Genomic DNA, 144,179 nt, shown 5'->3' on the forward strand with positions numbered 1-144,179 from the left:
AAGCTTACGCATCTACATTTAGCTATGATGAACGGAGCGTAGAAAGCTTCAATGAGGAAGCGGAATCGGTAATGAACTAAGTAAAATCAGAGTACACTGAAATAATGGGTGACTTAAATGCGAAGTTAGGTAAGAAGCAGGCCAGAGACCAGGCGGATAGGCGCCTATGGTATAGGCTCTAGGAATAGCAGGTGGTAGTTAGTAGAGTTCGCAGAGAGAAATAGTTTACTGATCATGAATACCTTCTTCCGCAAGCGAGAAAACAGGAAATGGACATGGAAAAGTCCCAATGGTGAGACTAAAAAAATTGGCAGAGGCTCAGCTTGGTTAAGCCCAGAAATTGCGAAAGCAAATTCATCAGTTTCTCCAGTCTGCAGTCGTTTCCTAGCTTGAGCGAATCGTTGCACGTCTCTGTTGCTCGCTGTCGTTTCCTCCGTTCGTTACGACGAGCTGCCTTAGCGCTAGGCGGCATCGTCGCGAAGCAGATGTTAAGCCGCCTGTGGTTGGCACCGCCACTGCTCGCTGACAGCGCGAGTTGGGCCCTCAGCTCTTCGGCGTGACGTCACAACACCTGTTGCGCTCCTAGCGGAGAGCGCGGGAGTTAGGCGCCGGTGGTGGCCACCGCCGCTTCTTTCGACGGCGCGAGATGGTCGCTCAGCTCTTCGGCGTTTCGTCACGCATGACGTCACACAGGGTTCAGCTAAAGGTCAATAGTGGTCACCGCCGCGGCACGGCAAAGGCGTGAAAGTGCAAGTAGTATTGCTTTCGCAATAAAATGAAATACATGGTCTGTTTTGAAAGTAGTAGGACTCATTTTTTTAAACAAAATTTATTCAAGAGAATAGTACAAACGATTACAATTTTTCAAGGTAGCACCCTTCCGCACCTACTCACTGCTGCTAATGAGTTTTACAATTTTCGTACGCCTCCAGGAACGCCTGGACCGGAATGCTGTTTAGCTCCCTCGTCACGGCCTGTTGAACCACCTCTACCGATCCGTGATGTTTCCCCTCGAGCGTCGATTTTATTCTCGGGAATAGAAAAAAGTCTGGCAGGGCCAAGTCGAGGCTGTAGGGGGGCTGAGACAGCGTTGCCGCCTTGTGCGGGACAAAAAATCGGGGTCCTCATTCAGATGACGAAGAAGATCCTACCGGTTGGCCTTTTCCTGCTCTGACAACACTCCCGGCACCAACTTCGCGCACGCTTTCCTCATGGGTAAGTTTTCTGTCACGATCCCAAAAATTTGGATTTGAGGAATGCTCAAGTCATCAGCAATCATTCTGATAGATCACTGTTAAGTAAATGTTTCCCTCGCTACACATTTTCGTTGGTCTTGCTGGTCGAAGGGCGTCTGAAGCGGTCGTCTTCCTCCACTCTTTCCTTATCTTCTTGGAAAAGCTTGTGCCTATCAAAAACACCTGATCTACCCATGGAAGCGTCACCGTAGGCCTCCTTAATCATGTTGTGAGTCTCTTTGCCCGTTTTACCAAGATTTACTCAAAATTTGATCGCGTATCGCTGATGCAGTAAACGCTCGACGATTCTGCGTGACGAGACGTTTCGACAGGGGTTCACAGTATAAGCGACCTCCTCTTTTTAACGGCCGAGAGCCGACTGCCGATTTTCCACAGCATTCCCAATATCTCCCTTCAACGATCCTGCACGTGCAGACCACCTCTCGTCCGCCCGTTCGCCCAGGAAAAAAACCAGTCCTACTACTTTCAGAACAGACCATGTAGACTTCATACTGTGCGCTCACAGTGACATCGTGCAGGATGTAGAGGTGATCGGTGAGGGGCGTTTAACGACCTTAGGATCGTAAAGTCTCGAATTAGCTGACACCTGAGAAGGGAACAGCAGAATTCAGTAAAACGGAAGTCCATTAACGGGTTAGTGGTTAGAGGAAAAGTAGAGGAATTCAGGATACTGTTGCAGAACAACTGTAGACAATGACCTTAATGTTCAAGCTGTGAACGGTAATCTCACGGCTATCTTTGCGGAATGCGCAGTACAAGTAGGCGGTAGGTTAGTTCGACGGGATACCGGCAAGCTATCTCTGGAGACGACATAACTGATTAGAAAACTACAAAGCATGAAGGCGTCTAACATTACAGACTGAACAGAACTGACAGAGCTATGAAAGCCAATCAATAAGCGCAATGTCCCCGACATAAGGAAGTTTAATATGGACAAAATCGAGCATGCTCTAAAGAACGGAGGTAGCCTAAAAGCGGTGAAGAGGAAACTAGGCATAGGCAACACCCACACGTATTCGTTAAGAGACAAAGAAAGCAATGTTATTAGCAATATGAATAAGGTAAATAAAGCAGCAGCTGAATTCTACACAAAATCTACAGCAGCCAAGTAAATCACTACGTTAATGAAAGAGGCAGTAGCGCACAGCACTGGGCAATCTCGCTAGTAACGGAAGAGGAAGTAATGAAAACTTTAGGAGCAATGAAAACGGGGAACGCAGCTGGTGAAATTCAGGTAACCGTGGATCTGTTGAAGGACGCAGGGGAGAATGTTATAGAAAAACTAGCCACCCTGTATACGTAAACTAGCCAGCCTGTGTACCCGAAACATGGAAGAACGCTCATTATCATCAGCCAGACTACGCCCACTGCAGGGCCTCTCCCATGTCTCTCCAATTAACCCTGCCCTTCGCCAGTTGCGGCCACCGCATTCCTGCAAGTTCCCTATTCTCATCCGCCCACCTAACCTTTTGCCGTCCCCTGCTACGCTTGCCTTACCTTGGAATCCACTCCGTTACCCTTAAGGATCAGCGTTATTTTTGACTTCGCATTACATGCCCTGCCCAAGCTCATTTCTTACTTTTTAACAGCCCTTTAAAGTTTTTGAACGAAACGACCATTCATGCAAAATTCAAGAGCACCGTGACAGGACCAACTTGCTTGCATTTGTTTTTTTTTTGTTAAATCTGTTCGAGTATGAAACCAGCTTTCAGATAAGCAAGTATGCGCTGCAAATGAAGATCAGTACTGTCTTTCAATCTCCATTCTTTTGGTCAGTGCCTTTCACTTTCGTCATACAGATGAAGATGAATTTTGGCCAACTTGTAACTCACCTGCTATAACGCCTTCGGACAATGCAGGGTAATTATTCAATGAAAAAAACTAAATCACGCGACAATGGCAAGCGCTAGCGAGTGCAGTGCGTGTAGGTAATGGAGCTGGAAACTGTAGACGAACCACCTGTTCATCTTCATTTTGGCAACTTGCAAGTGACCATTTGGTTTAATGATTATTTAACACGATATTTATGCTGACTGTATCAAAAACTCATACCTCAGGTAATGCCCCTACGGGGGACATTTAAGGTAATAAACTGACCTGGCCTGACCTGACCTGACCTGAACAACACTGATCGCCAATAAGGGGGACGCAGCATGAGTTCAGTATATCATCTTTACGACCGTCATGTCATACGCATGAGAAAACTGCCTTTACTTACTGGTGTGATGAACCGAGTTCTTAACATGGTCCTTGGTCCACACTGGGTATGAGGCAATGGAAGCATGGACTCAAACGGACAGATTCTAGGCTTCTTTTCGTTGAAATGCAAAATGTAATGTGAAATTATCGATGTGAAAATGCGATGTAAATGAGGCGTCCCATGCCACTCTCGTTTTATACACGTGGATGGCGACATCGGCAAATGCTGCTTTGATACCTGCCCGTTTCAAAATCATACAATGATGATTGAAGTGAAGCATTGTCTTGCATTATTATTATTATTATTATTATTACCATTATTATTATTATTATTATTATTATTATTATTATCATCATCATTCTTCTTATTATTATTACTACTACAGCAGTGCCACTTTCAAGAGGACTGCCTCAAAATCTATATATACAGGACTTCGAAACAGCCAGAGATATGTTACCTTTATGCCCTTCCACTTCGATTCCGATACAACATGCCACAACATGACACATACTACGAAAATAGGCGAATGCGCGCAATTTCACTTTAAATAGTAACACCCTTTTTTTACTGCCTGTATGCTGAGCAGTAAGAATATCTGCGCGATAAGTACAAACTGTATGTGCCAACTGGAAGTCCAAATTTCCCGCCATGGGGCTTGGTAAAGTGGTGTTTATTTTGCACGGCAGATGGCAGCATCGGCTGCGTGCGAGCTCTTTCGTGGCGCTGCGATCGCTTTGACGGGCGCGCCATGAATCGGCGCCGGCGCTGAGGCGTACGACGCGCGGCGTGTGCGTGTGGCTCGTCATGCTGAACACGGTCGGCCAGGGTTGCAGCGGCACGGCCGGGGGCTGTCTCGGCCAGGACATCAGCTGCCCCCTGGTCAAGCTCGAGTTCCTCTCCGAGGAAGCCATCTACCGAGGTGAGCGGAGGGGTCCGCGCCGCTGCGTCGCCGAGCGCGCCGACCCACTCGAGCGGTCGCCCCGAGATCTCTCTTCCGCGCGGTTTTGTCTCTCACCTGAGGCGACTGTCGTGCGGTGGCGCACGTGGCTGGTGTTATGGAGCAGCTGGGCTGTAGATGTCCAGCGCCGGTGAATGCCCTGTTCGCCGCGATATCGTTTCAGTCACTGCGGGCGCTGCCGGAGTGCACATACGCGGCGTAGACACTATCTTTTTGATTGGAGCGTGCTTGGCGCAAAAATCTTCCTGGCTATTTCCATTTAATTTCCCAACTCGGGCACATCCTGTTTTCACCTTATTCGCCTCTGGAGTCGTCAACAATGCGCGGTAAACGGTCGTGCGCCGCCTCTCCCATCTAAACATCCGGCGATACATATTTTGTCCCCCTTAAGTTCGAATGAAATTGTACTGCATAGAAGTTTGTGCGGTACAAACAATTGAGAAAGTGGTTCCAGAGTCAGTCTGATGAGGGCATCAGCGCTTGCGAACAAATGTAGAGGCGGAAAAGAGGAAAAACGGAAGCAGCAGCACACAGGGGCGAAAAAATTGGCACATATTATTTAGTCTAATGTAGAGAAACAGAAAACCTGTCAGAATGTAGACATTGTGGAAAGGAAGGGGTAAATTAGCACATATATTCGTAAACAGGTGTAGCTAGCTAGATTGTTTAATGTAATTGGCAAGGGTATTATGCAGTGATGTAGCGCAAAACCTAATAACACATCTGTCATAATGAGGCTTCCGATTTTGTAATAAATACTTCGGGAAAGATGCGAGCGACTGTATTCCAAATGAAAAATGTGGGAAGTAAAATGGAACACCCTAGTGTGAAATTTCGAATGGGCAGCATTTTGTATCTTCAGGGTGAAGACGATGTGTTCGATATAAAAAGGCTAAAAGTGACCATTTCTGAAGGCTTATTTTTGAGTATGCTGCAGGCTTTATAGTGCATTGTTTATTACATATGTTGGGATGCAGTATGCGATATCATGCTGCTATTCTTCTAAATAGCCTTGCGCTCATCGATACCTTCCCGGAAAAATTGTCATTACGAGCGCTACATGCACATTTCCTTGCAGCCAACATCACATGATTCTCTTGTATGATTGCGTTTTGTGTTTTTCTTGGTGCCTTTTATTTTTTATTGGTGCTTTTTTGCTGTAAAATGTCTTAATTTTCTGCTACCACTAAAGGTAACGTCTTTTCCAGAATTTAAAAAATTGAAAATTATTGAACTGAACCTGTTTTTAATCAGAGTGTGTTTGAAATTTTTATGTTTAAAACCTGATGTGTTCTAGAATGTGTGTTTCGAATGTATTTAAAACTGCATGTGCTTTCATTTGGAGTGATTTTGTTCTGTAGGGTGCAAAAAAAAAAAAAATTTTAGGTCTGAGAGGAAGTGTGAAATTTAATTCTGTATGTGCACGAGCAATACTGCCGAACTGTACATAGAGGGGGCCGGGCTTTGTCAAGCCGCAGTCATGCGGCTTTTACCCGTCACCCCCTTTTCTCCTTGAGAGAGAAATAAAGACGATTTGATTTGATTTGATTTGATATGACTTGAAGTGAAGGCTTGTGAGAGCGAAGTTGGTGTAATTGGAAGTAAGATCTGACGTTGATTAATATTTAATTCTGTATGCTGCATTTTCGTCAGAGAAGAAACGTGCTCCCGAAATTCTAGGCGTCATCAAGTATTTCACCGACAGGTGGTTTTATGGCACATGAGGTCACACTATGTTTAAGCAAAACAGCGGTTGAATAGTATTTATATTCTGAGATGTAAATAAAACAAAGCCTAATATCATGTTCTTATCAGTGCCGCTTGGAGATTATGGATGCATCATAGTTCCTGGTATAAATGTTTAAATATAGGCGTTTATCTGAGAACGGGCTGTGGCATCATGAGCATGTAAGATGTTGAGACCTCTAAAAAGTGTAAAAGTGTTGAGAGCTCTAGTGAGGTCATTTACATACGCGATAAAGAGTGATGTGTTGTGCCCTTAACAACATCGGCCGCCACGGTGGCTCAGTGGTTATGGTGCTCGGCTACTGACCCGAAAGACGCGGGGTCGATCCCGGCCGCGGCGGTTGAATTTCTTTGGAGGAGAAATTCTAGAGGCCCGTGTACTGTGCGATGTCAGTGCACGAACCCCAGGTGGTCGAAAATTCCGGAGCCCTCCACTACGGCGTCTCTCATAGCCTGAGTCGCTTTGGGATGTTAAACCCTAGAAACCAGCCAACCCTTAACAACATCAGTTTTTGTCGCCTTGGGTATCGAAACAACCAAACATGTGCTACTTGCACTTTATTTAATTATTAGTGACTATAGTCGGAATTTAGCTTAAGTGTCCTGTGAAGCTCCACCCACATTCAGGGCCATCGCACAGGATGCCTCCATGACAAAAACTGTTAACTTTCACAAGCTAATAACAAGAAAAAGTGTAAGGCTTAGAATTTTGATGTCTCCGGCTTGTTTAAAGCAGTCAAACATTAAAAAGCTGATTTCGTTTACTGTTTACTGTTGTGATTGGTAAGCGGAGTAATACAGGACGCCGCTGACCATGGCATGCTTTTAACAGCTGCTGTTTCTTTGTGTTCTGTAATCTAAGATAGTACAGGCCCTGTCTCACCAGGAGCTTGTAACTTATCGAAAATTATCTTGTGCTTTTGTCTCATGAGAACCTTTGGAGAAGTCGATGAATACTGCGCCACAAATGCTCATTTGTCGATGGCAGATGTGAATTGGTAAGTGAACCATATTAGAGCTAACTGCGCTGAAAAATCAGCTCGAAACACGCACTAATTGGGCGACAAATTGTTGAATATGTGAAGATAACTTGTTAGCCGTAATGCGAATGCATTTTTCGACTCTCTTACTAAAAAGCGACAAGAGTGCGATGGGGCGAAAATTAGACGTTTAATTCTTGCCGCTATCCTTGTAAACTGCAACAGTTTAGCTTTCTTTATAGTGTACACGAACATGCCAGTTCTGAAGATCACGTTACCTGCATATGTAAAAGACGTCAGAGATTGAGCACACAGCTTAATATGAGAACGGTGAGACTTGTGGATTTCCGAACCTGAGTTTTTGAGCCTAACTTCAACGGTGAACTCTTCATTAAGTGGGAAAGAGTGCAGAAAAAGAGGTTGCGAGATAAACTACCGTGTTCTTGCTCACACGATGACATGGCTTATGTGTGGTCAGTGATCGACTCGATAAGTACGTTACAAATGCTGGACTGATTGCAATAGGTGTCATTGTCGAAATGGATCAGTCTGAGCATTAGCAGAATTGAAAAATTAGTTCATAATTTCCCAGTGCTTTTTATTGTTACCAACGCAAGGAGTCGCGCTTGCATAGCAATTATACGTTTAGAGACATGCTGCTATTTCCAGCTGCACTTTCTCCGGTGTAGACGCCGCCAGAGTCTGATGCAATGCACTATGTACGAATCACAGCTCAGAAATATCTATTTATTTATTTATTAACCAGGTCCGCCAGTCTCCTTAAGCCAGAGTGGGTTTTACATAATAGCACAATTAAGAGAGAACAGTTCGTCTCGGATCAGTCGGTATCCAGAAATTTATTCGTACCAAGGTTTCGCATAAATTACAGCATGCAGGTGATTCATTCAGTCTCCACAAACGCTAAATAAATTACTGCTCACTTCATAAGATTTGCATGGCATCATCGTCATCATCAGCCTGACTACGCCCACTGCAGGGCAAAGGCATCTCCCATGTCTCTCCAATTAACCCTGCCCTTTGCCAGTTGCGGCCACCGTATCCCCGCAAACTTCTCAATCTCATCCGCCCACCTAACTTTCTTCCGCCCCCTGCTAGACTTGCCTTCTCTTGTAATCCACTTAAGGACCACCGGTTACCTTTACATGCCCTACCCAAGCCCATTTCTTCCTCTTTATTTCGATTAGGATGTCATTAACCCGCGTTTGTTCTCTCACCCACTCCGCCCTCTTCCGATCTCTTAACGTGCACCTATAATTTTTTTTTCCATAGCTCGCTGCGTTGTCCAGAACTTAAGCTGAACCCTCTTTGTTAGCCTCCACGTTTCCGCCCCGTAGGTACCACAAAGAAGACAGTTGTTCAGTATGATCGCTGCATGCAGCAGCGTTTGATGTTTCAGAGTACATCCTTTATCAAACCACATGACAAGTTTTATTTTATTTGTCTTTTAATGCGAAAGCATTTCTAGGCTATGTCGGCGGGGTCGTGTCACCAAGACGTGTCCGCAGCAGTTGTGGCGTTCTCAGAGGAGGTGGTGGTGGTGAAGAGCATTTATTTAGTAATTTACAGAGAGGTGCTCGGGGAGAGGCCCCTAATGGGTCTCACCCCTTACAATACTAGGCGGAGTCCCTCATTCCGGGATCCCGTTGGTCGAGACCGCTACACAAGTCCGCCGAACCAGGGCCTGTTGGGCCGATAGTTCCTGGCAGCTGAGCAGGGCCGCCTCCCAGTCCTCTCGGGTAGGGGAATTAAGGGGTGATTGGGGGGAGAGAAGGATTTTTTCTGCATGCCCAAACCATGTGGAAAGTGTCGGCCACCTCCCCACCGAATGAGCAGCGGCCGTCAAAAGAAGGATTAAAGTGCTTGAGAACCGCCGGGCACAGCAGGGTGTTTGTAAAGAGCCTGAGGAGAATTCGTTCGCCAGCTTTACCCAGTCCATTCATAGGAACTGGGTATCGCCGGTGTTCGGCACCATAGTGCTCAGTAATTTCTTTAAAAGAAAGGAGAGGGCTGTGATCTGGGTTAAGCTCCTCCCAAGGGACGCCTGGTGCCCGGTGAGTGAGTGCGCGGGCTGCCTCATGGGCGGCTTCGTTACCTGGCATGCCTTGGTGGCCGGGGACCCATATGATTGAGCGATGAGTTGGATCGCCGTCGCGAGTACTGCGGTGTAAAATTTGTTGAGCGAGTGGAGTGATCCAACCGAACTCAAAGTTACGACAGGCTCCGCGAGAGTCTGTGAGGATGAATTTAGAGTCGGGATGGGAGGCTGCAAGGGCGATCGCCACCTCCTCCGCATGCGTTGAGTTGGGCGCTCTGAACGAGAGGCCGTCCACCTGTTTTCCCTCGTGTATGACTGCAGCCGTGTACCATTCCCCCCTGGAGCGGTAGGGGCCTGCAATGTCGACGTAGAAGACGTGTTTTTTTGAGCCATAGTGGCGGTGCAGGGCATTCGCCCGCGCCTGGCGCCGGCCATTAGGTCCTTCTTGTTCATCTTAGTCGGAAGGGGTCGAACGTAGAGGGCGCTTCTCCACAGTTCTGGCACTCGAACCCGTTCCATGGTATGGTGATCATGTCTGATCATGTTTGAACTTCTTACAGAAGTTTCGCAATACGAGAAGACGACAGATGAGCTTAAGTGCTTACAATGTGCTTTGCTTAAGTACAAAAGAAAATTTGGCGACTTACCTAGAAAGTCAGAATCAGAAGGGAAGAAAGACAACATGCATGAACAAGTGAGTATAAATGAAAAATAAGTTGTTTCAATTCAATTTATTTTCCATCACGGTACAAATAATGGCGGGAGCCCGGAGTGAAAGCTGCCGTACGAGGCCACGTGCCTCTACTTTGGCAGGAGGGTCTGGCATGCCCGTATAAAATTGGTCTATAGAAAGTCCGTAGACTTGTTATTGACTCTATTGACTTCCTATGTGATATTGCTTTTTGTCTATTCATAGTCTATAGGCTGTCTATAGACAAAGTCTACTAAAAGTGTATGGCCATAAACCTATAGATTGTCTATAGACGGTCTATGGCATTTGTATTGCCTATGGACTGTTCTCAAGGATTTGCCTATAGACAGTCTATAGACTTTATAGACAGAACTCTATAGACGCTCTATAGACTGTCTAAAACTTTTTTTGTTAGGGTGTGGACACAAAGGCCGAGTACACCACATGTGCATTTGGACACAAGTAAAAATACAGAGATTAAGGCTCTTTTCAGTTTACAGTAATCGGCACATCAACGAGGTCACAGTGCAAACAAGGGAGGAAAAGCTCACAATGAGGGCGAGAAAAAAGTATATAGGCTTAAGAAGTCCCAAAATAAGTGGTTTAGAATAAATGCAAAGTGGACTCGAACAGGTTACAGCGTGCTGCAATTTGCAGAGCAATATTGTTTTGTGCGAAGTTATTAAGAAAACAGGGTAGTTTATTTTGTAACGCTTGACGACCATACACTGTTGTGTAATTTTTGACGTTCCACCGTTCATTATTTCTTGTATTGTATATTGAATCTCGTTTTTTTCAGCCCAGCTAATTTTGAAAGAAAAGATATATTGTTTGAGACCTCGTTTCTTATATTAATGAGCCGGTTCTGCAGCTTGATTCGGCCCACTCGAGGTCGGTAAAAGAAAATTACTGGCAGTCTTTGCAAGGACTCACACAATCTTGTGCACATTAGGTGGAATGTAGTGTTCCAGCCTAAACAGATTTGTTAAAGCTGGCCATACACTCTTAGGCTTCGGTTGTGCAGTCATTGCTGAAGGCAACGATGGCGCGGTACCCAGGGAAAAAAATAAAATGTGGCGTGTCTACCCTGCATGCATCGAATTGCGCACAGCCGATAAATGAGAATTGGCAAAAAGAGTAGAAATTGTTTTCAGCACTCCAGAACGTTTTTCTCTCCTTTAGAGACATATCAAGCACGACAGGAAATCGGTATTGCATCATGCGGCGCCAGCACCGTTTCTTTCGTTCCACTGATTCAGTAGTTTGCTCCATTGCTCTGTTATTGAGAAAAAACGTACATTCGTAGACAAGCCATTTTCTATGTAAGACATGATGTTGGGCTAGTCGGTTCATGGTTAGAGCGAAACAAAACTGCGCGAAGACGACGGGACAAAAGAAAGGCACGAATACACACACACAAAGCTCAGACTTCCAACTGACTTTATTTTGTAAAAGCAGGGTGCTTATAAAGGCAATCACAGCAAACTAGGAGACAAGCAGAAGCAACGTGCGAACGGAAATGACAGAGTCAACAAGACCACGTGTGAATTACGACGCATGAAAAGTTCGTATGTGTCCATCTAAGAAATTGATTTCCTGACATTTTCCATTTTCTATATGAAAGGTTGAAAGAGCGCAACTACGCTGTAAATGTCCAGCGTTCCCGCAGTCTTGGCATTCATTGCCGCGATCTTTGGGTTCCGGAATCATATCAGAAGGTGCACAAATGTCAACCTCAGAAGAATGTTGTACCAGGCACTTGGGGAATAGCAGTTGCGGTATGAAATTCCGTTATATGGCTTTTGCTCATAAACACCGAAGAAGAAAACTGACAGCGTAATTTATAAGTGTGTCCAAAAAGCAGCGTACGCAAAATGCTGGTATATTCATGGAGGAAAGGAGAAAAAGGCATTTAAAGCAGCAAACCTCTTACCATCTTGAAACTTGGAAAAAACCACCCAGGCGCAAATAATTTCACAATTTCATTATTTGCGCCTGGGTGGTTTTGTTCCAAGTTTCAAGATGCAGAACCAACTAGCCCGTCAACATGCCTTACTAAACCTCTTACCAATTGAAGAACTTCGTGACTACATACTATATATTCTGCTACTATAATTTTAGGCGTAGTACTTTAATGCTTTTGTAGTCATGAAACTCCGGTCAAAGTTAGCGACAGTGCGTCCTTAGTGGCGCAGCTGTTGGAGAGGGGGCACAATCGGTCACGCTGAGACCCTTTCGCAGCCGCTGTTTTCCAGCCAACAGGCTCAGTTCCTCTTGGAACTTTTATGCGAAGCATACTAGCCGCACAACCGAGCTCTTCCTTGCTGCGCCGCGCGCGGCCGCGTAGCTACCACTTGACCTACATCGGCGCACCACGTGATATGACGTCACAACAGCTGTGAAAGCTGGGGCTCAACTCGTGCGCTCGCTTGCGGACGCGCAGCCTCCGCCGGCGGTATGCTTCGCATCCTAGGCTTAACCATAAGCTAAGCCAGGCCATTTTTTACTTTCCGGGTATAGCTTAGCATGGGCGCTACTTTGATGTTTATCACCCGAAAGCTGCAACATCGAAACACTGAAAACCCTGTGTGATCGACGGCGGCCGCCTGTAAACCTTGCCTGTTTTCTGACAAACAACGCTCGTTGCTCTTTCATAAAACAGCGGTTTTCGTGTATGGGTCCAGCCCGCGCGTTAATTTTCACCTCAACGTGCCTGCAATGTCTTTTTTAAAGATCCAGCGTAGCGGTCAGTAACGTACGAGGGGGTACCCAAAAGAAACCGGACTAAATTTTTTGGTCGGCAAAGCTTCTGTGGTACCGCTTTTTGCCACTAGGAGCACATAGAACGAACATTCCAGAGTCAGTAAGCCGAGTGCCGTCGTTGAAGGAGGTCAGACTAGTTTAAGCAGAGTTTTAGAGTGACGACTGTTTTGTGTGAATGTCGTTTTTGCAATGGCTGGTTTTCGTGAACAGCGTACGCCGGTGAAATTCTGATTTTTGCTCGGAAAAAGTTGAATGGAAACTCTTGAAATATTAAGAAAGACGTACAAGGACGATGCTATGGGGACAACTCAAGTGTTCCTGAATCAAAGCAACAATCATTCCAATGGAAAACTTCAAATTCACCTCGCCTCAAGAAAGCTCGTCAGGTGAAACCAAACCTCAAAACAATGCTGATTTGTTTTTTCGACGTGAGAGGAGTCGCCCATTGAGAATTTGTTCCGCAGGGTCAGACAGTTAGCCAGGCTTTCTACTTGGATGTTTTGAAAAGATTGGGCAACAGTGTGCGGTGGAAGCGGCCAGATTTGTGGCGGTCGGGTGACTGGTTTTTCCATCATGGCAATGCCCCTGCTCACACAGCCCTGTCTCTACGACAACTTTGGACCAAAAATGGCATGACCCCTATTCCTCAACCCTCATACTCTCCCGACCTTGCCCCGTGCTACTTTCTTTGTTTCCTAGAATGAAAAAATAGGTGAATGGAAAGCGTTTCGCTGATGCTGCTGAGGTGAAGCAAAAAACGACGGAGACACTGTCAAGCATCACAAAAGATGAATTTAAACAATGTTTTGAGAAATGGAATGAAGGATTCGACAAGCGTATCATTGCAAGTGGGGAATACTTTGAAGGAGATTGAAGGTCTGTGCTTAAAATGTGAACAAATAAGTTCAAGCAAAAATAAGTCCGGTTTCTTTTGGGTACCCCCTCGTATCTGTATGTGTCTGGCTTGCGCCTGCGTCGGCCATGTACTTGCTTTGGTCAACGTGCATAAGACTATATACATATCCTTACGGCTGCCGCTTACCTTGCGACACATACTGGAACCTCACTGACGCTGAAAACAAGAGGTTTTGGCAGCATTTTAAGAACCGGAGTGCGTGCTACAGAAGTGATCACATGACGAATGCACCGGCAGTTTGATGGTCCTATCTCAAATGTTCTTTTTTTTTAAAGCAAACGGCTGAAGACTTTTGCTATATAAAGCATTCACTTTTCACTTTGTCATGCTGTGACGGCGAAGACGCTGGCAGGTGCGAGGAAATTTTGAAGTTTTTAGTTCAGCGAACATGTGCTGGCAATGCGCTACCAAATTAGAGACAAGCTATGAGCGACCGCGCAATAAACAGAAAGTGAGCAATGGTAAGCCATAAGCACATTGAAGAGTATAGCTGTCTAAAATGCAACATCGCCACAGACTCTTGTTCAGGTACCTGGTAGGCCTTCAAATATCCGTTGGACGGCGCCGGGGCTGCGTTTCAGCTTCTCTCCTTGCATTGACACTGCTTCTTCTGTGATCACAAATTGGCCAGGCCTAATTAAATCCGTGGGGCCAATGATTCTCGCAGACACGGACATGCTTGGAGTCTAAGCTAAATCCTCCACTTTCGTGTCGGGGTACCGCCCGCTTCCATATTTCACGCTGCTCGGCGTCGCTGGGCAGACAGGATAGCGAGGCCTATTCGTGCGCACCTCTGAGGTCGGACTGCAGAAGAGCCGAAAACTGAGCGAGTTGGTGCATGTTGAATAAGTAAGAAACAGCGCAGCGACGACGTACCAGACAATATCTCGGTTTCCCCCATAAGAAGTTCAAGAGTGCAAACTGCTGGGCTAGTTGGTTCATATTCCATAGAAAGGGAACCAGCGAAAACAGACGCAAGACAAGAACAAAGAAGGCACACACCACAACGCTGGACTTACAACTGATTGATTGCGATGATGAATTGCTCATTTTAAGAGAATTTCCTGCCTGCGCACACACCCTACAGACAATACACTTCGCGCACCACATGGTGACATGGCTGCTATAAAGATAAAAACTTGCACTCCTTTTCGGTGATAATCACAGACGGCTCACTGACGCATTTCTGCTTATTCTTTCTGACCATGAATGCTTCCAAAAGCTCACGCTCACGTTTAGATTTCCCCCGTCCGATAATGCTGGCAGTGTGAAAACTAGGAGAACATTTGCAGTCCTTGACATGCACGGCTAGATTGCTGCGCAAAGTTGTGCGATGTTGCCTCAGGCGCTCATTCAAGCATGCTCCGGTTTGGCCTATGTAGATTTTCCCGCATGACAATGGGATTGAATACACCACGCCCACTGCGCATGTGGTGAACATAGTCTGGTGTTTCGTCTTGCAAACACCAGTTCTGCGCAGGTCTGCAGAGGTTTGGGCGCACAAACCGGACAGTTTGCAAGGAACAGAAAATGCCATAGTGACACCAAACTTCTGAGCCACTTTTTTCAGACCATGTGAAGTCTTGTGGAAGTAAAGCATGACTTCACACTTTCTTTTTTGCACTTCTACTGGCCTGGCAGCCTTTGAAGATAACTTCAGTTTTTTCCTCAAGGATTCCCTCATAAGAAATGTGCGCGCTCCTCTTTTGTATGAGACAAAAGTTGTTTGTAGGCATAAGGATAAATTAACAAGGGAACTGTGTCAGGCATATCACATCCACGGGAATGGTGACACGTGTGTAAGCACTGCCTCGGTGCTTCTCCATGACTGTGAGATTAAGTATCTTGATTCCTGTGATTAGAAGTGTTTGCGGAGTAGCATGTGTCCTGGTTGTTTTTTTGGAGGGTATTAATACATGCGTTTTTTCCAATAAACCTCAGTTGTTAGCGCTTGTCCTTCTTCTTTCTTCTGTCTTGTCCGTCGCCGCTGCGCTGTTTTTTACTTATTCTGAAGTCGGAAAGGCAGCCTGTCACGCAGAAAGCATTCGGCATCGCAGGTTTGAGCGACGCCTGCACTGTACTTGTTTGCGAACGAAGGCGAAATCAGTCGATAAAATAGCGGCTGCCACTCCGCCGGTGTCCCACTCTGTCTCGCGGCCGTACAGACGCTCGCGTCGTTGCACTCCTATAGCGCCGCCTCATCGAAAACGGGGTCAGCATATCAAGCTGTCCCATAACGTGACGGAAAAGTTTCATGGCCATAGAAGCATTGAAAACAACTATGCTTTAGGTCAGAGAAGCATTACAGGAAGTCTGCTTTGAAGAAGATGGAACGGTTGAGTGTCCCCAGAGTAGACACAAATTATGGAGAAAGTGCAGACCTTACAGTGTCCTTACTTTGTTCAACAAATTATCAGATAGCAATGTAACCTTGTTCAATAAAAAACGTGAAACGAATGCTAAAGTGTGTGCGCTTCGAAAATCTACGAACCTTTACACACGCTGTGATGATACGCTGCATATGGTGTTACACCGATTTACAAAATAGATTTACTTTATTTCCTTCGTGGAATTCCTGCTGTTTGCAGGCTGTTAATTGAAATGTCGAATAATTGCGGTGGAACGTATGAAAAAATAACACACGAACAATTTCGCGCACGAGTCCATGTGTCCCCTTTCTTTTTAGTGTCCTTGTTTTTGCGCATGTGATGTCCCGTTTCTTGTTAGTGTCCTTGTTGCGCCGCCGTTCATTTCATCATGCACCAACTCGCCACTCAAGCCATTCTTCTGAAGTTCCAACTGACATTTATTCGAAGCGAATATGATTTATATACGGAATTGGGGAAAGCGGCACAAATGAGAAAAGGGCTATAGTTGTTGCAATACCTCGTTAAAAATCGCGACTCCGTTTTTGTCAGGAATACCGAAGGCGCGTTACCACAGCACTCATGCAGCCTGCACAATCCCCCGCACTGTCGGGTCAGTGTGCCCCCTGACCATGGAGCAGTTGGCTAGATTGGGTGCGCGCTGCTTTTCGATGTCGGAATCTCGATGTCCTTCTTAGCATTCACCACGACGCAGCGCCGGAATTCCTGTGCCTGTGTTGTAAGTTCTGCATTCGTGTTACTTCGGACGTTTATTGGAGCCTTTCCCGTCTGACCGATGCAAAACTTGTCGAAGGAAAGGCGAATTCACTATACGATGCCCTGTACATGCTCATCGAATGGCTTCCAATGCGGCGTTTCATCGCCTACGCTCTTCGTCCCTTCTGTTGACCCGCGCACACAGCCTGCGTTGGTTGGTAAACGTTTATTAAAACAGTCAAGGGGCCGAAGGCCCAGATCTAGGGGTCGGCCAAGACTCCTTGGAATCTGGCAGCCTCCAGAGCGAGACCGATGAACGCTCGTTGGTCGTCCAGGGTAGAGCTGCGTAGACGAGCCTCCCAGGTATGTTGTGTGGGTGTTGGCATGTGTCGTCGTGGACAAGTCCAGACCGTATGAAGGAGGTCTGCTGGGATATTGCAGTATTTACACATCGGCATATACCGTTGAGGAAATATATTATGCAATCTTTTGGGATTGGGGAAAGTGTCCGTCTGGAGTTGGCGCCATATGACGGCCTCTGTCTCTGTAAGTTCTTGGTGCGGACCTGAATAGAGTTGGCGAGAAAGACGATAGTGCTGGAGCAGGTCGCGTGAAGTGATTATGGTGTCCTTCCTGACCAAGGCGGGCATGTTGGGGAGGCGGGATGATAAGCTGCTCGGAAAGTGAGCCCTCGAGCTAGCTCTTGTGCTCCCTCATTACCCTTCAGACCCATGTGGGCTGGAGCCCATATCAGGAGGGTCAGGTGTTTAAGAGGATTTGATAAGAGTACGCGAAACACTTCGACTGAGATACGGCCATGAGTAAAATTAAGAATGCCGCGCTGTGAGTCACTTATGACTACCTTAGCTTTAGAAGTGGACAGCGCGAGAGCAGTAGCTACTTCCTCCGCTGTAGTGATATGTGAAGTGCGTACGGAGCAGGAGGCATGAAAAATCATGTTCTCATCTGTGGCAACCGCTGTTGCAGCAGTCCCAGTAGGATTGTCTGCCGCGTCTGTGTAAAGCACGTCAAGTCGGCCAGCATATCGCTGCTGGAGTGACGCGGCCCGAGCTTCTCTGCGATCTTGATGATGAGTTGGATGCATGTTGCGGGGGAGAGGGAGAGTCTTGATGTTGGCCCTGATGGCAGGTGGGAGATTGACCACCGAGGATGGCGGACGGAAGGGAGCGATGCGAAGTCGTTCGAGGATAGAGCGGCCTACGGAAGTTAGGGAGAGGCTCGTCAACCGTGTTGAAGACGCCAAGGACGAGGAGCTCGTCGTTGGGAGTAGAGAGAGGAAGACCAAGGGCTGTTTTGACGCCGCTGCGAATAAGGCAATCCAGACGGTGCTTCTCCGTGAGCGTGAGACGCAAATACGGAGCAGTGTAAGCAATACGACACAGCCTGCGTAGCTTCGTAGGGCCCCGAGAGCACGAAGCTCATGTCGCAACGGCGACCTGTCTTCCTGAGTCGGTGTGACACCTTCTGTGTGCAGGAAATGACTGTTCTCTTCCCAGGTTCTTGTTCTTCATCTCTGTTCTTGCCACTTGTTTCTCCTTCTTAAAAAGAAAAAGGCGTTCAACAGCAGACCTCTGCGGCTCGGGTTCTCCGAATGTCATACATACAGTGTAAGTATGGGCCTCAGAGCTGCAGGCAGTCGGCGCATTCCAAGTTGACAGAGACAGCGATTGCCAGCCTGCGATTGCTTGAGGAATTCAATCCACAAATAATGCACCCATTCCGTGGAAGAAAGGTTGGACGATCAGGTGGATCGACTTCACCCACAGTTGGCTGGCCATCGAGCATTGTTTGTAACTCATCCGTTGTAGCCTCCTGCTGCGGGGCGATGCAGGTAACCAGTAAATTAAAAATTCAGGGGGCACTTTGGCTCTCTAAAGTTCTGCAAGGCGAAAGCGTTTCCTGGCGCACTGTTTCTTTTTATTTTTCATATTTTATTTCTTCATTTTATTCATTATATAGAACGCGATGGCATTCTATGGACTCCCTGGCAGCGTTGCAAGACGCTGTCGCGTTTCACTCTTAGAGGCGAAGCCTAACATCTTAACAACGCTTCAGTGACACAAGCAGCAACACCGCGCTTAAGGCTTTCGTCTCACCGCACTTTAGGTCAACAAAGCGCCCCCCTGAATTTTTTGGGCTAGCACTTGAAATAGTGAAGTAATCGCCGATTAAAATCCGGACGCCCTTCGAGCTTCTCCGCAGCGCACAACGCCAAGTGGAGGGGAGGGGGGCATGAGGGCGTCATCGAAGGTATCCTACGCACATTTCCTACGCACAAACGCCTGCTTTGAAGGAAAAAAACCAACGCCACCGAAGGCGAACCCTGCCGAGAGTTGTTTGGCAGCCTCTAACGAGTCAGGGCAGGGTGTGGTTGACGACAGCGGTAATTTGAAAACATACCTTCCATGACGTCATGCTGAGTTTCCCCGCACTCCTCCGGTGTATTGAGGAGAAGCGCCAAATTCAATTGTCGATTACGTCACTGTTTTGAATGCTAGTGGAAAAACACTTGGCATGCTTTACCTACAGCCTATATAGATTTGAAGCCTTGAATATTGCGAAATTCTCAAAAAAGTGCTGCAGTTGCCCTTTAAAGGCTTTCGCCTTAATAATAGCTGAAGAAAGAAAGGAAATGCCATTCAGCGAGAGTAGCGCAATGTGCCTCCGTGAAGCTATAATAGGAATGACTGCGTAGGAGCGTTGGGGAGAGGGTGCACCGTGCCGTGCTGAAAGGAGGGAAGCAGCAAGACTCGTAGCAGCCGACAAGAGGAGGAGGGCTTTCGCGCAGACGCCGAGGGGCAAAGGTTTAGGAATGTGTCAGACGCTTACTCCTTCACACACAACCGATTCGGCGGTTTAGATGAAAAAAAAAAACTATTCCGTTAACATTTCTCTGCCTTTGGGCGGATTAAAAACGAGCACCGCCATATCAGAATGCACGTCACGTTGGCTCAGTGTATTACTGAGTACTAGTAGCAGTAGCGGCTTATTTAAAAAGAATAATAAAAGGACGGAAAAGATATCTGCTCGCCCCGGCATCTGCCATCGCTACGGGAAGCACCTGAGCTCAGGTAGCGGGAATAAAGAGGTAGCAGGCAGACTGCAGAAATGAGATAAAGAGGTGAGGGGACAGGCAGAAAAGATAGGAGGGAGAATTACTTTTGTATTTTGTAAATAGCGCACAAAGCTCTCCCCTTTCCTTTCTTGCTATCCCTCCCCTCTATACTTCTCCTATCCTCTCCCTTTCCCTTTCACCTCCGCCGGCTGCAGCTAGGGTGCTTAAGATATTAGATAGCAATTGCCGCGGCCGGCAACATTTTTTCCGTTATCTTTTATTATTATTATTATTATTATTATTATTATTATTATTATTATTATTAAATAAACCACTACCACCACCAGAGGTACAAAAATTACTATTAACTTTAGCAGCTAAAGTGGTGAAAGGCGAAAGCCTGAGCTGCATTCTGTTCGCGATTGTTCACTGCACATTTTGTTGGTGCATTAATTAACTGCCAACTAATGACGCTTAAGCTTCGCCTTTAGGAGTGGAACGCGACAGCGTGTTGTAGCGCTGCCACGGAATCCAAGGAACGCCACCTACCGTTCGGCGCGATCCGTTTCCCTTGAATGCAACGCTTTTTGAGGAAAGGAAATGGGGCTCTAATTCTCTGTCATCTCGGTGGACACCTGAGCCGCACCGTACAGGAAGGGAGGAAGTGTGAGTGAAAGAAGAAAGAAGGGCTGTAATGAAGAAAATGAAAATTGTATTTGAGGAAAGGAAATTGCGCAGTAACTCTCACATATTTTGCTGGACACCCTTCAAAATTCGCGCGCGGTGGCGTCACGACAATTTGGACCAATCTGAAACGCGGACAAATACGCCTTGCTCGTTGGTAAATTTGTTTTTAAGGAAAGGAAATGTATCTGTCTCTCATATCACGGTGGACACCTAAACCGCGCCGGAAGGGAAGGGAGGAGGATGGCAGTGAGCGAAGACACCGTATTCACTAGACGCGCCTTCGTTCATTCCAAACCATCGAGCTGGCATGGCGGAGTGGATAGCATGCTCGTCTCCGAAGACCGGGGTTCGATTCCCGAGCTCGACCAATTTCCTACTCGGTTTTATTAAGCATGAAATGCTTTTAGCCCCCGTTGTCGGCAGTGTGGTGACGTCACGCCGAGACCGAGAGCCATCATCCGGGCACTGAAATCCACTCATCCGGGCACTGAAATCCAGTCATCCGGGCACTGAAATCCAGTCATCCGGGCACTGAAATGCAGTCATCCGGGTACTGAAATCCAGTCATCCGGGTACTGAAATCCAGTCATCCGGGCACTGAATTCCAGTCATCCGGGCACTGAATTCCAGTCATCCGGGCTCTGAAACGAGAACATCCGGGCACCGTACGAGACTTAACGAGATTTAACGACTCTCTCTAAGCCCTCCTACGCGACCGGCATGCAAGCGCCGGTTGGTCTCCAAACGAGACAAAAAATAACTGCTGCCAGTGCCTTCTCAATGTTTATCAAGATATCAGTGGAGCTGTGCGTTTGATAATGCACGGACTTATAATTTCCGATTTCTAATAACGCATGCAAAAAGCACATAAATGCCACGATACACTTCGTTGCCATACGTGATCTCTTAGGGGCTTCGCGCATCGAAGCAAAGCCGCGCAGGCGCACAGGGGCCCGGGGGAGAAGCGCTGCGTTCAAAGGGCAAGGCATCGCGCCGAACGGGTGGTGGCGTTCCTCCCTTCCATTACGGTGCGGTTCGGGTTTCCACCGAGATGGCAGAGAATTACTGCGCCATTTCCTTTCCTCAAAAAACCTTGCGTTCAAATGGCAAGGCATCGCGCTGAACGGGTGGTGGCGTTCCTCCCTTCCTGTACGGTGCGGTTCGGGTGTCCACCGAGATGACATTACGCCCATAAACATTTCATGCTTACTCTACTCTCGGTTACGGGAGAGGCAGAGATTTTTTTTATTAAGCATGAAATGCTTTTAGCTCCCGTTGTCGGCAGTGTGGTGACGTCACGCCGAGACCGAGAGCCATCATCCGGGCACCGAAATCCACTCATCCGGGCACTGAATTCCACTCATCCGGGCACTGAATTCCAGTCATCCGGGCTCTGAAACGAGAACAACCGGGCACCGTACGAGACAACGAGATTTAACGACACTCTCTAAGCCCTCCTACGCGACCGGCATGCAAGCGCCGGTCGGTCTCCAAACGAGACAAAAAATAACTGCTGCCAGTGCCTTCTCAATGTTTGTCAAGATATCAGTGGAGCTGTGGGTTTGATAATGCACGGAATTATAATTTCCGATTTCTAATAACGCATGCAAAAAGCACATAAATGCCACGTTACACTTCGTTGTCATACGTGATCCGGGGGAGAAGCGCTGCGTTGAAAGGGCAAGGCATCGCGCCGAACGGGTGGTGGCGTTCCTCCCTTCCTTTACGGTGCGGTTCGGGTGTCCACCGAGATGGCAGAGAATTACTGCGCCATTTCCTTTCCTCAAAAAACCTTGCGTTCAAATGGCAAGGCATCGCGCTGAACGGGTGGTGGCGTTCCTCCCTTCCTGTACGGTGCGGTTCGGGTGTCCACCGAGATGACATTAGGCCCGTAAACATTTCATGCTTACTCTACTCTCGTTTACGGGAGAGGCAGAGATTTTTTTATATGGCCTGACTAGAAAAGTTAATTAGGCTAATTGGATAATTAAATAAGTACTTTCTTCTTCTTCTACTGTTTGCGCAAGTTTTTACCTTTGGATAATTAAGCAACTAACTAAGCTCAGTCCCACTTAGAGCATCACTGTATGGTCCCTTGAATTGGTTGCGTGGTTACTAGCCAAAGTACAATTGGCCCCGTTTGAAATTGGCGCACTGTGACGTCACGACCGTTTCGACCAATTGAAAAGCGTGACATTTCTGTCGACAACTGCTGCTTACAACGATGAGGCATTAAAGGCTTTCGCCGTAATATGCAAGAATCTATTTACGCCATCACATTGTACAGGTCGGGCGCGTGTGACGCCCATAGTCTCGATAGTGAGGCGGAGCACTCGGGTTCGAACCTGACCGCGGCGGCCGCGTTTCATGGAGGCGAAACGCAAGAGGCGCCCGTGTGCTGTGGGATGTCAATGCACGTTAAACGTCCCCAGGAGGTCGGAATTATTCCGGAGACCTCCACTACGGCACCTCTTTCTTCCCTTTTCCTTTCACTCTCTCCTTTTTCTTTAAATTGTCCATGGAGCGTTGGCTTCAGTTATGCGTGACGGGTTCGCTATCGGCCCGTTTCTGCAGGTCCAAGAAAAAAAGTCAAGGAAAGAGAAGAGCGCTTCCGTCGGAGTGGTATTGGAGAAAAAGAAACAGTGCAGAAAACGAGACGAAGAAACGCATCTCGGCGCTGAGTGTGTCGCTCCATTTCGTAGTCCTATTTTGCGCGCTGTTTTTTCTTTCTTTTTCTTCAATGTAGATCCGTACCGACCAGCCTAGCTCACCATTCTTCTGCAGTACATGCCTTCGGAGCGGGTGCGAATGCCTCTCGGCTGAGCGCGACGGCGGGAATACGAGCAAGGTGTAACTCAGACTCCTCCGCGTCATTGGCAATAAACGTTTCCGCCACCACCACCTCCGCGCACCGGCTTCGCGCCGTCTGCAGTGGAGAGGGGAGCCCCGCTGCTATATTTTGGGACACCGCCTCTCCTCCTCCTCTGCGCACTGGCTCGCGTCAAGACGGCTTCTTCGCACGCCTGGCCCTTCCATGCTCGCGCACCCTTCTCTCTCAAGCATCCTTGCTGGGTGGGGAGGGGGGCACAGGCAATGCTCGGCGCGGCGTCGCTGTGGCCGCAGCGTGGTTTACGCCACACAGTTTATCCGCCCGGGCGGATAGTGGCGCTGCAGTCGTGGATCTGCAAGCACAGGAAAGCCCATCTCGCAGTTTGGCTTGGCTAGTCGAAGAAAGTCATCCAATAATAAGGGAGTAATTGCTCACTGACATCCACCCGAGCGCAGCCATACAGCTTTCTCGGAAACTTCGCTGTTAAAGAAAAATTCGTCCTGGTCCGGGGTTCTATCCCAGGACCGCAGCTTCGCCGGACCAGTGGATCTACCAACTGAGCTAACCGGGACGGCAAGCTTATGGTAGGGCGAGAGCGAATTGATTAATAACTCGAAGTGGGAACAGCGTTGGCCAAATGTTTAGGGGAATCCCCCAAGGTGGAGTAGATTTGTAATAAGGAAGTAATTACTCACTGACATGAATAAACCCTTCCCCCTTGGGGGATTCCCCTAAATATTTGACCAACACAGTTCCCACTTCGAGTTATTGATCAATTCGCTCTCACCCAACCATAAGATTGCCGTCCCGGTAAGTTCAACTGGTAGAGCGACTGCTCCGGTGAAGCGCTGGTTCCGGGATCGAACCCCGGACCAGGACGAATTTTTCTTTAAGTGCGAAGTTTCTGAGAAAGCTGTACAGCTTTCTTTTGTAGCCGTATGGCTGCGATCGAGTGGATGTCAATGAGTAAATTACTCCCGTATCACAAATCTGCTCCACCTTGGGGGTTTGCCCTAAAACATTTGACCAAAGCCATCCAACATTTCACGAGCGTAGAAGAGTGCCTTGAGTGGTGATTCTGCCGAAACACATATCCATATCCAAAATTCTTGGGTGCCTGTGCGAAGATAACCGTTTCAATAATGCCCTGATCAACCTCTTCGCTCATGGCGCTTGAATACAGTCAATAGTAATAATAAGTTTTTATCTGTCCATCATGCACATGCGGGCCTGCCGAAACCACAGGTGGGATTCAAGATGAGTGCCCGGTAGCGGAGGCAACTATTCAAGCGTAACTCATTCGACGTATACAATCGTACATGAAGGACACATACTTCATGACGGGATAATCAGCCCCGTGCCATTACATTCCCGCCTCTGTGGCTTAACGTGGGAGGTTTATAACGCCTTCCATATAAATTGCGTTTGGGGTGACATGTACAGTGAGTCCCATCATTCCTGCAGGACAACAACTTCGGTCTTTAGAAATCACTCTTTTCGGTTCGTCACCTATCCATACCAGGTGTTCATTTACCTACTTCATCCTGGAAACCCAATTCTTTTCACAGATGTGTGGGTTTGGAGCTTGGCTCTAGTCGCTTATCTCAGCACATTGCACGTGACGTCTAACAGTCCGTGGAGCAACAGTAAAAAAATCAGGGGGCACTTTGGCTCTCTAAAGTGCTGCGAGGCGAAAGCCTTTCCTGACGCACTGTGTGGCATTGACTGCGAGGCTGTTTGTGCTGTACTAGTGCTTTATTTGACTACACAGTTTGACTACACGTTACAACTACACACTTTGACTGCCGACTTTGACTGCTTCTTTAGCACGTCTCTCTCTCTGCTTCGACTAGTTCGGTTGTATCCGTGGCTTTGATCGCACTAATGAGGTGTGTGATGTGGCCACCCACGGACGCCTTACGCCCCCTGTCGGAGCGGACAACTATTTTTTATTAGTTGTCTGCTCCAAAAGGGGGCGTCAGGCAACCGTGGGTGACCTCATTACTTCGAATCCGTGCCCTCTGACGTCATAACCATTTCGACCAACCGAAAAGCGTGACTCCTATGCTGACAACCTTCTGTCCAGAACGATGAGGCATTAAAGGCTTCCGCCTTAAAACCTCATAACTGGGCGAAATCTTCGGAAATGTCGATAACAGACAGTCGAATTTTTCTAGGCTCGCGCGAACAATGTGTTTCTCGGCAACTTAGTTGGTTCTTCTGGCGTATCCTCTGAGAAGATCGAAAACGAAAACTCCTCTGACTATATCTTCTCGAATGAAAACGTCCGAAGTCGTGGACTGCGCTACTCTTAAATTTAATGAAAGCTCATGGTGTTTCATCTCAGAACTGTGGATAATTGCCATTCGAGTAGTCTTGACGATACTATATACACTTCACACTACGCCCAGTGCTTGTAAAAACATGGAGTTCTACACGTAACCGTAAACGCAGAATATATCGCCCGAAAATCACAGCAAGTTAATACAGTAGTAGTTTAGTACAGAAGTAAAATGAGCGCAACGGGAAGCACCTATGAAGGCACAAACATAAAGGAGGAGTTGAAGGCAAACATTTATGCCTTGAAGAAGTCCTGGCCCAAGAAAGGGCGTTATTGCATTATAATATATTCAGAAACAGCAAACAGGTCTTTTATATCCGTGATATTTGGAGTTTCTACGAAAAAAAATATATATATATATATCGCAGCAAGACTTTAGTTTGAGCTAGCTGGTGAATGGACATCGTAAAAGGAATACGATGGCGCAGCAAAAAGAATACCAGAACACACAAAAGACAGGACATGGGCCACTTGTCCTGTCTTTTGTTTGTTTTGGTGCTCGTTTTCTTGCGCCATTGTATTTCTTTTAAAAAATATCTTTTTGTTCAGTATTGTAATTCGCATTTTGTCCAACTATATATATAGTCCAACAAATATAAAGACACTGTTGGTTTTAGTCCTAAGCATTTGAGAACCTATTTCGTGCAAATATAATCTATCCATACTTGCGTTCTTACTTTAAGTATTGTACTCGCATTTAGAAACTTTCTGCCTTGTTGAGCTTTTTCCATTGATTTTATTATTGATCAACATTGTTTTGTTTTGTTTTCATATCGTGCTACATTCTATAACACTTTTGGATGTCATGTTAACGAACTTCTGGAGTTTGCTGTTTGCTCCTGCTATGTTGTGTACTGGTTTCCTGGGCCTTTGTCAAGCTGTTTGTGCAGCTTTTATGCCAGGCGACCATCCACTTCTTGGAAAATAAATTTGATTTGATACACGGAAATGGCCGTCATTTTTTGTTTGTGTCGCCACCATCGAAATGCGGTCGGGATAACGCCGCCCAGAGCCGTCGGAGAAATCTCGCGCGGTGTCGAGAGGAGCATCGCTGCCTTTCGATTCGCGCTTTTTTCCCGCTGCCGTGGGAAGGACGCCGCTCCCATGTCTACTGCACTCGCTCCCACACAAGGGCGCGCCACTGGTAACGCGTTTTTCTTTCCCTTCGGAGGCACAAATGGTGGCACTGCTGCAATCGTGGAGCCGATTCGGGGGAGAAGGGAAAGCGGAGAGGCCTTGACCTTTACTCCCGCTTCTCCTCTGCCGCTGTGGGCGCGGGCCGCGACCTTTCCAGAAAAGGGGGAAGAAACGGAGAACGGGGGAAGGCCAAACGTAGCTGCAGGGCTCTGGGGCGGACTCACCGAAGGGCGCCATGGCTGCTGAGCTGCTGGTCTTACCCTAAGGATGTTGTTGTTGTCCAATTCAATTTCAATTCAATTTTATTTCTTTCCATGGAAAGGGGAGCTGAGGCAAAAGGCTGACTTGCCTGACGAAGGCCTCAGCACCCATACACGGTTGGCGATGCAGTGGAAAAAAAGTTAAACATTTGAAAAAATCTTACTTGTAATACAAATAGGAAAAAAAGAGGACACATATGCAGGTTGTAACACAATAATGCTGAAAAAAAAACAATTTGCAACACACACTTTTCTACTTACAGTTCAAAGAGCAGGCAACACAACCAAGATTTACTGATCAGAATACATAATCATCAAACAAAGTAGCATGATTCACAGAATACACTCAGTAGCTGTTTGGAAATCTTGAGTGAAGTACTATCAAAAAACTTGTCTCAAAAAACGATGGCACATACCCACGGGGGGGGGGGGGGGGGGTTGGCCAGGGTTTGGTGCAGATCCAAACAGGAAAAACGTCATCCAGTTTTACCGCAAGCGGCTCTTAAATATAAATATTGGAATATGTAAAAAAAATCCCGAATTTTGAGAGATCTTGATGAAATCGGAATGAAAATCGAGGAAACAAAGCGGTGTGGGTTCAATAAGTGAATTTTAAAGCAATGATCAGAAATAAAATAATTTTGAGTGAAAAATAAAGCCATCGAGAAGTTAACACGAAAATCTCCCGGTTTCGCTAATATGATTGTGGAGAAGCTGACACACCGTCTGAAGGGCATGGCCCTTTGACCCTTACAAAAAAAGTTTTAGACAGTCTCTAGACTTCTCTCTATAAAGTCTACAGACTGTCTATAGACAAATCCTAGAGAACAGTCTATAGGCAATACAAATGCCATAGACACTCTATAGATATTCTATAGATTTATGGCCATACACTTTTAGTAGACTTTTGCCTGTAGACAATCTATAGACTATGAATAGACAAAAAGCGATATCTGTAAGAAGTCAGTAGAGTCAATAAGAAGTCTATAGACTGTCTACAGACCATTTTTATAAGGGAGGAGAGGAGGACGGGAAGAGTAAACAGCAGCGCCCTAATTGAGCGAGAGGTTTTGCAAAAACTGAATTCTCTGCCGTGCAAACCACCGGCAGTAGAGGATGAAGTGACCTATCGTTTCAACGTCCCCGCATGACGCACATAGATTGGAGAACGTGAACCCAGAACGGCACAAATATAAGTTAAGGCGAGGAATCCGGCAGCGCAATAGCGTCATGGGAACTTCACATTGCCTTGATGCGCAAGAACGCTTGTTCCATGGGGATTTTAGATGTTCGAAATCCGCTGTACCAAAAGGATGGGCTTATGGTTTAGGTGACGTTCATAACGGGTCGTGGACAGCAGGGTGAGGTTCGGAACCACATGGGCAACAGGCCCATTGATGGCTGATTTCGCTAAGAAATCCAGATCCTTAAAGAGGCACTGATCGTCCTTTTCTTCTTCTAAGTAAAAATTTATTATATGGGTCTTTTTGTCTGTGCTTGTCCCGCAGTGGAAACCGCATGTATTGGCGAGATAATTGAATTCAAAATATTTTCGCCGTCCCTTGGGTCAAGCTGCTTGCATAAAGACTGAAAAGGACGCAGTAATTACTGTTTTCAAGCTAATGGCGGTACAGCCTAGTCTCGAGGATTGGCCGTATACTGTGAACCATTTCATGCTTACGTCTAGTCTCGACCATGAGATGGAGAGTGCATATTTACGAGAAACTGAGAGCAGGGCTAGTGGGTTTGCGGTAGTTAGGGACGGAACTGGTGCAGAATAAAGCAGAAGCAACGACGTCAAAATCTGTTTAAGCTCGAACATGCGCGTAAGCCTTAGCAGTTGAAGAGGGGGGGGTCTAGTTGGTGCTTCATCCTGATCAAATCGCGCTAAAAGGCACACAAAGACGACAACACAGACGGACGAAGCGCGTGCTTTTAACTAGTTTACCTCACAAAACGTGTCGCTTTTATACAGAATAATATTATATTGGCCAGATTATAGACAGGAAGCTGAACGCAGCTTTTCATATGCAAATTGGGTATCTCGTCCTTAGATCGTTTATGTCATCCCCCTCTGTATAAAAGTGACACGTTTTGTGAAGTAAACTAGTTGAAAGTACGCGCTTCGTCTGCCTGTGTTGTCGTCTTTCTGTACCTTTTAGCGCGATTTGATCGGTGCGTAACCCTTGCAGGAACAAGTGTGGCCACGTTTGCAAGAACAGCGCAGAGCGGGAACGTATGCGAAGGGAGTCGGTTTCGCGATTTATCGTCGTTCTTGTCTTTGCTCTCCCCCCTCCCCCGACGTGGTCGGTGCAAGTTTTCAACGCAGTACAAAGAGGGAAAGAATGTCGCTCAGCGCAAGTGTAAACTTAGAACTGTTCATTACTCGTCGATGACACATATTTATACATTTCGGGCACCACGAGCTATGCCATGCGTGCTCGCGAGCACTTTCACCTTGTGGTGGTGTCCGCCGTTCTGTCGCCTTTTGTTCTCTATCCCGTTTCAGGATTGATCAGCCAACTGCTGTATGAAAAATAAATGAAATGCTTGCTTTTTTATATCATTCCTTAGCCTGTGTTTACTCATGTGTTCAATTTTTTTTTTACTTCTTACATATCGTATAACCTTTTCGGCGCCACATACCTGCGGTACATTCTTATTCCTTTTTACTGTTATTTTTTTTTCCCTGCAGTCTTCGTTGCTACAGATCTTGAGTTTGCTCCCCCCATATGTAATGCCGTCGGTCCTGTAAGGAAAAAATAAAAAATAAATGAATTACTGAGACAATTGTCGTATCCTCTTGAGGCGGGGTCATACCAAATTTGTCCACTATATTGGAGAACGGAACTGCCTGTGCGGATGCCATGGCAGGAGCTTTAAACAGCTATTTCTCAGCTACCGTTAGAGCCTGTGATGCCGTCTAGTGAGTGTAATGTTCAAAGTCGTGTAGTTTCCCTGCTGTTAAGCTCTGAAAAAGTGGGGAGCCAGCGCGAACGCCTTTTGCGGTGGTCGGTTAAAAAGAGTAAATGGATTCATGAGTGTTTCAACGGGCTTCTTAGAGCAAAATTTTGGTATGGGCCATAAGGAGAGCAATATACAGCGCAAAAAACAGGGACAGCAGAGGAGACACAAACAGAACTGGCGCATATACTTTTCTTAGAGCACTTCTTGGGACTCGCATAGGCACAACAGATGTCAGGAGCCAAGAGGGGGCTCTAATTTTTTCCTGTGGTTCAGAATATTTCACGGTTTTCTCCACATTGGCTGTTTCTCGGCCGAAAATTCAAAACGCAGTAAACGATATTTCAAGCATCTTTTTGACCACGATTTTATTTCTTGGGCATCCGCAAAAAAAAAAAAATCGACGGCACCATTTGCGCAGCCTGTTCTCCCCTGCCCACTTCCCGCGGCGTGTAAAGGCAACACCCTAAAGGGCGTCAAACGGAGGGAGAGGGAAACGGGGCTCGGCGGGATCGCCGCGAGAAGGGCGGCCGGCGTGGCGAACCCGTGACCTTTGAGCGCTCAGCGCGCTTGAAAGGGCCGCTCCTTTTCGCAACACGTCGAGGCAGCTGCAAGGCGCACGGGTCCACATTGTTCGTCTTCGCAAACGCGCACATTTAAGGGAAACGGACGAGCGATTGAGAGCAGCTGTTTTGATCATGCTTTGGAAGAAGCGCGAGCAGCGTGCGTCGCGATGGAAGCGCCAAGCAACGGAGTCGCCACCAACTGGGCCAGCTGTCCGTCCTGTTGTTGCATCCCTTATGAAAATGGTCTATAGACAGTCTATAGATTTCTTATTGACCCCAATGACTTCCTATAGATATTGCTTTTTGTCTTTTCTAAGTCTATTGACAAAAGTCTACTAAAAGTGTATGCCCATAAATCTATAGATCGTCTATAGACTGTCTATGGCATTTGTATTGCCTGTAGACTGTTGTCTAGGATTTGTCTGTAGACAGTCCATAGACTTAATAGACAGAAGTCTATAGACACTCTATAGACTGTGTAAAACTTTTTTTGTAAGGTATCGTCGCGAAAAGTGAGTTGCTAAAGGAACGTCGGATGCATCACCGGCTGCCGAAATATTCTGTTCACTTTGTAAGCTCCGGTGCTCTGTCTTATTCGTGACCAGAATATCGATCCGTAGGCTTGTGTCAAAGTTCAAGGGAGGCTGCGCAGTTCTTTCCACTAACCTGTCGACATTAAAGGGACTACGCAACGAAATAAAAGTCACTTGTAAATGTTTTCAATGCTTATAAATGGTGCTCAGAAGCATTCACTCCAAGTACGAGTCTTCGGAACTGAGCCGCCAATTTATTATGAATTTTTGAAAACCGGGGTTTTTGAAATTCGCAGGCCGATTGGTTCCTTCGTAGTGGCCGATTTCGAAAGTAAAACCGGGAAAATAGACGTCACTAGTCCCGTGACGTCGGCAGGCCACCACACGCTGTCATTCGCTGGAGCCACGACGTCACGGGCACACTTCCTGTAGCCGTGAAAATTGGCTGTTCGTGCCGCTGCGCGACTCCCTGCCCTTACACAAAGTTTTAGACAGTCTATAAAGTATGTAGTCTGTCTATAGACAAAAGTGTATAGGCAATACAAATACCATAGACAGTCTAAAGATAATCTATAGATTTATGGCCACACACTTTTAGTAGACTTTTGTCTATAGACAGTCTATAGACTAGGAATAGACAAAAATCAATATCTATAGGAAATCAATACAGTCAATAAGAAGTCTATAGACTGTTTACAGACCATTTTTGTAAGGGTGGGGCAACGGCGAGCCAGGGCATTTCCTTCGCGCATATGGTTTAAATTTACCTCTACCGCCTCTTTCTGTCGGGAGTTCCGGAGCCGTTCGCAGTGCCTTTGTCGCAGTGACAAGCGAAGAAAGAAAAGTTGTTCGTTCCTGTGTCCTGTGTTTGCGCTGTTCCCTCTTAACAAAGAAATCCGAAGCGCGCGGCAATCCAGGAAGGCGGAGAAAGACCAGAGAGACGCTGCCGACGCTGCTGCTGGGGTGCGACAACCGGAAGTCGCAAACCGAGCGGCAGCGAATGACGTATTCATGGGCAGGGCCCAGTCCCAGAGCTGTTCATTTCTTTCTGGTGCCCCGTGTGCACGAGTTGAGGGGGGGGGGGGGGGGGGGGAAGGAGGAGCGTAATTTTTAATCGTCTATAACTTCGTTGTTATTCGTGCAATGGGGCGACGAGTGATGGAATTCCTCTCTCTCGTCTGCTTTACGTAATCTCAATTAATTTATTGCATAGTCCCTTTAAGCGCTACAAGTGTACATAATGTGGTTTGAAGCGGTAGGATGTTCCGACAGGATACCGGCAAGCTATCTCACGGGACGAAAGATCTGATTAAGAGACGCCAAAGCATGAGGACGTTTAACCCCACAAAGCGAATAGGGCTGGCTGGAGGTAGCCTAAAGCCAGTGAAGAGGAAACTGGGCATAGGTAGAAAGCAGATGTATGCGCTAAGAGACATAGAGGGAAATGTCATTAGCAATGTGGATATTATAGTTAAAGTAGCCAAAGAGTTCTACACAAATCTCTACAGTAGCCAATGTAATTAGAACGTTAATGAGAGAGGCATTAATGCACAGCAATGGGACATCCGCCAATAACAAAAGAGCGAGTAAATGATGATGATGACAACCTTTATTAACAAAGAAGCAAGAGAGCGGAAAAAGTACAGATACGGATGGAATCCTTAGCTCAGGATCCCAATGGCCACCGAGAGAGGAAGTGAAGAAAGCCTTAGGAGCAATGCAAAGGGGGAAAGCAGCTGGTGAGGATCAGATAACAGCAGATCTATTGAAGGACGAAATGGAGATTGTGCTAGAAAAACTAACCACCCTGTACACGCAATGCCTTGTGACCGCGGAAGCGGGTGGAGTGGAAGAAGGGAACCCACGCGCGCTAATGACATCCTGGTCGAAATCAAGAGGAAGAAAGGGGCTCGGGCAGGGCATGTAATACGAAGGCAAGATAACGGTTCTTACGGGTGACAGACTCTACCTCAATGTTTTCAGCACATGGTCGATTGATATTCCCGAAAAGGTGGCTATACGTGTCGGGGAAGTAATGAAATTTCGTACGTTGTATGGTTGAAAAAGGTATTTGTAATTCACGGTATTTGTGGAAATTCTATCCATATTCATGTCTCCAACGGTTACACCTCCTGCAGCTTCGTTCGCAGCTAATGAAGGAGTGGGAGGTGTACATAAAAATGCAAGGCAAACACGCAATTAAATCAAGCGGGCAAGATAACAGAAGAATTCCAACAATGCAGAAATTCACTTATAATTCAGGCTGATTTCATAACATACTTGTTTAAAGCGAGCGAAATGATCCAGGAAGCATATTCCATGCCTCGATGGTAGTACCACGGAAATAACTATATTTAAATGCATTGTTTCGAGCATGAGATACGTGGTTAAGTTCATGGTAACCTCCAAAGAAATTCAACCGCCGCTGCCGGGTTCGATCCCGGCCGCGGCGGTTGAATTTCTTTGGAGGAGAAATTCGAGGCCCGTGTACTGTGCGATGTCAGTGCACGTTAAAGAACCCCAGGTGGTCGAAATTTCCGGAGCCCTTCACTACGGCGTCTCTCATAGCCTTAGTCGCTTTGGGACGTTAAACCCCATAAACCAAACCAAAATCTGGTTGTCGCGGGTTGAGCGGCAGTGATATGACTGGTACGTGAGAGCCGACATTGAGCATAAGCAATACAATACAGAAATTTCAAGGAATGTAAGCGCAGTGAAGGAATGGCGGAAGTTCGGGTGGGGCGTGACACATCCGCTGCTGAAAACCGCCGCTCAAGGCGCTGTCATTTTGTTTCGGCTTATTAAGACGAAAGCCTTAATGCCTCTCATACTGTCCTTAGCAGCCGTATCGGCAGATGTGTCCGCGTTTCGGCGTCACTACTTTAAAAAAAACTGTGTCGAGGCTGAGAATCGAACCAGGGCCTTTGGCATTTGAAGTTATTAACTACTCATTTGGCATTTGAACTAGTCATTAACCAATCATGACTAGTCATAATTGGTTAATGACTAACTAATGATGACTAACCAGTCATGACTGGTTAGTGATTAATTAGTCATTAATCTCTCATGACTAGGTAGTCATGACTAGCTAGTCCTTAACCAGTCATTACTAGTCATGACTGGTTAGTCATTAAGCAGTCACGACTAGTTAGTCATTAACCAGTCATCACTAGTTATGACTGGTTAATGACTGTTAGTCATGACTAGTTGTCATGGCTATGACTGTTAGTCATGACTGGTTTGTCATGGCTAGTTAGTCATGACTAGCCACTCATTTACCAGACATGGCTAGTTCGTCATTAACCAATCATGACTAGTTAGTCATCAACTAATTAGTCATGACTAGCTAGTCATTAACCAGTCGTCAATTCACTAGTCATGACTAGTTAGTCATTGACCAATCAAGACTAGTAAGTCATGGGTCATGACTAACTAATTAGTCATGGCTAGCCAAACCAAGTCGCCCCATAGCCGGCTCGTGTGTGCCAACGGCCGTGGGGCCAAAGTTGCGTGGAAAGGCCTCGCGCACTTTAGATCGTCAGAGTGGCCCCGGAATTTTTACAATATTTATCCTTTGAAGGCACTTCGAATGCAACTGTGTGCATGGCGAACTTGGAGCCTTTAATGAGAGTGAGCTGCTCTTTGCCGTGAGGGGAAATCAGCCTTCTTCATATATGGAATAGGTTGCTTTTTTGTGCCCGCCATGTAAGGAATATTTCTACAAGCAGTGAGCCTTGGAGTGCATGTTCCCTCCAGGTTCATGCACAGAGATTTTGCCTCCAGTAATATAGTATCCATCTTTTTCTCTATTTCTAGCGTTATTTGCATGTTTGAAACAAAATAATAACACGATCTCTCGTGTTTATTTTTTTACGAATCCTGGCATTTCGGTGTACCATTCTTCTACCAGTGGGGCACATTGTGCGGAATTTTACCCGCTGCGTTTGGGTTAGGGGCACATTGTGCGAAATTTTGTACATACCTGCAACTATCTTTGCTTATTATCTTTGCTGTATTGTTGTATTTTTGTTGCTATAATTTTGCTTTTTGTGCGCCTGCCCTTCCTGCTTGGACCTAACCATGGTCTGCAGTATGTACATAAATAAATAAAATAAAATAAATTACCCGCTGTGTTCGGGTTAAAAAAATTCTAACGAATTGGCTTTCTTGGTACCTGGATTTTGGCGAAAAAAGCGGCACCTGCAGCGGTTGATTCCCCCATATGGGCGTGAATGCAGCAGCCTTTCTGGGAATGTCGGCGCGCGTTTCTTCTCAGAACAAGAAAGGGATGAGTAATTTGCGCGTACTCGTCTCCAATCGTGTGACGTCACTACGACCGAAAAGGCGAAGCAATTACGTGATAGTGGTGACGGGGGACACCTGCGAAAGAGGATCCGTTGCTCGATTTCGCGAAAGCCGGACCTTTCTGGATGCTGCTGAATTGCGAATGCTTCTTCTTTGTTCTCAGAAGTACTGCGAATGACGTGCGTGTTACGTCACTAGCAGTATCATCATCACCACAGCCAATCTACGGCCACTATACCATATCTGCCTGCTGCGGCCGTCACCGCAGACCTCATCCGTCTACCTGACTCTCTGTCGCTCCTCGCTTGCCTGCGCTGGGAATCCAATCCGTTTCACGCCTGAAAGGGCAGCTGAAGCGATTTTCTCAAAGTCGATCAAATTCATGCATTTGAATGTACGAAGCTCTTAGGTAAAGCACGCCAAGTTCTTTTTCGTAAAGTTCTAAATGATTGCGCAATCGCCGATTAAAGCCGCGACGATGCTCAGCATGATAGAACTTCAACTTCGAAACATTTTGCGCTCATGGGTCAATACCACATGGCGATCCTTCTGGTCTAATGTGTCACCCATCATTACGGAGAAATAAATGCAATTAAAATGAGCTCTCTATAGTTGTTTCCAGCTGCCGCGGCATCAGTGTCCACAATATCGGAATAACGTGACGTGAACTACTCGGTGAGTTCCGCAGGCATGCTAAACATCGTCGCTGGGAACGAAACCCGGTTCCGTTGCCTTTATATAGTTCGCATGACTCATCACCTTCTAGAATATTCGATTGCCTTCCATTGGATTGTCATATGGCATTATACTTATCCAGCCCACAGATCCGCCTTAAACCATGGACAGGGTGTACTTCCAAAATTTTCTGGGTTCTTTGAAATTTTTATGGGTGCGCCAACGTCCAAATTTTGGGGGTGCTCAGATTTCCAAAATTGGCAGTGATCTATGATTGGTCCACCGATGGTCACGTGGCGTTAATGACGTCACGATCCTCTATATCGCATTTATAGTTCGCGGGCAGTACAACTACTGGAGCAGTGGTTCAGGCGTTCAGCGATGTATCACTGTCCAGGCTGGTGGCTGCGTGCCATGATGGCCGGGTTGTAATGACGTCTGAGGGTAAAGTGAGCTCTCTATCGACCAATCGGGGAATTTCGTGACGGAAAAGGCGGAATTTTTTTGAGACGACAACCTAAATGGTACCGCATCAATATCCTCCGCCTGGGAAGCCTGCCCGAATGCATGGAAGAAAGGAACTCGGCCCGCCATATTATGCCAATTTCTCGCATGATTGACAGCTGTGAGCTGCGGTTTATCAAGACTGAGCTGTGTAAAATTTCGGACAGTAGCTGTTGTGATACATTCATCATCATCATCATCATTTATTTACCCTTAAGGGCCCTTGGCTTAGGGCATTGCACAAGGGGGGGGGGGGGGAGCAGTCGTTACATAATACAGTGGTCGGTAACATCAACAAGAAATACAAAGTGCAGGGTTCATATGGTCCACATTAACATAAGACGCAGCAGCTGAAGAACAACTTGGAGAGAGAATGCACGCACTACACGACAAAATAACTGAGCCCTTGAAAAGTGCTGCTAATAACTGCCTGAATTTATTGGGTTCTATTTCAGTAACTATGAAATCGGGTAGGTCATTCCACAAGGTAAAAAAGATTTATTAAATGAGTTTAAGGAGCCGTGTATGCGCTGCATTGCATGTATTGCCACCTTTCTGGTTTAAAACGTATCAGCGGACAAAATTTGTATTCATGTTTGCAACTGACAGAGTCCTTACAAAACGCAGCAATGGAAATTACTCATTACTTTTAATGTTTGCAGGAATGACCCGACCTTTTTAACGCTATGGCGTTTAGGCTCCAATTCTGCAGAAAATCTGTCGTCGTCGGCGTTGCGTGTCCGAAAAATTCCTGGAGGCGCAACTTGGGGGGGGGGGGGCTGTCACCTTGGTCACGCCCTTATGAAAGTGGTCTACGGACAGTCTATAGACTTCTTACAGATTTCCTTTCCTATAGATATTTCTTTTTGTCTAGTCATAGTCTATAGACGGTCTATAGACAAAAGTCTACTGAAAGTGTATGACCATAAAACTATAGATTGTCCATAGACTGTCTAAAGCATTCTTATTGCCTATAGACTGTTCTCTACAATTTGTCTTTAGACAGCCTATAGACTTTATCGACGAAAATCTATAGGCAGTCTGTAGACTGTCTGAAAAAAATTTTGTAAGGGCGTAATGTTATGGCCTCATCACAACCTGCATATAGGATTATGAGCGAACTGACCACCGTGGCAGGTGGCAGTTAAATTAATCATTGGTCGCGAGCGGTTGTCTGGAAAAGTAACCTGGAGCGAACAAGCCACAGCGGTGGTAGCAAAATTCCATCAAAGGGCACCGGCACATGACTTAACCACTGCGCCAAGAGTGGAATTCCATTTCGGCATATAAGAACATCATCATCATCATCAGCCTGACTACGCCCACTGCAGGGCAAAGGCCTCTCCCATGTCTCTCCCATTAACCCTGTCCTTCGGCAGTTGCGGCCGCCGTATCCCCGCAGACTTCTTGATCTCTGCCGCCCACCTGACTTCCTGCCGTTCCCTGCTACGCTTGCCTTCTCTTGGAATCCACTCCGTCACCCTTAAGGACCACCGGTTATCTTGCCTTCGCATTACATGCCCTGCCCGAGCCCACTTCTTCCTCTTGATTTCCACCAGGATATCATCAACGTGCGTTTGTTCTCTCACCCACTCCGCCCGCTTCCGATCTCTTAACATTACAGCTATCATTTTTCTTTCCATACCTCGCTGAGTTGTCCTTGATCTGAACCCTCTTTGTTAGCCTCCACGTTTCTGCCAGTACCAGTAAGACACAGCTGTTGTACACTTTTATCCTCGGGGATATTTGTAAACTGCCACTCACGATCCGAGAGAACCTGCCATATGCGCGCTCCACCCCATTCTTATTCTTCTAGTTATTTCGCTCTCATGACCCGAATCAGCTGTCACTACTCGCTCTAAGTAGATTCATTCCCTTGCTACTTGCAGCATCTCACTACCAATTGTCAACTGCTGTTCCATTGCGAAACTTTTGAACAATGCTTTGGTTTTCTGCATTTTAATTGTAAGGCGCAGCGTTCTGCTCTGCCTGTCTAACTGATTGATCATGCTTTGGAGTTCAAGAAAATCGCACTCCTTCCTCTGGGACTCTCACGGTGACATCGGTATTGTTCAGAACAGAAATGCAAGCCTTCAAGTATTAGTTCCAAGATTGGGCTGAATAAGCTGGGGTGTTGGGAGAACTGCAGAGCGGTTTCCCAACAGGCCATCGACCAGAGGATAGCTTAGAATTTGGAGCCGGCCGGGCCGCGCTTTGATACTCATGGCTTTAGGGAAAGGTCAGTGGCGGTTTTCTAAGAAATGCCGATTCTCGGAGCGCTTCTGCAGAGTATTGCGTGTGGAAGCGAGTGCGAAAGCATTGCCGGTGATTCCTGCCCCGCTGAAGATAACGATGTGTTCATTCTCAGCTTTCACAGAAGTACAGCTGCAAGGGGCTTTGGGCGATCTACCGGCGTGAATCCAAGTCTTTTGCTTTTGTAATCTTTTCAGTATGCTGCGTCAAACTTGATTACTCGTCTCCGAGGCCCCTCTGCCTGTATCTAGATCCATCTCTGACAGGTGCCCCTCTGGTGAAGAAGGTGCCCCTGTGGTGAAGACATGCGTCAGCCTTCGGCAAGTTGGGGGGGATACAAGGTAGAGATGGTGCAAAGGAAAGCGGTTAGGTTTATTTATAACAAATACAGGAGGTTAGACTCACCTACAGCACTAATGAAAACCAACCATATTCCATTACTTGAAGTACGCAGAAAAATTTACTGTCTGTTGTTTTTGCATAACCTTTTAACACATAAACTAAACATACCCCGCCCCGCAATTCTCAAACAATTGTCGCGCCGAACACACCATTCACGTATTCATTTGCTCGAACCAATTTTTGCAAGGACTGACTCCTTGAAGCACACTTTTTTTTCCCACATAGGCTGTAGACTTTCCACATTCATAGGCTGTAGACTGTCTATAGATAGAAGTCTACTCAAAGTGTATGGCCATAAATCTGTAGATTGTCTATAGACTGTCTATGGCGTTTGTATTGCCGATAGACTGTTCTCTAGGATTTGTCTATAGACAGCCTATAGACTTTATAGACAGAAGTCTTTAGACACTCTATAGACTGTCGAAAACTTTCTTGTAAGAGCGTTCGGAAGAAAATTGTGGCTACATTTGTCAGCCAATAAGCTGGCCTAGCGGGTCAAAGGCTCTGATCTCAGTCCAGTCAGCACTGCCCTATTGTACCAGCATTGGCCTTATCGCTTCCGGAGAATTTCCCATTACGGTCATTATTTTATTTATTTATTAATTTATTCAAGTTACCCCTAAAGGCTCTCCAGAAGAGGCTATTACATTAGGGGGGGGGGGTACAATCATATTAGTAATCGCGATACATTCTAACAAATAAGTGTAGCAGAAAATGTTAATTAAAACATAAGGCATAACACAAAGGAAAAAAGAGCACTAACAAAACCAGCAAACTTTTACACATTTTCGTCACAGCGAAGAAGCTCTTGGAATTTTTTATTGTCAGTTTCTGTGGCGATGACTGATGGCAAACTATTCCATTCAGTGATATGAATGAATTGGCGTAAGACGATGAATGACAGTTTACGCGTTTAACTTTGAAAGAATGATCACGGCGTGGAAAGATGGCATCAGGTGACTGAAACAAATCATTGCGAAGGGATGGGTGGTGATAAAGCTTACGGAAAAGGGTTAAGCGAGCAAGTTCACGGCGATATGGCAAATCTTCATAATCTGCTCGAAGAAAGAATCACGCAAAAGAAGAAGCCTGGAAGTTTTCACTTCGTAGCTTCAGCGCGTTCACTGAGCATGCGCAGTGCATCAGGTGCAGCTGGATTTCTTTATATGCGATAGGAAGATTGGTGCTTTAAAAGCAAGGCAGCGGCGTAGCATATGCGGCGATAGGGTTAGTATTTGAAAAAAAAAAGGATACTTTCTAAATGGTAGCTGTAAGATTGGAGATTGGTTACAGAAAAAACTTGTACGACGTTTAACATACCATCAAGAGTACAAAGCCACAGCGTTCGAGATCCGTCCCGCACAAGTACTTCTCTTTCTTAGATTCTTAGACCACAACTCTCGCAGTGGTGCAGCGTTTAAGCGATGGCTGTTTCAGTCGTAGCCACTGGTTGGGCTTGTGGAGGCAAACTGCTCTTCCCGAGGTCGTAAAGCTGATTTTTTGCACAGATCGGGAGGCTGTCTGTCACTCGGCCAATAGCTGATTCGCGATGCCACGATGCGTAGGTGACAACTGCATCGAATTTATTGGAATTGATTACATTGCCACTTGCCATTATGGGCAGATGGGTCACCCGCTTTTTCGGGACACGAATGGATGGACGCCAGCTTATCTCGTGAACATCTAATCCTGTCGCATTTTTTTCTCTCCTTTTGTGTGTATTTTTGCGTTTGCTCTTTTGGAATCCACTTTTTTCTTCTCACGCCCCCTTTTTTTTTGCTCCCTTTCCTTTTTTTCTCTCCCATCTTTTTTTTTTGTTTTGCAACTTGTCTGCTCGGTGCATTACTTATACGCTGTCTGCTGCCGGGCACTGCCACTCAAGCCTTCCGAGGCTTTGGCAGGCCCGAGTCTGTATGTATCACAATGTGTTTTGACAGTAAAATTATTATTATTATTATTATTATTATTATTATTATTATTATTACTACCGAGAAAACGAAATGCCGAGCATTGTGGCGCCTGTCCTGTCAGTACACCGTCCCAGGGAATGCTTATAACATCCATCCATCGCTCTCCTCCGAGGTCAGAGATGTGGGCTCTGGTCTCGCCCTAGAGTGGCGTTCGCAAGACTGGGCATTTTACATTTGGGTCGACTGGGAGATCGCTTGGTGCCGCGAAGGGGTTCGCCGTCAAATCGATTCGGTGGTATTCGGTCGCCCGGCGCGATCCGTCGGCCTCCGCGGCGTCTCGTGGCGTGACTCGGGGTCCTGGGCGTCGGCTCCCGCCGTGCTGTGCGTGGGCTGCGTGCCTATAGTTGGGTGCAGCGCTAACAGTATAGCAAACGACAGCGCGCGCAGGGCGCCCGTCCACGCCGTCGGCATGCACTGGGACGGTCGGGAGCTAATCGAAAGCGCAATGTTGGTGTCCCATCCATCGCACTTAGCATGCGCAGCAATCGTTCCCTTGGGCACATTTTGAAATTAGATTTTTCCAGCGGGCGGGGGGGGGGGGGGGGGGGGCAGGCACCCGATGGCCGGGTATAGGGGAGACGGTAGGTTAGCACCAAAAAGGAACTATTTGTGGTCTAAACTGCGCACATGAAACAAAAATTAGAAGCAGCAAATTAGTGCTAGGCTTGGAGAACAAACATTAAAATTTATTAATGAACAAAGAATTGAACTCAGTAAGCAAAATCCGATAACTTAATATCACCTAAGCGTCCTAATCAGACTGGGCAGTTGTTTTCTACAGGTGCATAAATAATATCCGTAATTCTAGGGGGGGGGGGGGGGGGGTGAACTTAGGTTCCATAGCACTACACCGTTGCCTTGCCGTTCGAAGATTTCGAAAGGCACGCATTTGTGTTAGTGAAGGCTAACTACTGTCCTTCAGTGCGTGGTACGACCGTTTGTGAACAGGATGCGTCGGTCATTGTTATAGCTGGCGTTTCTGGCGATCATTCTGTGTCTTGTCCAGTACTGGCCGATGACAACCTTGTCTGGCACGGCGTGGACAGTATGCAAGGCTCAGCGTTCGACTTGTGCCGCACACAGCTGGACTGGTGTCGTCTCCCGCTTGTCTTCGTTGAGGCCAAAGAAGGCTAGCATCTGTTGCGTTAGTGACGTACCTTGCTCGTCCGGTCAAGTTTAGTTTGCTTACTGGCCGAGTCTGTGGCGATCTGCATGTTCCCCGAGTTGTCGCGGAGGCGGTTCTTCACGCGATCACTCGAAGGGTTCTCAAGGGCGCGGGAAAGGCAGCTAGACCGCTTCCTTATTGCGTGTCGGGCTTCCCCGGCTAGCGGAGAACTCTGTTCGACCTATAGAGTCACTGGAAAGTACCTCGAAAGTGTTCGATGTTGCCAGAATAACGAACTCTTGCAGAAAATTTGCCAAGCGCGACGAGGACACTGTGTCAACCTCGGACATTGCAAGAGCATTGTTCCGCAAGGCACTGCGAGTCATTGTTCTGGACTGCACCACTTTCTGAGAATTTTGCGATATTCAAGAATTCAAATCAATATAAGCATGCCAAGATTTTTTGCACCTGTGTTTAAAATAGTGACGTAATCGACGGATGAATTTTGCGCTTCTTCTCAGAGCACCGGAGAAGTGCGGGGATGTTCAGTGTGACGTCATGGAAGGTATGATTTCAAATTACCGCTGCCGTCAGCCATACCCTGCGATGCCTCATCGGATGCTGCCAAACGACGTTCGGCAGGGTTTGCCTTCGGGGGCGTTGGCTTTCTCCCTTCAAAACAGGCGTATGTGCGTTGGAAATGTCCCGATACCTTTGATGACGTCATCATTCGACCCCCACTTGGTTTTGTGCTCTGCGGAGAAGCTTGATGGACGTCGCAATTTTAATTGGCGATTACGACACCATTTCAAATGCTAGCCCAAAAGAACTTCGCATACTTTACCTGCAAGTTTCACATATTCGACTCTTTGAAGCTCGTCGATTCTAAAACCTATGCAGTTGCCCTTTAAGTCCCGATCCACTCTGCTGAGCGCCTTGGAGCGCGTCTGCGGCGCTGCCTTCACTGCACGCAACTCGGAGGCCAGTGAGGACCGATGAGCGTGCGTGCGCCGTGTGCGCGGCAAGTGATTTTGCTTTTATTCTCTTCTTTATGGGAGACCTGCTTTGCGTTGTTGGCGCGATCGACCTTTTTGTTCCACCTTTTTCCTAACCTTTTCGGGGGGTCGATGTGACGAGGCCGTGGTCGTTCCAAGGTTGCGTTCGGCTGCACTGCGTGCATTTGATATGGCGATGTGTTTTTTGCGCTCTGCTGTACGTGCGTCCGCGCTGCACACGATTTGGGGGCCTCGCCCACGGGCGTCATGCTGGGGTTCTCGTGTTGCGGACATGCGAGGACCGACATTGGCAGGAACTGCCAATGCAAGCATGTCAAAGATCACGCAGGAAGGAGAGTGAAAAGTGACCCCCTTGCCCAGTCTACGTCTCTATCCAAGGAGTGCAAATGTGTACCTGATTATAAGAACACGCGCATCCTGTTCCGACACAGCGATAAAGTCACACGCGAGATAATGGAGGCATTTCATATTCACCAGAAAGGCACTTTGTGTGTCGCAGCCTTTCCATTGCTCTATCCGAGAGGGAATTGAGGTATCTAAACTCCCACGTGCCTTCCAGATAACTTTATGTTCTTGATTAGTGTTTCAACGTTTGTATTTAAACGCCTTTCGTTATTCAATAAAAACTAGTTGATAGACAGCGCTTGTTTCTCTCACTCTTTCGTCTTTCCCGTCCTTTTTGCACTGTGAACAAAATCATGAATACTTACCAACTCGCCCAAATTTTCGCCTTGCCGGACACCAAGGAGTTCATAAAGGAGATGCATGGCCCGCGCCGAGCAGTTCCGATGATCGCGCTGGAAAGAACTCCGTGTTTTCATGCGATATCTCGACGTCGCGGTGAAGCTAAAAGTGTGTCAAGTGGTCTCGCGGAAATCGCCGACTACCGATGATAGACCGACTGTCGTTCTTACGTGCGCGGCCGACCCTATCAACAGCTGGCATTAGACTGACATAAACTCACGTTGAGCCATTGTTATGCAGGAGCGTAGTTGGTTGAAAGTTGGCAACAGTTCCATTACCCTAACTATGACGAGCCAAAAAGAAAAAAACATGCTTTAAAGTTATGTAAAGAGATTGTACTCGATAATTTGAGCGAAAAAATAGGCGCCAGTAAGGAGATTGGACTCGCCATTTTCTTTACCGCAAAAGCACGTAAAGATGTGCCGCTGATGATGATTGTAACGGAAAAAGGGTTGTGGCAAGGGCGTCTTTCTAGATTCTTGGAAGAGTAATTATAGGCGTCTTGAAAGTCGAGGACTTTTTTGGTTTTGTTACTTTCATGAAGTAGCGGATTATTTTAAGAAGCACGAAGAATCTTTACAGTCCAACTTAGTATTTTCAAAAGATGTAAAAGATTGGTTTGGTTTATTCGCAACTCAAGCTATGAGGGACGCCGTAGTGAAAGGCTCCGGAAATTTGTAACTTTTTACTCGGTGCCACAGGAGGAAGTCATGATTGCTTTGCGCGACTGTATTAAAAGTTTGACCCCTCTGTCCTTTCAGAATGCTGTTGGCATGCCAATTGATAGCTTATTAAAGCTGATATCGTTTTACCTTTCGTCGACTGTCGTAAAGCACGAAGGTGCAGATTGTGTTCAGAAAGATGGTATAGCGCCCGGCGACGCTAAAAGCGCAGGCGCTGAGATCGGCGTTACCAGCGCGCGCTAGAGGAAAATAAAGATGGACAGCGCGTGCTCGGGGCGCACGCCCGGCACGGGCAGTTCGGACAGTTCACACCATGTGTCTCGGGGCTACCGCACAAATCTATGTGGGAAGCGCCTTTGGGACTGGGTTTCTGATAACAGCCTTACGTGTTCAAATTCTGGATCAGCCACTTACCTTTGCGCTCAGTCTAAATCTGTTTTAGATCTTACATTCACCAGTCCTGGAATTGGCATAATGAATTGGTCGACTGTTGATTGCGGCTCCTCAAGTGACCATATACCTGTTCGTTTTCATATCTTATGTCGTGTTGCACCTGCGGCTCGTCCGTTGCGGACGCATGTAAATTATGACAAATTTCTGACGATGTTGCGCTCTGCCCTCGCGTCAGTTTCTAATATCGCCGAGGACCACCAGTCAACAAGCATATGCCTGGCTTTAGAGGATTTCCGGAAAAAGTCGGAGTTCCTGGTGCGGTCCTCAAATGGGAATTCCTCTAATCATTGGTGGAACGCGGACTGTACGAGGGATTACAGGCGGAGGAAGGCAGCATGGAAAAAGCTTCTTTATAACCAATGCCCAAATAACTGGAAATATTATAAATTCATAGCAGCCACCTTTAAACGCACAGTTTCTCGTGCGAAAGAGAAATATGACTCTGAACATTTTGATTTTCTTTCAAAGTCAGGCAACCGACGGGCATTATTTGGCTTTTTACGGTCCAGAAAACAGGTCCTGCCTTCTCCTCTTATAAAAATGGTCTATAGACTTTCTATAGACTTTTTATAGACTCTATAGCCATCCTATAGACTTTTCCTTTTGTCTATAGACAGTCTATAGAAAATCTATGGACTAAAGTCTGTAGCTGCTTCAATTTCCTTTTGTCTATAGACGGTCTATAGACTGTCTATAGACTAAGCTCTATAGCCACCTCAATTTCCTTTCGTCTATAGACGGTCTATAGACCCTCTATAGACTAAGGTCTATAGCTGCCTCAGTTTCCTTTCGTCTATATATAGACTGTCTATAGACTCTCTATAGACTAAGGTCTATAGCTGCCTGAATTTCCTTTTGTCTATAGGCTGTCTATAGACACTTTATAGACTAAAGTCTATAGCTGGCTCAAATTTCCTTTTGTCTATAGACTGTCTATAGACACTTTATAGACTAAATTCTATAGCTGGCTCAATTTCCTTTTGTCTATAGACGGTCTATAGACTCTTTATAGACTGAAGTCTATAACTACCTCCATTTCCTTTCGTCTATAGACGGTCTAAGACTCGCTATAGCCTAAGGTCTATAGCCGCCTCAATTTCCTTTTGTCTTTAGACTAAACTCTATAATTGCTTCAATTTTATTTCGTCTATAGACAGTCTATAGACTCGCTATAGACTAAGGTCTATAGCCGCCTCAATTTCCTTTTGTCTATAGACTAAACTCTATAATTGCTTCAATTTTATTTCGTCTATAGACAGTCTATAGACTCGCTATAGACTAAGGTCTATAGCTGCCTCAATTTCCTTTTGTTTATAGACTGTCTATAGACTAAAGTCTATAACTGCTTCAGTTTCCCTTCGTCTATAGACGGTCTATAGACTCGCTATAGACTAAGGTCTATAGCTGCCTCAATTTTTTTTTGTCTATAGACTCTCTATAGACTAAAGTCTATAACTGCTTCAATTTCCTTTCGTCTATAGACGGTCTATAGACTAAGGTCTATAGCTGCCACAATATCCTTTCGTCTATAGACGGTCTATAGACACTCTATAGACCAAGGTATATAGCTGCCTCAATTTCTTTTCGTCTATAGACGGTCTATAGACTCTTTATAGACTACGGTCTATAGCTGCTTCAATTTCCTTTTGTCTACAGACGGTCTATAGACTCTCTATAGACTACAGTCTACAACTACCTCAATTTCCTTTCGTCTACAGTCTTTACACTATAGATAGCCTACTGCCTATAGACCAGTCTATAACAATCGTAATTTTATCTAACAATGTTCGATACACTGACTTTCGACTAAGTCCAGAACAATGTCAAGTTCTTTTTGCATTGCATGTTGAGGGGACCTGCATCTAATGACCGCAATTATGTCGGGAGTCCCCCACCTCCTTCGCTATTACGGAAATTAAAAAGTATTGCGTAAGGCCATTACAACACCCTCCTGTATATTGTTTTCAGGAGCATTGACAAGCTCCTTTTCGTTATACCATGACGTATATTGTCAATACAATTAGATATTCAATGCCAACAAGTAAGCCGAGGAAAGGCAGCCATTCTTGAAGTAAGGGTGCCTGCAAACTGTACTACATCGAACGAATACGCTGTCCCTTAAAGGAATCGCTCTACACAATTCCATTCCATCTTTCGATCGTTACTGTACAACGCGCTGAAATCAGAAACATTTTATCAACGGTTCTACATTTCTCTTTAAAACGTCCTGAAAATAAAGGGGGAAATACGGGTGTGATAATTCAAGGAAGCGCCCATCCCTTAGAAACATCTTAGATTAATCTCAAAGAGCCTGGTCCTCTGTGCGATTAACATCTGCCATTTCTACCTTTGCAGTTTGTATTCACGTGAATAAGTGCTGCGACGCAACAATCACAAAGCCAGTATTTTTTCGTTCCTACCCTTGCACCTGTTGCTTCGGAGCCGATGACATGCTGATGTGGCGCATATCAGTTTTCTAAACACGAACACACGCAAAAAAGACGTTATGCTATGCAACCTTATAATTATTGTTTGAGAATAGACGATGTGCGAAATGCGCAGCGCCATCTCTCGGCGCTCCGAGAACTAAGTCCTCCATGTTGGTGCGGTACAGAAAACGAAACCGCTGCCCAGCGTTGGGTTAAAACGGCTGCGCTTCGTTTGAAAAGTAAAATGCCGATGCAGTGTTGCGCTACGTTCTCCACTGTGAAAAGACACTACGATGCGTGCCAGAACTAGGTGCGTTCCAGCTTTTCACTTTTCTATTTTTTTACTCAATCCCAACGTTTTAGTAACACAAAACGCCATGCGAGGTATCATGTGTCAGCACGCGGATCAGTGCGCAGCTTTCGCTTTCTGCGCTGATTTTTGACAAATCTCTCGAGGTGATTTGTGTTTAGATTAAGATAAGGACCACAGCCTTTGTTGTCTCTGATCAAAATTAGAAGCCGATTTCGTGCATTTGTCAACTCTCCGGTCGGGCGTGAATATATAGAGACGCATACTTGAACAACGTAATAGAGAAGGTAATTTTTTTGAGCGGGCCAATCGCTCGTGCCGTGGCAAAATAAGTTCACTCGAAGAACCATATGCCGATTACTGCTTAGTTTGCTGCGTGTTCAGTTAAGCTTTTCCCGTGTTCAATTAGTTTTAGAAGGGCGAGCAAACTCTCTGGACCATACGCATATGTTATGCGCGTTAAGGAGTCTTTGTGAAGCAATACACCCTACGTATAAAAACTGAGGTGCGAATGCTTTATTTCTTGAGGATTCCTATACCTTCGATATCCGCAGCGACGAAAATCTAAAAAAAAAGAAGCGAATAATATAGCGACTTTATTATGAAGGAGGGACGCATTTCTAAGCTAGAAAGTACGTGCAACAGTGTTCTGAAAACGCTTCGGGCCATCAGATTTTTTTATCGTTGTGGCAAGCTCCAACAGCTTGCTTCGCAACAAAGCCATTTGTCCAAGTTTGGGAGTAAGCTAATTAAGTTTCGGAAGCAACCAAACATGCTAATTTCGCCCCTGCACACACAGCTTGACCAGCGTATCGAGTCCGTGCATGCACCTACAGCTGTAGCATCTTTCTCTAATCAAGCTGCCGCGGTGGCACTGCTAGCTCTTTTCTGCCGTCGGTGGAGGTCGTTCCTTCGCTCCGGCACAGCTGCGGTGCACGGCCACGTGACAGCGTGACGTCATGACCAGAGGAGAGCAGGGGCCCCAACTCGTCTCTTCGGCCGTAGTCGTTCCTTCGCTCGGCGCGGCGGCTACCACGTGACGGCCTCCTCGGCCCGCCGCGTGAGGGCGCTCGCTAGGAGAGGATAAACGGGGCGCCGCAGGCGCGCCCAACTCGTCTCATCGTTGGAGGCTCATTGATTAATTAATTCAATTAATTAAGAGAGCTGGGGCCCAACTCGTTTCATGGATGGAGGCTCAGTAATTTAATTAGATTAATAAATAAATGAGTTAACTTATTGTAGGCAATTAACTGTGTAAATTAATTAATTTAATTGCACACCTGATTGAATTGTTTAAACGAATTAATTTCATTAAAAATTAAATTAATAATTATTTAATCAAGTAACTACATTAATGAAAATAATTATTGAATTTAGTTATTTTAACTAATTAAATTATTTAGTTCATGAATTGTACGTAGTTAATTAAATTAATTAAATTGCTAAAATTAATTAACTTAAGTGCTTTACTTTCTTAATTTAATTAATTTAATTGATTTATTTCACTTAATGCCTAAGAAGAACCTATGAGTAGTGCAGAGTGATATAATCACAAGAGAAGGAAACGCCGTGCGGAAGAAACGCCGGAACAGAAAGAAGAGCGGCTTGCTAAAAGAAGATTGCAGTATATAGCCAAGAAGAAAGAGCAGAGCGTTGTGGGGATTCGAGACCGTGACATCGTGGCTCAGCAACGTGAAGAACAAGAGATAAGAGTTGGCGAGTTCGAGTCTGCTACGCGTGAATTCGAGAAACGAAACTACCAGCAGAACCAAGCGCAGCCAGGTGTTATTGCTTTCGCAATCAGCCAGGCTTAACCAAGCTAAGCCTTCAGCCAATTTTTTTTCTGGCATGCCCACACCTTATGGTAGGCGTCAGCCACCTCCGTACAGTATGGGCAGAGGCCAGAAAAGGAGGGGTCGAAGTGTTTCATGACTGCCGGGCACAGCAATGTATCTGTAAAAAGTCTTATCAGAAGACGCTCACCTGCTTTTCCCAGCCCCTTGAGTGGGGTCGGGTACTTGCGGTGAGAGTCTTGATAGTGACTGACTATATCTTTAAATTTTAAAAGGGGTTCGTTGTCCAGATCCGAATCGGTAAGGTCATCGCCAGGGGCCCGGGAAGTGAGTGCGCGGGCGGCTGCGTCTGCAGCCTCGTTACCTGGTAGGCCTTGGTGGCCTGGAGTCCAGACTAAGTAGCGGAGCGTAGGATCTCAGTCCCGTGCCGCGTTCCGAAGTATTCGATAAGCTGTGAGGGAGACCCAACCCAGCTCGTAATTTCGACAAGCTCCTTGCGAGTGTGAGAGGCCAGATATATTGCGCCTGAGGGTGAGAGGCCGCCAGGGCGATGGCTACCTCCTCGGCGTGAGTTGCGCTGGGAGCTTTGAAAGTGAGCCCGTCGACCTGTATTTGCTGGTGTATGACCGCGGCCGTGTACCATCCCCCCCTTGAGCGGTGCTGGCCGGCCACGTCCGTATAAAATACACCGTGTTTGTTGCCATACACCGTGTTTGTGGGCTCGGTAGCTGTGCCATGTCGCAGCCTCCTCATCCACTGGTTTTCGCTACGCAGGTGCTCGCGCCTGCCTTTGCCTTCATCTTCCCAGCCATCTTCGACACTTCGTGGCTTGTTCTACCAGACCCAGAGCAGCCGTTCTGCGCCAGGTACAACGGACCATTCGGTTTGAGCAGCGCAGATGCGTCGGTGAAAAGAGCACTCCCTTCCTGGACCCTCGACATCAGATGGCAAGCGCAACCGCCAGCGACAACATCGACCCTGTCAACATATAAAGAGCACCGCCTTCCGCCCGCGCTCTGTGGGCTCGGTAGCTGTGCCATGTCGCAGCCTCCTCATCCACTGGTTTTCGCTACGCAGGTGCTCGCACCTGCCTTTGCCTTCATCTTCCCAGCCATCTTCGACACTTCGTGGCTTGTTCTACCAGAACCAGAGCAGCCGTTCTGCACCGGGTACAACGGACCATTCGGTTTGAGCAGCGTAGATGCGTCGGTGAAAAGAGCACTCCCTTCCTGGACCCTCGACATCGGATGGCAAGCGCAACCGCCAGCGACAACATCGACCCTGTCAACATATAAAGAGCACCGCCTTCCGCCCGCGCTCTGTGGGCTCGGTAGCTGTGCCATGTCGCAGCCTCCTCATCCACTGGTTTTCGCTACGCAGGTTAGTCCATCATACTGCCTTTTTTCTAAAAAATGTAGTGACCGTTGCCTGGTACAGCTGCCGAGCCTGCAGTGTTGCATTTCTATTGCTGGTGAATGCTTTTCTGTTGTAAAATCTCTTCTTCTTTTGTCCGGAGATGTTGAGATGAACCCTGGTCCGGACAAACTTGATAGTGTTCTTGCTGAACTCAAGAAGTTGTCAGCCGGTCAAGGCCAAATAATCGCGGATGTACAGGACCTTAAAGGTCAGATGCGTTCTGTCGATCAAACCATTTCCGACCTGAGCAAACGCCTAGCAGACCTGGAAAGCCTCTTTCAGGACATTGCTACCCTAAAATCTGATCTAGCATCCGTCAATTCCATTGCCGCCGGAACGGCAACTCTTGTTACTAACCTTGAGGCCCGAATAGACGACACAGAAAACAGATCACGCCGCAACAACCTGATATTCTATGGCCTTCCAGATTCCAATCCCCGCGAATCATTCATCGAATCTGAAGAAATAATAATTAAGCACTGTCAGGATAAGTTAAAGTTAACCGTAGAGCCCAGTCAGATAGAGCGTGCCCATCACTTGGGACGCCATAACGAGGACCGCCAACGGCCAATTATAGCAAAATTCGTCTCCTTCGAAACCAAGAAACTATCCTTTCCAAAGGTCCTATGCTGAAGGACACGAACTATAGCATTGGAGAAGATTTTACCCGCTCTGTTCAAAACGCCCGCAAACATCTTGTCGCATTTGCAAGAGCAGAAACCGGACCGTTTTCTTTGCGGTACAAGACCCTATTTCTCGGCAAAAAACGCTACACTTTTGATGCTGCCACCGAAATGGTGAAAGAAATAGCATAGCGCTCACCGCACAGTCGTCACTTATCTAATCCTCGCCATACCTCCCCTCGACAGAATATTTCTTTTTCGGTTATCTATACTAATATACGCAGTCTGCTTTCAAAGTGCGATAGTGTATCCAGCCTTGTATCTTCAACAGGCTCTAACCTGCTTGTGCTGACAGAGACTTGGCTGACCGATAATGTGGGCGACACTGAAGTTCTGTGCAACTTGCCTAATTTTAACCTTTTCCGTGCCGATCGCAAAGGCCCCCGAGGAGGAGGCGTCCTTATCGCTACCAGCGATCATCTACAGTGTTCCCACATTAACATCCAATCTGACCTCGAAATATTATGGCTGCTTTGTCGCGCCACGCCAGTGTCTATACTAATTGGTGTTTGCTATAGGCCCCCCCACAATAACCCCGAATTCCCTCGAAAGCTGCACAACATTCTGAACCAACTTACAACAAAACACCCTAATGCACACGTACTCCTTTTTGGAGATTTTAACTATCCTGACATAGATTGGAATAACCCTTATCAGCCTATTTTTAGACAGCATGAATCACAGGAGTTTGTGGATGTGTGCTTAAATTTTAATCTTACTCAATTAGTAACCCAGCCTACACGCATCGCCGGCGACACCGCAAACATTCTTGACCTTGTACTATCTAGCCACCCCGAATGCCTCAACTCCATTACTTATCTCCGGGAAATTAGTGATCATAAAGTCATCCATGCGTCTTTTACCTTCACTCCAACAATAAAAGAAACTTCCAAAAAAACAATCACCCTTTATAACAAAGGTAACTATGAGGCTATAAACCGGGCGTTGGAAGCTTATTTCCCATCTTTTCAGCACTTTTTCCCGGAACAAACCATCCACGAAAATTGGTCGATGTTTATTCATAAAATCAACGAACTCACTAACAAATATGTTCCCAAATGCAGCTTCCGCGCAACCAAACAGAAACCATGGTTTACCAAGGCTCTAAGAAGACTAGAAAACAAAAAGAAACGCTTGTTCCGCAGTGCTAAACAGACTGGAAATGACTACGCATGGGAAAAATATTACGCTGCCGAAAAGACATACCTGGTCACAGTAAAAAACGCTAAACGCTCATTTTATCATACTGACCTACCCAACATACTTAAAGATAACCCGACTAAATTCTGGCAGCTTTTAAATCCGCAATCTATACGCACTATTACCTTAACTGATGATTCCGGGCGTGCTGTTTCCGATGTCGAGTGTGCTAACATATTTAATTCTGCTTTCGCATCTGTATTCACTCACGAACAGGAACCGCCCCCCCTCAAGACAGCAAATGACCAAAGAAGTTTAATGCCAGCCGTTACTTTCTCTGAGGCCGGCATATCATGTCTCATAGATAAACTAAAACTGTCATCATCTGCCGGTTTTGACGAAATCAACACTAAGGTACTAAAAAACGTTAACCATACTTCTGCCAAATTTTTATGCCTGCTGTTCTCACAGTCTCTTTCTACAGGTGTCATACCCCATGACTGAAAAGTGGGGAAGGTCGTTCCGGTCCACAAGTCGGGTAACAAAGATTCACCACTTAATTACCGACCCATATCACTCACCAGCATACCATGTAAACTCATGGAACACGTCATTTATTCTTTAACAATGCACTTTCTGGATTCAAATAATTTTTTTCACTCATCACAGCACGGATTTCGCAAAGGATACTCATGTGAAAGTCAACTAGCACTTTTCGTTCATGACTTGCATGCCAACCTTGATGCTAACCTCCAAACTGACGCAATTTTTCTCGACTTCGCTAAAGCATTTGACAAGGTACCTCATAACCACTTATTTCTAAAACTCTCTCGCCTAAACTTGCATCCCGACATACTAGCATGGATAAAAGAATTCTTAACTCACCGCTTCCAATCAGTCGTTGTCAATAACCAAATGTCTGACCTCCTACCAGTCTCCTCAGGCGTGCCCCAAGGATCCGTCCTTGGGCCACTCTTGTTTCTAATTTATATTAACGACCTACCTGAGAAATTAGATTGCCATATTCGGATGTTTGCTGATGATTGTGTTATTTACAGAACAGTCACTAACACCTTCGACCAACAATCCCTTCAAAATAATTTAACTCATGTGCAAGACTGGTGCAGTGAATGGCTAATGACACTTAACACAAGTAAATGCAAACATATGTCGTTCCATCGTCGCCGTTACCCTCTTCTGTTCCAATACAGCATATCAAACGTTCCTCTCGATCTTGTCCAATCATACAAATACCTTGGTGTTCATATTTGTCATGATCTTACGTGGAATACGCATATTTCAAACATCATATCATTCGCCAACAGAACACTAGGATTCTTAAAGCGACACCTACGCTCTGCACCTCAGCATGTCAAGCTCCTCGCATACAAATCATTAGTCAGATCAAAATTAGAATACGCATCTCCCATCTGGTCTCCAAAGCAAGCATATCTCTGGAATTCAATTGAAGCAGTTCAAAACCGAGCAACTAGATTCATTCATTCATCGTATTCTTTTGATATCAGCATATCATCCCTCAAATCACAGTCCAGCCTACCTACCCTTGCTCATCGCCGCTACATTGCTAGTTTATGTTTGTTTCACAAGTTTTTTTACTCTGAGCTACGACAGGAATTAACCCTACATCTGCGCACCACCACCACGCATCTCCCTCCGCACCGGCCATCAGCAGCAAGTGTCACGACCTCGCGCCCGCACCACTACATTTTCTTCATCATTCTTCCCCCGGACCGCGAACGACTGGAACGGCCTTCCCCGAGAACTTGCTGCTATCACATGCCAATCATTGTTCATCGAAGAAATCACGCGTGTACTTGCTCAGTGATAATCTTATATTTGTATAACTTTCAACTTATCTGTTATTCATTCTGTTTTTCATTTCTGTGTGCCCCACCCCTTATGTAATACCCTCTAACGAGGGTCTTTAAGGTATTAAAGTGAAGTGAAGTGAAGTGAAATGGTGGTGGACGGCATCCGCCCGCGCCTGCCGCTGGCCATTATGGTCTTCTTTGGACATTTTCGTAGGAAGGGGTCGAACGTGGATGGCGCATCTCCACATTTCGGGCACTCGTACCCTTTCCTCTGTGTGATGGTTGTGTTGAATGTGTAGTCGGTCCAAAAGGCGACGACCGGACACGGTCTGGGCAAGACGCGTGTATTGGTTGGTGAGGTGCGCTTCTTGCAACTCCCGATAGGTGTTCACCACTCCCAGCGCGAGGAGCCTCGCGTTGGAGGTGGAGATTGGAAGGTCGAGCGCCCTTTTGATGATCTTACGGAGGGTAACCTCCAAGACATTTTCGTCCTGCTTGCGTAAGTGAAGGTAGGGGGTCGAATAGAGTATTCGACTCGTAACGAAAGCATGTGCGAGTCGCAATGCATGTGTGCTTTGAAGACCTCCGCGTTTGTTGGAGACCCGACGGACCATGCGGCCCACCTGGTCTCCAACCTTACGCAGCTTGGCCAGTGTTGTGTCTGCGCGACATGTTCTACTAATAAAGAGTCCGAGAACTCTGATCTCCGATGCCTCACGGATGGGGCCGCTGGCGAGGGAAATGGGGATTGCACACTTCGGCGATGGCCAAATATGCACGAATTCTTATTTCTGTGGGGAGCACTGGAGGCCGCAGTACGCGGCATAGTTGTCTGCTATGTCAGCGGCTGCTTGCAGGCATTCCTCCATGTGACCCACATTACCTTGGGTGGCCCAAATAGTGATGTCGTCGGCATACAGCGCATGCTGGATGCCTTCGACATTGGCCAATTTAGAGGGTAGGTGAACTAGGGACCTCCACCTAGCTAGTACTTGTAAGGGCTGGCCCCCTCTGGGTCAGCTCAGGCATAACCTCCTGAAGTGTATCTGCACATGAATGTTTTTCACCACCACCACGTAAAAGCACGGTGGAGGTGTCCACTGTTCCAAGAGGGCAGTTATGCACCTTTCCTTTGCTTTCCAAGCTCCCGCTCCATTGGCCACGCAGCTTTAAGCGCGACTAAGGTGTCCACTGCTGCTTACAACGGGCAACGGCGACGCCGCGAAACGCAGAAACGGGCGTCAAAGAGCTGCGCTCTAACACCAGTTTTCACAGGTGTGGTAGACACCAACCGCGCGGTGAGGGAAGGGAGGAAAGTGTGAGTGAAATAAGAGTAATAGACACCGTGGTGGAGGGCTCGGGAATACTTCCTGGGATGTCTAAAGGACACACTGCGGTGGCTCAGTGGTTAGAGCGCTTGGCTACTAAGCGGGAGTACCCGGGTTCGAAACCAACCGCAGCGGCCGCGTTTCGATGGATTCGAAGCCCAAAAGCTGCCCGTGCGTGTGCTGTGCGATTTGCTGTGCGAGATCCTCAGGTGGTCGCAATTATTCCGGAGCTCTCCACCTCGCCATCTCTCTTCCTTCTTTTACTCCTTCCTTTATCCCTTCCCCTTTAACGCGGTTGAGGTGTCCACGCGGTTGTTGTGTCCACCGCGGCGGCGGCGTTTTGATGGAGGCGAAGCCCAAAAGCTGTCCGCATATGTGCTGTGCAATTCGCTGCGCGAGATCCTCAAGTGGCCGCAATTGTTCCGGAGCCCTCCACCGCAGCATCTCTCTCCGTTTCTTCTGTTCCTCCCTCCTTTATCCCTTCCCCTACAACGCGGTTGAGGTGTCCACCTAAATGCGAGACAGTTACTGCGCCATTTCATTTCCTGAAAAAGCAACGATTTTTCTTCCCTTCACAACTATGCCACGTGTTACCAGTCAGTAACTTGCCTTCTCCCCCGTGCGCAGGGAAGCACGGTGCCCCAGCTTCCGAATACCCTCTAGGCGGCGGCGCGGACGACAGCGGCGCCGCAGCCAATGGCAAGCTCTGCGAGTCTGGCCTCAACAAGCGCCGCCGCTTGGGCGAGGACGGCAGCCTAGCGGACGAGCTCGCGCCGCCGCCACTGGCGGTGGGCATGTACTGCGGAGGTCGGCTCCAAGGGTCCGCCGCCCCGACGGCCACGGCGTGCATGATGTCGCCCGGGGTCGAGCACCAGCGATGCGCACGCGTCGGTGAGTGGTCTTGCACTCCGCTGGTCACATTCTCGCTGGCTGTACCTGAGCACGAGGCTATCCGAACTCGCTGGTTTTATGCGAAGCATACTAAAATAGCCCAACCCAGCTCCTCGAGCGCGGCGGTGTCGTTACCATTGACTTTTCGTGACCTCCATGTCATACCACGTGATGCGTGACGTCACAGCAGATGAAAAACGGGGGCCCAACTCGCGCCGTCGCGCGAGGCGTCGTGACCAAGGATGACCACGTGGTGCGTGACGTCACAGCAGATGAGAAACGGGGGCCCAGCTCGCGCCGTCGCGCGAGGCGTCGCGACCAAGGAGGACCACGTGATGCGTGACATAACGACATAGGAGAAACGGGGCCCCAGCTCGCGCCGTCGCGCGAGGCGTCGCGACCAATGTGTTTCCTGCTTCTGCCGCTAGGTGCGCTGTAGTGAACACGTGATGCTGGAGCGCCGGTATACAAGGGGGTGCGCCTGCCTCTGCTAGGCGTACACGGGATAGAGATGCCTCCTGGAGACAGGGCTGCTCGTTGGAATGAGAAGCAAAAGTTGCGGCGTGCTACAGAGACTGATGAACAGCGTGAAGAACGTCTAGCCAAGTGGCGTGCTCGATATGCAACTCGGCGACAATATGCTTCGCATCTGACTAGGCTTAACCGAAGCTAAGCCTCAGCCATTTTTTTAAGGCAGAAGCCTTTAATGCCTCATCGTTGTAAGCAGGAGCTGTGGACAGAAATGTCACGCTTTTCAATTGGTCGAAGTGGTCGTGACGTCACAGTGCGCGAATTTCAAACGGGGCCAATTGTATTTGGGCTGGCAACCATGCAACCAATTAAAGGGATAGTGTAGTGATGCTCCAAGTAAGTAGAACTGAGTTTAGTTAATTGCTTAATTAACTAATTAGACTAATTAAGCTTTCTGTCAGACCGGATAAATAAATAAAACCGAGTTGGAGATTGGTCAAGTTGACAAATCGAACCAGGGTCTCCGGAGTGCGAGACGAGCATGCTAACCACTCCGCCATGCCAGCTCGGTGGTTTGAATGAACAAATGCACGTCTAGTGAATAGGGTCTTTTCGTTCGCTCCCATCTTCCTCCCTTCCCTTACGGTGACGACCCAGATATGCAAGACAGATACATTCCCTTTTCTCAAAAACCAATTTACCGACGAGCAAGGCGTAGAGCCGAACGCATTCTAATAGCGTTCACGCTCTGCGATAGCATTCTGTGGACACCCTGGCAGCGCTGCAAGACGCTGTCACGTTCCACTCTTAGAGGCGAAGCTTAACGTCTTAACCGCACATCAGTGACACAGGCAGCAACACCGCACTTAAGGCTTTCGCCTCACTGCACTTTAGGTCAACGAAGTTCCCCCCCATAAATTTTGCGCTCCGCTGGTCACATCCTCGCTGGCTGTACCTGAGCGCAAGGCCATCCGAACTCGCTGGTTCTTCATCGTAAAGGATAGGCACTGGCACTCAATTCAAGCTCTGGAGCACAGAAAACGTGTCTGCGTATAATGCTTCGAACAGTGGCGCTGCAGATTAAAGCTATTAGCGCTCTAAAGAGACCGACAACTGGCCAAGGCTAGTCATAAAATTATGGTGGAAATGGATGCAGCCATCGCTGCGCTGTTGAAACGAGAACTGCATCCAGAATAACTTCAACTGTAAATTATCTAACGATCGTCAGCAGATACCAAATGGTGATTGTAACGTCTTATGCATCATTACAGGGAAGAAAAAATGCAACTAAAATTAGGTTTCTATACACCATTTCACCATTGGCGCCACTATCTTGTGAATGTAACGACATCTAGTGTTGGGTTGGAAATGTCCGCCATGTTAGTTTCTGCGATCGCATTCATGGCACCCGCACCAAACAGGATGCAGATGGCAGGAATCGGCATTTCAGAGCTCCCACATTCTTTTTTTTTTTTGCATTCTAAAATTTGCACGCAGGTAGGAAAATATTTTCAAGCAACAGGGAGGCAGTTCGGTAAAGAAATGGCTGGAGCGTTGGCAGATTATGGCGTCACAGGTGCCTACACCGTCATGTTGACGACTGCTATAGGCAAAAAAGTCTGACGATTATGGTGTAACTTAAGTGGTGAAAGAAGGCATAGGCGTAGAGCTGCTTGTGATGGCCATCGAGAGAGTGATGCAGGGCAACTGTCAAGCAACTTTCCGTGATATCTGACTGAGTTTGAGACATAGACTAAGGTAACCAGCTACGAATTTTATTCGAAGCTAACGAAGTTAGTCACCTCTTGATGGCTGTTTTAAGTGTGACGTTAGTCGCACTTCACTTGTGGAGTATACACTCAGTATACGTTCATAGCTACGGTGATGAGTTGGTTGCGTGAATGTTAACACAGGCATGTGACAAGCCATGTTTTGCCCTTGCTGTCACTCTACGAATGGCACATCTTGCGGGCACTAATATATTCTTCCAGCGAATAATGGAATTCTATATTTAGGAAATCTAGATCTAGATCTGCCCCACAGACAATGTGGGACAGTGAGCTTTAAACCACTGGTTTTATGGATTGAGTACTGTGGCACAATTTTAAAGTGGCGAAAAAGCGCACTGAAATATTTCATGCAAAGCTTACATTGAGAAGAAAACGCTTTCACAGCCGAAAACTGCAAAATGAGGCCCGAATATCTGTGTGTAAAGTTTAATTCTCTTCTTCCCCTTTATTATTACTTTTTTTTGTCAATATATAGCCCTCAGTCTGCGTATGTGCCTTGTTTCGTGCAAATTTTTATCTTTTTGTAAGTTCCCTTCATGTGGGGTTTTTTTCTAGTGCATCTGGTGTGAATAATTTATACTGTGTGCAAACTAATGACTTTTTTTTCACATAGCCACATGCAGAAGTACTATCGGCAGCAAAAATGAACGGGGTGCATATTCTCGCAAAAGCAAAAGAAAAGGACTGTTGTAGTGCTGCCCTGTGACCAAGTCGCCTTGTATTATTAAAAGCGGTGGGGCGTGCATGTTCTCTCGTACCTTCATAAATTCCAGCGTACATAGCATCGCAGAAATAGTTTTTTTCCACTCACTTGCGTGGCATAAACCTTTTCTGCCATTAGTACCTTCCTCACAGTTAAGTTTTTGACATTCCATTCTCCACCAACAAAATGTTCAGAGCACAATTGAGACCCGGCTGACAGGATGAAACCTTTTTGGTTGATGCTTGCTATCCAAAGATTCCCTTCGTCTCTGAAGCAAATGAAACAGTGTGTGGCCACACATATGCAAGCTACGGGTGATGATTCACTTCACGCATTTCTACAGATCGTTTTTTCCCCCACTTACGATACTTGTTGCCACACTCAACAACTCAGTGGCAGCTGTACGACCTTGAGTCTCTATTAGTGGCAAGCTCATTCATCTTTCATCCTACAAAAGACTGCATACCATGCCTTGGTGCCCCTGCTGCTGGCGCATACTAGAGAAGAGGCACGGCGCACAGCCGAGTTCAAGGCTATTTTCCCCCTCGCCGCAAGAACGGTGTATAGTTTTTAAGTGAACAATGTTTTTCTCCTATTTTTTCAGGAGTGTGTGTCATGTTTTATTGCAGTTTACACTCACTCTATTGTGCCCTATGAAGAAAAGCAAGGCTTTCTTCACTTCGTTGAGAAAGTGCTTTAGCAGGGCGCCACGCTGTTTTGTACTTCTTGGACGGAGCTGTAACCATGGTCCACTGAAAATGTTAATTGACACAGTGTACACCACTGTGCTGTAACAGCCTTGGATATGGAAAGTTACATGAATACTACTCTATTCCAGAACTGTTGATTTGTAGTCTGGTGGGTTATATTTATGTTAATTTTCAATACATCACTTTTGCTGACATGCAGTCACCATAGCATTTGGTGATCATGGTTTCCGTCTTTAGAATACATAAAAACAGGCATATTCACTAATTGAAAAATTATCAGTAAAAACCTTCTATGACGTTTGTAACAAAACTGTTGCGAAATTGACCACCGCAGGAAAAGGCTTCGTATTGTGCCAAAAAAAAATAATGGATGCTTAAAATTCAGTGTTCAGATGAGCTGGTTGCGGCACGGGGAAAATACACTTTTAGTTTTGCTGACACACTAGGGAGGTAGAAGAAGAGAAGAACAATGAGAGAGCATATGCTGTCCTCTGCCTTTGTGTCACTGAACAGAAAAGTGTGTTTTTTTTTCGTGTCGTTATACCGTTTACAAAGGTCAAAATATCCTTCAGAGGGAAATAACGGCCCCACTGTTTCTTTCTCCTGTTTTCACAAATCTACGGCTATTCTTCATCTCACAAGTTGTTTGCAGCACTGTGAAAGGTAGAGTTGCCTCATCCAATCAGGGCCAAAGAAGACAGCATATAATCATTCGAATGCTTGAGCAATGTTGTGACTATTTTTCAAATAACTATTGTAATAATTGAAAAGGTAGTTCCGAAAGGCTGTATTTTTAAATATAGGCAGTGTTGCTTTCGCTGTTTAAATTAACAGAGAAAGTCCGCATGAACACAAAGCTGTGAAGGCTTGCTGCGAAGCGCTGCACCGCCATTCGTGAACGTGGTGTCCCGCCAAACCGTCCATATCTCCTGCGCACAGCAGCTGGACATTGGTGCTCCTTCCTTCCTAGGGATGGAGCCACCAGTCACGAGGTGAGAGGCACGGAGGGACACGTTTTACAGCGCGTGGCGTTGTGATTGGTTAAGATCGCTGCAGCCTTCACAGTGCTGCAAACAACGTGCGAGATGGAGTATATGTGCTCTTCGTGGCAACATCGGTATCAGCTACATAGCTACGGCTACACTGCAGGTCGCAGCTTCCTGACTATCCGTCACAATGCGTCCGTGTTCCACACCGAGGAGTGGAAACCCCGTGGCTGCACCATGTACCTGCCCCTGACGCACGATGTCATGATCAACACACGCTGCATCGACCAGCTCAGCTTTGAGAGTGACCAGTTCTTCCTGGCTGATGGGAAGGGCAACTACATCGGCGCCAAAAGCGGTACGTACAGCATGCCCATGGATGTGCCAGATCCCAGATCAATGCTTGAATCTGAAAAGTGGAGCTGATGTGCTTCAGGTGACCGGGCCTTGATTTTCCACAATCTTCAGCAATGCAACAGTGCACATAAGCATCTCATTTGCCGACTAGGTCAGACTTGTAGGGCGCCGAGGACAAGCTGAACTCACCTTACACCCACAGGTTACCACACACAAAATGGCAACAAGCCTAGTTTCGCTGAACACAGAGGTTTTAATTATGTGCTAGAAAATGCAAAAAAATGGCAGTCCTGTTGCTTACTTAGGCCAACTATGAATTAGGTGCACTAGCACTGTGTGTCCATTGTTTTGCATTGTCTTCCTGGGCTTTGCATTGTCATGCTAATGCTTTACGCATATGATGTTGCTATGCAATTAAACTAGCATTTCAAGTGTATTCTGTGTGTAGTGTCTGTTTGCATGGCATGGATGAAGCATAGTAGATACAAGACACGTTTATCACAGTTGTTCCTTGTATGCATGTCAGTTACTGCTACTCTTAAATGTTACAAGGACTGTCTTGCGATCGGTAATTGGATAGACGCACATTAAACATTGCAAATCGCAGACTTTCTCTGAAAACTTAATCTGCAGCTTTTCTATAGCGTATTAACCATATTTTAGCATATAACCAGATGATAGTAACACATCGCGGCCTATATATACCAGGTGTCCCAGCTAAATGTAACCAAGCTTTTAAAAAACGGTGTGTGCTAGCCCCGTGAAACCAGCTGAAATCTGTTGAGTGTCGTGTGGCCTGGTCTGCAGTATTTTTTCGTTCGCCAAACTTTATTGATTAGTAAAAACTAATTAGCTAACTTGCAATTATAGGCTTCGGGAACAAATTATCAATACAGAAGTTGTAGATCGTCCTGAAAAACAAGCTTACTGAAATGTTTGCACCAAGCTACCATTGGCATAGCGTGCATTTTTTTGACACGCAAAGCCCACAAAGCTACACTACAGCATCAGAGGCGTAACTTATCTCAGATGGTGCAGCTGATATTTTCAGTACATTATTTCGTGCATCATTAACGCAATACATGTGCGATCATTCCTGCATGTTGTTCACGTGATACAGAAAGATCAGTCTGTGCACAGTGAGTGCATGAAATTCAATGCATGCACAGTTTACCTTACAATCTCAGATAATTGAAAAAAGAAATTTTTTTCGTATTCATGTAAACGCGTGAAAGCCAGCCACTAACACACAATCGCCTTCACTGTCCATGCTGATATATATGCGATACGAATGAAATTCAATGAACATACAGCTGCATGATCAGTTCTCACGATGTGCCGACACTTTCCGGACCAAGCCCGATGACTGCTTCGTCAACAGCAGAGACTAAATCATTGCTCATTATCCACGGTGCCGAAATGAGCTGTGGCTCCCGAGAAAGCTAGCGCAGGTACTGGTTCCCGTCGGATCGGTGCGGGTCTCGCTGTGCTCTACGCTGTTTCGAAAGTCGCGAGCACAAAACGAAATGCCCCCGTAGTTGTCGTAGCACCGACATTACTAACACATGAAGGAACACGACGCCAAAGTGTCTGACCAGCGTCGCAAAGCTAGCGACAGTGCATGAGATAACACGCGACAACGGCCGCGCTGGTCAGGAATTCAAAAGCAATAGAGAGAGAACGAGATACCTTTTCTCCTTTCAGAACCTTTTTGCGGTTAGATCTTGTTCTTTATTACAACGGACGTTAGTGCCAATTCGTCCTTCAGTTACGATCACAACGGATGGTGGACGGAGAAAGATAAGATCTAACGTTCGACAAAAACTCATCTGGTTGGGTAGACGATTCATGAGATTCAGATGATCTCTGAAGATTCAGAGTGATCAAGGCTTCCGTATGGAAGCCGAAACGTCTTCGTCTTCATATTAAACAACAACCTTTTGGTCTGCGTTCCTTCCATTGAATTCATGGTGGACGGAGTAACGGCTTCAGCGGAGGTTTCTCCAATTAGCCGGGATGGAAGTGGCTCGCGATTTCCTCCCCCTGGAAAAACACGAGCCAATCAGACTGAACGCATGCTTTCGCATGTCTGCTCGTTTTAGATACGTCAGAACGCTAACATTTTTTTTCTCTTGAATGTAGCCTTGAGTGCTAGCGGACTAAAAACAGCGATATTGCCACCACAGGCCATTTTTGCAAGGAGCATCGTGATAGTTTTTAAGGGCACACACTCCCGAAGCTAGGGCATCCACTTGCAAAGGGTTATCGCAGAGATCTTTGTCTTTACGTCACAAGTTTTAGCCAAGTGGCGCGCAGTAATCGTTTCGATTTAAATCCTACTTACTCAAAAATAAATGTATTTTGCACCCAAATGAACGCCAGCATACCCAGAAGGAAAAAGTAGACCGGCAGGCTTCCGTCAGGGGGACCTGTTCTGTCTGAAAAATCACTTTTCCAGTTGAATCGGGGGTGACACTTTTCAGCTGCAGGTGCAAGAGAATCCAGCCTGAGCTACTGCAGGACAAAGACCTCTCCCATGTCTCTCCAATCAACCCTGTCCTGTGCCAGCAGCGGCCACCCTATTCTCTCAAACTTCTTGATCTACATAGCATTCTGCCACTCCCTGCTACGCTTCATTTTGGAAGAAAAAAAAACAGCGTGCAAAAGACATTGTTAAAACAGCGCATAATTGATCGCAATGGAGCAACGCGGCTGCGTTACAAAACCTGCTGCTGTTTTATTCAATAGGGAACTCCTGTTTCCTGGCCATTTTTGAGTGGCACGGGTACGTCTGTATTTTTGCATGTTTCGCCTTTAATTCACGGCTTTCCTTCATTCTTTTTATGAATAAAGCCTTAGTTTTGAGTCGGCGCTCGTCCTGTGTCTTTCTCCTGGTCTTTCTGTCTTTTGTGCTCTGTTTTTCTCCAATATGAACTTATACCAACTCGTCCAACTGAACGTTCCGCTATGCTTCTCTTCCCTTGGAATCCAGTCTGTTACCCTTGACGACTATCGGTTATCTCACCTTCGCATCACATGCCCTACCGAAGCCCGTTTATTCCGCTTGATTTCGACTAGGATGTCAAAATAATATCAGTGTTTGATCCCTGGCCCACTCTGCCCTCTTGCTGTCCCTTACCATTACCCCCATCATTTCCCTTTTGAAACCATCTCGTATCATAGGCTGCTGCACATGACTGATATGCAGAGCGGCCTGCCTGTTGTCCATTGGTGATGAGAGGATGCTTATCTCTCCCTCGCAGGCCATGCCATCCACCTGTGGAGGTACGATTCCGCCACCAAGAGACTGTTTATCTCCCAGTCGGTGCTCTTCCTTCGTGAGCAGGTGAGCTGTCATTGCCACTGCACTGCATGACCAGTGTGCATCATTTGTAGCGCTGAAGCATGTCGTCCACTTCTTTGGTAATGACGGTGCGCTCAGGGCCGACACGCGATAAGGGCGCTGGCGCAAAGGGGCATGAGTGCCGGTGTCAATGCTGTGTGTGACGACGGATGTGCGGCCAAGAGAAGTGTGCGGGAAGTCGGAGGACGGATGGAAACAATGAAGTAACGCGAAAAGCTGAGCACGTTGGTTTGGCGAAAGGCTGACATCGGTAGATCGGGAAAAAAGAGAAACGGTGTCCTAGTTTGGCGCAGCAACAGGCGAACCAGTGGCGTCTATTGGGAGGGGGGCAGGTTCTTCAGAGATTGAGTATGGAAGAGTGTGATCGACTGATTTGACATGTCCCAGGCATTTGCCGCGGAGAAGCGTTGAAGGGCAAGAAAAAGGGTTGTGATGTAGATTGCGTTGAGGCCATCGCAAATAGTCAGAAGAGCGAACGGAAGGAGGAAACAGTGGCGACGGATAGCAGCATCAGTTGGAGTAAAGAGAACAGTCAAATCAGGATTGCAGGCACAAGAGAGGGGAACCAGGGCTGCAGAGAAGGCAGGGATGTCAGTATCTTCAGCGACGAGCATTTTACTGAGTTGGGGAGAGGTGTCGCACGGCAGAGTGGCACAGAGCGGAGACCGTTCAATGCTGGCACGGGCACGGGATCGCATGATGAAGGGTTAGAAAGTCGCAGCCCAGAATAGCATCGTGAGAACAGCGGGACAGCACGAAAAACTCGGCGATATACACAACATCCCGGATAACAAGGGGAGCTGTGCATGACGCTAGAGGTTGAATGCGGTGCGAGCTTGCATAGCGGAGGCAAAAGTTCAAAACAGGCGTCGTCACTTTACAGAGTCTACAGCAAAGGCCTGCACTAATAACGGATACAGCAGCACCTGTGTCTGCAAGGACGAAAATGGCGATGCCATCAACAAACACTTGGACAACATTTGCGGGTGATGACGGAGGACTTGGAAAGTTCGATAGAATTGCAGTTCTTGCCTCCGGAAATGCGGCTGTTAGTTTTCCTCTGGACGGGAAGGTGAGCGCCGGCACATGGGAGAGATAGATCGGCGAAGGGAAGAAGGCGACCGGGGTGAAGAATATGAAGAGCGGTCAAGATGGAAGGAGTCCGCAGGGGTGCCGGAGGAAACTGATAGCGAAGGAGGCGCAGGATCGTAGTGGAATGGGCCTGCACTGTCCCGGAAACTCGGCGTGTATTGGCGACAAAGCCGTGCGACATGGCCCGGCAAGTAACATATGGTGCGGTTGTCGTGGGTGCGCCATGGGTTCATGACGGCGCGGCGAGGCGGCAGACGACGACGGATAGGTGCCAGCGGAGGTGGTAGTGGCACGACAGATGGGTGGGAAACATAGGCGTCGTGGCGTCGGGCCAGAGACAGGCAGGAGGGACAGTTGGCGGGCCACCTCTTCCAGTATATAGGCCTTGATCTCGGGAAGCAGTGAGGCCGGGTCAGAAACCAGACTGCAGACCGCCGGCGCAGGAAGTGACTTGTCGAGCACGCCGGAACGGCGAGTAGAAGTCCTCTGCTTCCTGAGGACGTCATAGCTTTGGCAACGCTTGATAACATCCACCACTGTTTGTAGATTCCTGGCTAGCAGCATCTGGAACGCATCGTCGGAGATACCCTTCAAGATGTTATTAATTTTATCGGACTCCGGCATGGATGGGTTGACGCGCTTGCACAGGTCGAGGATATCTTCGATATAACTTGTGAAGGTTTCGGTTGTGTGCTAAGTGTGGGAGCGGAGGCGTTGTTCGGCGCGCAGTTTGAGCACAGCCGGGTGGCCGAAAACCTCCGAGAAGCTGGTCTTGAAGGACGACCAGGTCGGCAAGTCGGCCTCATGATTTCTGAACCACAAGTTGGCTACGTCAGTAAGGTAGAAGAAGATGTTACTAAGCTTGGTGGCATCGTCCCACTTGTTGTGGGCACTGACACGCTCTTAAGACGACAACCAGTCGTCGACATCGTGGTCGTTGGCACCACTGAAGATGCTGGGATCACGCTGCCGGAGCCCGCCAGAACAGAGGATGGTAGGCGACGGGATGGGGGCTGTCTGGCTGGTGACTTCGGGCATAACGGGCGGCAAAGGTAAGGTGCGGCTACGGAGCTCCAGGATGAGGACGAGAGGGGGAACTTACAGCAGCCTCCACCAAATGTAGGAGGGGGTTGGGACTCAGCAGAACCTAGGTCGCGTTTCAACATCCAGCAAAGGTTCAGGCCAAGCGTTCGGGCTGTGAGCATGCTTTACGTCTAAGAATCGTTGTCGTCTTTCACCCCTACAGTTCACCATAGTGAGTGAGTGTGGCTGCTACATTACAGTATATATACATACCATTGTCCAGCCAGTGCTGTAGGAAAGCCACGTGCATGGAAGGTCATATCGCTGTCATCATCATCATCAGCCTGACTACACCCACTGCAGGGCAAAGGCCTCTCCCATGTCTCTCCAATTAACCCTGTCCTTTGCCAGTTGCCGCCACTGTATCCCCGCAAACTTCTTAATCTCATCTGCCCACCTAACTTTCTGCCGTCCCCTGCTACGTTTGCTTTCTCTTGGAATCCACTCCGTTACCCCTAAGGACCAACGGTTATCTTGCCTTCGCATTACATGCCCTGCCCAAGCCCATTTCTTCCTCTTGATTTCAATTAGGATGTCATTAACCCGCGCTTGTACCCCCACCCACTCCGCCCTCTTCCGATCTCTTAACGTTACACCTATCATTTTCCTTTCCATAGCTCGCTGCGTTGTCCTTAACTCAAGCTGAACCCTCTTTGTTAGCCTCCACGTTTCTGCCCCATAGGTGAGTACTGGTAGGGTACAGCTGTTGTATACTTTTCTCTTCAGGGATTATCGCTGTCATGGCAACGTTCTTCTAAAGAAAAAGTTATATCTCCAAGCGGGATTCGAGCTACTGCCTGTAAAAATAAAGCGGCTTTGTTTCCCGGTGCCTCAACCAATTCAGCCATTTCCCGAGCCTGTCAGACTATGTGCATGTGCACGGCATGCGTGCAATTGATTTATTTTTAAACATCCTTCTCATCCCATCACCAGGTGCGCTGAAGTAACTGAAAGGGAACCTAGCCAGAGCTTCCGACCTCTGAAGTGGCCACTGGATCTAGTCACTTTTTCAAGTGGAGTTTCGCAACTGGTACGATCTAAGAGCTCTGATTTAAACCTCTGCAGTTTCGAGGTTAGCGTAAGCCACACCATCAAGGCGATGGACGAGTGGTCCCCGCTCGGCCATCACCACACACGAGCAGAGGTGCGGAGTGCACTCAGCTTTGAATGGCCACAAGGAAAGCCTCAATGTTCATGGAGCGGACTTCGGAACATGGCAGAAAATCCCATATGTGCGTCATATTAGCATGCAAATTGCCAAGAGTAATATTTTGCAGTTCGCATGCTGCAACCCATGCAACTATCTGAAAGATGTGGTGTTTCACAGTATTAAGTATAGCAGCACAAGCAGCTAAATCGATGTGGCAATGAGGAAGCTTCGTCGTCCACTTGATCGTCGCGACTAACACCACCTGCCCACCGGAGGAACAGAAAGACAAGTGGCTTTTCCCGTGAAATTGGATTTCAGATCGGGTTAGCTCAATGCAAGTGAATGGAGTTGTCCTCAGCCTAAAGACATTAAAATCATGGCAGCTGCTGACGCCTCAGTTCTCATTGCAGGACCACAGGGAAGTCTTGGACCAGCTGGAGTACCTCTGACCCACATGCGCCATGCCTGTCCAACGCTGTGGATACCGCCAGACATGTCTTCACTCGGTGCAGTGCCCTGCAAGGGACAAATGTGCTCAAGCGAGAGGCGCTCTTTTCGTGGACTGGACTGGACGACAAAAAGACTCACTTGTGAATGCAGTGTGCGCCAGTGCTGCCGGGGGATGTCCGATGGACTTGTCTTTCAAAATCTATTGAGTGCTGTGGTAGAAGAATCTGCTGAAGGCTAGCCAGAGGACGGGATCCGAGATGGGTAGTTACGGAATTGGGTGTAACATTGCTCTAGTCATTGCCACTGTTTTTCTGCACACACTGCAGTAACTCACTGACAGCACGATAACTTACCGTACTTATCTAGTACTATAGTGCTAAAAAAACTTGGTGCTCCTCTAACCACATTCTTGAAAAAGCAAATGCGATAGCGCTTAAATTGTCTGCTACGGTGCATACAATGAGTGTCTAATGTTCTTGCGATTTTCCCTACAAAACTCGACTAGGAACTGGTTCCTTTGCCTTATATGAGTTATCACCTTCAGAATGTTTCACTACCTTGCATTGAATTATCATATGGGATTATACTAATCAGACCCTCTAATCCACTGGAGTCCACTCACTAATCCATTCTAATTCATTTTCTGGAGGCGGACTGACTTCCAGAATTTTGGGGGTTCGTTAGAATTTTTGGGGTTTTGGGCCAGCTTACAAATTTCGGGGGTCCTCATATTTTCAAAATTTGGCATGCTCTATGATTGGTCCACGTGGTGAGGATGATGTCACGACTCTCTCGGTCAATCGGGGAATTTCGTGACAGAGAAGCCCGAAATTTTTTTCTTGCGATCACTTAAAACATTAGCATAGCCAGAAAGAGCAGTGGAGTCATGTCTTAATAAGAACAAAAGTTGGATGGTTTGCTCCAAGACCAAGAAACTCTGCAGTGCCTCCGGCACAAGTAGTGCCAGAGGTCTGGACTATGCTGCGACGTCAGTTTAAACATAGATCTATACAAGGACCTCTGAGTTAGTGATGAGAGGGCTGAAAAAAAAAACAATAATTTTGAGTAGACACGTACAAGTGCAGAAAAAGACGGACAGAGAAGAGACTTGGACAACTCGAGCACTTACTTCCAACTGGAGATTTATTGGCATGCAAGCACAATTATATACACCTTGCTGCATGATGTCGAACTGATAGCCCTGCCAACATCACGTGGCCGCTCCCAAAAACATTATTTCCTTTTTAGTCAGTGTGACAGATGGTACGCTGACGCAGGATGGACCGGCTTTCCTAATCAAATCTGCCTCTATTATTTCTCTAACATCCTGACAACTATGTTTGGCCATGATCTCGCACACACTGAAGACAGGTTTACATAGTTTCTTATTCTTTTCAGCACAGTCATGACAACGTCTATAATTGCCTACCTTCCTCCTGTGTTCCAGTAATCTTTCATTCAGACATCGGCCAGTTTGACCGATGTACCTAGAGCTACACGATAGAGGAATTTCGTAAACCACACCAGAAATGCATGCTACAAAAGGATCTCGATGCTTGATACCACATGGTTCTTTAAGCTTTTGAAAAAGATTAGTCAATTTGACTAGTTTTTCCAACTTCTCAGGTGCTGAGAACACTACTCTGACGTCACTGCGTTTCGCAATCTTCTTTAGGCGATGCGAGGTGTTGAAAAAAAATTTAGAAAAAGAATACTTTTATGGTTTCTTTACTAGGGATGGAACCAGGAAAAAAAATCGGGCATGGTCTGGAGAGCCCAGAAATGAGGTACTGTAACAAATAATCTAGTGAGAAATGAAATTGTGACGTGCACTGTGTCAAAAATATGTGAGAAAGTATGCTACATTTTGTATCATGTTGCAGTTTTCGTATAATTTCACATTGAGCTATAATACATCATGCTTACCTGTCAGTTGGTAAGGAAGGCTGAAACAACAATTTTGCACGAATCTGTTTCTACATGAGAATGCGGCTGTACATGCAATGGAATTTTTTAAAGTGAATTTTGTAATCAGCTACTATTTCCTTAGTGCCACATATCCATGCCTAAAAATTGACTTCCTCAAAAAAAAAAAAAAGCTTAAGAACTTGTTGTCTTTCATGAGCTTACCAACATTATGGCACTTATTTCTCATTTCTGAAAATCTTCACAGCCAGTCAAGTATGGTGACCACAGAGAAACAAAGTGCGATTACATCAGAATGCTCTCCTGCGTTGCAAAGTATGCAGACACCACACGAGAGTTCGTTATATTTTTTTTTGTTAGAATTTTTTCTACCATTTCTCTCACTCAAGAGTTGACCACTTAGCGTGTGCAACTTACGGCAGCTCAAATTCGAGCCATCGAGGCTAAAAAGCTTTAAAGGGGTGGAGACACCAGATTTGTGGTTGTCGCGTTATTTGTTTCAAATGCTTCTTATTGCTCCAGGAAGCGTGATACACACTCGAAGATTCATATATTCGCAGTGAATAATTTAATATCGCATTTTTACGTAAACGATTTTCAGTTTCGGAATGCCGAGTTGGACAGTGATGTCACTATCTAGGATACTCAACTGCTTTGCCTGGTCACGTGGGCCCACAAAGTTGTGGGCCTTGCGTGGGTTCATGTGAGGATGCAAAGCACTTTGCAAAATTCCAGTAAGCATGGCTAGTTTGGCAATATGTTGACAAAAACTAACCGAGCGAGTGGCAGTTCGCAGCAAATGCGGCTCGCTGGTGTGTCAACTGCGCTCACGCGGCTCATCGCTCGTGCTTCATGGCTGTGGCTGTGCCCCGATCATCGTACGTCACTGTATTTAAGTATGACGTCACTAAAACGTTGGTTACTGTACCAGCGTAGTGACGTCAGCGTTGATCACGCTAGAGATGGGTCTAGATCGTGACAGTGAGCATTTAGGTAATCTTTGGAACCGAATTAAAATATTTCTTAAATGTTGGTTGTGTCCAACACCTGGCTGTGAGTGCCCTTGCGTACAGAGGAATCCTATTGCAGGCTTTTTACAGCCTCAAAATTTGGTGTCTCCACCCCTTTAAGCCCTTAGCAACAAAGCTGCCCAACAGGTGTACAGTATTTGTGGCAGTGCATCGTCAGACATCCTGTGGCACTCCGGTGAAACCTGCACAGTTTCTTAAAGTACGCCGACTGCCTTGCCTGTCAGCTTTCGACAGCACAGACCTCAGAACTTGATTAGAATGGATTCTGGAAATGTGTAACACCGTGTAACCACGCAGGATCCTTTAAACACCGGTATACAGACTCTCTCTCCGGTGGCAACTTCGCACCCCTTTAACTGGTGTTTGGCCGGTGCCTTCTTTGCCTCACCGCGGCAGCGAGTGCACACAAAAGTATCCCTCCACTGAGTGGCAGTCTTGGGGAAGCCAGAGCACCAGACAATAATGGGCACACGTGAACAAGAAACCATCAAAAAGTTGTTTTGAGTACCTTCCCAATGTTTCTGGAAAGAAGCTGGTTTGCTTTTCTTTGCTCGTTTTTTCCAGCATTCATAATTTTCTGAAACTTCTCATCTGTACTCTGGGCCTTGTCATGAGGCGGCACTTGCTATCTCGTGGGCCCCTTTCTACTCACCCTGCCCTCGGAGGTCCCCTATAAATGCTGTGCATTCAGGAAAGACGTTGAAGAGAACACAGGCTTCTTTTCAGAACATATTTGCCATAAAAGTGATGGTAGTTTTGCACCAGCCATTGGTCAGGCTCTTGTTCCCCTCTGTGATCATTAGAAAGAGTTCATGAATACTCCATGTACTGGAGGCTGCAGTGGTTGGTGGCTGCTTCAAGCTAGCACATACTCCATCTCACAAATTGTCTGCAGCGCTCTATAGCCTGCGGTGCTCTCAGCCAGTCAGAATGGCGTGCACAGCAAAACGTGTTCCTCCGTTCCCTTCATTCCGCAACTGGTGGCTCCATCTGTGGGAAGGAAAGAGCACCAGTGGCGAACAGCTGCACACGGAAGACTCAGCCGACCCGGTGGATGTCAGGCTTTTGAATGGTGGCGCACCACTTTGCAGCAGGGCTCTGCAGTGCTGTGTTCATGTGGGCTTTATTTATTTAACCAGTGAATGAAACGCTGGCTGTACTTTCAAAACACCATTTCGAACTACTTTTCCATATACTGCAATAACTGTCTGGAAAATAGTCACAACATTGCTTACATATATAAGGGAGTATTGTCTTCCTTGGCCCTGACTGGACAAGAGAGCTCTACCTTTCACACTGCTTCAAACAACTTGTGAGATGAGGTGTAGTCCCTTGCATGTCTGTGTTCTGATGATCCCACAGCTGCTTCTTTCAGGCGCTATGTAAAAGGGAGCTGTGTCAGCGATTAGGATATTGTGACAAAAGCTCAGCATGCTACAATATGAAACAGCTGTGGTGGGCGGTGAATCGTCGTGGGACTCTTGGCCACTTTTTCAGCACCTCTCAAGGAAGCAGTGTTCTTGATATCGGTGCACCTGAACAGAGTGAGTTTCACAGCGTCTGCCCTTGTTTTCCTTACCCCCTGCCCTCCCAATTGCAAATGTGCTTCATCCTAGTCATTCTGCATTGTAAGCACTAGTCTTAAAGAAAAAAGATATTTTAAACATTTTGTTAGCAATGTATACAGTTTTTAATCTTGGGCTTGAGATTTTGCCGTCTGCCCTTGTGACTCTGTTGTGTCCCACTGAGCCAGCAGTTGTGCCATGTGTGATCTTTTAGGAGCGTGTAATAAAGACGGAGGTCTCGTGCTGTTCAGTACTTCATGGGGTAACGTTGAACTTGACTCATTAATAGTTTATTGAACACACACACTTCCCTACTAAGCCTGATGCGATATGTTGGAAAATTTCCAACGCACACAGGACAGGGGCAAAGAAGAGGACACCACAAGCGCTGACTTGCAACTAAGCGTTTATTCGCAAACAGAGAAAATATATGCTCAAAGGAAAAACACAAACATCAATGCAGGGGCTGTAAGCCTTAACTCAATAAAACAACTGTTTTGTTTAGGCATCCTAATCAAATGACAAGAGAGGTATCAGAAGCCCATCATATCTACAGAATCCAGCCTGCATGTGTTAGTGACCCATCTGCTGTCCTGCATGAACGGGAGTTTTCACATCAGGATGCGCCTGTGTGATTGCATAAGTTTTGATGTTTTTAGTTTTTCCTGTGAGCATATATTTTCTGCGTTTGGGAATAAGCGCTTAGTTGCGAGTCAGTGCTTGTGGTGCACTCTTCTTTGCCCCTGTCCTGCGTGTGCTGGAAATTTCCCAACATGTTGTACCAACTCGCTCGAATGTCAGTTTTACTACTGATGCGATATCAGCCGGGGGAAGGCTATAGCGAGCAGGTTCTGAATAAAACAAGACAGGGAAAACATGAATTGGAGAAAAACTAGCGCCACACCACGCACACCACAAGAAAAGAATGAGGAGGAGACACAAGCGCTTGTGTCTCCTCCAATGCAGGGAAAACAAAACAAAACAACTAAGCCGTGTTTCAATTAAGTGAAAAGAACCAATAAAATACGGGCCAATGGAGAATTTTCCCACAAAGCTGCGAGCAAGAAGAAAGCGTTCCCCAGTCAATGAGCGTATCTGCAGCCAGGTAGGATGCAGGTTGGTGAGCCATGGAGCGTTGTAGAAGCGTGGGTGGAGCTGTCAGACCAATGCAGCAGGTGGAATGGAGGAGTTGTGTTCAGGAAAGTAAGAACAGCGCTAAATTCTACACAAACCACACAAAAAGACGGACAGGACGGGCGCTGACTCCAGGGGTGGTACTCTCCCGGTGTCGCCTTTTGTGACATGTCACATTCGCTCTTCGCTGATTTGCTAGAGCCGCAGTGACGGCGGCGTGACGACACGGATCCATCTTCCTGCTACGCCATCGTGACGTCGCCCCAATTTACTACGCTTAGTCGAAGAACGGAATGCGCTGAAGCGATTCGCGCGGGCGACGGGCTACCGTTAGCGTACGAACGCAATCGGCAGTTGCGGCTTTTGCGCCCTTGGCGTGAAAACATGGCGACGTCCTTTCAAGAGAGAGCCGCCCACTTCAGCCAATTCAGCAGTCCTTGCGATTCCGGTCGGCATGTTTGCCGGCAACTACTGGTGTTGTTACTTTTCGCTATGACTTACATTGCTTCGACGATAAAGTTTAAGCTGCAATTCAGCCTAGTTTTTTAGATACGCTCTCGATTCTGGAGCGAATGGGACCTCCAGCTACACTGCTACCGTCTGCAACTGCCCGAAACGCAGCCGAAACCTAGCACAACCGTCCGGAACGAAAGAAAAATAGATTTGAAGCTTTTTCGCGGTGTTTTATAGACTTAAATGAAGTAAAGCGAGCTTATATTAAATTTGCAAATTTTTTTTGAACATGAGACGTCACGTGATGGCAAATATTCTTGCTATCAAAGATACGAAACTACTGCTGCTAGTGAATCAGCAGTGGTAAATTGTTGCTTCTCGGGGTGAATGAATGCACCGCAGACGAAAGTGCCGGCGGCTTTTTCTGTTTCTTTGAGCATCTGTAAGCACTTTTTTAGGCCCCGCCCATATGCGACATGTCACAAAAGGCGACACCGGCAGAATACCACCCCAGCTATGTTTATTGAAAGCTACATGTTGCATATATGTAGCCCAAAGAAAGTGAACGCATGCGCATTTCTTCCTTGGCAACAAAAAAAACACACACACACAGACGAAAACTTCTCATAATCGCGTATTTTTTAGCAATCTATGCTCACTTCCTCGTAGAGAGGTAGAAGTGGTGCTGACGCACGTGCCACCCCTCTTTGATAAAAAAGGCTTCTGCCAGTTCGCGAGCTAATCTATCTTTACTTCTAGCTAGAATTTTAATCTCGTCAAATCGTGGTACACAGTTCTTTTTATTTTCATCAATGCAAGAGCGGCAATGAGTGGGTAGGTTTTCGAACGAATCTGATGCGTTCCCTAACGACCTTCTTTGTTCTCCAGCGTGTTCTATGTCCTCTTCTCTCTGTGTGGTTTGTGTACAATTTAGCGGTGTTCTTACTTCCCTGAACACAATGTCACACCAGCTAGCCCAGCAAGAGGTACTGTTAAAGGGAATGGCGGAGGAATGACAGGTGGCACCAATGGCCAGAGGAGGTGGGTGGCTGGAGGATTACAGGCGCCGATCGACCCAGGAGCACCAGCAGGACACGGTGACTGAGGACGCAACAGGGCTCGTGTTGGAAATCCAAGGGAGGCCCATGGCATCACGGATCTACCATCCATCAGCTGCCACCTCCACGCTTGAATGCCGCATCCTCTGCTGCGCTTCCTCCCTCAACATCTCGTATTTTCGTCACATCAGGCCTCCACTCCTGATGCCTCGCCACGCTTCTCCCTCTGCCACACAATTCTTTGCCGGGTAGGTCTTAAAATTAGCGTGCACAAAGCAGAAGACCAAAGCAATGTTCGAATCTCTCGCTGGGAAACAGCAGCTCACAATCCGCCTTTTTCACGCGGCCGCTCTCCGCATGAGCACCTCTTCTCCTCCACCTCCACTGGTTGAAAGCAAAACCACCAGCTCCTGCTGTGCATGCGCAGTTCATGAGAGTGACAGGTGCATGCAACAGATGGCAGCAGCTGTCAAGATAGTTCTCGTGGATCCAGACGATCCTGAACATGCAGCGATGGCAGACGAGGGACAAAGGAGAGACGACTGTCGTCTCTCCTTCGTCCCTCCTCTGCCAGCGCTGCATGTTCAGGATGTCAATCCAACTTTCCCAGCAACACACCCTGATCCAGATGATGCCTGCATATCTCAAGTGAGTCTGTTTTCAACCAGTAGCAGAAGAATTTTCCCCACTCCCCAGAGGGCGCTGCATCACGCGAAAAAGGCGGATTGGTAGCGACGAGCTTGAAGTGGTAAAAGAATACATAAACTTAGGGCAGGTGGTGACCGCTGATCCAGATCATGAGAGGGAAATAACTAGAAGAATAAGAATGTGGTGGAGCAGGTTATTTCAGATCATGAATGGCAGTTCACCAATATCCCTCAAGAGAAAAGTATACAACAGCTGTATCTTACCGGTACTCACCTATGGGGCAGAAACATGGAGGCTAACAAAGAGGGTCCAGCTTAAGCTAAGGACAACGCAGCGAGCTATGGAAAGAGAAATGATAGGTGTAATGTTAAGAGATCGGAAGAGGACGGAGTGGGTGAGGGTACAAACGTGGGCTAATGACATCCTGGTCGAAATCAAGAGGAAGAAGTGGGCTTGGGCAGGGCATGCAATGCGAAGGGAAGATAACCGCTGGTCCTTAAGGGTGACGGAGTGGATTCCAAGAGAAGGCAAGCGTAGCAGGGGACAGCAGAAAGTTAGGTTGGTGGATGAGATTAAGAAGTTTGCGGGGATACAGTGGGCGCAACTGACGAAGAACAGGATCAATTGGAGAGACATGGGGGAGGTCTTTGCCTGTAGTGGGAGCAGTCAAGCTGATGATGATGATGATTTGCAGCTATAAGTGAAAATAAAAATAGCGTAGCTGGATTCTGCATATAGTAAAGCATATCCATAGGAAATTTAGTTGTAATGTGACAAGACTAAGACCAACAATGTCATGCACAAGGACTGAAGTTGCATAATTAACGAAGAAACTGGACACAAAGTAATTTAAAAAGACACTGGCTTATACAGCTTCTGGGGACAGCAATAACACCAGTTTCTAATCTCTTTTTTGAGCTACAAAAGTGCCGGAAGATGCGTCTGAAACAAGAAGGCTTACAAGAGTCAGTGCTGTACCTGTCCTCTTGTGTCTATGTCCTCGTCCCTTACCCTGTTTTATCAAACATGATCAACCTGCCCACAGCGTCGCAGTGGCGGGAAATGCTGGTATACATGTTTGTTGCAGTCATGAGAGTACTAACTGAGCTCATGACAAATGCATCATGCAAGGCATTCATTATTTTTTGCTAATCAGAAGTAGTGCACTGCTTTTAGAGTGCGAATGTAGGCAGCGCAAACAAGCACCAGCTTTGACAGCTTTGCACTGAATATCTGCAGAGCCTGACAATTCTGTATTTCCCATGCCAGAGAGCGCAAACTGCAGTCCATCACCGCCACCAATCGATTCCTTTGCGAATGCCCTCGTCCTCAAATTACCAGTCCCCTTTACCAGCTATCGCCCAGCAAATTTCTTGAAGGGGGACGCGGATATTAAATAGTAAAAATCTCGAAAAGAATTGAATTTTACAAAACTACCTTCAGTAAATCTAAGGTTCTTCTAATCATATCCCGAAAACAGCCCAGGAATGACTTTTAAAAATATTTCTGTGACCAAAGGTAGCAAAAAAAATCTCTGCCTCTCCCGTAACCGAGAGTAGAGTAAGCATGAAATGTTTACGGGCCTAATGTCATCTCGGTGGACACCCGAACCGCACCGTAATGGAAGGGAGGAACGCTACCACCCGTTCGGCGCGATGCCTTGCCCTTTGAACTGCCTTGCCCTTTGAACCGGGGCCCCTGTGCGCCTGCGCGGCTTTGCTTCGATGCGCCAAGCCCCTAAGAGATCACGTATGACAACGAAGTGTATCGTGGCATTTATGTGCTTTTTGCACGCGTTATTAGAAATCGGAAATTATAATTCCGTGCATTATCAAACGCACAGCGACTGATATCTTGATAAACATTGAGAAGGCACTGGCAGCAGTTATTTTTTGTGACTCCTTTGGAGACCAACCGGCGCTTGCATGCCGGTCGCGTAGGAGGGCTTACAGAGTCTCGTTAAATCTCGTTAAGTCTCGTACGGTGCCCGGATGTTCTCGTTTCAGAGCCCGGATGACTGGATTTCAGTGCCCGGATGACTGGAATTCAGTGCCTGGATGACTGGAATTCAGTGCCCGGATGAGTAGATTTCAATGCCCGGATGAGTGGATTTCAGTGCCCGGATGAGTGGATTTCAGTGCCCGGATGATGGCTCTCGGTCTCGGCGTGACGTCACCACACTGCCGACAACGGGGGCTAAAAGCATTTCATGCTTAAAACTGGCTTAAATCTTCATGAAAACAGCAGTTTTCTCTAAAGCATTTTGTGACCTGACTGCCCTGCTTGCAGAAAGCATAGCATAACAATGACTTCATGGATTTTCAGGCAGTTTGCTGCATTGTGTTCCTAGATACATCCTCCATGCAGTGACGTTCCTATATTTCTTAATTACCGCTTCCCCATTTTTTCAAGACACGACAATCATGAATTCATTATGCAAGCGTGGATATAACATTCTGCTTTCTTGGGATTGCGTTGCACACACGAAAAAACGAACACAGGAAAAAGCAGAGGATGACAGATAGAGCGCAAACTATCAACTGAATTTATTGCTTTCACAACAGAATATGCAGTATTCACACGTGCAAAAAAAAGAATGGGGAGAGAAAACAAAAAGAAGAGAAAGAAAGAAAAAAGAGTAAAAAGAAAAAGGAAGAAAAAAGAAGAGAAAAAACGGGGTCATGCCATTTTCTTTTCTTTTCCTCTCTCTCTCTTCCTATTCTTTTTTTGCACGTGTGAATACTGCATATATATTCTGTTGTGAAAGCAATAAATTCAGTTGATAATTTGTGTCGAAAGAAATCAGGCTGCTAAACATATTTGGAGAATGTGACTGCACCAGCCATTCCCTTGGGTGTGACTGCCGGCTCCCATCGCATTTTGTTGTCACACCAGGTTTTCTGCAGGTTTGGTATTGCAATGAAGCACCTTAAAGGGCCTCAGAAAGGGACTCTCAATGAAGTTGCGCAATGTCTGGGATGCTAAGGGATGCTACTTCACAAATATCCTCCAGCAACAATTCTGTAAATGCATTTTGTGGAAGATGAGTTACATGCAGTCAAAATTTGAACTTTCCCATCTTCTCGCCTTTCCCCCTCTTCTCAATTTTCGCACGCCAAAACCACAAAAACGTCCGCCGGCCCCACCCAATTGGCGGCTATGGTAGCTGCGTGACATCTGAAAATTTGGCACAGCGAGCCAATAGCAACCCCCGGCTGCTGACATCACTTGCAAGGTGTGACGTCGAATTCCAGGTTTTGCACAAAAGGCCGGCACTGCACTTTGCCGTGAGGAGAAAGACAAATAGAATTTACAGGGGCGAAAATTTGGAACTCGATGCAAATTGAAATAAAGCAAGCTAGGAATTTCAAACTGACATGCAGGAGACATTTTCTGGGAATTGAAGCAAGGCTACAAAATTAGTTTTTCTTCAATGTGTTTGTGATTGTTGACCTAGATATTATTCTGTATTGGACCACTGACTAGCCTCATTAGCTATCGGTTCAAATATCTGCGTGTACAATTTGTTTGCGTCGCTAAATAAAAAAAAAAACATTGATTCCCGAGGTGTGTAAGCGCTAATTTTTAAAAATGTATTCCAAATTTCCCGCTCGTCTTTGGGGTATCGTACGTGGCATGGAGGCTTGATGGCCTGTACTCCAGATAGCGCAAGAATTGAAAAGCCAAGCTCGAACACCCCTTTCTGTGGCCCTTTAAATTTATGTTCACAGTTTTCCAGCGCAACGGCACACGGCCAAAGAAAGGAAAGAGGAAGAGAACTGTGAACAAATCTACAATACCCACTGGCCCAACAACTAACTCTACCGAAGGATATAAAACTTGCAATGTCAAAATTACTTAAAGGTGCACTGAATAGGAATCTGAAGACATTTTTTTACTGCGGGAAGTCGATCTACACATTCCGAGTGTTATTGGAAAGTTCGAATTATTGCCCTGTGCGGCCGATTTCCGTAATTTAAATCCAATTGTACGTCCCAGCTCCTGCCTTTTTTTTTTTTGAATTCCCCGCAGACGGTGGGAAGAGTCAGTGAACCTTTCAGGCAGTCCCGTGATGGCTAGCCGCTCTGCCATCGGCGGAGTAATACGTAGTGATCAGCGAAAGCAAAGAGTCCACGCGTATTTTTATTTCCGTGGGCCTAATTTGCAGCTATGTAGTCTCCGACTGGACCTATTTATTCACGAAAGCCCAAGAAACAAAATAAAAGCGAAAGAAAAGCCACCACGCAACGGACTGAAAGGCACTCCATGCGTTGGTCGACTCCTCCCACCGTATGTGGGGAATTGAAAAAAAAAATGCAGGAGCCGGACGTTAATCCAATTTGAATTAGGGGAATCGGCCGCACAGGGCAATAATTAGAAGTTTCTAAGAATGCTGGGAACGTGTAGATGGAGTTCCCGCGGCAAAAAAACGAGTTGAGATTCCTCTTCAGTGCACCTTTAAGATGTTTCAGTGAAGTTTTGTATTTAAGCATTCAGTGGACATCTCAGCAAGTTTGCCAAATGTCACTGCTCTAAACAAAAAAAAAAATGTTGCCTCTGATCACCCTTAATCCCACTTGCTTTCCTGCAGTGAGTTTCCCGCAGTTGACGCACTGAGGGCACATTTCCGACACATCTCCCGAGTTCCCTCTCACCATCTTGCCAGCCTTTCTATCACCAGGCTGCGCACATCGTTTACAGACATCATTGACGCACATCGCGCCATTCTGCCGTCCCAGTTTACACCCGCCTCTAGACCGTCCTCGCCACTTTGGAGCCTGCACAATCCCCGTGTCGATACCTGGCATCAGGAAGAAGATTGACTTATCGCCGACAGAACTATAAAACAAGTCACCCTTGAATATTTTCATGAGCATCATGCAAACCGGGTGCACGTTTACACCGACGGCTCAGTGAACCCTATCTCTTCTTCTGGCTCCGTCGTCATACCCGCAAGCACTACAGAAATTAGAGTTAGGACAGGTCACCGCACTTCTTCGACGGGTGCAGAACTCACCGCTCTTCGTGTCGCCATTGAATACATCAGTCAGCAGCGCCCTCAGCGGTGGTCTATTTTCACCGATTCCAAACCTGCCCTCCAAGGCTTACAAGCTGCTCTTCGCCGTGGAGCCCATGAACAACTGGTCGCGGAAATCCGACAACTACATCACTCTGCCATCAACAAAGGACATGACATTATCTACCAATGGCTACCGGGGCACAGCGGCATAGCAGGCAATCACCGTGTGGATGAGGTCGCGCGAAGTGCTCACGACGACGGCGATTTTGTGCCGATCCCCATTTCAAGATCAGACGCAGCAAGCAGGCCTCGCGCACTTGCTCGGGACATCACGATTGTCGCGTGGAATTCGCACAATTTTGCAATTCCCATTTAAAATCCTTGGACCAAGATCTGAAACTACGACGTGAAGAAACTTTGCTGCGTCGCCTCTGGCTTGGTGTTGGTTTCACCAATCACTACTGCTTCTTAAAGGGACACTGAGGAGAAATTGAAGTTGGCTTCTATCGACAGAATACCAGCTCCTGATTACAAAAACGCCACTCATACTGACAACAAAGCTCTTGTAACATAGAAAAGAGCAAGAACCAAAATACAGGTATCGCCGCCACAGGCCAAACTCGCAAGTACAAGCGTGATGACGTCATAGGACAAAACAGTGTTGCTAGAACACAAAAAGCTACGAATTACTGAGGCGCAGCCAATGCATGCGGAAATCTCCTTGACGTCGCCAGATGACGCCACGCACCCGGCGGCTACGGGAGCGCCTGCAGGACCGGGACCAATCAGTGCCTTTTTACCGGTGGTAGGCGGGCTCCCAGTATTCCGCTAACGGTAACGAGGTACACGGTATGCTAAAGGTGTCTATTTGCTAGAACTTCGCTGACGACTTCGAGAAGGGGATCCATCGTAACGCTGGCAAGGCGCCGGTGCAAACGTAAACGAAGCGGTGGTAGCGACGGCCGCAATAGCCGATAGATGCCTTCAACGTGCGGCCGGCAGTAGCTTTCTTTTCGGCTGCTGCCAGGCCGCACTGCTGGCAGCCCAAAATCACGGAGTCTGCGTTACGTCATGTGCACGTCATGTTTCACGTCACTTTGTCCTGTGTCGTCATAAGAGAATCCCAAGTTTGAATCAGAGCGGCGGGAAAAACTTTTTCAACTTCGAATCCAAATTTCTTAGAAATAAATGCACCTTTCGCTGCCGGCCAAGTGGCAACAAAGCCATGAAATGGCGAACTATTGAATTTTTCTGTAAAAAAGATATTAATAGAGCTCTCCTCAGCGTCCCTTTAATCGGTATGGCTGATAGCCCTGCATGTGCCATCTGCGGGCTTGACGAGACCATAACCCACATTCTTTGTGACTGCCCTGCCTACACCACCGAAAGGCAGTCTCTCAGCCGTGCGCTGGAGCGCCTAGATCCGCGCCCTTTCACGGAAATGAAGATTCTCGGCCACTGGCCGCGGCGGTCGTCGGCGGAGAAGGCCAGCAAGGCACTGCTTCGCTTCTTGAGAACTTCTGGCCTGCACGATAGGCTGCGACTTCACGAATGCTAACTTTCATGTGACTGAGATTTTCTGCTACTCTCCTTTCTCTTTCTTTTTTTTATCCCCTCACCCCTTTCCCCCCGTGTAGGGCAGCAAATCAGATCAAAGTTGTAGCTGTCGCGCGAATGTTCATGATCGTCCACTGCCCCGCAGTTTGCTGAAATGATTTGGTTTACGGTTTATGGGGGTTTAACATCCCAAAGCAACTCACGCTATGAGAGAAGCCGTAATGAAGGGCCCGCCAGAAATTTCCACCACCTGGGGTTCTTTAACGTGCACTGACATCGCACAGTACACGTTAAAGAAGTACACAGTACACGTTAAAGTCAGCTGATAACCACTGTACTCATTTCAGTTTGCTGAAATGAGTACAGTGGTTATCAACTGATAGTTAAATGAGAGAACAGTGCATTCTTTCTTTAACAAATAGTTTATTTGAAAACAAACAATTGGTGTAGCACTGCTCTCGCACAGTTATCGCCTTGAGAGACCATGCACTCGTTGAATAGAATAATAGCGCGGAACTTTAGGACTCTACAGCCCTTGCCTTTATGTTGCGTGCCTTGAATATCTGCACAGCAGTGCTTGAATACCAACGTTAGAAGTGACCATTATCACACACTGAGACACGTGACACGGTAGTAGGAAAAAATGATATGAGAACTCACTTCTTCAGTAGCTTAGCCATTTTCATCAGCACTAGCTCGTTAAAGAGATCGCAGCCTAGTATGTGGCAATTCCCAGCACCCCTCAGCCGTTGGTGCTCCAATGTCCACCACGAGGACAGTGGGTGCGTGGTATCTGGTAAACTATCCGAAAAGGGATTGCCAAAGAGCATACAGCACAGCACAATTTCAAGCATTTGTGACTTAAAAAGACGTGCGCTGTAGTCGCGGACAATTACTCGACGAAGAACGACGCCAAGTCCCTGAAACTGACAGACTGCACTGTTACGGCAGTCACGCAGCAGTGCATATAATGTCCAGCTTGTTGAAATAAAATCCTCTTGTCCTCGCAATCTAAAAAAAACAGGTCACGCCCATTGTCTACCAAAAGGGTGCCCCCATGTAAATACAGCTTTCAGTGGGGGCCGTGCCTGGGCATCAAACAGCAGAGGCCCACAAAGAGTCCTGTCTCGATCGTCAATGCAGGAAGACTCGCCAGCAGCCACGCCCAGCCATGGTCCGTGGTGTGGGACAATGTCACAGCAAACTCGCGCACAGCTTCTCCGCACTGCGCGTGCAGAGGCACGCGAGCCTCCGCCGTCAGGTGGTGTCCTCCTGCCAGCGGGCGGCCAGGAAGCGCCGGTAGATGATGGTCACGTAGATGGCGAGCAGCAGCACAACGAAGAGGTCGTCGAGCAGGCCGAGGATGCCGAAGATGGCCTCGGGGATCATGTCGAGCGGGGAGACCAGGTACATGATGGCTGCCACGAAGCAGAGGACGATGCGGAGCCGGAACATGTACATGATGCCTCCCACCGAGAAGAACTCGGAGCCCGCATGCCGCAGCAGGGTGGGCAGGTCGCGCAGGTGGTCCAGCCACTGCACAGCACAAGAAGAATTGGTGTCATCATCATCATCAGCCTGACTACACCCACTGCAGGGCAAAGGCCTCTCTCCCATGTCTCTCCAGTTAACCCTGTCCTTTGCCAGTTGTGGCCACCATATCACCGCAAACTTCTTAATTTCATACGCCCACCTAACTTTCTGCCGTCCCCTGCTACGTTTGCCTTCTCTTGGAATCCACTCCGTTACCCTTAAGGACCAGCGGTTATCTTGCCTTCGCATTACATGCCCTGCCCAAGCCCACTTCTTCCTCTTGATTTCAACTAGGATGTCATTAACCCGCGTTTGTTCTCTCCCCCACTCCGCCCTCTTCCGATCTCTTGACGTTACACCTATGATTTTTCTTTCCATAGCTCGCTGCGTTGCACTTAACTTAAGCTGAACCCTCTTTGTTAGCCTCCACGTTTCTGCCCCATAGGTGAGTACCGGTAGGATACAGCTGTTATATACTTTTCTCTTGAGGGATATTGGTAAACTGCCATTCATGATCTGAGAGAACCTGCCTTATGCGCTCCACCCCATTCTTATTCTTCTAGTTACTTCCCTCTCATGATCCGGATCAGTGGTCACTACCTGCCCTAAGTAGACATATTCTCTTACTACTTCCAGCACCTCGCTACCAATTGCGAACTGCTGTTCCCTTGCTGGGTTGTTGAACATTACTTTGGTTTTCTGCATGTTAACTTTTAGCCCCACCGTTCTGCTCTGCCTGTCTAACTGGTTGACCATGCTTTGCAATTCTTGTCCTGAGTGGCTTAGCAAGGCAATGTAATCAGCGAATCGCAAATTACTCAGGTATTCTCCATTAACTCTTATCCCCAACTGTTCCCAACTGTGGCCAAGGACCGATCTCTTCTAACCAGGGAGATCACAGAGGCCTACCAAATTGCCAAGCACCATGATCCATGTGTCGGTGACCAGTCAGTTTCTTCTACAAGGAAAGGAACTGAATGCCTATAAGAAAACTCTTCGCTCATGCTCGGTGGATCATTGCCAGCCTAACGTTTGTTATATCCAAGGTTGGCACACTAAAGCTCGTTATATCCGACGCGGTATTCGACCATTCCAGCTCCTATAGGTGGCGTTGGGGCAGCACGACATGGCGGACGAGGCGGTGATGATGACGCTGCCATGGCGTGCGCACAGTAGAAGCAAAGCAGCTTCTTGACATTGTGGCACGTTTTGTGCGAGATTTAGCGCCTAGATAAGCAGCCATAAGTCATTTTCAGACAATAATAAGAGCTAATGCTTGTGTTTGGCTGCATTACAGGCTAGAAATAAATTTCCATACAAGCATGGAATTGCTAGTTTACAGGTGCCGCAAAAACTTCATCGGCGTTGACACATGAACCAAACTCTGCACAGTAAAGTGCGACAGGCACTTTGGGCTAATTTTTGGTGCTTTCACTTTTTTTTTGCTTTCGGTACATTCCTGCGCAGTGATTACATACAGTCTACATGCGAGTAAGGGCCTAATTTTTATTTGCAGTTGTGGTTGTTTTCGGCGCTACTCCGAAAGTGGAATTCTACAGTCCAGTTTTTTAAGCTAGTGTCCAAAGAAGCTACTTTAATGACCCAGACAGTCTGATGCTATATTTGGTGCCTACATGGGTGCGGTCCTTACACACATAAATGCGGCATGTGAATTTATTTTGCGCTGATCTTTAAGCACACAATCGGAAAAAAAAAAAAAAACGGCCGTTAGTAACACTGGCCACAGTCCACGGCGTCTTGTACTGCTTCACTTACCAATTAAAGCTCAGAACAAAATCAGCTTTTTTAATGTTTGGCTGTATCAAACAAGGCAGATTCGTCAACATCCTTGAGCCAACAATTTTCTTTGTTCAGCGGTCCTGAATGTTGGCGGAGCTCCTCTGCAAATTCACTTGTATCCGACTATACTTTATCTGCAGCATGCTTTCTTCACATACACACTAATAGAAAATGCAACGTACACTGCTGTTCGAAGTGACAGCCGGACGGCCGTTTCAGATTAATGGAACAGCCGATCCTTGCGCTGAAATCCGTTTTCGACAAGAGGAATAAAAAGCGCTGTGCTCAAGTGAGCAGATGACAGTTGTCAAGAAACATCTGCAATTAATCAGCAACTTTGGGCATTACATCCGAAAAACAAAGAAACTACTGTGAATTTCTTGCCATTCATATCATTTTGCAATCACGTTGTGGCCAGAACGCTGTGTTTAATCTAGACCTGAATGGACTGAAGCTTGATTAAAAATCTTTGTTTGCTGCAAACGTCCGCCTGAAATTATAACCAATCATCATCATCATCATCATCAGCCTGACTACACCCACTGCAGGGCAGAGGCCTCTCTCCCATGTCTCTCCAATTAACCCAGTCCTTTGCCAGCTGCAGCCACTGTATCCCCGTAAACTTCTTAATCTCATCCGCCCACCTAACCTTCTGCCGCCCCCTGCTACGCTTGCCTTCTCTTGGAATCCACTCCGTCACCCTTAAGGACCAGCGGTTATCTTGCCTTCGCATTACATGCCCTGCCCAAGCCCATTTCTTCCTCTTGATTTCGACTAGGATGTCCATAACCCGCGTTTGTTCCCTCACCCATTCCACCCGCTTCCGTCCTCTTAACTTTACACCTGTAATTTTCCTTTCCATAGCTCGCTGCGTTAAGGTCCCTAACTTAAGCTGAACCCTCTCTGTTAGCCTCCACGTTTCTGCCCCACGGGTGAGTACCGGTAGGATACAGCTGTTGTATACTTTTCTCTTGAGGGATATTGGTAAACTGCCATACTTCCCAATATACTTCCCATCAGCTTGGCTTTCAATCATTCCGCTGCTTTCATGCAGCTCCAAATAGGAATGCAGTGGTGTCGTGGTGACAACCAAGTGTGTCGCTGAGGAGCACACTGGTGATGCGGCTGAAACGCCTTGCCAACCAGCTGAATGCACTTGTTCACTGCTCTTTGTACTCTTTGTGTGTTGGCAGAAACAACACATCAGCTTTTTCAAATGTTCGCACATTGTAGAATAGCAGAACGTATTCATTTCTGACGCGTATCTTCAGGCTACAAACGACCGTGATCGCATGCGCCGTGCAGAGCGACCACCTCAGGTGGAGGCCACACGGCGCCACCACCGTCGCTGGAACGACCAAATATTTTACAATACAATCTTTATTCAACATCTCAAGGATGTTTGGAGTACAGACAAAAGGCCTGACAAAGGCTTGACTAGGCCCGCACCCCAATACATGGCAAACAGAGGCAGCGCATGGTAAAAATAAAAAGAGAAAAAAAAAGAAAACACAGCATTTGGATTTTAGGAACGCAATCTGCAGCTACTGCTTCTGTGATAAAAAATATATATACACGTGCATAAAGCAAACTAATAAGTGACAGTGAAACATACGCCAGTCCAAGTTGTGCATACATCAATAAGACATACAGGTAATGAAATTATTACATAACATATAGAAGCGTGCACGAACTTAGACTCCCGTATAAGATAGTTGAAATATATCTGGTAAAAAATTTTGGTTCACTATATCCGAGGTAACACACTGTGAAGCAGAGGTTGCTCTTGCCGAGCAATCTAGGAAAGAACAGCTCTTGCAACCTTCATTTCTGCACAGATCATAGTTCTTTGGGGCGTGGCTGTAGTCTATCCGTAGGCCTGCTTTTGTCCCAGTAATTTTCTGGTTAGTCATTTTCATTCTTGCCGAGTCAACCGAAGTCCAGCATCTCCCTTCTCTCCTAAAAGTGCAGAGGAGGAGAAGGGGAGAACTTACAGGTGGAGAGAGGAAAAGACCCCCAAACACTACTTAACAGTTGGAGGCTCCACACAGACAACGCTGCCACCGGACAGTTTTTAATTTTATGGTCCGCCCAATTCAATCACATTAAAAACCTTGGAGGCCTTCTTAAAAGTGCCATAGCATTTAGGGTGACTGCTATAGTGTCTACGATGAGTGTTCTTGCGACTGTACTGTCAAAACTCCACATAGAACACTGCCCTCATAGGGTATGCATGAGTCATCACCTTCTAGAATGTTGGAATACCTTCTGCAGGATTACCATATGTGATTATACTAATCCGACCCACTAAACCGCCCTAATCCAGTTTCTGGGATGGGGCTACTTCCAATATTTTGGGGGGACCTGAAGTTTTCAAATCTGGCAGTGCCCTATTATTGATCCACTGGTAGTCAAGTAAAGGATGGGATGGAGCGCATATGGCAGGTTCTCTCAGATCATGAATGGCAGTTTACCATTATCCCTCAGGAGAAAACTATACAACAGCTGTATCTTACCGGTACTCACCCATGGGGCAGAAACGTGGAGGCTGACACAGAGGGTTCAGCTTAAGTTAAGGACAACGCAGGGGGCTATGGAAAGAAAAATGATAGGTGTAACGTTGAGATACAGGAAGAGGGCGGAGTGGGTGGGGGTACAAACGCGGGTTAATAACATCCTAGTTGAAATCAAGAGGAAGAAGTGGGCTTGGGCAGGGCATGTAATGCGAAGGCAAGATAACCGCTGGTCCTTAAGGGTGACGGAGTGGATTCCAAGAGAAGGCAAGCGTAGCAGGGGGCGGAAGAAAGTTATGTGGGCGGATGAGATCAAGAAGTTTGCGGGGATACAGTGGCCGCAACTGGCAAAGAACAGGGTTAATTGGGGAGACATGGGAGAGGCCTTTGCCCTGCAGTGGGCGTAGTCAGGCTGATGATGATGATGACGATATAATGACGAAATTATTGGCAAAATACCGGACAGAACGATAGAATTCTGGCCACCCAGAATGTGTTTACCATGAAAATTTGCCTGAAAGTTTGAGAAAGAATAAAGTGCTTAGAGGTGAAGGACGTGAAGGCCCAGGAAACGAACTGCCGTGGCGAAATCCATGAGGCACTGCGTACCACCTTGGGAAGCAAGCACTATCATCATTGCAACGAAGAGCTTGCATGGCCGTTACCACTGCACAACGCTTTCTCACACAGACGCAGTTACAGCTGTTTCCGTGAGCCCGTTTGTTTTTGCGTTGGTGAAATAGGTAAAGAAAGGCTGCAACTAAGTTCAAGGTGATATCTCTGGATCTCCTCCTCCCACTCTTATGTTTAATTTTTTTTTTTTAAGCGTTTTTCTCAGTGAGTTCTTTCGTTCTGCACTGCCTGCAGCACTGACCTTAGCAGCGCATTAAGAAGCTGTGTGCCAATATTTTGATGGAAGGGTGGCTCATTCAGCAAACTTGGCAGAGCGCCAAGACACTGCGTGCAGTATCTACATGCATGGAATATGTGGGTGTGATTTTTTTTTCTTGTCTTTTGTCCACCCACCGTGGTGGCTCAGTGGTTACGGCACTTGGCTGCTGACCCAAAAGACACAGGTTCCATCCTGACCGCGGCAGGCAAATTTCGATGGAGGGGAAATTCTAGAGGCCCGTGTGCTGTGCTATGTCAATGCACGTCAGAGAACCCCAGGTGGTCGAAATTTCCGGGGCCCTTCACTACGGCGTCCCTCATAGCCTGAGTTGCTTTGGGACGGTAAACCCTAATAAACCATAAACCAATGTTTTTTCCCCTGTGCAGATATAATGAAAATCGGTTTAAAAAAATGAGATTTCCCAGCCTCCTTAATATCGTCACAAGTTGACTGCACTGCACTGCCATCAGACGCCCCCCCAAGAAGAGGCCCCCCACTCACTGGCCTGGGCTCCCCCGAGTAGCGACGGTTGTAGTCGTTGATGTCGCGGAGGAGCCGGGCTCGTTCCTCCCGCTGCCCGTCTGTGTCCTCGGCCAAGTGCTGGTCCTGGAAGCAGCGCAGCATCACGGACACCTGCACAGGCACCACCCTCAGATCTCCTCGGCACTGCCACTTAGCATCACCCTGCCAATTTTTTATGCGAAGCATATTACTAGAGCTACACTACAGCCCGTCGAGCGCGGCGGTGGAGCTACCATTGACCTTTACGTGACACCACGTGACAACATGACGTCACAGCAGAGGAGAGATGGGCTGCCGGCTCGCGCGGTCGGCCGCGGCGGCTGACCACGTGACATGACGTCACAGCAGAGGAGAGATGGGCTGCCGGCTCGCGCGGTCGGCCGCGGCGATGGAGGCTCCACATCAGAGGCGCTGCCTGCTGCTGCTGGGGGTACATCAATACAGTCTATAGGGAATGGTGGCGGTGGTGGAATAACTAAGGGTGTTTCCAATGTACTTTCCATGGGTGCCAAGAATGCTGTTGTAGCCGGTGCTGGGGCAGCGGTTGTACACTCTGCATTGAATTCACCGATGATCCCGTATATAGCTGCCACGGCAATCCTTGCTACACTTCTAGTGGTTGTATTAAAATGACCAAGTATTCAACCAAGGAAAGCCATGTATTACCAAGCCTAGCCATCAATATGCTTCGCATCTGACTAGGCTTAACCTTAGCTAAGCCTCAGCCATTTTTTCACTGCACTTTGTGCCACAAACCACACAGTCATTCTTGTTCTACACAACAATGGACTGTCACCCGTAACAGAACAAACTATGCAAGCCAGATACCACGCTTGCTTATGCCAACCATTTTAAACAAAAAACAACCAGGGCAACACACCCTATGCCCTAAAGTTCAAAATGTATTTTGTAGAGGCGAACATGTAGAAGTGCCCTAGAGCTGAATATCACTTTGTTGAAAAATCTGTAAGAGGAGGTCACAAAACAAGACATTTGTCTGCCTAATTACATGCAGCCAATCTAGCACGGCTTAAATTCACATCAACTCCCTATATAATGGATTGCCTAGGTAAGGATCTTCAAGCAACTGAGACAAAGTCAATTTAATGCAAGGTGCGCCTCTAGAGAACTCTGGCATTTTCAAAACCGAACTGGCAATCAAATAACAAGGTTTGTTTTGCTGAAGATGTTGCCAATGAGCAAAAGACAGCACATTCCAAAATTTTATATATATAACAAGTGGCCCACTAAATGCTCACTTTTACCTGCTTCTTTGAGAACCAAATCAGTGTTACAATCACTCATTTTTGTTTTCTCTAGTGCGAAAAAGATCTTAGCACTGCAAAGCTAAACGAGAGCACATACGGGTCTGTTCTGAAAGTAGCAGGACTCATTTTTTTTTTTTCTAAATTTTATTCATGACAACACTACAAATGATTAGAATTTTTCAAAGTAGCACCCTTCTGCACCTACACGCTGCTGCCAATGAGATTTCCAGTTTTCGTACGCCACCAGGAATGCCTGGACCGGAATGCTGTTCAGCTCCCTCGTCGCGGCCTGTTGAACCACCTCTACAGATCCGTGGTGCTTCCCCTTGAGCGTCGATTTTATTCTTGGGAATAGAAAAAAGTCTGGTGGGGCAAAGTAGGGGCTGTAGGGGGGCTGAGACTGCGTTGCCCCTTCGTGCTGGGCAAGATATTCCACTACGCGGAATGCTGTGTGGCTCGGCACGTTATCATGGTTCAGCCGCCAATTGTTGGCGATGGCTGGGCGGCCACAAACAACGCGTTTTCGCAGTCTTTTCAAGACTTCCATGTAAAAAACTGCATTAACTGTTTGTCCAGGTGGTACGAACTCTTTGCGGATGACTCCATGTCGGTCAAAAATTCCAATGAGCATGGACGTTTGCTTGAATTTGCACATTCGCGCTTTCTTGGGGCGTGGCAAAGAAGAATGTGACATTCTGAGCTCTGCCGCTTGCTCTCCGGGTCATATTTAAACACCCACGTCTCGTCACAGGTCACTACATTGTCCAAAATATCGGGGTCCTCATTCACATGAAGATCCTGGCAGATCGCTTTCGGGTTGGCCTTTTGCTTCTGTGTTAACACTCGCGGCACCAACTTCGCGCACACTTTCCTCACGACTAAGTTTTCTGTCACGATCTCAAAAAACTTGGGTTTGAGGAATGCTCAAGTCATCAGCAATCATTCTGATACTCATCCTACGATCCCTGTTCAGTAAGTGTTTCACTCACGACACATTTTCGTTGGTCTCGCTGGTCGAAGAGCGTCCGGAGTGGTCGTTGTCTTCCACTCTTTCCCTACTTTCTCGGAACAGCTTGTGCCACTCAAAAACACCTGATCTCCCCATGCCAGCATCAACTTAGGCCTCCTTAATCAGGTCGTGAGTCTCTTTGCCCGTTTTATTAAAGGGAGGGTGAAATGGTTTTTTGACAATTAGAGGTTATTCTAGAATTCGAATGTATAAAGCTTCTTGGTAATGCGTGCAAAGTAGTTTTGCGCTAGCAATGAAAACGGCGACGCAATCAATGATTAAAACCTCGACGATTTTCAGGCTTCTCCTCACTGCGTTGGGGAAATGCGAGGAAACTCGTGGTTACGTCATTACTGTCACATCTCAGATGTCCATTGCCTTCGTCTACATGCTGCCATGCGTCTTCCGATGTCGCCAAACAATGCTTCATGATCTTCATCTTCGACGGCATTCTTTTTCATCCTTGAAACAACCGCTTCTTCGCTGGAAACTTAGCACCGCAGTACGTGACGTCATCACTGGGGCCTCTGCCTGTCGCTGTGCACTGCAGGGGAGCCTGAACGCAGACGCCCCTTTGGTCGGCGATTACATCACCATTCAAAATCCTAGCGCAAAAAGATTTCGCACGCTTTACCTGCAAGATTCAAGAATTCAGCTCAGCTAAAATCATCGAATTCTAAATACTCTTCAGTTGCCCTTTAAGCTTTACAGAAAATTTGGTCGCATACCATTGATCGAGTAAACGCTCCATGATTCTGCGTGACGAGGCGTTTTGACAGGGGTTCACAGGACAAGCGACCTGCTCTCTTCATCGGCCGAGAGCCGACTGCCGATTTTTCCCAGCATTCCCAATATCCCCCTTCCCCGATCCTGCGTGCACAGACCGCCTTTCGAATGCCCGTTCGCTCAGGAAAAAAAACAGTCCTACTACCGTATTTACTCACATAATAGGCGCACTCGCATAAAGGCGCACCCCCAGTTCGGTCGCAAAAAATCAGATTTTTTTATTTCCGCGCATAATAGGCGCACCCCGAACTTGGCACTGTGATCAGTACTGTGTTTACACGATTGCAAGCCGATGCCTCTCCACCCCCACAATCTTTATTTTAACAAAGTTTTTGCTGAACTGACAACTGGTCCACACTAGTGCTGCTGCCATCGCAGCTGCTGCGGACCCACGGCACATACAACAACATCGCGTGGAACAGCCGCACACAGTTTTCAGGGATGCTCACTTTAAACGTCTGTTTGGAAAGCTTTATCAGCCGGAAACCTTCCCGACTTAGGAACCCGAAAACCGCGGCGATAGGAGTCGCATACGAGAATTTAGGCACACCGCAGTCACAACTGCCGCACTTCTCGGGCACATCAAATTTCTGGCCTGCCGCACGCTTGCCGTGTTTGAGATCTAACTCCCAGCTGTGTAACTATTAAGGCGCTTGTCCGTCGTGCTAAAATAGCAACACTCGGTGGCAGCGCAAGAAAGCCACAACTATATACGATGAACTAACACGCTATGACAGAAACCGGCCCTCTGACAGCCATATAAAAACTGGAGCTGGTGATGCTGATGTCGATATGGATAGTGAAAGCTCGCGGCTGCTAGCGGCGGACAAAAAAGTTGATGATGATGACAAGCTTGACCTTGGGCGCCATCCGTGGGTGGCACCTGGAAGCTCCTGTGCGTGTGTGTGGCCTCCGCGACCAAGCGCGCGTTGCTCGCAGCCGGAGCTGATCGCGGAGGCCACGGCGCATGCATTTCGAAGGCTATTGCAGCGTGGATCCTGAAAAGTTAGGTTGCGGCCCTTACACGGATATTTGTTAAAATTATTTCCTTCGGGAAAACAGTACGGGGCCCGTAAATGGGTGCATTTATGCGGTATGTTCAATTTTGGGAGTCGAAAAATTTCCGGAATTTTACCCGCATAATAGGCGCACCCCGAACTTTGAGCCGGATTTTCTGGAAAAAAAGTGCACCTATTATGCGAGTAAATTACTTTCAGAACAGATCCTGTATGTATGCATGCCCCACATCTACTTATATGCCTTATTTTTTATTTTACTGCATTTTGCGAAATCATAGCTTTTGAATAGTGCACATATATTTCTACAAATTCCACTTGAGATAACAACTGCATATGGTCAATGCATCCTGTTTCCCTGAATATACACAGTATTCCTTCCCAGCATCAACCAGGAGCCATCACTATGTAAGTCCTACAAACTGGTTCTGGCATTTACTCTACCAGTGAGCCAGTTAACCGTAAACTTCCGCATGTTGGCATGTATGTCCTCTTACACAACACTAAGCAACCACTTTGCTTTGCATTCACGTGGGCACTCTTAGAATTCTGTGGAGTTTCTGGGTGTAACCAGATGCAATTACACATGGAGACGTACAAGGTGTCCTAGCTAAATGTAACCAAGCTTTTAAAAAACACGAGGTGTCCTATCCGTCTGAAACCAAATGAGGGTTCTTTAGAGTTGCGTGACCTAGTCTGCAGTATTTTTTTTTGTTCTTCAAGGTTGACTAATTAGTTAAGCTTAATTAACTAACTTTTTAATTATTGACTTGAGGAACAAAGTGTCAATGGAAAAGTTGTAGATCGCTTTGAGACATTTGCAGCAAAGTAATATTTACGTAAAGTAGCTTTTTTGCCGGCCTTTAACCATAACCCGCACAATAATAAAAAGCTTCCACATGACAACTGTGCCACTTCAACGTCCCAAGACGCGCCTTAAAGAATAAAATCCATTTTTTCTGAAGTCCTCTCCTCGATGACACTTTGGGTGCACATTGGGGCAGAGATGCGAGCGAGCAGCTGGTCACGGGACAACCTTCTTTTAAGGCCAATAAATGAAGCTACGTAAATCGTAACTTGACGGAAACAGCACTACTAGCAGTTTTTCGCGGTGATCTAAAACTTTTGGATTGACACTTTCTTCCTGAAGTTAATAATTAAAAAGTTAGCTAATTAAACTTAACTAATTAATTAACTTTGAAGAGCGAAAAAAATACTCAAGACTAGGCCACGCGACTATGAACAACCCTGAGTTGGTTTCACTGGACTAAAACACTTCGCCTTTCTTAAAAGTTTGGTTACATTTAGCTGGGACACCCGGTATATACTGTATCTACACACACACACTTGGATGGGTTGACCAAATGCTTAGGGGAATCCCCCAAGGTAGAGTAGATTTGTAATAAGGGAGTAATTACTCTCTGACATCCACCTGAGTGCACTTGGGTGGATGTCAATGAGTAAATAGTCTCTTATTACAAATCTACTCCACCTTGGGGGATTCCCCTAAACATCTGACCAACACAGTTCCCACTTCGAGCTATAGATCAATTTGCTCTCGCCCTGCCATAAGCTTGTCGTCCTGGTTAGCTCAGTTGGTAGAGCGACTGCTCCGGTGAAGCGGTGGTCCCGGGTTCGAACCCTGGACCAGGACGAATTTTTCTTTAACTGCGAAGTTTCTGAGAAAGCTGTACAGCTTTCCTCTGTAGCCGTATGGCTGCGCTCGGGTGGATGCCAATGAGTAATTACTCCCTTATTACCTGGACGGGTTGCCCACCCCACAGTGGGCAGGTTTGCACCTGCCCCATCAAAGGACCAGAAGGACAAACAGCTTCTTCTCTGGAGTGCACTAAGAAAGCCTGAATGCAGACCCTCCACTGGCTTCAATGTCTTGCTACTCGTCCAAACAACTGAGGACAGACTGACTGGGGTTTTAATGCCCCCCACCCGCTCCAAAAAAGGCAAACGTAGCAGGGGACGGCAGAAGGTTAGGTGGGCGGATGAGACTAAGAAGTTTGCGGGGATACAGTGACCGCGGCTGGCGAAGGGCAGGGTTAGCTGGAGAGACATGGGAGAGGCCCTGCAGTGGGCGTAGTCAGGCTGATGATGATGATGATGACCCTTGACGTATAAAAGTGTGGGCAGCACTGACCTGTTGTCGGCAGACGGGGCATCTGACTGCTCCCCTCCAGTTTCCATGGTGCCAGTAGGAGACCAGGCAGTTGGCTGCACAGACAGGGAGGGACACCATCCACTGTGGCACACTCTGCTGCGTAAAAAAGCTCAGCTGCAAAGGTGGAAAGCTAGGGAAAAAGCTGTCCCGTCTGTGCATGACGCCTTGGAGTAACTCGTGAACTCTTAGTGAACATGTCAACACGTGAACCATTAGAAGCCTTTCACACATCAGGAAGAGGGGCATGAATGTGTGAGTGAATAACGTCTGTTAATCTTTTGCAGGCTTAGTACAGGTATCCTGAGCAGGTATTGTGATACTGACGGTGTGCTTCTTTACTGCGCATGTCTCCTTTCATGTGCATATTCTTGCTCTGCTGCCTGCGAATAAATCAGATGAAGTTAGCGCCTGTCCCGTGTGTTTCCTCCTCTGGTGTGCGTGTTCTTGTGCGCTTAAATTCATTTCAAAATAAGCTATGCACCATCTAGCCCAAACAGAAGTTTTTGTTAAATTAACCCGGGTAAGCTCAGAGGAGTGTCTCGTGCAAGCTGCTGCCAACGGGAGGGCGGCACGAAAAGATGTGAAGGTGGAGAAGAAGACAAAGAAGGCCCAGGATGAAGTCGGGGGAGGAACGCGCAGTGCGTTGATGAAGCTGGTCCCTGGACCGAACAACACACGTGGCAAGCCAAACAGCAACGTAACGGAAGAGAGTGCCAACATGAGTCAACCGATCCAGTGGATATAGCGAGGCAGCAAGCCAAAGCAGAGCGGTGAGGATAGTACAACTTAACATAAATAGCATATGTAGCTTAAAGTTTTTCTTTCAATTAATTAATAATAATTACAATTTTAACACCTCTAATATTTCTCAGGGTACCAAACTACAAATCGCCATTCTCTTTCCACAACGCCACTAAATTCGCAAGTTAATTGTTTTAAATATTCTTTTTTTTCCAAGGACCATCACTCTGTGGAACAACATCACGGATGATGTTGTCAGGCAGACATCATTGCATTTGTTTGAAGAGCACTTGAAATGATTGTTATTAATGACCTTGCCGTGGTATTTTCTTGCTGATTTTCTATGCGCAATTCTGTTTATTTCGTACGTGTGTATTTTCGTATCTTAACACACTGTTTCCCACCTGCTATGATCTTGTGCACAAGATCACAGTATCCATACACGAATAAATAAAATAAATAATAAATGGGATGTGGAGACCGATGAAGGGCGAGAAAACAAACAGAACACCGAGAAAGAAGGGGACAATTATGAAGTCCCCAAAGGAATGTGGAGTGGAGTTTCAAAGACTGCCGAACAACTGGCCGAACACTCGGATCACATCAAGCAGCTCAGGCGGCTCAGCGCCAGAGGAAAACTAAGGAATGATGGGAAGAACATTTCGGTGCAACTCGGATTTTCAAGCTAGAAACAAGCTAAACAAAGGCAAACATCACCATCATTTATTGTACCCGTAAAGATTCCGTTTGAGACATCACATAAGGGGGAGAAAGACAGTGGTGTGAAGCGGTCATACAAAGGCATGTGAACTTAAAAAAAAGCATAACAAAAATATCAAGAATAACAAGTTTGATGTGAAATTAATGTCAGGTAATCCAAATAATGCGAAAATATATGACAAAGCAATAGCATATAAAATTAACCAGTAAAATGTGTGGAAATTAAATAAGTGGGATAACACTCGTGCGGGGTAACGCAATGACACAAGCAGTTCAAATTGCAGGCAGAGCAGCACAAGGGAAGTAGCTATAGTTGGTTCAAGTGGTCTGTTTGTACCTGCCTAAATCTGGTGCGATTAGATTCGATGACAACGGTTTCGGGAAGGTTGTTCCATTCTTCTATGTCGATGGGAAGGAAAGATTTGTTGAAAGCGTTGGATGAACCGTGCAACCGCTGAAAGCCGAGGGAGTTGAATAATTGGCGAGATGAGCGTAAGGGAGCAGATAACAAAGTTTGGCGTAGTGCAGGGAAGTTAAAAGTATAGTTTGTGTAAAAGACTAAGAATCGATACTTTTCTGCGGAGTGCTTACGGTTCAAGGCTGAGAGACATGCTAGTGTACCTAAGTTGCGTTTAGCCTGACCAGGTAAACTAGGGGCAATTCTATTGCTCAGTTTTCTGCAGAAACCAGACAGCTTCTTCCGCTAGCCGTGAGGAGGCACCCTTCAATCGTGACAGGAGATGCCTGCAGGAAGCAAGATTCCCAGAAAGAGAATCCGTAGTAAGGCAAAGCAAGCGAATGAAAAGAGTAGACGCATGAGGAGACATGCGTGCTCTACCGACTGGATCAAATACAATTAAAGCTCATTCATACTTTTTGAAAACAAAATTGCGAAAAAAGGTGTATCACATGGCAAAACGTATGATCCAAACCACGTAATTTTGAGAAATGTAACCGCTTAATGAGGTAAAGACATTTCTTGACAATGTCACTTAATAAAAGTGCCAATCAGCACCTCTTGAACTAAGATCTGAACAGATTTTTTCCTAGATATGCAAAATTCAATCCGCATTTGCACTGTTTTAAGCGTGGAAGCGACTTCTTAACACATCCGGTCTATCGGCGGCAATGATGAACGCAATCAAAATATTTTTCCTCCGCATTTTCGGGTACATCACCCCTTTGATTTTTTGCTTAACTAGTAAAACTCCTGCTTGGTCTAGTTGCTTCATCCTGGAAAATGTAATAAAAACGGTGTGACACAAAAGGCACGCACTGCTCCTGTTGTTTGTGTTCTACTTTTGTCCCTGTTCATCACGCCGTTTTCATTATGTCTTCTAGTTAAACTAGCCTCACTGGATAAGGTTCCAATGTCAAATGCGGCCAGGTTCAGTTTCTAATGGGAGCTACCGACAGGCCACATTGAAAACTGAACCTGGCAACATTGAACATTGGAACCTTATCCAGTGAGGCTAGCTTAGGAGTGCTGTTGGAGGAACTAGCGGGCATTAAATGGGATGTCATAAGGATTAGTGAGATTAAGAAGACGTGATCAATAACTTATACAGGCAGAGCAGAACAGTGGGTCTAAAAATTAATATGAAGAAAACCGAGATAATGTTCAGCAATCTCGCAAGGGCACAGCAGTTTACAATTGGTAGCGAGGCTCTGGAAATGGTTAGGGAATTCTTAAGGAAACAGTGACCGCAGACCCGCATCACAAGAGGGAAATGACGAAGGATAAGAATGGGGTGGAGCGCACATGGCAGGTTCTCTCAGATCATGAATGGCAGTTCACCAATATTCGTCAAGAGAAAAGTACAGAACACATGTATCTTTCCGGTACTCACCTATGGGGCAGAAACATGGAGGCTAACAAAGAGGGTTCAGCTTAATTTGAGGACAACGCAGCGAGCTATGGAAGGAAAAATGATAGGTGTAACATTACGAGATCGGAAGCGGGTGGAGGGGGTGAGGGAACAAACGCGGGTTAATGACATCCTAGTTGAAATCAAGAGGAAGAAGTGAGCTTGGGCAGGGCATGTAATGCGAAGGAAAGGTAACCGCTCATCCTTAAAGTTGCACTGAAGAGGAATCTGAACTCGTCTTTTTGCCGCGGGAACTCAATCTGCACGTTCCGAGCATTCTTAGAAACTTCGATTTATTGACCTGTGTGGTTGATTTCCCTAATTAAATCGAATTAACATCCGGCTCCCACCTTTTTTTTTTAATTCGCCCCGTACGGTGGGCGGAGTCGACCAACGCGTGGAGTGCCTTGCAGCCAGCTCCGTGGAGGCTTTGCTTTCGCCTTATTTTGTTTAGGTTTTCGTGAATAAATAGTTTCATTCGCAGATAATATAGCCGCAAAATAAGCCCGCAGAAATAAAAATACGCGCGGACTATTTGCTTCTACGGACTACTATGTATTACTCCGCCGATGGCAGAGCGGCAAGCCGTTGCGGGACTGGCTGAGAGGCACTCCACGCATTGGTTGACTCCGCCCACCGTACGGGGAGAATTAAAAAAAAAAAAAGGCGGGAGCCAGACGTCAATTCGATTTAATTAGGGAAATCGGCCACACATTGCAACAAATCGACGTTTCTAAGAATGCTCAGAACGTGTAGATTGAGTTCCCGCGGCAAAAAGACGAGTTCAGATTCCTCTTCAGTGCACCTTTAAGGGTAACGGAGTGGATTCCAAGAGAAGGCAAGCGTAGCAGGGGGCGGCAGACAGTTGGGTGGGCGGATGAGATTAAGAAGTTTGCGGGAAAACAGTGGCCGCAGCTGTCAAAGGACTGGATTAATTGTAGAGACATGGGAGAGGCCTTTGTCCTGTGGTGGATGTAGTACGCTCATGACAATGGTAATGACGATAACTGTGGGGAAGCCACCACGGCAGCTGCCTGTTGCACTGTTTCTGCTTTTGAAGGTGCATTCCCCCCACTGGGCCCTATCCTACGTAAGCGAATGGCAGTAGTTCATAGATGCTTCGCCCCCTTGCCCTTACACGCCGCAGAGAAACCTCAGTGTTTCTCCTCTTTATGTCCCGTCCCCACAAAAACTGCTGTCTCGAATACTGTCCTGCAGGTTTTATTTTTGTTGATGGGAGATTTTAGTGCTTCACCTGCTTGCATCTTTTGACCACCTGGGATTCTTTAGTGTGCACTGACATCGCACAGCACATGGGCCTCTGGAATTTCACCTCCATCGAAATTCGGCCGCCGCAGCCAGGATCAAACCCGCGTCTTTCGAGTGATGACGAGGGCCCTGGTATGAATTTGCACAAGGCAGCAAGTTGTGTTGCTCGGAGCCCCTCCAAAACCGCAAACCACAACCTTGTTCGTGCTGAAATATTTCAAATGAATGATGCTTGGCAGCAAGTTGATGCCTGGGTAAGGTGCAGGCCTGTTCTGATCCAAACGAATCAAATGTCTGCATCATGTGCAGTGACGAGGGACCAAAAAAATTAGCTCTCATATCGATAGGTGGATAAGGCTGAACCCTATACAAGTAATGCCACCTCTTGGCACGATCACCTTCGTCTGCTTTTGTCATTCTGCAACCAATGAGCAATGAGATGATGTTGCAGAGCCAAACGTTGTTTTTGGCACAGTGCTGCTACAAACGATGTGGAATTTCAATATATTCCATAAGTACTGACTTATGGGGCAGAAACGCAGAGGCCAACAAAGAGGGTTCAGCTTCAGTTAAGGACAACGCAGCGAGCTAGGGAAAGAGAAATGATAGGTGTAACGATAAGATATCGGAAGAGGGCAGAGTGGGTGAGGGAACAAACGCAGGTTAATGACATCCTAGTTGAAATCAAGAGGAAGAAATGGGCTTGGGCAGGGCATGTAATGCGAAGGAAAGATAGCCGCCGGTCCTTAATGGTGACGGAGTGGATTCCAAGAGAAGGCAAGCGTAGCAGGGGGCGGCAGAGAGTTAGGTGGGCAGATGAGATCAAGAAGTTTGCGGGGATGTGGTAGACGGAGCTGGCAAAGGTCGGGGTTAACTGGAGAGACATGGGAGAGGCCCTGCAGTGGGCGCAGTCAGGCTGATGATGATGATGATGACCCGTCTAATGCTAACGGAGCCTGAAACCGAGCCAGCCCGCCCACACCCACCGCAAAACAGGTGGCCGCAGTTGGTCTCGACAGGGTAGCGGGGCTCGGCCAGGCAGATGGGGCACTGTGCGTCCGAGCCGTAGTGCAGGTGACGGGGGGGCGCCGACACTGCCATGCCCGAGGCTGCACCATTGTTGAGCCTCTCACTCGTCAGCTCACGCCGCCGCAGCTCGGCCGGTGATGGGCTGGACAGCTGCCGCAGCTGCTGCCACCTGCCATCAACCAATCACACCACCAGGAGTGGACGATCACTACAGCCAGTCATTACAGGTTAGCAGACAAAGGCTCCATTCAAATCTACCCGACACCCGGAGCATAAACTGTGCCCCTATACTTCGTTTCATACATAGCAGGCAACGCTGCGGAGGTTGCTGAAGTAGTGCGTCCGCGAAACCATACTACTCCACCTCGTATCATTCGATCTTCTCGAAACTCTGATCATTGTTTGGACGAATACAATGAGCGGTATAAAAAAATGTGGTAGCATTGAAAATCGCGTTCGAAGCTGTGAGGCGCTCAGTGTTCAGGCTCTCCGGCCATAATTTTCATGGAGAGTGAACTACTTTTTGGGCGCAGATTTAGTAGAAGCGATTCACTCTACCAACCGCGTATCATACCGCCATGTGTTCTCCCAGGTTCAAGAAGTCTCGACTAGACGCAGGACGAAAATGTGGTAGGAAGCAAAATGAAATCCAGGAGGTGCCAGTCACAGCACTTAAGATTTGTCGTCACGAAATATGTTTGTGTTTGCTTTGGTTGCATGGCGAACTACTTTTTGCGTGTGGACTTAGCCATGTGCGAACAGGCATGCTAGCTTTGGCAGCCTTGCCTGCTATGTATGAAATGGAGTATAATGCTTTTTGATCACTCGGGACACGATAATTTGGGCTCCAGAGCGTAACTGAGACACCTTTCTCCGCATTTCGGACTCTTGGCTACGCACTGGGAAATGTCCCATACAGAAAACATGGCAGAAAGCAACACTCAGAGAACAAGAAAAGAGATCACACACGCAGAAGCAAGCTGGCAACCGTTCTGACCGACGAACCCGGTGCCATTGACCCCATCTCCATTACCCAATATTTTTTTTTTTCTTTTTCCCCTCCTCTCTGATGCCTCTCAGATTTTGCTGGTTGCCAAATAAATGTTCAGTCATCATGAGTGCTCTCTGTCCTGCCCCTACAGATTGTTTTCTGCCACTATTCACTAAGTGGCCCAAATCCAGACTATTATGAAGATTAGGGAAGGTGAATGAACTCGTGACGCGGAGAAGAGAAATGGAGGATCCTTTTCACTCATATGAGTTGGTTGCACTGTTAAGCAAAGCCGAAAGTTGGGCAAGTTGGATAACGTTCATGATGCAACAATAGCACACAGGGAACACGTGAGACGGAAAGGTAACGACGCACACAAGCGCTATTATGTAGCGCTTGTCTGCGTCGTTTCCTTTCCGTCCCTCGTGTTCCTTTCGCATTATTGTTACATCATACACTGTTAAAAATGCTAATCAGAGCCTAGAAGTGCTTCACAACCTCTCAAATGACGTATCATTAAACTTTTTCTTCTTTTTTTAACCAGCCCCGTGAAATGTCGAGTGCCTCTGGAGAAGGGAAACTTAAACGTCTGTACATGTGCATCCTATGGTGCCTGCCTTTCTTGCAGTCCACCCACCAAGATCATAGTCCCCAGGTGCCACAACAGAAAGCCAAGCAGTTTTAATTTGAAACATAAATGCTGCAGGGTGCTTCACAAACTAAGAATTAAGTTTCCGCCCATCTGCAGCGTGATGGCTATGCATGGTACTGGCTCAGTAGTGCTGCAAAATTAGCTTGGTGGCTCAAAAGTTGTCTCCAACTTTAGCCTCGCTGCCCTAGACGAACTAGGAAAATGATTCTGCTTAAATAGTCACAACAGTAGGAAGGTTAACTCGAGGCCTTAAGTAACAAAAACAGTCTGATTTTTCGGACATTAGTCACATGGCCGTGACAAGCGAACCCGACATGCGCGCTCTACGGGGTGTCACTGAAGCAGACCGTGACGAGTGACGACATGCTCCCGCAAGAGTGGCAACACCAGTGTCCTAAACCAATGCCACAAACACATTGCCACAGCTAAATTTCTTATTAAATGTTAACCTTCGCTTCCCTGCATACACATACAACACAAAATAGCCGCTGCGACAAGCGTAGGGGCGATATGACAGCAAGTTTTCCATGAAAGTTCCGCCTTAAGATGCGGAAATGGCTCGGCTCCGACGACGTCGCGCAGATGGAAATCCAGCTCGCTGTCGCCGGATATGGGCTTCGCTAAATGCGACGGGACTCACCCCGCTGCTTCAGTGACGCTACTCATGACAGGTATCAGTTCCTGGCTGCCGAGAGTCGTGACTTGGGGAGCTGTGCGCGACAGTGGTCTCCGTTTCCTGGCCAACGCGCCCGAACGACTCGCTAAAAGAACGCGACCCCCCGCTGTAATCACTCGAGCCAGGCCAAAGTGTGAGGTCTCCAGATAGCGCCGAGACAGAGCGGCGACAAATTAAAACGTGAGGCATTGCGCCAGCGCTGACACGGAGAGAGGCCCCAATGGCAGGGCATGAAGACGCACCCGGCAAAACCTAGCAATCCGACAACCACAGCAGCGATGACGGGCACGGTGAAGAGGACCTCGTTTCCGACGCCTTCAATCAGGCCCCCAGCATCTTCGTCGCACATGTCCACGCCGACAAAACCATTACAGGGCCTGTACGGAATGGTGAAGAGACCTGTCTACGATGCAACACAGCAGCGGACAGCCATACAGTTACGCTACGCTACGCTACTCCACGATCAAGGTTGCCGAACACGATCGCAAGCAAAAAAAGCGCTCTTTCTGGCGCAGACAAGAACGAAACTGCGACACTGTGCCCGCTAAGCATGCCGCTAAGCCCCTCGTTTTTTTTTTTAGTTCCATCACAGTGGCACCCCACGCATCTTCTGATTCCAATGAACTATATAGTGCAGTTGAAAAGACGTTTTCAAACATTGTTGCACCACAGTGGAAGAAAGCATAGAGTTAATCATGGAGTTAATGGAAGAAAGCGATGACGGCACGAGGCGGATGGATGGCTTTGACTTCGGAGACTGGATTCGTCCTACCACGTGACCGGGAAGCCCGCCCGCTGGATTTGAACGCCCTGGAAAGTCCTTCAGGAGGGAATATGTTTGGGCGTGTTGATTCATCGTCACGCAGAAAGCATAGCGCAGTGACTACAGAGGACGAGACGGGGACAGGACAAGCGCTACCTGTCCTGTCCTCGCCTCGTCCACTGTAGTTGCCGCGCTATGCTCTCTGTGTAGCTGGAAAGTCCGCGAGGTGCGGACGCGATACTTTCGCGGTTCGCTTCAGGTCTCGCTGCGACTTTGTAACAGTTCGCATGAATAATTTCCAATGACAGAAATGTATGTGCCTCGTTCGAGATCATTTGTCTGTGTTACGTTACTCCAGTAGGAACATCGGCGTTGCTTTTTACTAGAACACCTGCTTACTATAGACTCTGTAGCTCGCTTTGGTAGTCATAAAAGTAGTTAATTGCAATGATCGGCGCTTTCTAACACAACTTCCCTGCAGAGTGAGATAAACAACCAAACGCGCGCAATGTTTATACGCCTGGGAGATGTTCGCTGTCATTAAAAGAGCTTACTTCAGCCTGTGAATACTGTTGTGCGCAGTCCCTGGTGCCGAATCAAACGACGAACCCACGACTCAATCCTTGCACAATTAAACGGGCTTAGATCGCTGTTTATGTATTTATTTTATTTATTCAATCCTCAAAGACCCAGTTAAGGGGTATTACATGAGGGCCGGGCGTCAAAAACGGAGGTAAAGGGTTAAAGGTAAAGGGATGATTTTCGATGGGGGTCTTAATTGATTGCATCCGTGATGACTGGCTAACAAGGTCGCGGGAAGGTTGTTCTAGTCCAGGGCTGTGCATAAAAAAAAAAAAAGGTGACTTCTAAAAAGTTGCGGTATGGGTGCGCTGGATGTACACGGCTTCAGGATGGCTGTGGAGGGATAAATGAAGTGCTGGACGGATGAGATGTCTGGTTGCAAGGCGTAAAAAAAAAACCTGTGATAGAGGCAGAGACGTGCTAGTTAACGGCGGGAGGCTACAGTGTGGAGATGAAGCTGGGATCTTAATTATGGGACACTGGTGCGATAAGAGTAATTGGAAAGTACGAATCTAGTTGCGCGATTTTGAATGGATTCAAGCAAAATGGTTAGGTTGATTCGGTTTGGGTCTGACAAGTGTTACGTATACACGATAAGTTTGACAGTAGGGGGCGCAATGGCAAGGTTGCGGAGTAGGCAAGGGTGCGATTGGCTAATATGATTTGGCAATTTGGCACCATGATAGGTCTCGGGATGTGAATGCCTGAGCATTTAGTTGGGTCATACATGGGTTGTGTTGTATCAGTTAGGCTTGTGTTGGGCCAGTTAGGCTTAGAGGGCAGTCGTAAAGGCGGTAAGTGGCAATTCGGTAGTCACGACGGCATTGGAGTTTTATAAACGTCTAATTTCATAAGCCAGGTATAAGACCACTCCTGCATTTTGAGGATGACATTAGCAGGGCGGCAATGTCTGACTGATTAGTTACGGGACGGCATGCACGCAATAACCTGCAAAAAGCCGGATGTCAGATGCAACGTTAAGCCGCAGATCGGTAATATAGATTAGGAAAAGAAGGGGCCCTATTACGGCGCCCTGAGGAGCACCTGAAGGACATAGGAAAGGTTGAATGAGTAGGAGTTGGTAACGACGAACTAAAGACGATTGATTAAGAACTACACGTGGGTCTAAGTTAAAGGGAGCCTGAAATAATTTCGATAGGCATTATCTAGTGCAACATATCGGTAGAGGTTGTCTTTGTAGGTATTCGAGTGAATTAAAGTTGAAATCTGTGCGGACCTTATAAATTATAAATATTTTTTTTAAAATCGCTGCTCGCGGTAGCTCGCAACCGATAAAGGCGACGTCAGTTGGCGGACTGGACGAGCCTTCGCTCGCCCAGTATGCCCACTGACGTCATCGGGTATAGGGGATTTTTTTAAATGATTTCTAAACTGTACGGTCCACGCAGAGCTTCGAAATTTGACTCGAATACCCACAAATACCACCTCTGCAGATCAGTTGTACCAGAATCATACCGGCAGCGAAGAAGCACACTCACACAGAGAGAAGGAACACGGACGAACGCTGATTTCAGGGTCCCTCTAAGGCACTTGAGTGGCAGGCGACGTTCGATGAGGAACATTGTCGAAAGGCTGCTTGAAATATAGAAAGGGTGCGTCAATGCTTGTGTTAAAGGTCAGGGTTTGAGAGAATAAAAATAGCGACCTGAGTTTCACAAGGACGGCCTTGACGGAAGCCATGCTAATTATAATGAAATTGGTTTTTGAGAAAAGGAAATGGCGCAGTATCTGTCTCGCATATATCGGTGGACACCTGAACCGTGCCGTAAGGGAAGGGATAAAGGAAGGACTGAGAGAAGAAAGGAAGAGACGCCGTAGTGGAGGGCTCCGGATTAATTTCGACCACCTGGGGTTCTTTAACGTGCATCGCACAGCACACGGGCGCCTCTTGCGTTTCGCCTCCATCGAAATGCGGCCGCCGCGGTCGGGTTCGAACACTGGACCGTGCTGATTAGGATGGAAAAAATTGACGGAAGAAAGAAATTAGCAGCCTGGGAACGAATAACATGTTCCATGATTTTGGAAGACACAAGTATGATATATATGGAACGATAGTTTTGGAGGCATGATCGGTTGCCTTTTTTGAAGGCATGAAAGACCTTCGCAGCCTTTCAATCTGCGGGAACGGAACCGGGGGTTAGCGACTGCTGAAATATGATTATATGAGTGGCAAAATAATTGTGCGGACGTGCTTAGTGTTATTACCACTTTAGCATTTATACAGTCAGTTCCCGTTGAGGATGAGTTTTTAGCTTATCAATGACGTTAGAAGTAGCAATTGGATCGAAAGTAACAGCGTTCATTTGAGGATGCGTATCTATACCATGGTGGAGATGGGAGGCTTACAAGTGTGTCGCTGGCGAAAACAGAGGTTAATATTGATCGCTTAGGGTTTCGGCAACTTAGCTTTCCGATACAGGGTAGCCTTTGCTGCGGCTTAGGGAAACCCCATTCGAAGAGGAATGGTTAATTATCGTCCAGAATCTTATTGGGTCGCTGCATTAGCTCAGATAGTAGAGCCACATTGCAAAAGTTATGCTTAGCGCGCCTTAATGCCTTATTTTATTCACTAGCAGCGCAAAAAAGCTTATTCCATGCGGAGTCGGAGTTTCACTGTTTAGCAGAACGGTAAGTGTGTTTTTAGGGCGCAACCGAGCAAACGAGAGGTAGATGACGAGAGCAGAGAAGTTTTCAGTTACTTGTACGTGAGGAGCACAAAATGGAGAAAGGGAACTAGAAAACGGACAAGCAAATATCTGGGCAGCAGTTGGGGGGAAAATCAGGAATTATCGGTTAAGAAAAAGGCTGAAGGAACAGAGAGGGCTCTGTGGAAAACACGGATGCTGACGAAATTGGCACTCGGGACATACAGAACGTTTAAGCAGGAAATTGCGAAAGAAAGTATCTACGATAATTATAGGGCGAGCTCTTCGTTGTTCGAGGCCAGGACGGGAGTTCTGCGGACAAAGACCTATCGGGTGAGGTACCACGAGATGGACACGTTATGCGGTGCGTGTGTAGAGGAGGATGAAATGGCTGGACACTTGCCACTTTTCTGTGTATGGCTTCACCTTACAAGTGAAAGTGGCGGGGTTGCTTTATTCATAGCATTGGGGGTTTAAGGGCAGTGGAAAAAAAATTTGGCAGTGGCTTAACTCAGCTATGCCAGGATATACGTAGCGAGAGGTAAGGTACATTCCTGGTTACGTCTAGTTGTTTCACTTGTCGTCAGTGTTCGACGACTCGAGTTTCTCCCGTCTCCTGCGCCGCACAGCAGCGTCGGCCTCGCTCTCCTTGGCCGCCATGACAGTGTGTTTTTTCCACCGCTGCACCGACCCTCCTCCCTTGTCGCACATGCGCAGTAGAGCACGGCGCGCCAGCTGCTTGTCGCGCATGCGCAGTCTCTATCTCGGTCGGAGGCGAGTAGCGTCTGCGCACGGCTTCGGCAGCTGTGACGTCACTCGGCGGCTCCTCTCGGTCGGAGGCGAGCGGCGCGGAGCGCGGCGCACCAGCTGCGCGGTTGGGACGTCACTCGGCTCCTCGCGCATGCGCACAAGTGGCGCCGAAGGCCCACAGCAAAATGGTGAGACTGAGGGTAGTGTAACTCTCGCTACAAAATAGATTTTAAGCGAGTAGAAGTAACCAAGCGAAGGTTATCGTAGCCAAGGGCGTCCGCAGAATTTTTTGCAGGGGGGGGGGCCCCATTGGTTGTTGGCGCCGGAGGGGGGGGGGGGTATGTTCGTAGCAAAAAGGCACTATTTGCGGAGTAAATTTATTTTTTTTATATATAAATAAAAAATAAGTGAAATACACACATGAAATAAAAATTACAAACAGCAAATTAAAGCGTGGCTAGGAGAGATACATTGGAGTTTATCAACGAAGAAACAATTAAAATTAATAAAAAATGGAAAAAGATACTGTCACTTCGTGGAGAAAAGTGCTAAGTCTTGCTGCATACGGGTTCTCGACTCACCCGGATTGATGACCAGCACACAGCACAATATCGTCACAAACACGCAACTACTGTCACTCAGTCAGTCTTCCTTGAACAGCAACTGTAGACGCCTCGGATTTTTCTGGGCGAATTGCGTGATTACACGGGTGATAAATTCATTTCTGTACTTCATTAGACGCTCTCGGTGCACACTCATCACACACATTGATTGGAAAAACGGTTGAACGGGTACGTTGAAAACAAAAGATGACTATATATACAACGAAAACTTATTTAAAAGATAAATGCACGCTCGCAGCTTCATACACCTCGCTCCATCTTGCTCGCGCATCCGCACAGCCGAGCAACGGCACACACACTGCTCGCCGCTCGTCGTTTTCTCGTCCGCTGTCTTGGTTGTTCTCAGCTTCGTTGACAACCGGCCACTAAAACACCGAAGCACAAACACAGAGGCGCGCACACGTGCAAGGGTTTACTTCCGCGCGACTTCCAAGGGGAAGGGACACTCGCCACTCCGGTCGGAAAATTTGTTTTGTGTGTTTTTATGGTGTTCAGTGCCCCAAAACGACTCAGGCTATGAGGGACAAAGTAGTACAGAGTTCCGGATAATGTCGACCACCTGGGTCTCTTTACCATGCACTGACACGCACAGTACACGGGCGCTGTTGTGATTTGAGGCCCAGCCAGAGGGGACAGGCGAGCCAGGCAGGCGCCATCGGGCTGCGTTGACCAAAGGCGCTGGTTTTCGGAGAAGACGCAAGGAACGCTGGTGTGGGGGCGCCTCTGGAGACTGCGTCGCCGTGAACAAAAGCAGCTAATCCCCTTTGCCGAAGATTCTGAATGCGGCGCTTCTACCGAACTGCGCTCTCCCGCGGATCGGAGGAGACAGCGAGCGGCGGCGGCGCCAACTCTTCGCCCGCTTGCCCCTGAGCAGCCCGACAAAGCGGGGGACACGGCTGATTTGTCCTTCCCTCCTGAAGATGCCCTGTGCACTGTCTGCCTCCGTGTCGCTATCTCTCTAGAGATCAAAGAAACAGACACCCATCTCAAGACGGCTCGAAACACATGCTCGCCGGTGCCGCTGTATGTCTGCAACAGGTCGCCCTTCAACAGAGCTAACGACGGCGTGGTTTGAAAACGGCGTAAAGACGCGTGCCCGGACGCGGCATTTCGCAGATGTGACCCAAAGCGTGGAAGCGGGGCTGCTTTTACCCTTTTGGCTGAGCGCACCACCGCCCCTGGCGTGCGGCCATCACTCACGCTTCGAGTGAGTGATTTTCCAGGGGGGTGCAGCCGCCCCCCCTTGCCCCCCCCCCCCCCCCCCCCTCCGGACGCCCATGATCGTAGCTAAAATCAAGGCGAATGAATTTTCTCGAGTCATGGCTAGATGTTGTGAGCCACCGCCTGATTTCACGGGTTCAGCCTTATCCGTCCAGGGGCCTTAGGCGCGCCGTCGTCCATCACCACTGCATGAGCGAAGGTAGGATGGCTATACTCCGTTTCATACACAGCAGGCAACGCTGCAAAAACTAGCGCGCCTGTTCGCGCAGGCTATGTCCGCACGCAAAAAGTAGTTCGCCGTACAACCAAAGGGAACACAAGCATATTTCGTAGCGACAAATCTTAAGTGCCGTCACTGGCACCTCCCGGACTTCGTTTCACCTCTTGCCAATTTTCGTACTGGGACTCATCGAGACTTCGAGCAGCAAAAAGTACACGTGGTGGTATGATACGCAGCTGGTTAGGCGAATCGCTTCCACTAAATCCGCGCCCCACGAGTAGTTCGCACTCCGTGAAAATTATGGCCAGAGAGCCCGAACACTGAGCGCCTCACAGATCCGGCCATCATTTTCAATGCTACTACATCGTTTTATACCGCTCTTTGTATTCGTCCAAACAATGACCGGAGTTTCGAGAAGAACGAGTGATATACCTGGCGGAGTAATATGGTTTCGCGGACGCACTACTTCAGCAACCTCCGCAGCGTTGCCTGCCATGTATGAAACGGAGCATAGAGGAGGGGAGGTCTGCTACGGTAGCGCCTACGCGCTGCCTCCTTGCAGTCGTGCCACTCTCCGCTCCGTTGGCAGGCGGTGCTGTGAAATGACTGCCCACGTCGTCCACGCCACTCGCAGCGTTGTCTCCCTAGTAAAGACCGTCTGCTTATACAACACAATGCAAAATAGTCTCAGCCAGTTATCTCTGAAGAATGAGCGACGCAACCAGTGGAAATGCTTCGTCTGCCGCTGCTGCTCAAACGAGCAGAGGCTCAGCACTGCCGCCGAAGCCCAGAGAGCTGCGCTCAAATTTTGGATAAAGGAGTATCGTAATCGTTGTTAGATTTTTTTTTCTTATTGTTCAATCGTTTTAGTGTTGTGTTGTACCAAGTCCACCAGGCATGCTCTGTTACTGCAAAATTAGGAATGCAGGGTAAATAACAGGGGCTACTGCGCACAAAAAACACGAAGGTAACACAACAAGCGCAGACTCGCGACTAGCTTTATTTGAAAAACTACACTCCTCTTATGCCTTCAAACTGTCACATCACACACATGCGCAAACCAAAAACCTGTCTTCCTTCAGGTAAAGTCCGATAGAAGAGTCACTTGCACAATCTTTACCCTTCTGTTTGATGCAAAAGGCCTCAGCCAACTCACGCGCCACCTGGTCACGGCTCCTCCTCAAAACTTAGGCATCTGCCGGCAAAGGCAGGCATGGCTTATCGAGCGTAGCATCCGGGCACGCGCCACAGTGCAGGGGTAAAATCGACCCTGTTCCTGATTTCATCGAAAGCTGGTGTTCCTTTAAGCGATCATTCAAACATCGGCCTGCCTGACCGATGTATACCCTGCATTTTTCCATTTGTCGTATAATTTCTTTTTTTCAAAAGTGGCCAGATACTCTCCGAGGGGTGTTCATGATAGCTATAGTCTCGAAATTGCCACAAAAAGTACTTAGTCCGACTGTCACACTTGCATAGTGATCTTTGTCGTAAAGTGTTAGCACTTTCCCAGTTTTTTTTTTTTAATTTGAGTATACTGCAATGCTGAGCCACAAGTTATATAGCATGATCACTTGGGCAAGGGAGAAAACTAAGCAAGGAAAAAATATGGGCATGCGTTCTTAGGATATGAGGTCGAGAATACGCGATGAATGGCAGAATTACAGCGCTATGAAGAGAAGGAAGGCTACAAAGCCTCTGACGCCTCTCGTCTATGTGGACTATTCCACTATAGGCATTCCACCTATTTCGCCTAGTGGACCACTGCTTAACTGCTAAAAATTTCACAAACGAAGGGTAAGCGGCATGGCAACATAAAAAAAAATTGCCAGTGGTTTAGCTCCGGTTAAACCTGGAGTGCTGCGAAAGCAACGAGGAGAGAGAGAGAGAGGGGCGATGGAGAGCGCGCGGCAGCGGCGGCGGCCCCGGCACGGTAGTACTGCGCATGCGCAACTGGCGAGCGCGGCGGCGGCGCGCCAGCTGTGCGCCGTCCTCGCGCATGCGCAGTACGGCCTTTCGTCAGCTCCGCGAAATGGCTCGGCGACTCGCGTAGTGTTGCTTTCCCAACAAGAGTATACAGTCAATAAAAACGAAACTACAAGGTTTCCCTCTGTGTGTTTAAAAGTATCCACAAGCTTCGACATTTATTTTCCGCAATGGTAAGTTTTTACGTTGAGTTCTATAAGTTGAAAGGTTAATCCAGGGTGGACAAACCGCAATGCAACCGTCCTGTTGATAACATTTTATGTCATAAGTGTTGGACTTTTCGATTTAAACCGAAAAATGCCGAAATTTTTACGTTAAGAGTTCTATAAGTTGAAAGGTTAATCCAGGGTGAACAAACCGCAATGCAACCGTCCTGTTGATAACATTTTATGTCATTAGTGTTGGACTTTTCGATTTAAACCTAAAAATGCCGATAAACGTATGCCGAATTCGTTTTTTTTTTTTGGAAATTCGGTTTTAACTAGAAAAGGTCAGTATATCCGACATGGATGTCACAACTAACAGGTCATTTAGTGCCGCGGTTACAATAGGTCGCAGCAAAAACCAAGAAAGTGCTGGAACCAGGAACGTGGTGAGACCAAGGTAACTTAGGAATTTAGTGCACTAACTGTGCGTTATGAGGCATTGATCCGCGAACTCACACACGCCGTTGCAAGTGCTACTGGCTAGCGCAATGCCGTCTGCTCAGATTTATCACCGACTTGGGGACGTCGCTTCGTTAGGTAGGTTTTTTCTTCTGCTGGTAAGGGAATTGGAAACTTTCGTAACCGTTAGAAGCAACCGACAATGCGAAACCATGCATAACCGGCACGAAGGAGCTGTCTTCTCGCTTCCTTAACAAAACACGTTGCGGGGCTAGCTGTTTATGCATTGTTTTTGGAAAAGTGGCTTTTAAGCAGAAGTCAAGTGAAGCATAGGGTGCGCTGTCCTGTCCCCGAGTGCCACCGAAATGTGACAGTCAAGTTGTTGCAGCCAAACTTCCACTTACGCTTTGGCTAACGGTACGATTATTTAACCTCGACACTTTTACTCTCTGTTCCTGTTGTACGACTTTCTTCAGCAAAGGCTCCTCTTAAGAAGCCCGTTTTTGTGCTACATGCGCTACATGAGCTACTGCTACATGAGCGGCTGGTTTAAAAAAAAACAAAAAAGGTTAGTGTAAACTGTACGTTGCTTTTGACCGCACAAGGCGTCATACACTTCACCCATAAAAAGTGAAAATTCGCATGTAGAAATAATATTTGCCGGAAAAAAATGAAAGTGGTGTTTTGAAATAATTATCGAAAAAAGTACTAATTTTCGAAAAATAAAAACCGAAATGTGCAATCCCTAGTTATAAGACATGCACGGAGAAGCCCTGGATGACACAGCGTACGTATAAGAAAAAATATGTGGACAGAGCAAGACTGCATCAGGCACGCTAACATAAAGTAGACCCGTCTGACTCGTTTTATGAACGTTATTAACACAAAAATGCGATGTTCAAAAATGTTGAGGACATTAACTGAGGTAACTAAGCTCTTTTAATGAGCGCGAAAATCTTCCAGTCGTATAAGCATTGCGCGCGTCTTGTTGTTGAGCTTACGTTGCGAGGAAGTTGCATTCAGAAGTGCAATAGTTAACTACCTTTTACTACCATAATGCAGGCTTATAGCAACAATCAATGCGGATGGTCCTACTGGAGTAACGTAATACAAACAGGCGACTGAATCTGCACGACTCATATTTGTGTCACGGAAAGAATTAGTGCCAACAGCTACGAAATAGAACTTTGTTACAAGTCCCGCGCCTCCACGTCTTCCCAGCGCCGTTCAAAACCAGAGCGCTGCTGCCAGGTCACGTGGCAGGACGAATTCCACGACGAATTCCCCCCGTGGAATTCCTGCGTGGTGTCAAAGCCACCCGTCGCAAACGGACGACCTTGCTTTTGGGCAGGAAATGTAAAGGGGGAGAGTGTACATTGCGGTGGTTTCCACCTGCAAGAATTCGAAAGATGATTGATTACCACACTCCACAATGGGAAATTTGAGCGCAGCCGACGACGCGACTGCAGGGTCATCTCGGCGGCGGCGCTGGGCCTCTGCTCGTGGAAGCAGCAGAGGCAGACAAAGCATTTTCACCGGCTGCGTCACTCATTCTTCATAGAGAACTGACCGAGGCTATTCGGTATTGCATTCATACGCAGACGGATAATACCAGGAATATACAGTGCTGTGAGTGGCCGTGGACGACACGGACAATACGAGGGGATACCCAAAAGAAACCGGACTAAATTTTTTGGTAGGCAAAGCTTCTGTGGTACCGCGTTTTGTCACTAGGAGCGCATAGAACGAACATTCCAGAGTCAGTAAGCCGAGTGCTGTCGTTGAAGGAGGTCAGACTAGCTTAGGCAGAGTTTTAGAGTGACGACTGTTTTGTGTGAATGTCGTTTTTGCAATGGCTGATTTTAGTGAACAGCGTGCGCCGGTGAAATTCTGATTTTTGCTCGGAAAAAGTTGAATGGAAACTCTTGAAATATTAAGAAAGACGTACAAGGACGATGCTATGGGGACAACTCAAGTGTTCCTGAATCGAATCCTGAATCAAAGCAACAATCATGCCAATGGAAAACTTCAAATTCACCTCGCCTCAAGAAAGCTCGTCAGGTGAAACTAAACCTCAAAACAATGCTGATTTGTATTTTCGACGACGTGAGAGGAGTCGTCCATTGAGAATTTGTTCCGCAGGGTCAGACAGTTAGCCAGGCTTTCTACTTGGATGTTTTGAAAAGATTCGGCAACAGTGTGCGCTGGAAGCGGCCAGATTTGTGGCGGTCGGGTGACTGGTTTTTCCATCATGGCAATGCCCCTGCTCACACAGCCCTGTCTCTACGACAATTCTGGACCAAAAATGGCATGACCAATATTCCTCAACCCTCATACTCTCCCGACCTTGCCCCGTGCTACTTTCTTTGTTTCCTAGAATGAAAAAATAGGTGAATGGAAAGAGAGAGAGAGAGAGAGAGAGAGAGAAAACTTTTATTTAAAAAGAGGAAGGTTGCTCGAGCAACTTGGACTAGGGGTGCCACCCAAGTGAATGGAAAGCGTTTCGCTGATGTTGCTGAGGTGAAGAAAAAAACGACGGAGGCACTGTCAAGCATCACAAAAGATGAATTTAAACAATGTTTTGAAAAATGGAATGAAAGATTCGACAAGCGTATCGATGCAAGTGGAGAGTACTTTAAAGGAGGTTGAAGGTCTGTGCTTAAAATGTGAACAAATAAGTTCAAACAAAAATAAGTCCGGTTTCTTTTGGGTACCCCCTCGTATATCGCGAGCAGCCCATTTCACAGCACCGCCCCCCCCCAAGGGAGCGGAGAGGGGCGCATCTGCGAGGAGGCAGCGCGTAGGAGCGCGTGGGCGCGTGCAGCCACAGGCAGAGTTCCCCTCCGGTCGCCGCCCTAGCTCCGCTCTTGCAAGGTCATGGACGATGACGCGCACGGACGGACGGATGGATGGAAGATAGGAGCATCCCCTTTGAAACGGGCTGGTGGCAGTTGCCACCATGCTTGGCTTCTTTGTTACTATTGTTTCACTGTGCTGCAAATTCTTATTAAAATTCGCCGTTTTCTTTCAGTGCGCCTTCCTAACCTTCTATCCCTATGTCGCCTCTCTGCTTTTTAGCCACCGATCTTCCAATCGCTTTTCTAACTTCCAGCGCAGATCTATTTCTCTCTGAACCCTAGGGCCTCAGGAAGAGCGACTGTACATGCATCGACATCCGGATCGATACCATCACATTTCAGTGTGAGGCGTCGAATTTTGTCTACAGACTTAGCACACACAGCACATGTGTCATAATCATCATCATCATCAGCCTGACTACGCCCACTGCGGGGCATAGGCCTCTCCCATGTCTCTCTCCAGTTAGCCCTGTCCTTTGCCAGTTGCTGCCACCGTATCCCCGCAAACTTCTTAATCTCATCCGCCCACCTAACTTTGTGCCACCCCCTGCTACGTTTGCCTTCTCTTGGAATTCACTCAGTCACCCTTAAAGGGCCACTGCCCAGGGTCCGGACATTTTTGAAAAACAAGCCCACTGCATAGATGAGGCATCGAAGATAACGAAGAAGTAGCAGCTACCCTAACGAAAGGGCCGAAGTACAGTTGTCCTCCAAGAATCCCAGCCTTCGAGCTACTGTCCCTGAACAGGAAGGTGGCAGATAAAGCCGGTGAGGACCGGGAAAGGTGCCTTTTGGATGGCGTTGACGGGATACTGAGGACAGCCCGGAAAAAGGACCTCTACCCAAAGGAGCGCACGCGACACGTCGTGTCGTTCTTCAAGAACAACGACCTAAGACTTCTTCAAGCAGACAAAGAAGGCGGTTTCGCGGTGGTTCCGGCTGGCGTATTCAAAGAAAAGGCGACGCAGGCCATTTTGAAGAACTTTGTTCAGGTGAAGAAGAGTGCCTGTAGAGTGAAAACGAAAGCCATCTCGTTGTGCAACCAGTTGCAGCTTTCCGGGCTGGCCAAGGGAATCAGCGACTGCAGGAAAGGGTCTCTTGATGTCTTTTTTACGGTGAAAACCCATAAGCCAGACATGCCTTTCAGATCTATTGTTAGTGAGCGGGATTCTTGGCAGCAAAAGGTGAGCAAATTTCTCCTTAAGCATTTGAAAGGACTGGATGTAGACGATCCCTTCGCTACCAAGAATTCTGCAGATGTGACAGCTTTTTTAAAAGACCAGTCTTCTATTGGATACTTGTTTTCTGTTGATGTGGAAGATTTATTTTACTCAGTTCCTCATGGTGACCTTTTCAAATCCGTACGGGAGTGCATTGAATCTAATGGGGCCATCGCATTTCAGAACTCAGCTGGACTAAGTGTTGACAATTTTTTATCACTTCTAGAATTTTACCTAAGGTCTACGTTTGTTTCCTTTGAAACTGAAATGTACTTGCAGAGAAGAGGCATCTGCATCGGTTCCTGTGTCGCCCCTGCATTGTGTAATATATTTTTATCAACTATTGACCGTGCTTTAGCTTCTTCCCTTGACAGTGGCCCAGTCCTGCGAATTTTTAGATATGTGGACGACTTCTTGGTAATACTAAAAAATACTAACTCTGCATTGACGCTCCCCAGCACAGTGGAAAGAATCTTATCCGTTTTTAGACAACAGGGAAAAGGGCTGGCTTTTACTCACGAACTTCCTGACAACAACAGCTTGCAGTTTTTAGATATTAATATCAAGCTTTTAGAAGGACGTGTTTGTTGGATGTATTCCCCACGAGCAAAAAAGGAACTTCTTCCGTACGGATCAGCGCACTCTAAGACAGTAAAAAGGGCGATCGCTTCACTTTGCCTCGAGTCCGCATTGCTTAAGTCCTGTGCTCACATGGCTGAGGCTAGCTTTAACAATCAGATCGAAAGGCTTCAAATGGCTGGCTTCCCGTGTTCTGTTGTTTGTAGCGTAGCGGAGACCCTCCTTCAAAAAATGAAAGGAAAGAAGAAGAAATTCCATGCTAAGCCGGGATCAAAGCGACCACAAGTGGTCCCTTATATACACCGTGTGGCGCACAACTTGAAGAAAGTTGCTGGCCGGTACGACGTACCTGTCGTTTTCTCTGCGCCAAGAAAGCTGAGCGGGTTATGCTCGCGGATCAGCGAAGAGAAGAAAGCCATGTGCGGAAAGAGGCACGGCAAGCATTTCGTTTCTTGTGCCGTCGGAGTGGTGTACGAAATCCCACTGACGTGCGGGGGGGTCTATATAGGCCAGACAGGTCGCTGCATTAACGACAGAACACGGGAACACGAAAAGTCGTTAGAAAACGGAGGCGGGTCGAATTTGCCCCTACATTGTAAAGATTGCAAGTGTGAGCCAGTGCTTAACGGAATAAGGATTCTCGGCAGGAGTCGCGATCAGGTGGCACGCGAAATTCTTGAGGCCTTTATGATCAATAAGAAGGGAAGCACTTGTGTTAGCGACTCCTCAGTATCCCTCCGTAGAAATGAAGTGTCCTTTCTTGACAGTTTTTTGTAACGCCATGTGCTGTGCATCTTTTCAGCCCTGCATTTCTAGCGGCCGTCTGTTGTTTGTTTTAGGCGGGTTGTTAACTTTTTTACTGTTTTTTGCTTTCCGTTTTGTTGTTTATCGGGTTCTGACTGCTTTTGCTTAATACATTTGACTCTGCCTTTGCTACGATTGTATTTTTTAATTTTTTTGACTGCTTTTGCTTCTCTTGTTTGACTCTGCCTTTGCTACGATTGTTTGACTCTGCTTTTGCTACGAGATGGCCTGCTCAAAGTTCTGTTATCAATATCTTAGTTTTTTCTGCAGAGGTTAAGGGTTTTTTTTTTTTTTTTTCTTCTTTTTTCTTTTATCCTGATGTTGCTGTTTCTTTTCCACGTGTTGGGTTCTGAGCGATATTGCGATTAGTGTCATGCCTGAGCTGTATAAATATGCCTCCTTTCCATGCAATAAAACAGTTGGTAGTGTGCGCATGTGGTGTCCCCTCTCTTGTTGTGTTCTTCTTGTTGCGCCGCCGTTCATTTCATCATGCACCAACTCGCCCCTCAGGCCATTCATCGAAGATAACCTCTGCAAAATACTAGAGCCGTGCGCGCCCCGAAAAGCTGCGAAAATTCAAATCAAAGCCCGCTCGTTCTTTCCTTCAACAAAAACGGCCCGCCCCACTACTCTGAACCCCGTTGACGTCATGGGGGGGTTACTTTCGCTAAAGGCACTCCATTGGTGCATCGTTCTGACTGACGGGAGAAGGTTGGGCGTAGCCTTGGCGTCGCGTCGTCTGCACAACGCTTTACGCAGCGCCTTCTGTTCTGGCTCATGCCTACAAACCCGCATGAAGGAACAAAAAAAAAAAAACTGCGGAGGGAGCGTGCGGCGTCAGCCTTGAACCCTAGCCATAAAAAGTAAAAAAATAGTAAAACTGAGGGAGTTGGTTCGCCCCCCCCCCCCCCGCAGTAATTACGTCACGAGACGCTCTGCGTGCGCGCTCCCTTCTCAGTTTTTCTTCTTCTATGCAAGCCCCCCAAAACAAGGTTTTAATTAGTAGTGCAGCAGAGCCTTTCCCTCGCTCGCCCACTTGACCGCTCCGCACAGACACCGCTTATCCTTCATACATCTTGCGTACGCCTTGACTCCAATGAACGACATGGGCTTCGGAGCGGAGAAAAGACACAAACACACAGAACACAAACACACATGAAGAAAAGCAAACGGGCGGTTGCCGGGCCCGCACTTCCCCGTGTGTTTCGAACAGAACCGACTTCCGCCCCTTCGCTCGTGAAGCGGTGGGGAGGCCTAAAAAAAAATGAAAAGGTGGCTCGCTAACTGGGAATGAGAAACAGATGTATGACAGGATGCGCTCGCTAACAAGTCTAGGTGGTCGAGCCGATCGCGCCTCTCGATCGTTCAGTGTGCGCGCCCGCAGCGCCCCCCCTCCCCTCGAACAGACCCAGCAGCAAAAACCAAGAAAAGAATTCTATTGAAGGCGGAGCCATGACGTACCCTGTGACGCACTCCACAGACACCACGCCTCCGGCTTACGTCGGAGAAGGAAGGGGTGATTTTGCCTTGCCGAGCCTACTCGACGAGGAGCGGGAGAGAAGAATTTCGAGGAGGGAATGGAAGGAGAGGAGGCTCGCTCAAAGAGAGGTAGGGAGTGTCTGCTGGCCGGGGGTGGGCAGGGGCCCTTTAAGGACCACCGGTTATCTTGCCTTCGCATCACATGCCCTGCCCAAGCCCACTTCTTCCTCTCGATTTCGACTAGGATGTCATTAACCCGCGTTTATTCTCTCACCCACTCCACCCGCTTGAAGTCTCTAAACATTACACCTATCATTTTTATTTCCATAGCTCGCTGCCTTCACCTTAACTTAAGCTGAACCCTTTTCGTTAGCCTCCACGTTTCTGCCCCATAGGTGAGCACCGGTAAGATACAGCTGCTGTATACTTTTCTCTTCGGGGATATTGGTGAACTGGCATTCATGATCTGACAGAGTGTGCCATACGCGCTCCACCCCCTTCTTATACCAGTTACTTCCCTCTGATTGTATCGTACATGATACGCATGCGCTGTGCGTGCCAGCCCATCCCGAACCGACCGCTGCCGTTGTCGCCTACACACGTGCCTACATCGACCTGCCCCTATAAAACCGAGCAGCTGCTATCAATAAACGTTCATTCTGTTCTTGCTTGACCTGGTCGTTACATGGTGTCAGAAGTGGGCCGACTGTCTGCCTCTCAAGCAGTGGCTTGAACAAGAAACGCAAAGGCGTCGCCTACAAGCCAGGAAAAATGGAGCTACTCAAGCCGCCCGACCAGCTACTTCTGACCGGGAACATCGCAAAGAAGTAGGCGTTGTTTAAGCAGAAGTTCGAGCTCTTTTTGGAAGCAACAGCATCGACCAAGGAGCCAAGGACGGAAGCTGCTAAGACTTCGCTGCTGCTAAGTGTTGCCGGCGATGACGCTCTTGAGGTATTTAATAACTTCACTTTTTCGGCGGAAGAAAGCAAGAATGACTATGCAACGGTTGTGAGCAAGTTTGAAGCGTACTGTCAGGAGCAGCAGAATGAGGTCTACGAGAGGTACGTGTTTCGCTCAAGGATTCAAGCGGAAGTCGAACCTTTTGAACAATTTCTACGCGACCTGCGAAAGCTAGCCCAGAGTTGCAACTTCTCAACACTGAGCGACGGAATGATCCGTGACCAAATTGTGTTCGGCACAAATAATCCGAAGCTACGGGAGAAACTGCTCAAAGTTAAAGACCTAACGCTGCTTAAAGCAGAACAGAGCTGCAAAGCTGCCGAAGTGTCTGCTCACCAAAATGAGACCTGGGGCTAAATGGAAAGGCAAGTGGCGTCGGTAAAACGGCGTGAACGGTTCAGATGCAGCCGATGCAACCGATTGCACGAGCGGAACAAGTGTCCGGCGTTCGGGAAGACATGTTTTGCGTGCAAAGGGGCCAATCATTTCGCGGCCTGCTGCCAGAAAGAGCCTGCAGTCAGAAAGAGCCTGCAGTCAGTGCAGTCGCTCACGACGAGGACAACTTCGACATCCTCAATGTGAGGGTATGCACAGTCGATAGGACCGCTGACTGGACAGTTGAAGCCAAGGTGTCGAACCAGAATGTTGTTTTTAAAGTAGACACTGGGTCCCAGGCAAACTTGCTGCATTATTCAGTTTTTCGGAAGTGCAAAGCTACGCCATGCCTGACTCCAAGTAGCTCCGTTCTTCGGTCTTACAGTGGTGACGTAATTAAGCACTTCGGCGTGGCGACCCTACCAGTGGTCATTAACGACAAGTCCGGCACCTTCACCTTCTTCATAGTGAAGAAAAGCAAACAGGCGATACTTGGACTACAGGCAACGGAGGCGCTGGGACTCGTAGTTCGTTCAGTCAACGCAGTGGATACAGCAGAGTCTGACAAAATACTGCAAGAATTCTCGCCGCTTTTTCAAGGTACCGGCTGTGTAGCCCGCCCATACCGGATGGTCCTGCGCGAAGACGCCATGCCAGTGATACAGCCGGCGCGACGCGTCCCCTTGGCACTGCACGTACCACTGCGAGAGGAGCTGCAGCGCATGGAAGAGGCCCATATCATTGAAAGGGTCAATGAACCAACAGAATGGGTGAGTCCGCTGGTCATTGTCAGGAAAAAGGATGGCAAACTTCGGGTCTGCATGGATCCTAGAAACATTAACGAATGCCTGAAACGGGAGCACTATCAGATGCCTAAACGTGACGACATTGAGGCAGAGCTGGCAGGCGCTAAATACTTCTCGCGCCTAGATGCAAACTCCGGGTTCCATCAGATTCCATTGGATCAGGCCACATCCACCATTTGCACGTTTGCGACACCTTTTGGGCGTTATCGTTTTTTGAGACTGCCGTTTGGGATTGCGTCAGCGCCTGAAGTGTTTCAAAACACGTTGAGCTCAATTTTTGATCGAGCACCAGGCGTGCGCGTGTATGTCGATGACGTCCTGATATGGGGTGCTACCCGGGAAGAACACGACAAGCGCCTTCGTAGAGCGCTGGAACTAGCAAAGCAAGCAGGCTTGACGTTCAATCCAGCCAAATGCAAGTTCGCGTGCACCGAGGTTGAGTTCTTGGGCGACCTCATCAGCCAAGACGGGATAAAGCCGAATCTTTCATTCAGTGCATCGATTGCTGAAATGCCGCAACCGGCTGATAAGACGGCGGTTCAGCGAATGCTTGGTGTGGCCAATTACTTTGGGAAGTATATCCCGCATCTTGCTGAAAAGACCAAGTTGTTACGAGGTCTTATCAAAAAAGAAACAGTCTTCGAGTGGACAGACAAGCATGCCGCTGAGTGGGCAGCTATTTGCGCACTTCTAAGCAGCGCACCGGTGCTGGCAATTTTTGATCCAGGAAGAGAGACAAAAATTAGCTCTGATGCATCAAAAAATGGGCTAGGAGCTGCACTGTTGCAGCGACACGGAGATAGCTGGCGACCTGTCGCCTACGCATCACGCGTCATGAGTGAGACTGAGCAAAGGTACTCACAAATAGAGAAAGAAACAATGGGAATAACTTTTGGATGTGAAAAATTTCACTATTTCGTTTACGGCCGAAGAATTGTTATCGAGACGGACCACCGCCCCCTCCTAGCAATTGCGTCGAAAGGAATCGGCGATATGCCACCACGGCTTCAGCGGTTTTTCTTGCGCTTGTGCAAGTACGATTATTCCCTTCAATTCGTACCAGGGAAAGAGCTGCTGCTGGCCGATATGCTGTCAAGGGCGTCACCCAAGAAACCACTGGACATCACAGCCTCTGAAGACGAAGTAGAAGTTCATGCGGTTGGAGCGGTCACGGACATGGTGAGCAGAAAAACACTTAATCGACTTGTGGAGGCCACGGCAAACGATCCGGATCTACAGTCGGTTATACGGTACATAACAGCCGGCGGTAACCTGAGTGGCAGCATGAAACCATTTGCGGCGGAATTGTCCCTGATTGAAGGCATTGTGTTTAAAGGCACTAAAGTAGTCATCCCAAAGTGTATGAGGGCGGAAATGCTTCAACGAATACATGAGGGACATTTGGGCCTGAATAAGTGTAAAGCAAGAGCTCGACAGCTAGTGTTCTGGCCCGGACTCAACTCCGATATCGAAACGATGTTAAAAGGTTGCACAGTCTGCCGGAAATATGCCTACCAACTTCAACGCGAGCCATTTCTGATGCGCCCAACGCCACATTACGCGTGGTACAGAGTCGGCGTCGACATCTTCCAGCACGGCGGTAGTTCCTACTTGTGCGTGTATGATGCCCTATCGAACTTCCCAGAGGTTGAACGACTAAGCGACACAACAGCCCGCACTGTCATTGACAAATTGAGTGGGATCTTCGCCCGTTACGGGATCCCTGTGGAAGTTTGCAGCGACAACGGTCCCCAGTTCTCCTCTCACGAATTTGCTGTTTTTGCATCCAGGTACGAGTTCAAGCACATTACGTCGAGCCCTGCATTTCCACAGTCTAAAGGACTTGCCGAGAAGGGTGTTCAAATCGTAAAGAAAATCCTGAAAAAAACGCAAGAGACACGGGAAGACTTCTGGCTTGGACTGCTTTCCTACCGTTCGACTCCGTTGGAGGACGGTCGTTCGCCGGATGAGCTCCTGCAAGGCAGAAGACTGCGTACGCGACCTCCCGACTTCAGCCAACAGCCAAAAACAACAGTCTTCAAACGCAAGCCGCTCGACACCGGCGCAAAATCTCTACCGGCCCTCCGGAAAGGAGAAGTGGTTAGGATCCGTCACAAACAGTGGACTCGCAAAGCGCAAGTACTGGGGCCGGTAGCGCCGCGGTCATACCGGGTGCTTACCGAAGATAACAAGCTGCTTCGCCGCAACCGCAAGCATCTAAGTGCGACGTTGGAACCCTTCGAGAGAAACGCGCTCGGAAGTGACGAGTCCGAGAGTGAGTGCGAGCTCGTCGACGAGCAGGGGCCCAGTCCAAGAAGAGTAGCTGCTGCGCCATCTACGGACGGACACTCTACACCAGCGGTGAGGCGGTCCACCAGAAACAGGAGGCCGCCAAACAGGCTTTACTACGATCACAACTTCAACCAAGTGAATTCGTGACGCATTCCCAAGATTCAAAAAACAAGGGAAGATGTATCGTACATGATACGCATGCGCTGTGCGTGCCAGCCCATCCCGAACCGACCGCTGCCGTTGTCGCCTACACACGTGCCTACATCGACCTGCCCCTATAAAACCGAGCAGCTGCTATCAATAAACGTTCATTCTGTTCTTGCTTGACCTGGTCGTTACACTGATGATCCGGATCAGCAGCCACTACGTTCCCTAAGCACACGTGTTCCCTTACCACTTCCAGCTCCTCGTTACCGACGGTGAACTGCTGTTCTCTTGCTAGACTGTTGAACATCATTTTGCGCTTCTGCATGGTAACTTTAAGACCTACCGTTCTGCTCTGCCTGTCTAACTGATTGATCATGCTTTGCAGTTCCTCTCCTGAGTGACTCAGCAAGGCAATGCCATCAGAGAATCAGAGAATCGCAGGCTACTTAGGTATTCTCCATTAACTCTTATCCCCAACTATTTCCATTCCAGGCCTCGGAACATCTCCTGTAAACAGGCGGTGAATAGCATAGGCGATACGTGCCACCTTGCCTGAAACCCTTCCTTATTGGAATTTTATTGCTGACTTTATAAATTACTATGGTAGTTGTGCAGTCGTTGTAGATATCTTACAGTATCTCTATACTCTTGTGGATATCTCCTGCCCTTAAGCACAGAACCACATTCCCGAAAGTAAGCCCCGGCACGATTGTTCCTTTCCAAATACCTCTCAGTACTCGATATTTGTTGTACCCCCATAATGCCCTATGTTTCACTATCCCGGCGTCTCTTCGCCATCTGCCGTTCGTTTATCCGTAACTCGAGATATTGGTATTCGGCCACTCTGGGTATTTCATGGCACTGTGTTGTAAGCACCTGATCAGTTGTATCATTGAAAATCATCGCACCTGACTTAGTTGCGCTAAAACTTAAACCTGGAGTGTCTCCTTCGTCTCCACAACAATTAACCTGAGTCGGAAATCTTGCTGGCCATCTGGTAAAAGTACAATATCATCCGCATGCATTAAACCCGGGAGCCTTTGCTCAGGGACCTTTCCGCCTAATCTGTGCGACAGATTATAACTTAGATTAATTACTTCCTTGTAGCCTTCTTTCCATATTTCTCACATAAAGCATGAACAACAGTGGTGAAAGAGGAAAACATTGCCTTAATCATTTCCGTACTTTATTATAGGAATTAATGTAATGTAGTTCACAGCGTCGTCGTCTCTCTAAACATTTTCGCTCAGCATCTTGAGTCTGTTCCTGCTTTGTTTGATTCCTTTTACCCAGCCAGCTTATATGCTTATATGGTTCCCGAATTTTCTTGGCCCCTCTTTAGTTGCAGCGTGAACCTCAGCCAGCCAGTGGTCAAAGGAATGCTTTATTTTAGCCTGGACGAGGACCTGAACTTGCTGTTTTTTTTTTTCTCAATAAGATCCCATTTTTGGCCTATTTCCTCTCCAGATAACCGCGCCCACATTGTCTCTCTGTGTTCCCTTGAAGCCGCCCGTCGTTGTTCGATGGCCTCCTTAATTTCCTTATTCCGCCGCCGTCGTCTCTTCCTCTTACCTCTCCAGCGGCTTACTGCTTTTGCTTGATTCATTTTGCACGGCACGCACCAATATGGTGCCATCTATGAGCGAGCGGCGGCACTCTCGTTCGATCGAAACACCGGCGACGGTGACGCGGCTCAACTCACGAATGGGCGCTTAAGAGCTGCGCTTTAAAAACTGTGCCTAGGAATGCCACCAGCCATTTTTTTTTTTTTTTGCGCTGTGTTTCGTTATATGTTCGGTCACTAATTCGCCCACAAACGTGCCTGGTAGAGCACCGGACGCGAAATTCAGAGGTCGTGGGTTCGGATTCCACCAGCAGCGTCTGGTTGTTTTTTGATCTGGTTTATAATCAATTATATTGAAAAAATAATTATCCTATTAATCTCTTACTGATGAACAACAGAAAAAATAAAAAATTCCCGCTATGCTCCTTGGTACCGGTGACTGTTGTCTACCGTCATGTGTATCACAATGAGCCCTTCTTTTCCCTTTCCTTGTGTGCTCAGTGCTTAAAGGGAAGCTGAAATGGTTTTTTGAGGATTCGAGGTTATTCAAGAATTCAAATCTATCGAGCTTCTATATAAAACATGCAACGTATTTTTGCACTAGCATTCAAAATGGTGACATAATTGTCGATTAAAACCGCGATGTTTGGGCTTCTCCTCACTACGTTGGAGGAGTGCGAGCAAACTCGGCAGTGACGTCATTATTGCCGAAATTTCTTATGTCCGCTGCTTACGCCTGCATGCTGCTGTGCGTCGTCAGATGGCGCCAAACAATGCACCGTGAGCTTCACCTTCGACGGCGTCGATTTTCTTCCATGGAACAACCGTTTCTTCGCTGGAAACGTAGTGCCGTCCTACGTGACGTCATTAACGGGGCCTCTGCCCGTCGCTGTGCACTTCAGAGAAGCCCGAACGCCGACGACGACTTTATTCGGCGAATACGCCACCAATTCAAATGCTAGAGCAAAATGATTTCGCAGGCTTTACCTGCACATTTCGCACATTCGACAACCTTAAACTCATCAAATTCTAAAACCGCTTCAGTTGCCCTATAACGCAGTTGTTTTTTTTTTGTACATCGGGACATCTTTATGTGCCTGTCATTCGCAATCGGATTTCGTGCTAGCCTCATCGTCAATGCAAAGTGTCGATCTTGATCGCCTGTTTTCCTATGCAGTCAGGAATGACTACTACTACCTTCAGCCCTGACTGTGACGGGGCCCTTGTCCCCTTATTTATTTATTTATTTATTTATTTATTTATTTACCCTCAGGGCCGTTAGGCGTTACAGAGGGGAGTGGGAATACATGCAAGTACCAAACACAAAACAGCAGCTAGAAAAATTGAATATAGTTACAGCAAACACTGGTATAAAATCAATAACAGAATTAACAAAAGGCAGCATTTCACAAAACAAAACACAAACGAAAACAGCAGCTAATAAATTAACAAAGTTATGGACACATACTTATATAAAATTAATAACAGTGTTACGAAATACAGCAGTATCAGTAATTACAGCAATATTGTGGGGAAGGTGATTCCAGCTGACACAAGTTCTGGGTATGAACGAATCATGAAAACATCTTGTGCGACACGGAGGGATCCAAACTTTGTGGCGGTGATCAATGCGTCTTTTTAATAACTTCTCTTTAAGATGAGGATTATGACAAATTTTGTGAAAAGTACATAATGAAGCTATTGACCTGCGATGGGAAAGAAGCTGTAAAGAAAGGTGAGCTTTCATGGCAGTTACACTACTAGTACGATGACAGTTGGAAAGAATGAAGCGACAACCGCGGTTTTGAATTGATTCTAAGTCAGAAATGAGAGATTTCACCCCAGGGTTCCACACCGATGAAGCATATTCCAATTTAGAGCGGACCAATTAACCACTTGTCCACCTGTGGTTATCCTGCACACGTCATGGACTCTGTACAGCGTCAATTGGAACGTCCCAGAAACGAGCCGCGATTCCCTATGTCCCTGGCATCAGCGAACCTTTGGCGCACATATTACGGTCATACGATGTAAAGACCGCACATGTACCCGCTCGAAAGCTGAGGAGTCAGCTTGTGCACGTCAAAGATAAGCTGAAGAAGGAAAAGTTCCCAGGTGTTATTTATTCGATAACATGTGCGGACTGCCCGTCTGTGTACATTGGCGAGTCGGCTGACTTGAGCGGAGACTGCGTGATCGCAAGAGTGACGCCAAAAACCGGCGCGCAGATCAAAATGCGCTTGCCGAGCACTCAGTATCCGCCAAACGCAACATAGACTGGGCAGAGGCACGTGTTATCGAAAAAGAAAAGGACAAGATATCACGCCTCTATCTGTAATCGCTGATTATTCAGACGACAGCGCATACGCTTAATCGGAATGAAGGGAACTTGCCCCCAATCTACGCCAGGTGCCTGGGTTCGCTCTTGCGCCGTGTGTAAAATGGACAACGCAGCTACGTTCTGCCTCATTGTGAACAAGGCTCCCGTGGGGGAGCCGAAACGTCTCTCATCCTTTCTTTTGGTCGGCGCCTTCTAATTTCGTCATGTACCATCCCGACCAGACGGGTTTCCGTCAGACTCTAGACTTCAAGAAGTTTATCACATGACCAAGAAATCAAATGGGAGGGATAACCGCTTGACCTTAATCGGGCAGCCTGACACATCCCACTCTCAAGATTGTGAAGATAGGATTAATGAGAGTGCGATGTGTCAGGCTGCCCGATTAAGGTCAAGCGGTTACCACTCCCATTTGAACTCTCGGGCATGTGATAAACTTCTTGCATGGGTGAAGAAGGGTGATAGGCCGAAACGGGAAAGAAAGAAGTTTGTGGCAGTGCCGTACACTCATGGTGCAGCGCATGGGTTAAAAAATGTTGCGGGAAGATACAACGTTGACGTTATGTTTTCAGCACCGAGCAAATTTCACCGTGTGTACAGGCAAGTGGAGGTAAAAGCGAAGGGAACAAACACACACAAGAAAAATATGGGTGGTTGCCAGATCAACCATCAGAGTCGCTTTGTCCCATGGGTGGTGTACAGGATCCCTTGTACTTGCGGAGCTGTTTACATAGGCCAGACGGGGCGATGCATAAATGTTCGTTTGAGTGAACATTACAATTCCCGGTCCAATGATTCTTGGAAGAAAGGTACATTGGAAGAAAGGTGCATGCACTCCTCTTTTCTCTAACACCGTCACCCTCGCCAAACATAAGGATAGGTTAACACGTGAAATTATGGAGGCATTTCATATTCACGGTAACAGTGGCGGGTCCATCAGCGACCCTTCCATCGCTCTCAATGATAAAAAGCTCTCTTATTTATTCGGAAAAGACATCTAACTGTCCCACGCGAATGCGCCACAGGCGATGATGGGATTGTCTTGTCACCGTTCATGTATGATCAGTAGTTTTGATTGTTTTCCTTTACTTTTGGTGTTTTCCTGGATAGGAAACCATTTAAAGAATGTTTTCTTCGAATAAAAGTTCGTTCCGAGTCAGCGCTTGTGGTACGTCTTTCTTCGTTCATCTCGTTTTCCCGCGCTAAATCGGCTCAAGTTATGATGTCATGTGCCGACTTGTCCGAACACTGCTCTGTCTTCGTCGTCGTTGGCCTTGTCGTTTCTCTAGAAAAGGGGTTCAAGGAATGCAGCTCTTTGGCGCCCGTTTCTGCGTTTCGCGGCGTCGCCGTTGTCCTTTGTAACCAGCAGTGGACACCTTAGTCGCGCTTTAAGCTGCGAAACCAATGGAGCGGGAGCTTGGAAAGCAGAGGGCAAAATTGGTAAATTGGTTTTTGAGAAAATGAATGCGCAGTGTCGTCTCACACATCTCGGCGGACACCTGAACCAGAGGGAAGGCGCATACCTGCCCTTTTGGAACAGTGGACACTTCAATCGTGCTTTAAGTTACGTGGCGTTAGCGACAGATGTGGGCTGCATGCGTTGGCATTGACAACGTTGTGCCAGAAACACGGCGCTCAAGCCATAGGCCGTCGGCGTTCATTGTGTTCATTGGCGTTGGCGTTGACAACGCTTTACGCTCCGATCATTTTAAGGAAAGGAATTACATAACTGGCTCCCTGGGTCAGTGGACGCCTCAATCGCGCTTGTAGGTGCGTACGGTGATGAGAGAGAGATGTGGGCTGCATGCAAGAGCGCTGACAACGGAGAGGGAACTCGCGCCCAACCATTAACTGCCAGGGTGGCAGGGTGGGTGGGGACTTTAATTTAGATATGAAGACAAACAAACGCGAATTTCTTACCACTTATGCGGGAGAGCACTCCGTTCCTCTCGCTCGTAACGGCTCCCACAGCTGTGACAACCTCGCGAAATACTGGCGCAGACCTCGTCTTTGAGAACCAGGCATTGTTGCATGAAGTCGAGTATATATCCATCTATTTCTCCGTCCACAAAGCTTCCTTCATGACAATCAAGAGCTGTTAGGGAAATGTTTTTTGAATAAGGAAAATGTGTGAAAAATAACCAGTTGTCTGTAATTGTACATGCTTGTCTTGCTCGAATTCTTTGCCTCAATCTATCGAAAAGCTCAAACAGCTGATGAGCGGCGTTCAAATTTCGCTTTAGGAAGTGACGTAATCGTCGGCAATTTTTTTACTGAGAAGCTAAGTCAGCTAAGTCGCATTAGCGGTGTTCAATAGGGTTAATTCTTCGCCACTGTGTCCCAATCGTTCTGACTCCGTCGTGGTTGGCCTTGGCTTTTGTAGCGAGTCATATAAAAGTACGCTTTTGCGTGTTTCACGAGACGCCTTCTTAAATAAATAAGGATTTAAAGTCAGTGCTGCAACCCTACAAAGTGAATCACATTGCTTGAGTGATTTCACTAAATACACAAATGAGTGATACCACCAGAAGCTGTGTTTATTCGAAAGTAGTGCTTTATTAACTCACAGTTACGCACTTACATGAGTCGCGACATAAAAAGAAATCAAGTCGTGGACGATCAGAAGGTGACCACCCCCGATTCGGATGACATGGAGTCTTCAAAAGTAGACCGTAAAGCGATATGAGCGTAGCGTCTGCACACTAGAAAAGGCTCGCATTGAAGGACGAGTAAGCCCTCAGTCGAAGGGCGCGAGCTCGACCCGGCCGCTGCGGTCGCATTTCGTTGTAGGCAAAATGCTAGAGTCGGGTGTATGTATACGTTAAAGAACGCCCGGTGGTCGAAATTTCCGGAGCCCTCCTCTACGGCGTCCCTCATAGCCGGAGTCACTTTGGGACGTTAAACCCCAATAAACTAAACAAAACAAACAGGCACGTAGTGGCTGGATTTCGATGAAGGCGAAATTCTAGAGGCCCATGTGCTGTGCGATGTCAGTGCACGTTAAAGAACCTCACGTGGTCTAAATTTCCGGAGCCCTCCTCTACGGCGTCCCTCATAGCCGGAGTCACTTTGGGACGTTAAACCCCAATAAACTAAACAAAACAAACAGGCACGTGGTGGCTGGATTTCGATGAAGGCGAAATTCTAGAGGCCCATGTGCTGTGCGATGTCAGTGCACGTTAAAGAACCTCACGTGGTCTAAATTTCCAGAGCCCTCCTCTACGGCGTCCCTCATAGCCGGAGTCACTTTGGGACGTTAAACCCCAATAAACTAAACAAAACAAACAGGCACGTGGTGGCTGGATTTCGATGAAGGCGAAATTCTAGAGGCCCATGTGCTGTGCGATGTCAGTGCATGTTAAAGAACCTCACGTGGTCTAAATTTCCGGAGCCCTCCTCTACGGCGTCCCTCATAGCCGGAGTCACTTTGGGACGTTAAACCCCAATAAACTGAACATAACAAACAGGCGCGTGGTGGCTGGATTTCGATGAAGGCGAAATTCTAGGGGCCCATGTGCTGTGCGATGTCAGTGCACGTTAAAGAACCTCACGTGGTCTAAATTTCCAGAGCCCTCCTCTACGGCGTCCCTCATAGCCGGAGTCACTTTGGGACGTTAAACCCCAATAAACTAAACAAAACAAACAGGCACGTGGTGGCTGGATTTCGATGAAGGCGAAATTCTAGAGGCCCATGTGCTGTGCGATGTCAGTGCACGTTAAAGAACCTCACGTGGTCTAAATTTCCAGAGCCCTCCTCTACGGCGTCCCTCATAGCCGGAGTCACTTTGGGACGTTAAACCCCAATAAACTAAACAAAACAAACAGGCACGTGGTGGCTGGATTTCGATGAAGGCGAAATTCTAGAGGCCCATGTGCTGTGCGATGTCAGTGCACGTTAAAGAACCTCACGTGGTCTAAATTTCCAGAGCCGCCCTCTACGGCGTCCCTCATAGCCGGAGTCACTTTGGGACGTTAAACCCCAATAAACTAAACAAAACAAACAGGCACGTGGTGGCTGGATTTCGATGAAGGCGAAATTTTAGAGGCCCATGTGCTGTGGGATGTCAGTGCACGTTAAAGAACCTCACGTGGTCTAAATTTCCGGAGCCCTCCTCTACGGCGTCCCTCATAGCCGGAGTCACTTTGGGACGTTAAACCCCAATAAACTAAACAAAATTAAACTAAAACAAACAGGCACTGTATCATAAACGTCAAAAAAAAAACAAGAACACGATATCTGAAGCACGAACGCTAGAGTGGGAAAGTACCAGCTCCAGGATTAGGAATTAAAACAGAGCTCGTTACGATTTGAGAACAGCTGTTATCCCGTCCTAGAAATGAAATTCAACTGGGCTGCTGCTCAGTTTCCTTCAACTAAGAACTCGTCATGCTTTGCGCGATTCAATTGTTTTTTGTTGTCGTTTTATCTGACTTTTATACAAGTAAATGTGAGTGAAAACTCGAACACTTAAAAGGGATACCTGTGCTTGCCCAAGAGCGAAAGCTTAAATGCCTGGAAATCATACTCGGGTCCCACTCGTGCCTCTCGTCCTACAAGTCATCCTCAGGGCCACTGATTGCAGCCTTGGTGGCAGCGAGCACCGAAGACGGACAGGCTACTAAATATAACTCCAACTCTAAATGGCGCTTTTAAAACAGCGGTACTAAACGCTAATAGCTTAGAGGGACTTTAGCGGTGATATATAAACGCAAAGTTGCCCTTCACGTACCAATGCGTTTCAGAACACTCAAATGGTACCAGAAAGGCTTGAAGAACGCGCTGGTTATCCCTCTGCGCAATAATGGAGTAAGAAACAAAGTCGAAAATTATTAGTAAAATTGGTAGATTGGTTTTTGAGGAACGGAAATGGCGCAGTATCTGTCTCACATATCTCGGCGGACACCTGAACCGCACCTTAAGGGAAGGGAGGAATTTAGGAGGAGTGAAAGAAGAAATAGAGAAAGAGGGGCCGTAGTGGAGGTCTCCGAATAATTTTCTACCACCTGGGGATCTTTAACGAGCACTGAGATCGCACAGCACACGGGCGCCTCTTGCGTTTCGCCTCCATCGAAACGCGGCCGCCGCGGTCGGGTGCGAGTTCGGGTTGTCCGGCTCAGTATGCTCTAGCGTATAATTTGACCCGCCGCGGTGGCTCATTGGTTACGGCGCTCGGCTGCTGACCCGAAAGACGCGGGCCGAATTTCGTTGGAGGCGAAATTCTAGAGGCCCGTGTACTGTGCGATGTCAGTGCACGTTAAAGAACCCCAGGTGGTCGAAATTTCCGGAGCCCTCCACTACGGCGTGTCTCATAGCCCGAGTTGCTTTGGGGCGTTAAACCCCAATAAACCAACCAAACCATAATTTGAAATTTGCAGCACACGAGACAGCTCCTCGAACGGTTTTCGGCCCGTAGCGCCGTGGGAAGCAGGCCATAGCAACGCTGCGCATTCGCAGGAAGCAGTGGGGGTGGCACTGTCCCGCATGACAGCTGCCGCCAGAATGACAGAGGCGTTCGTGGGCAACGCAGAACACATTATTGCGCGTTGACGTCAACCAATAGCGGTGCCTTGCCTGATGACGTAACAGCCAGAAATCAATTGCGTTTGGCACGTGTCTGCAAAGCCGTTTCAAGCAGAAGCCAACTTGCACGCTGTGTGCTGTTTCATAATCGAAGCCGCGTGTTTGCCGAAAGACATTCAGGCAGTAAAGCATGGCGCGGCTGTATTTTGGAGGTCATAAGCCGTATAATATATTCTGCCCGTTATTCCCTCGGGTGCCGCCTCATACTTTGAAAAGCACCGTATGAAAACAACCTCGCCCTTATAGAAAGGGTCTATAGACAGTCTATAGACTTCTTATTGACTGTATTGACTTCCTATAGTTATTGCTTTTAGACAAAATTCTACTAAATGTGTATGGCCATAAATCTGTAGACTGTCTATAGACTTTCTATGGCATTTGTATTGCCTATAGACTTCTGTCTATAGACAGTGTATAGACTTTATAGACAGAAGTCTATAGACACTCATAGACTGTCTAAAACTTTTTTTGTAAGGGCGAAAGTAGCTCGAACGGTATCCTATCTGTTTTCAGGACACGCCCTAGATAAAAAAGGCGCCCGAAAAAATAGCGCTGCAGCTTCTCCTCTGAGCTAAGAGTCCTGCGCTTTACCCCGAAGTGTCCTAAGGTGAAAAAGAGAGTAACATACGAAAACGTCGCATACGCAGTTGAAAGAGGAAAGTGTGAAAACTGCTTTCTGGCATCGGGCAACGTGCGCATCCGCCTCGCGTGGATCCCTGGACACACGCGCGATGACGAGGGGAACCAGTTCGCTCAAACCGCGGCTCGGGAGAGTATCTCGTTCCTTCTACGCACAAAGGTTAGCGCAAAACACGAGACAATCACAAGAAAAGGTGGACAGGACGACGCGCTTACTGACAACTGATTCTTTATTGAAAGAAACAGGTAATATATAGGCACACCATCACCCCACGTATCAGCTGCAGCAAACGTCAGAATGATGTAAAAGGTGATAAAAGCGATAAAAGACACAAAGTATAAAAAACGCGTCGTAGCTAAAAACGATTAAAGCGACGGAAGAACATTAAAAAGCATGACACGTGGTGTATAGGGCCAAAGGAACATGACTGAATGGAATCCAACAGGATGATAACAAAACAATATTGCATAAAAACCTAACAAATGCAGTAAAAAAAAGACCTGGAGCAAGAAAACCCTAATAAAAAGGCCTGTGCACTGAAACTTCAGATCTGAAGTGTTCAGACACAAGCCTTTGTGTCTTTTATCGCTTTTATGACCCTTTACATCAGTCTGATGTTTGCTGCAGCTGATAGGTGGGGTGACGGTGTGCCTATATATTACCTGTTTCTTTCAATAAAGAATCAGTTGTCAGTATGCGCGTTTCACCTTTTCTGGTGACTGTCTCGTGTTTTGCGCTTACTTTTGTACTTAGAACTATTCACCGACTAGCCCAGCAACAAGTGTTAGTTGAGTATCTCGTTCCTTCCTCCGCTGGAATACCCCGCCGTTACTGACGACCCTACTGAAGTCTCTATCAGCTTGCCTGTCCTGAAGTGCACACTGTAGTATGCCAAACAGAGGAGCCGTGCTCGACTTAAGGCCGCTAGACCGCCGGGTTACCTTGCTACCTGAACTGCTCTCACAAGGCATGAGCCGATCTTCTTAATTCTTCTGCTTTGCCACGTGCTATCAAGTGTTGTAATGGTCTTCCGGATTGCGCTGCTACCTTACCTGACCCATTAATGTTCAAAAACGAATTGACCACCTTTATGCATCCGTGATGTAGCACATAAATTGTGTTCGCATGTGTAGTTGAATCCATGCAGTGCCGCTATTCGTTTGCTGTTTTTTCTTCTGTGTCAATATAACACGTTGGCGATTTCAATTCACACCATGTGTCTTGGGGCTACCGCACAAATCTTTCAAGTACGTTTTAATAATTGTTTGCAGTCCAATGTATTTAATATTGTTTACTTTTATGTTTTTCCACTTTGTACCATCTTTTTTCTGCTAAATATTGTAACCCCTCCCCTCACACAATGTTCCAAGTGTGGAACCTGTGATGTATTTGTATAAATTGTGAAGAAGAAGCTGGACCCCTTCGCTGGACGCCGATGAAGAAGAAGCAGTTGTAGGATTGCCATTCGCTTCTCGCTAGCTGTGGAAACCCACTTCTCATGGCTGGCGATTTCAATTCACACCATGTGTCTTGGGGCTACCGCACAAATCTATGTGGGAAGCGCCTTTGGGACTGGGTTTCTCATAACAGCCTTACGTGTTAAAATTCCCGAGCAGCCACTTACCTTTGCGCTCAGTCTAAATCTGTTTTAGATCTTACATTCACCAGTCCTGGAATTGGCATAATGAATTGGTCGACTGTTGATTACGGCTCCTCAAGTGACCATATACCTGTTCGTTTTGATATGATATGTCGTGTAACACCTGCGGCTCGTACGTTGCGGACGCATGTAAATTATGACAAATTTCAGACGATGTTGCGCTCTGCCTTCGCGTCAGTTTCTAACATCGCCGAGGACCACCAGTCAACAAGCATACGAGGGGGTACCCAAAAGAAACCGGACTTAATTTTGTTTGAACTTATTTGTTCACATTTTCAGCACAGACCTTCAATATCCTTCAAAGTACTCTCCACTTACAATGATACGTTTGTCGAATCTTTCATTCCATTTTCAAAAACATTTTTTAAATTCATCTTTTGTGATGCTTGACAGTCCCTCCGTCGTTTTTTTCTTCACCTCAGCAACATCAGTGAAACGCTTTCCATTCACCTGTCTTTTCATTCCACGAAACAAAGAAAGTAGCACGTGGCAAGGTCGGGTGAGTATGAAGGTTGAGGAACAGAGGTCATGCCATTTTTGGTCCGAATTTGTCGTAGGGACAGGGCTGTGTGAGCAGGGGCATTGCCATGGTGGAAAAACCAGTCACCCGTCTGCCACAACTCAGGCCGCTTCCACCAAACACTGTTGCCCAATCTTTTCAAAACATCCAAACAGAAAGCCTGGTTAACTGCCTGACCCTGCGGAACAAATTCTGAATGGACTACTCCTCTCAAGTCGAAAAAACAAATCAGCATTGTTTTGAGGTTTGGTTTCACCTGACGAGGTTTCTTGAGGCGAGGTGAATTTGAAGTTTTCTATTGGCATGACTGTTGCTTTGATTCAGGATTTAATTCAGGAACACTTGAGTTGTCCCCATAGCATCGTCCTTGAACGTCTTTCTGAATATTTCAAGAGTTTCCGTTCCACTTTGTCCGAGAAAAAATCAGAATTTCACCGGCGCGCGCTGTTCACGAAAATCAGCCATTGCAAAAACGACACTCACATAAAACAGTCATCACTCTAAAACTCTGCCTAAACTAGTCTGACCTCCTTCAGCGACGGCGCTCGGCTTACTGACTCTGAAATGTTCGTTCTATGCGCTCCTAGCGGCAAAACGCGGTACCAGAGAAGCTGTGCCGATTGAAAAAATTAGTCCGGTTTCTTTTGGGTACCCCCTCGTATGCCTGGCTTTGGAGGAACGCCGGAAAAAGTCGGAGTTCCTGGTGCGGCCCTCAAATGGGAATTGCTCTAATCATTGGTGGAACGCGGACTGTAAATGGGGGTTACAGGCGGAGGAAGGCAGTATGGAAAAAGCTTCTTTATAACGAATGCTGAAATAACTGGACAGATTATAAATGCATAGCAGCCACCTTTAAACGCACAGTTTCTCGTGCGAAAGAGAAATATGACTCTGAACATTTTGATTATCTTTCAAAGTCGGGCAACCGGCGGGCATTATTTGGCTTTTTACGGTCCAGAAAACAGGTCCTGCCTTCTCGTAATTTAAAGTCATTAGTTATGTCACCTAGGGAAGCTATCGAGGCGGTTGAATCAATTGCCGCGGGCCTGCATAAGCGGTTCTCGTCTCTATTTCCTTTACGTCCCATGTTGTTTGCGCAAAAGACGCCAGGTAATTATTTCACTAAAGTCACTCTTTCGGAGCTTTCTCAAGTTGTTCAAAGATTAGCTTCTGCTCCCGGTCCTGATGGTGTTACTTCAAAGATGCTCAAGATTCTATTTGAGGCGTCTCCGGACTCCTTGTTACACCTGGTCAAGAGAGAGAGACTCTTTAATGAAATACAGAGAATTTAGCCGACGTTTAAAAATTGCTGGCATGCTACTCTGCGTAGGGAGGGGAATTTGGGAGATAAAGACAGAAGGAGAGCAGCGTGGAAGAGGTGAAAAAAAAATGAAGAAAAAATGCGGCCATGAAACGGGTACTAAGGATGCAATGGCGAGTATTGATGTAACCTATGGAATGATGGAGTGCATAGTCCGACAAATGGGCTGACGAAGTTCACTGCATGAAGAATGCATGAAGGTAACGTGCAAGTGAATTTAGAGCTTATCGAGATGTCCAATGTCTTTTAAATATTCTGGGGACGCCTTCGTCCCCTGCGTTCGCTTTCCCGCATTGCACACCCCACTGTTGTTAGCTGCCCCCGAAAAGCACTCCTCTGGGTTCGGTTACTTTTAACTAACAGGGGAGGGCGCTCGCGTCGCAGCGACACCAGCGCCACGGATGGCGTTTTGCTGCGCGCGCGCGAGGGATAGCTGGCTCTCTTCTCCCTGGGAACCGGAAGCTCGCGGACGTTTCCGCGCGCCACTCCGCTCTTCGCCGCGGGCGCCTCTTGGTCGGAACTTGCTCCCGCCGAGCCCGTCCCGTCGGGCCTCGGAGTTTGTCCCTTTGCCCTACCGTGGGCGAACGTTCGCTCTTAACCGTGCTGGTGAGTCGGACATCCTCGATTCCTCAGTGTATTTTATTGCTAGCTGGCGTTATTGTTGTTATAGCAATAAATGCCTTGTTTGTGTCAGCCAGTGTGTCGTTCCTTTGTTCCCGTAGAGCAAGGCCCGCCGTGGTCGGCGTGCGCTCGGTAGCGTACGCGACCACGGGGTGGGGTCCGGGCGGTTTTGAACTATGTCAGCCGCGCTTAAGCGGGAAGAACGCATTTATCTCCCCCTTTTCAACCCCATAATATGTAAAAAGAAAGTTCATTGCAAGTCTCTGTTGCCTAAGGCAGGCTAAGGGACCTAAAACTTTGTCCATTGTTAGGGGCACTGAGCAGATCTTCTGCATGCAATGTTCATAGTACGCACGCTCGTTAGCATACGCAGGGCACTCAAGCAAGATATGTTCCACAGTTTCTATCGAGGCACAGTTGTCACAGTGCGGACTGTTCATTTGTCTAAAACGGTATCGTAAGACGTTTGTATATGCAGCATTCAGACGAAGTCGATGATAAAGTGTTTCCAGATGTCGAGGAATTCTGGGTGAGAGTCTTGATCTAAGATGTGGGTCGATTGAGTGAAGAAATTGGTACTGATGTGTCGGCAAATTGCAAAGCCGATACATTTCTTCGGAAGCAAAATTTTTAGCCATTTGGGACGCGTCAAATTTCGTGAAAAAAGTTCGAATGTATCTCCGATGTTGATGGCCCTTACGGGCCGCTTGATCTGCTTTTTCATTAGCCTGAATGCCACAGTGAGCAGGTACCCACTGAAATGTTATGCAGTGGCCTGCGGCAATAGCAAAATGATGTAGATATCCGATGTCCAGTATTGCTTATGCAATAAAATAACTATAATGTTAAACCTGCTGACTGCGAGGGTGAGGGTGAGTGATGGCCAGCAACTTTTACAAAGTGAGAGTGAGGGCAACGGAGGACTAGGAAGTTTTACCAAACGTGCGAGAGGGTGAGGGAGGGCCAGATGTTTAAGGATGATAATGAAGGAGGAGAGACCAAAATGAGACAATGAAATGGAATTGATTTTTTGAGGAATGGAAATGGCGCAGTAGTTGTCTTACGTCCAGGTGGACGCCCGAGCCGCGCCGTAAAAAAAGTGAGGAAGGTGGGAGTGAAAGAAGAGAGAGAGAAAGAAGTGCCCTAGTGGAGGTCTCCGGAATAATTTCGACCACTTGGGGATCTTTAACATGCACTGATATCGTACATCATACGGGCGCCTTTTGCGCTTTTTTTCCTTCGAAACGGGGCCGCCGTGGCCGGGTTCAAACCCGGAACATTCGCTCATCTCTGGCCCCAGTCGGCATCAGATGTGACGCGCCTTAAAGGTTCGAGCGAGGCTTCACGTATGCTCTTGCGCCTTACCTCCGAAGAAATGTTATTTTTTTGGCTTTGCACGTGAAGCCATATGGCCATCACATTACGCCCTCTGTATAAGCGGCAAACTAGAAAAAAAAAGTCATTGCTTTCTTGGAGTGATCATCGGCCGTAGGCATCATGGAATGCACATATCTCGTACATGGAAGAGTAATCGACCACGATTGTTCACATTCTCGGGGAGGGGGGGAGGGTTCGCATCCATGCACCTGTTTGTACTGCCAGGAATGCTTCATTCTCGGGCTTCCAAAGGTAGTGTTCCGCTACTTGGAAACGTTAGAAGGACTAACATCCGAGCTCTCCAAAGAGTTCAAGCCCTTTGTACTATTGCCGAAGAATACCCACTCGGAGGCAAACGATTGCCCGGAAGCATCCCATAACTGCCTATTCTGTGATGGACACCATGACAGCGCTCATTCGATACCTCACTCGGATCTCCTTCCATCTTCTTGGCTCTTCCTGTTACCAGACCACGTGCACCGTTTTCAAAAGTCCCTGATGCTCATCGCACATCAGTGACATGATCGCCGCAGTCTGCACCCGCCTAAGGGCCGCCCTCTCTCTTCTGGAGCTTATTTCAGCCTCGAGTATTTCTTTTCAAATCGGGCATTGAGATGAGCTCTGTTCAGTCGTCGTCACCTCTACACCACGCGAAAGCCATGGACACTGACTGTGCCATCAACATCAAATGAAGCGCGAACAAAACAAATAACACGCGAGCACAAGCGATCAAAAATATTAGCGGCTGGACAGAAATAACAGACTGGTCTATTAACACCTCTGAAGAGCGGTCTTTGTGCTTTCGATGAGAAAATCAACCGCTCTGGTATATTCCGTTCCTAGTGTCCAGCTGTGCAGTTGTCGAATCCATTCGCTTGTTGGCGTTTCATTTCAAGTACAGCGACAGGCCTTACGCTTCATTTTCGCTCAATACCGAAGGCTGGATTCCGTGGCACCCCTTTATGCGAAAGCTGATTTGCCTTTCCATTCTCAGAGGCGAAAAGAAAAAAGACTAAATCTTTTTTGTTGTGTCATTAATAGTTTAGTGCATGGGGGAAAAGAGCGATATCTAAACGAAACAAGAACACGCATAAGCCGTAATAAACATAGTAGACATGTCCAAATAGTGAAATTTCACAGGGACTGTTTCAAATATTCCTTTTCTCCTGTAATAGCGTCCGAATGGAATGGGGCTGCTAAAGGAAGTTGTAAATGCACAATCTCGAGAACAATTTTCCGTCCGTCTTGCTAAACATATAAAGCAATAAAGTATATAAAGAGAATCTTTTATTACCTGCAATTTTTCACCTGTATTTTATTCTTTAACACTGTCATGGCTACGTAGCTTTCTTTCATTTCGCCAGCAGTTCACTGCAGTTAACAATTTCACCTCCCCACTCAGTGATGTAGAGTCTGGCGTACCCCAAGGCAGTGTTCTTGACCCCTTATTGTTTCTAATATACATTAACGACTTGCCCACAGACATATCTTCTTCTATACGACTCTTTGCTGACGACTGCATCATTTACCGGCCCATTAATTCTATGCATGATCACCTTGCCCTCCAAACTGACCTGAACTTAATTTCAAATTGGTGTAGTAAATGGCAAATGATGCTCAACTCATCTAAATGCAAGGCTATCTCTTTCACCCGCAAGCGTACTAATTCTAATTTCTCGTACTCCATTGAAGGTACCGCAGTGTCTCGGACATCATCTTATAAGTATCTAGGTATTCACGTCACGGATAATCTTTCATGGGCCACACACATTCAATCCATCTGTGCCAAAGCTTCAAGATCACTTGGGTACCTGCGCCGGAACTTGCGAAACGCCCCTAATAACGTGAGAATAGTCGCTTACTTAACAATCGTGCGTCCTCAACTAGAATTTGGCCGCCGTGGTGGCTCAGTGGCTATGGTGCTCGGCTGCTGACCCGAAAGACGCGGGTTCGATCCCGGCTGCGGCGGTTGAATTTCTTTGGAGGAGAAATTCGAGGCCCGTGTACTGTGCGATGTCAGTGCACGTTAAAGAACCCCAGGTGGTCGAAATTTCCGGAGCCCTTCACTACGGCGTCTCTCATAGCCTCAGTCGTTTTGGGACGTTAAACCCCATAAACCAAACCATCAACTAGAATTTGCTTCACCTACGTGGTCCCCTTATCAAAATTACCTGATCAACATGCTTGAATCCGTACAAAATAGAGCCGCTCGTTTCATCACACAAAAGTACCACCCCCAGTCCAGTATCACTAAGATTAAACTTGATATCTCCCTCGAACCATTACATATTCGTCGCTCCATCGCTCTTTTATGCTTACTTCATAAATATCGTCACAGCACCAGGCCATCTCCCTTGCCCCTCGAAGAGCCTTCACGCATTTCACGCCGCCTACATAATCAGTATAGCATTCAACGCATTTACGGAAGAACCCTAGCATTCAATTCATCTGCACTTCCACGTGCCATTATTCTTTGGAATGATCTTCCCAACAGTAACGCATCTATCGGCAACCACCAATCATTTCAAGACCAGCTGCACAAATATTTTCTTTAACGACATTGTGTCTTGTTTCAGGTTGTTCTGTGTCCTTGGTTCCCTTTTCTTCTCGTTGGTATTTTACAAAGTTTTGGTTTCTTGT

At 47.2% G+C, this 144,179-nt stretch overlaps 2 protein-coding genes across 3 annotated transcripts; one reads left to right on the forward strand and one right to left on the reverse strand.

Annotated features, from left to right (window-relative positions):
* The first annotated feature begins 4,206 nt into the window (after nt 1–4,206).
* On the forward strand, nt 4,207–73,906 carry LOC149367369 (uncharacterized). Its single transcript, XM_089555380.1, has 5 exons — nt 4,207–4,375; nt 56,712–56,975; nt 61,799–61,993; nt 65,256–65,338; nt 69,092–73,906. Exons 1-5 carry the CDS (start codon nt 4,261–4,263, stop codon nt 69,128–69,130), a joined length of 696 nt encoding a protein of 231 aa, XP_089411506.1. The 5' UTR covers nt 4,207–4,260; the 3' UTR covers nt 69,131–73,906.
* A 10,020-nt stretch (nt 73,907–83,926) lies between these two features.
* Nucleotides 83,927–105,549, reverse strand: LOC149367370 (E3 ubiquitin-protein ligase RNF170-like). Of its 2 annotated transcripts, none has more exons than XM_089555400.1 (5): nt 105,224–105,549; nt 102,620–102,831; nt 97,015–97,088; nt 90,763–90,894; nt 83,927–85,059 (listed from the first exon to the last, which is right to left on the reverse strand). In XM_089555400.1, the coding sequence occupies exons 1-5, from the start codon at nt 105,328–105,330 to the stop codon at nt 84,781–84,783; spliced, it is 804 nt and encodes a 267-aa protein (XP_089411526.1). In that variant the 5' UTR covers nt 105,331–105,549; the 3' UTR covers nt 83,927–84,780. The 2 variants fall into 2 exon arrangements, with proteins under 2 accessions (XP_089411526.1, XP_089411533.1); XM_089555407.1 differs by lacking the exon at nt 105,224–105,549 and adding an exon at nt 104,946–105,203.
* Between the last annotated feature and the right edge of the window lie 38,630 nt (nt 105,550–144,179).

The sequence above is a fragment of the Amblyomma mixtum genome, chromosome 1 (genome assembly GCF_055824585.1).
Source record: "Amblyomma mixtum isolate Tamu chromosome 1, ASM5582458v1, whole genome shotgun sequence".
Taxonomy (NCBI): Eukaryota; Metazoa; Arthropoda; class Arachnida; order Ixodida; family Ixodidae; genus Amblyomma; species Amblyomma mixtum.

Bases quoted from the DNA above. Each gene is read 5' to 3' on its own strand.
- LOC149367369 (XM_089555380.1), top strand. From the start codon at position 4,261: ATGCTGAACACGGTCGGCCAGGGTTGCAGCGGCACGGCCGGGGGCTGT. The intron at 56,976-61,798 runs GTGAGTGGTCTT...GCTACACTGCAG, and splicing joins CCAGCGATGCGCACGCGTCG to GTCGCAGCTTCCTGACTATC. The intron at 65,339-69,091 runs GTGAGCTGTCAT...TTCTCATTGCAG, and splicing joins TGCTCTTCCTTCGTGAGCAG to GACCACAGGGAAGTCTTGGA.
- LOC149367370 (XM_089555400.1), bottom strand. From the start codon at position 105,330: ATGTGCGACGAAGATGCTGGGGGCCTGATTGAAGGCGTCGGAAACGAG. The intron at 102,832-105,223 runs GTGCGTCTTCAT...GGTTGATGGCAG, and splicing joins GGATTGCTAGGTTTTGCCGG to GTGGCAGCAGCTGCGGCAGC. The intron at 97,089-102,619 runs GTGGGTGTGGGC...CTGTCTGTGCAG, and splicing joins CTGCGGCCACCTGTTTTGCG to CCAACTGCCTGGTCTCCTAC.